Source organism: Lissotriton vulgaris, chromosome 9 (genome assembly GCF_964263255.1).
Source record: "Lissotriton vulgaris chromosome 9, aLisVul1.2, whole genome shotgun sequence".
In the NCBI taxonomy this organism is placed as follows: domain Eukaryota; kingdom Metazoa; phylum Chordata; class Amphibia; order Caudata; family Salamandridae; genus Lissotriton; species Lissotriton vulgaris.
In genome coordinates, this window is record NC_141697.1 from 314083318 (window position 1) to 314227496 (window position 144179).

The following is a 144179-nucleotide window of genomic DNA, read 5'->3' on the forward strand; positions in this document are numbered from 1 at the left end:
CGATGGCCTTGTGGCAGCAGCCTGCTTAAGCTCACAGAATGAGCCTGAAGGCAATACTGCTGCAATGCAGAGTCTGCACTGTCATGCGCACACTATCGTGTTGTGCTAGTTGGCGCTGGACAAACACCAGACTCTGGACACAGGTAGGTTGCTCAATGTTCCTTTATTTCTTTCTCTTAACTGCTGGCCACATGTACGTCCATCCCCTTAGTCCTTTTTTGTCTTTATTCTTGTCTTTTTCCTTCTGTTTTTGCTTCTTTTCTTTCTTGCCTGACGTTAAAATGGCCGCCCTGTTGGTTTCTATGGTCTTTCTTTTTCTTGTCCTTTTCCCAAAATGGCTGCTGCCCTTCTCGCGAGGTTTCGTGTTCAAAATATCGCTCGCCTGACTTCAAAATGGCCGCCGCGCTGTTTCTCTGCTCCTATTGGCTCACGCGCCTGATTCTACGATGGCCGCCGAGACTCTCGCGAGAGCTCGCGCCAAATCTTCGAACTTCGCGCTACTTGCACAGTGTCTTACCGGCATTCCTGCACTTTGCTTCCAGCGATTGGGGTGGGCTCCCGAGTCGCTGTATTTCTCCTCAGCACTCCTCTGTGGCAAACGCGATCCAGGGTAGGCTCCTGGTCTAAAATCGCCGATCTTTGTCGTCCGACGTCGAAGACCATGCACACGATGGGAACGTCTCCTTCGTCGCCAGATGTCGTGTCGTGCTAGTGGGCGCCGGACAAACACCAGACTCTGGACACAGGTAGGTTGCTCAATGTTCCTTTATTTCTTTCTCTTAGCTGCTGGCCACATGTACGTCCATACCCATGCCCGTCCTGGTCAGTCTGCCCTTCCTGTTCCTAACCGGATGTGGTGTCCAGTGACCTGGTCACCTCCCTCATGGCCCACAGGGTCCTAGTGTCCTTCTGTCCTGTCGCCCTATCTGTCGGGTCACGACACACACTATTTCCATGCAACATGTCTAGCATGGCACACAGAGCAGGCAAAAGGGAGGCAAGACATGTGCCCCCCAGGCAGAATGCTTCACGGGTTAAAACGCCCAGAAGCATCTTCTCTGCCTTTCTGCCGACCTTTTCATGGCATGGTCCCCGCTATTGTTGTAATCGGGCAGTTGGACCGACAAGGAGGCATAAGGCAGACCACAACTGCGGGTATGGCGGTCTTGGGATCATCATATTCATAATCAGGGGCTAAGTGTAGAACACTACACTAACAGAAAATTTGCTATTGAAAGCAAAAAAATTATAGCATTGGCCTACGTCCCTGCCACAGAGGTTGTCCACAATTATAACTTACTAATAGAAATTGAAGACAATCTTAGGCCCCTATTGGACTATTTTGAAGATGCATAGGTTGGCAGACTGCTTCGGTCAGGACACAGGTGCCAATCCAAGTAGCAGATATCATGCTGACATGTCTATGACAGCACCTTGGGACAGGAAGCCAAAACAAACAAGGCAGTGGAAGGATGGCACAATGCCTTCCAATCCACAATAGGTACAAAAGGGGGTGGTGATAGATGGAGCATCTGAATCAATCAAACACTCACACCCAGTCAAAAGATCGGGGTTTAATCCATCACCGATCTTTAGCCCACTCTGCCACCCCAGTTCAGACATGGCTATATGCAAATCAGTCTGACCCTGTGCCTCATGAGAACAGTCCAGCCCGAACTGCCAAGCCATGTCTTCCCTGGACCGGAAAAAAGTGCCCCGATCCTGCAAACACGCAAAAATAAAAAGTTCCTGGATTTTGCAAACCGCGAGTACCCTTTTGCACTAATTCGCGTACAGCGAATTCACAAAATACGCCCATACTTAATTTATATGTCATCCATGTTATTTTTGTATAGCACAATCATCACTCATCACGAAAATTCACTCATTGCACACTAGACTGTTTTGTAATTTACTGCCCTCAGTGTGGAGGCCATAGACATCTTGCAGCAGCTGTTTTACAAAAGAATAGAGAGGTGCACTCGATAAAGTCAGCAACGCAAAAAGTTCATTGATTGTGTGAGTCTTCTGTTCTTTCTTTAATATATTCTTTATTTTCTTTTAAAATACACAGGCACAGCCAACGCGTTTCATTCTCTTTCCTGCCTTGGGAATTTCGTCAGGGCATACAATGAATGGTCACTCCAATTCGATAATCCTTAATAAGATTGCACTTATGAGACTGGTGCCGAGATGTTGGTAGTCGCGGTATGATCCCAGTTATTCCTGGATCAAGGTGATGTGCAGTTCCAGGCGGAGTGATTGTAGAGGTGTCCCAAGTTTGCCGCAATGTTGGATATAGAAAGTCACCAAGTATATGTCCTGGCCCCCTTAATAAATCGGCATCGCGGAAAGGGGGACGGAGTGCGCTGGATAGCGAGTGGCGTCCAGACAGAATATAGCAGTGTTCGTAGGGTGCGGGACCTTTGATATGGTCTCTGCAGTCTCCTGCTCCTCTCCATAAATTTTCGGAAGCTTCGAAAGGGAATGAAACGCGTTGGCTGTGCCTGTGTATTTTAAAAGAAAATAAAGAATATATTAAAGAAAGAACAGAAGACTCACACAATCAATGAACTTTTTGCGTTGCTGATTTTATCGAGTGAACCTCTCTATTCTTTTGTAAAATTGCTCTGGCGAACATCCTTGGCAGGGGATGGTGAGAGTGGTTGCACCACTAATTACATAGAAACAGAAAAAGTTGATGTGCTAAACCTTGGTCTGCTGCTGTGTGCTTTTGCTCATTGTATCTTGCAGCAGCTATCTGTGGGTCAGACACCACTCATGAATGCCCTCCGGGATCATGGCAACAAGTTGTCACAGGTTGTTGCTTTCCTGGAGGGCATTCATTCAGATGTGGGTGGCCTACACAGAACTGTCCAGTCTTTGACCTCCACAATGACAGCAGCCATTCAGAAGTCCCAAGCTTACAGTCCATCTCCTGTCCCTTCATCAACCACCCACCTGACTAGAACACACACCAGAGCACACAGGCAACTAGTCATCCACAGGCAGCACACAACAAAACCAATCAAAATGACACAGACAACATACAACATCCCCAAAGCACACAAAAAGTACACATGACAGCACAACAACAAAACCATCACAGGACAATCAGAAACATAAAGGCAAAACACATGCGTCCACATTACATACCTCAGATTCTTGCCCCTCCAAGAGCCCTCCCACCCCCACACCTCATCCCAAAGTCGCCCAAACACTTTCCCTGGCTGCCATGCACCTGTGCCTGCCACAACTACTCCCCCACTTCAGAGGGCTGGTTTGCCCAAAGCTTCCACTGCCACCCACCCCCCCTGTGAAGCACGGACACAGGGCCAAAGAGGCAAATGTACCTTCACAACAGGGGAAAAGGCCAACCCCCAGCATACCACCAGATCCGGTAAATATCACCGGAAAGATGCACCACCACCTGCACCTGTTTCTGGGAAGAAGGAGGCTGTTGTGTACACCTCATTTGTCCCTTGGCCCAAGAGGCTTAATGGATATTGGATCCCCAAAAAAGTGAGACCCAGCCGTCCAAAGGCAATATCATCCACTGAGCTCCCCCAGCATTTGTCCAACTCCCTGTGCCACCAGGCCTCCGGGTCCAGCCATGCCTTGGGCTCCCACATCAAGGGATCCCTCTTCCTCAGTCAGTTCTCCCCCTCCCAGGTCTTGTCCTCTGACTACCCCGGACAGTCACCCCCTCCCAGTTCCAGGACTCCCCAATTTTAAACCAGAGTCTGTTCCTACTCCATTCCTCCCTGAGCGATGCTTGTGCTACCTATTTGATGCTCCTATCCTGGGAAGATTTCCATGGCAGTGGGCTGTGTTGCAAGTTTGTAGTGCAAGTTTACACACACACAAGTGCAGACTCTATTATAGACTGGCCATTGGCCTTTATGTTTTGCACTTTAATTATAGTTAACAAGTTTATGCATTAGAATGTATATTTATCTTCTAAGCTTTTTTTGCTGGCCTTTCTACAGATGCACTCCAATATATGTGTACATGTTTATCTGTTCCAAGCTCTGAATGCAACATTCACATTGCCATGGACTTGATTTGCTATTGCAGTTGTTCCCAGAGGTAGCAGCAAGTAATGTGCTTATTGATTCAGAGGGTTAATGAGGCCATGATGCTTGTTGGTGATGGTCTACTCTTGTCCTCTACATTAATTTTTCGGTGGTCTACTTTTGTACACACGTCATATTTGTATCCTCTTCTTCAGCAACTGCTAATTATTTTTACATGATGGCTGGAGGAGTGGACAGGGTACACCATATGTGGGGGATCTATCTAGATGTGTATACGCCAGTGTAGTTGTGTAGTCATCTTAAGATATGTATGACTTCATAGTCACATGATTACTTTTGCATGTGTGCACTGTAGTACTCATGCAGCGTGATTGTCATGTCAATACCTGATGTATGAATATGTATGTGCCCTTGAGCATGACCCTTTCACACATGTATGATCCAGTTGATGAGTGGTTGTTTGTTTGCATGATGATACACGTGCAGGAGGTCATATATGGCCTTGGCCATCTTGTTTTCACTGTTCGCGTTGCGTATTTACGTTTCCAGTCGCTAGTTGCATGCTCTCATTGCGCTTTTCCTGTTCGGGGCCGCAGTTGGGTGTTCGCGTCTGTTTTTGCGTGCTCACGAGGAAAATATTGCGCGAACTTACCCACGTGGTTGCGATGGGCACGGCCATCCTGTTTTTCATTCATTGCTATGGTTCTGGGCATGCCTTTTCTATCCACCTTCAATCTTTGTAATCCTTTGTTTTTTTTATCTTTTTTTTTCTTTTTTTACTCATTATCTATCTCTTTATTTTTGTACATCTATATTTTGTGTTTTTTCTACTTTTCGTTACTTTAATATCTACTTTTTCTTTTAACTCTCTCTTTTTCCCTATTCTTTCCTCTTTTTCCTTTCTTTAACCCAGGACCATGGCAAAGGGAGCCGTCAAGTACAAGGGGAAGAGTCCCGCTCCCACACCCCGCAGCCGGCTCCCTTGCAGGCACTTACGAGGGAGTCTGTAAGTCCCAGGGAGATCTTCAGTGCGGCGGAGGTGGTCTTCTTTGTGCAGCACCACCTCCTGAAGACTGTCACAGCAGGCGGCAGGCCCGGTACCGGGTATGGCCTCCGGGAGCAATGCCAGCTATGGGGTAAGGTGTGCCTGGCCATGTATCGGGAGTCGGGGGTCCGGCGCACCTACAACCAGGTGACGCACCGGTGGTCCGACATACTGGACCGGGAACAAGACCTGCTCGACCTGCTTGGCATTGAGATCCCTGGGCTTGGTGAGTACTAGTAGCTATTTAATAACTACTTTGTTTTCTTCTGCTCTGTGTTATATTGCAAATATATGTTTTTTCCGAAGATCAAGAATGCTGCAGATTACATTGCAGGTAAATTATGTTTCAAAAGCTTCTGTGATTGCAGGTGCTCGCCTGCTGAGTGGCGGTGCTACTATGCTTACCTGTTTTCAATTTTATGCTCATTTGGCCTGATTGATTATGAGTGTACTTCACAGAACTTCTTAATGCTAGAGACTAGAGACTCAAGTCCAGTCCTTACTTTGTACTCCTGCCACTAAGAAGAGATAGTGGTGGTGGATTGATAGTTTGAGTATATTATGACTTGTCATTTAGTAGGACATTTTTTAGTGGTCTGCAATCATGACAGACTGTGTCTGTCACTTTGCGTGCTGCTGAGTGCTGCCAGTCCTAGTAGAACCTTTTTGTAGTTGGTTTAGTGAGTTACATAACTTTCCAAGTAGATGGTCCGCGAATTCAGCAATACTAATATCCTAGTAGACCACATCAGATAGGTCAATACATTTTGTGCAATTGTTCTTTATTTCCCCGAAATAATTTGTTATTTTTTTTTAAATGTTTGATTTCATTGACAACAATCATCCGTGTTTGTGTCTTTCTTTCATGTACATCAGCTCCTTCCATGGGAAAGAGAACAGAGGTAGTGGCGGCGCCAGCGGAGCAGGAAGGACAGGATCGGTCCTCCGAGGCCTCTTCTGCAGGCCCCAGTAAGTTTTCCTGTTAATATTAATAATTATACTTCCCTAATTTTTACAGCACCAATTTATTCCAAACGTTCATCATAATTCTATTTTTTCCAAAATCGTCAATGATCTTCTTGCTACTGTGACACAACTTTCTGTTGAATTATTTTATGTTAATCTTAAAGAGTATTGGTTACAGTATTTCTTTCTTATTTCATATAGATACTCCTTCTAAACTATCAAGGAAGGAGTTGGCTATCCGGGCCAGGCAACGGAAGCTGGAGGCAAATGTCGCTGAATATCGGCTGCTAGTGGCTCAGGAGGAGGAGGATGACTCTCAGTCAACATCATCAACAACAGCTGCATCCTCCTCCGCTGCCCCTGGGTCATACAGCCAGTGCAATCCTACAGCGGTACGGCGCCGTGGTCCGGCAGTCACCCACTGCCGCCGAGCAGCGAAACGAACAGCTGCCCCCCACAGTACCTGCAAGGCTCGTGTGCACGGACTAACTCTGCGAGCAGTCTGCCTTGACATTTGTGACTGTCTACTCTAAAGTAAAATTTTCCAGTGAAGGGTCTTGTCTTGCTGCACTTTTTGGCACAACTGATGAATGTTTGCTTTTTAACACGCACCATTTTTCTAATAACAGACAGAAGCTTCACTTCTAAGAAAAAATCATCATCATCACCACTAGGACAGAGGGACCAACGATTCATCACCAAAAAGAAAAATTAAAGTTCAAACCAGGTGAGGGCTTGGCTCGCCCACAATAAATTTGTGAAATAAATCACTGTTAGCACTTTTCCATTTTTAATCAACCGTTTCTGTTTTATGACAAGCTTGATTTTAATAAATATTTTTACTTTTAATAAAGCTTTAAAACTTAAATAGACTCTGTGGTTTTTGGTCATGAGTGAATGAGCAAAAGGTTTTGCAATTTGCAAGCATGAGCCCGTGCCTCTGACACTTCTGGACTCTGACTCCGTACTCTTGTCCTGCGTTGGATATTCATTCGTCATTGGGGATCAATCATCGATGAATTCGGGAGCTAAATGACTCTACCACACTATCTAGTCAGTAAGGAGATTGGGTTCTTCAAAGGTATGTGGAAAGTCTACCTGCACCTATTATAATTGATAAACAATGCACTATTTAGTGTCCATAGTTCTGTTTGTGCAGATTTGTCCCTGCAACAGTAGGAGAATGGATTGTCCTCCTATCCAAACCAAAAGTAAAGTAGTATCTTATTCATTCTTGGTGGTCATTCACCTTTTTATTGTTGGCAATTGTCAAAGCATAAACATTTAGAAGACTTGAAAAGACATTATGGACAATCCTAGAGGACTGCACTCAGTGCATAGAGCTATTGCTGACTAGAATGGGAGTCCAATGGAATTGCCAAATGTGCAATCTTACTTAGCTACACAGACAGACTAATAAGAATAATCTAGTAATACCACAGGGAGTCATAGTCGAGGCAGGATAAGAATTTAGATACAGTCTACAAGAAGATCAAAGACGAGTTAGAAAAAATCTAAAGAGGAACGCTAGGAAAAAATAGGTACTCTATATTAAAATTACAACTTACCGGGGCCAGCAAAGGAGCCCTCGCCTGACCGATCCTGTTCAGCAGCAGCAGCAACCTCTTCTAATGCCCTCTTGCCCCTGGGGGGAGCTGATGTACAACATGAAAGAAAGAAAGACCAGAAAACATGGATGAGATTTGTCAACCAAATCAAACATTTCAAAAGAACAATAACAAAATATTTTGGCGAAATAGCAAATAGACAACTATTCCACGGGATATATTGACCGATCTCATGTGGTCTACTATGTTATTAGTATTGCTTGATTTGCGGACCGTCGTCTTGGAAAGTTCTTATGTAACTCACTAAACAAAGTACTAAAAAAGTTTGCCTAGGACTGGCAGGCAGCAGTCCGCAGCACGCGAAGTGACAGACAAAGTCCATTGTGATTGCAGATCAGCGACAACACTAAAGTTTCCTACTACATTAACCAGTCATTAAAATACTCAAACTATCAATCCACCACCACTATTTCTTCTTATCGCCATGTGTACAAAGGAAGGACTGGACTTGAGTCTGTAGGAGCTGATTTAGAAGCCCCTTGCGGCTCTTTTGCTCCATTGTTGCGTGACTTTTGTAGCTAAGTAAGATTGGCACATTTGGCAATTCCATTGGACTCCCATTCTAGTCAGCAATAGCTCTATGCACTGAGTGCAGTCCTCTGGGATTGTCCATAATGTCTTTTCAAGTCTTCTAAAGGTTTATGCTTTGACAATTGCCAACAATAAAAAGGTGAATGACCACCACAAATGAATAGGATACTACTTTACTTTTGGTTTGGATAGGAGGACAATCCATTCTCCTACTGTTGCAGGGACAAATCTGCACAAACAGAACTATGAACACTAAATAGTGCATTGTTTATCAATTATAATAGGCGCAGGTAGACTTTCCACATACCTTTGAAGAACCCAATCTCCTTACTGACTAGATAGTGTAGTAGAGTCATTTAGCTCCCGAATTCATCGATGATTGATCCCCAATGATGAATGAATATCCAACGCAGGACAAGAGTACGGAATCAGAGTCCAGAAGTGTCAGAGGCACGGGCTCATGCTTGCAAATTGCAAAACCTTTTGCTCATTCACTCATGACCAAAAACCACAGAGTCTATTTAAGTTTTAAAGCTTTATTAAAAGTAAAAATATTTATTAAAATCAAGCTTGTCATAAAACAGAAACGGTTGATTAAAAATGGAAAAGTGCTAATAGTGATTTATTTCACAAATTTATTGTGGGCAAGCCGAGCCCTCACCTGATTCGAACTTTAATTTTTCTTTTTGGTGATGAATCGTTGGTCCCTCTGTCCTAGTGGTGATGATGATGATTTTTTCTTAGAAGTGAAGCTTCTGTCTGTTATTAGAAAAATGATGCGTGTTAGAAAGCAAGCATTCATCAGTTGTGCCAAAAAGTGCAGCAAGACAAGACCCTTCACTGGAAAATTTTACTTTAGAGTAGACAGTCACAAATTATTAGATAGGTTTCTGTATTCACATTTCTTCATTCCTAGACAAAATGCTAGTGAGTGGTGTATGTCTATGACATCTAACATTCTTAAATGTACTTTGTAGGTGGAACATCTGGTGCTGGGCCCGGCGCGGAGGTGGAGGAGGGAAGCTCTGGGGAGGAGGCGGTGCAAGTGCCGGAGCCGGACCAAACTGCTGTGCGGGTTGCCACGGTAGTGGCGGGCAGTGGTAAGCTCTTATATTCCTTCCTTATTGAGATTGCAGACAGCATAGTGTGCTGCTCCCCGTGAGAAAACGTAAGGTTTGTCCAGATGAGAGACATGAAGAAGATGATTGACATTTAGGGGCCTATTATGATGGCGGACGGACCTGAGTCCGTCCGCCACCATAGAGTAGGAGGGACCGTCCGCAGGTGCAGTGGCGGTCCCTCCGTGGTAATTAGAATGTGGCCGCCACCCTGGCGGTCACGTCCTGTATTTTTCTCATTGCGGCGGGTGCTGCTTGAAGCAGCACCCGCCGCAATGATAAAAATGTAAGTTGTGCATTGGCATGCACAAAGCGGCAGGCACCGCGTGGTGCCTGCCGCTTTGTGCAGGCAAATGCAGGGGGTACCATAGGTACCCCCCATGTGCACCCCCCACCCCCCTTCACCTCTGGGGGCCTGCAACGGGCCCCCAAACAAAGATCCGTATGCCTTTGCACGTCGGAAATGCCGCCGTGTAAAGGCATGTGTTCCTCCAGATATCCTAATATGGCTGGCGGTGTCTGATAGACACCGCCAGCCATGTTAGTGCTTTTCCACCGCGGACGGGAGGCGACCGCGGCGGAAAAGCTGCAGACTGAAAAACGATCCCCCAGCCATCCTAATCTGGCGGGTCTTTTTCAGTCCGCTGCGGATTTCCCGCATCCTCCGGGCCTGTGGTGGATTCCACCGGCCCGGAGGATGTGGGAAATCCACAATCCTAATCTGTACCATAGTTTGAATGAATGAATGCCTGGATCATGGTACTATCTGAGTCTTAGATAACATATGTGTATCTAGAGAGAGTAGACGGTCACTGGATGAACTAAGTGTTACTTTGAAGAGCATGTAACACTGCACCCGTACGTCCATCCCAGTGTAGGAAAGGCAAGGAAAAGAAGTTGTAATTTTGTCCAAATACTACCATGCATAGTAGCAGTAGTTTGTATTGCAAGCACAGCATAAATCCGGCTATTACGATGGCCACTCACTACCTCTGTTAATAAGTTTAGTCAAACTCGGTCATTCATGTGTGGATGTATCACTGTTCACTCAATAAAAGCAAAGCACCTAAAGTCATCCCATATGTAAGTAAATACATACCATGTGCAGTGATAGATAATCAGATTATTTATCTTCTTAATTTTACTTTTCTAGTATTCATTGGCACTGTAGTTTGAAACTAAAATTAATTAAGCAGTAGCCCTTGTAACAGTGTATTCTCAGTGCCACCCGTAATAGAAAAGTAACAGTATCACCACCTGTATGTACTGGACTGGTACAGTAACGCAAGTCTGTCTCACTCATCATGGCGGGCGTCTGTTTTCCTCGGGTGCAAGTTGACTGCGATGGCATGATGCCGGCTTGCAGAAGTTAACGTACCAATTTTGCTAAACAAGAGAGAAGAAGAAGAATAAGACTGGTGTACTGTCATAGTCGACTCTAATGGAGTGAGTCCATAGTGCTCGTAGAATTGATTCCTTAAACTCCCACTAATGTTGGAGCAAGGGTAAAGAAGTGGGAGGTTAGATAGATACTGGCCACAATAGTTATGTACTGCACTTGCAAGTTGCTAGTTCTACAGTGACACAACTTTCTGCTGAATCATTTTTTGTTAATCTTAAAGAGCATTGGTTACAGACTATGTCTTTCTTTCTTCATATAGATGCTCCTTCCAAACCAACCCGGAAGGAGCTGGCTACACGGACCCGGCAACGGAGGCTGGAGGCCACTGTTGCTGAATATCGGCGGCTGGTGGCCCAAGAGGAGGGGGACACGCAGTCTACCACTACATCTACAGGGACTGCTGCATCCTCCTCCGCGCTCCCTGGGCCACCCAGACGACGCAGGTCTCCAGCGGTACGGAGCCGGGGTACCGCAGCCACCCACAACCGCCGAGCTAAGAAATCAGCTGCCCCCCACAGCAGTTGGAAGAAACGTATGCACCGCCTTTCCTTGAGGGTTCCTAACTCGAGCAGGAGCTACTCAACATCAAAACCCTGCTCGAGACCCTCTGCAAGGAGCATTCCGACCTGGCCCGGAAATTCAACAGCAGCAGCCAGCAGTAGGAGGAGACTGTCCCTTGCCCCTTTTTTAAAGACTTCTGGCGGGTGGGAATTGGGAGTTGGGTTTTTTCACTTTTTTGGACTTTTCACGGACATTCATTGGGGTTAGGGAGTGGGGGTGGGTTGGGTCTTGTGGGAGATTATTTTTGTCAGGGATATAAATATACTTTAAACTCTATCTTAGCATACGTGTTTTTTTTACTGCTTTTGAGGCTGGTGGGTGGGGGTTTAACAGTTACTTTGTTTTTGTGACACTTAAGTGGCATCTTGATTCAAGTTGTGTTATTAATTGCCCAAATGTTTTCAAAACTAAGTGCCTCTCACAGAGTAAGTGAATTCAAGAGTGCTAGGACTTTAGTACTACTACAGTCAATCTCTCGTCTCTCCTAATACTCCATTATACTACCTCCCACCAAGCGCTTATCTTACCTGTAATATGTGTTTGGAAGTAGGGCTAGGCCCAGGGCTGGCTCCACGGGAAATGTAGATTAAGGTTGGCAATCCTGGGTAGATGAAATGTCCTCATTGCGGTGGTACCAGTGGTGTGACACAGTGGCAGTTGCATGCCTATGGAAAAAAAGAAAATGAAACCTGGTTTGTCCTTACTGTAGCATTACAACGGTACGATAGAGAATATAGCAGGTGACAGTACACTAGAACAGTGCCACAATGTAGCCTAACAAATGGTAAAGTATTGAAAGTATAACTAGTACTTGCGTTGAATTTCTTTGACATTGGCTTCTACTACAAGAAATAGTACTGAAGCTGAGTAAGTCTAGAATATATCCTTGGATTCCTTCACCAGCCTGTTGCTATGACCTTATCCTCGCCAGCAAGTGTGTGGAATTATTGATGTCATTTAGTCACACATCAATGAAAACCACACAGCCCGGGGGAAGAGGGTTAGGGTTTGGAAAATGGATGTGAATGGGGGTTTCTTTTTGGGTAGGTTTTGTTGAGAAAAAAAAAAAACACAGCATGGACAAACAATAATTGAACAAAGAAATCTTTGGGTACAAAGCTAACCATAAATCTTTTACGTGACATAAAGGAAGTGCATGCACTACTTAATGCATTGTTACTGAAAGGTAAGTAGTACTTTCGACAACCGTGAATGACAGAATGCGACAGTACAGGGCTACATTAAATTAGGTTTAAAAAATAGCCGAAGTAAAACCTATAGAATGGCTGTAGGGATCAATTTAGAAGCAGAGAGAGATACAAGAAATGCTGTCAAACTCATAGAAGAAAACAATGGATACTGTATCTGTATGTTGTTGTAGTTGTCCTGTTGAATTTGGTAAGTAAGTTGCATGCAGCAAACCATTCCTCTTATTAGCGGCACTCCTCCATTCCAGCTGACGCTTCATCCATCAATGTTGGTGACCAGAAGACACCCTGTTCACTGCCTGCCTGGCGGATGCTGAATTGCGTCTCGCTAATGTGAAGCCTGACTCCACCTTTTTTCCCCATTGCACAGACTGAAACCCGGCCTGTAATTATTGAACGAAAAATAGGAAGTGATATTACAACACCACTGATAAATAAATATAAGGTATGTACGCTGTGTAGTGCAAAAAAGTCACACTTTGAGTTTCCTAATAGACAGTACAATATTTTTGAAAGTGCGTACTCTGTCTGAGTCTCCTTTTGAAGGATAAATAAGTATGGGCAAATTAATTTAGCGGATCTTTCCCCTCAAGCTAGGTGTACTGTAACTGTGTTTTAGAACAAAATTAGACCTTCCCAGCAGTGCTCCAACCCAGACCCTTACTAAAGCCAGTCGCAAAAATGTAGAAGACCCCCAATTAGATCTCAAAAAACGAGGCCTAGCAGAAAACTGGTGACAAAACGTACTTTGAAAGTAAAAGTAGGCCCAAATACCCCCTTACCCACCATGGATTGTATTCAAACCACTTGCAAGCAAGCAAAAGTATCCATAGCCAGCATCACTCCAAGACTCGAAACCCCCCCCACCCAAACACATGCAATAGAAATACTGCTAACCCTAACGAGCCCTAAGTTAAGAATAGTGGCAAAGGCTTTCTTTAACTATGCCAAATCCCCCCTTTCCCACCATGGATTTTCTTCAAGTGACTTGCAACCAATATTACACATTTCCACGAATGCTCTAAGACCCCAGAACTCAGTTGCAAAAATCAGAACACCCGAAACACATTCAATCCTGCTGCTAGGGCTAACCCTAACGAACCCTAAGTTACAAAAAGTGCCAAAAGGCTTTTCCTTATGGATTTTGTCCAAACCACTTCTATCCAGTATTAGACCTTCCCAGCAATGCCCCAAGACCCGCCAAGCCACCCGCAAAAAAGCACAACACCCCCAATCAGCCAAAAAGGAAAATCTCATACTTACAATATTTCTCGGCCTTCTGTCAAAACGCGCTGTGCAGCTAGGTCATAACTCCCGTTTTCCACCACGGATTTCCTGAAATGCAAATGCAATCAAAATTAGACTGTCCCAGCGGTGCTCCCAGACCCCAAAACTCACCCACAAACACCCGAAACCCCCCCCAAACAGCACCTGAAAGGCAAGCAAGTCAGCAAAAACGCAAAAAAATGTTTGCCTCCGATTTGGTCCAAACCACTTTTATCCGGTATTAGAGCTTCCCAGCAATGGCCCCAGAGCCGTCAACTCACCCGCAAAGAAGTAGAACACCCCCACAAGTGCAGAGTCTTTCTTCATTAGGCGTAATCCAGCCCTCTGCTTTGAGGGAAATAGGAGTCTGGAGGAGGAGGATAGAGGAGCATGTTCTTGTGAACTTGTGAACCTGAGGAATGCGGCACCTTCAAATCATTAAGCAAACAAGTGAAGACAGTTCTGCTGATGGGCTTGTTTTTGTGATTAGGTGATTAAAGTTTGAATTATATTAACTGTGCACAACAAAGAAAGACAGACACACAGGAATTAAAGTGAATAAGGACGAAAAAGAAAGTTATTGATTCACTGTCTCATTTTCAGGGCTCGGTGTCAGTGAATAAGAATAAGGCTTCATCATCATACTCTGCGAATTCAGGCAGGGTGAGGTCAGTGTCACTTAACAGAGAAGAAATTCCCTCATCTACGTTGCTGTCCACCTCGTCTTCATCCGGCGTGCTTTCTCGTACTTTGTAATCTGGTGGTATGAGGTGCTGATTCATCTTGATCATTGTTAACCTCTCCACATTTTTGGGCGAGAGGCGGCTCCGTTTGGAAAATACAATGCCACCAGCAGCACTGAAAACACGTTCAGAAGACACACTTGCGAGTGGGCAAGACAAGTAGTTTATAGCCAGGTTGGAGAGCTGTGCCCACAATTCTTTTTTCCCATGCCAATACGCCAATGGGTTAGCATTAACATAGACCTCTGTTGAGTCATTCAGATAGTCCTGCACCATCGACTCAAGGTCCTCCAAGGTTCCTCCACTAGGCTTACTTTTTGCTGTGACCTTTTGAGAACCAAACCCAAGCCGAGTTAGCCAATCCTCTTCTGCATCCAATATTACTGTTGTGTCTGGTGCAGATGATCTGGTTGCCGGTGTCTTTAACGGCTGAGAGGTCACTTGTGCCACAGCCACAGGTGCAGAAGTGGATTCTTTTGACTTGGGATGGCCTGCTGATGCTGATGTACTGCCTTTTCCTTCAATTTTCTGCCGTTCTCTTTCAAACCTCTTGGCTGACAAGGCTAGCCAACGTTTGTACTTTGTAACATCTTGATCACCAAAAGGAAAGAATGCTTGGCCTGCCAGCGCCTTTTTGTAGCGAGGATCCAGAATAGTAGCACAAATGTAATGCTGTTCTGAGTGGATCATTTTAAGACGTTCATCACCAAGTAGGCGCTCTAATAATTTCTCTGCCAAAAGAAAAGCGTCTTTCATTTCTTCATCTTTTTCAAACATAGAAGATACTGCCTTCAGTTGGTGCTCCAGCATGAGCAACAATGGGATAGCTTTTCCCAAATTACAGTCCTCATTGCTGACTTAACACGTGAAGACCTCAAAAGGACGAAGCATGTCTGTCAGGCTTTTAACTAGGTCCCATTGCGCCGCATCTAGCCTCAGGTCCTTCTGAGCTGTACCCACTGTTAAGAAATAGTGATTGAGTACTGTATACTGCTCATACAGACGCTCAAGCATGTAGAAGGTTGAGTTCCAACGCGTTGCCACCTCCTGGATGAGTCCTTTCACTGGCATTCGACGTTCATGTAGCAGGGTCCTCAGATGCTTCCGGGCCTTAAAAGGATGGCTGAAATGGTTGCACATTTTTCGGCAGAAGGCCACTATCTCGCACGCTGGACTGTCTTCATCACTCAAGAATTTTTTAACAACCAGGTTTATACAGTGCGCCAAACACGGCACTCTGAAATAGTCACCCAGCTCCATGGCCTTAACTATATTGGCGCCATTATCCGTGGAAACATAACCAATCTGGCATTTTTTTGGGGACAGCCAGTGAAAGACCTTTGTGTTAAACTCATTCAAAATGTTTTCTGCTGTGTGACGTTTCTCCAAGCCAAACATGGCTAGTGTTGCATGTTTCCGAGCAGCTTTAAAAAATTGGTCCGGGTCAACAGCTGCGTTTAGCTTTGCTTTAACCCCTGAAAAAGAGACCCGGGGCCTCATTTATGAGGCCTTGCGTCAGTTTTGCGCTGCGGATGCGTCACTTTTTGTGACGCATCTGCGGCGTAAAACATGCGCCTTGTTGCGCCATATTTAAAAAGTGACGCATCTAGGTAGATGCGTCACTTTTTAAACCCCTGCGCCACATTATACCTGCGTCAGGTATAATGTATGCAGAGGGGGCGTTCCCCCGCAAAAAGCCTCGTAATAGTGACGCAGTGAAATCTATGAGATTTCACTGCGTCACTTTTAGGATGCTGTTGCGTCAAAATCTTGCGCCTGCCTCACAGCAGGCGTAAGACTGACGCAAGCCCTTTCACATGGGGCTTTCCCCATGTGAAAGGACGCATTGCTGGAGATGCGTCACTTTTGTGACACACTCCAGCAATGCGTCACTTTTGCGCTTACAGATGCGTCAGAAATACTGACGTATCTGTAAGTCCTTGCGACATGATGCGTCATACATTAAATATGACGCATCATTGGTGTCGCAAGGAGTGCGCAGTGAAAAGTGACGCATCGCTGTTTTCACGCAGCGATGCGTCACTTTTCATAAATGAGGCCCCCAGTGTGCAGTGATGCACATGTAATCAGCGCCTGCGCCACTGGTCCACATGTCTGTTGTCAGATGTATAGTGTGAACAGCACTCTTCTGCAAAGCTGCCCCAATCACCTCCAGCACATCTTCATGTAGTGCTGGAACCGCAACTCTGGCAAAATAGAACCGGCTAGGAACCTTCCATTTAGGACAGAGCGCTGCCACTAATTCTAGAAAACCAACCCCTTCTACAAAAGAAAAAGGTAGAAGGTCCAGAGCTAGCATTTTAGCCAGCTTAGTGTTATACAGACGCGTCAGTGGGTGGTTGCGTTCATATGGCGCTTCTGTATACAACATGGTTGTAATGTTACCCTGGATCAAGCATTTCTGGGATGATGATGATGACTTCTTCGACCCAGTTACGCTCGCAGATGAACTTTTTCGCATTGGTGTCTCACTCTCTCCCACACTCTTAGTGTGGCTCACATGGGGTGTGCTGCTGACAGGGGTACTGGGTGTAAGTGAAGTGTTTGACACGTCTTTTTCCTCCTCGTCATCATCAGATGAAACATCAACGTTTTCTTGACGTGCAATTCGGGCTTCCTTGATCGCCTTTAGGTGCTCAAACCATTGGACAGCGTGCTGTCTCTTAAGATGACCTCTCTGGCCTCCGGTACCAAATTTACCACGACTAACTGCAAGCTTACAAATGCTACAAATGGCGAAGTTTTCCCTTTTTGTGCAAACACTAAAGAAGTCCCAAGCTGGGGACTTGAATTGTCTGTGGGGGCCAGAGGAGGCGGCGATACTGGTGGTGGTGGTCATGCTGCTAATGCCAGATGAAGTGGAGGATGTGGATTGCCGAACTTTAGTACGTTGTGCACTTTCACCACCACTAATTGAGGTCGAGGTGGATGGAGGTCCCTTCTGGCGAGGAAGAAATATGGAAGCGGTACGTGTTGGTGTACTAGTTAACTCCAATGATTGTTGTGTTTCCATTGCCTCCTCGTCGACATCATCATCACGCTCAGCAGCTTCTCGGGCTAGGGTCAAAATGTCTGTTTGCTGCATGCCCGCTGGGGCTGCAGTGACCTTTATGATGACTGGGTCATCGTCGTGAGAGCCTTCATCAGCAGCAGTATCCGCCACTTCTTGTTGGGCCTCATCACACTCCATAACTATGAGACTTTGGACAAGCCTCCTTTTACGCTTAAGTACCTTTGTCAGATCATGGTGTGCCTCACTCTCAGACGGCAGTTGTGCTGGTTCCCAATTGTGATCCGTATCATCAGAAGGAGGTGTGCTTGAAGAAGATGTAGACACCACCCTTGATCTCTTCCTTGCTAGGGGTGTGGAAGACAATGAATGATCATCAGGAGGAGTGGCTTCCTCAAATGATACCTCGCCTTGATTGTTGATTTCCTGATGTGCCCCTACTTCGGGATGAACAACTATTGTGGGCACTTGTGACCCTCCATGCACCTCTGCTTGCGCATCACCTTGCGCTGCCTCTCCTTCCACTTGTACTTGGGCTTGTACTTGCGTATGTGGTTGCTGTTGCGGCTGTGGTTGTTCAACACTCGTCAGATGAGTTACAACAACCTATGTTGATTGAGGGAAATTGCTGCTACTTTCTTGCGATGAGCCAACATCACTGGTCGATGGTGATTGAACAAGTACCCTGGCTGCCTCTGCAGCACTCAAGGGCTTGGACTTAAGTTGGCGTGGTGGTGGTGGTGGCACTGAGCCCAATGGAGCGGGGGTGCTGCTCGCAGCTTGGTCCCCAGCAGATCCCGCTGCTGCTGCAGGCGTACTTTTTTTTTTACTCCCAAAAAATGTGGGGCGGCACACCAGTCTCCTTGGTAACTTGCTTCTTCTGCTCCTTACTGGCAACTTTCTTGCTAGAGGAGCTACGGAAAAAAATTTTTGGGGCCATCTTCTTCAGAGCAGGTCAGAATAGCAGGCCGCAGTTGCACGAGTTGCAGAGTTGTCAGTGGCCAGACGTAACGTCGCGTGACGTTATGCTGCACACACACACACCGCTGCAGGACTTCTTCCTGGCACTGGTGGTTCTCTTGAGTCTTGTGCACCTAAAAGCAATGGAAGACAGAGGAACATCAGTTCAGTTATACACCCCAAAAAAACGAAAATCACAAATAAAAATCAGCACAATCCCAAGCCATCCAGGCCCTCCATGATGTTTAAATTCAAGACACCCCACAGAAAGACTAGGCCCATGCATCACTCACTACCCCTGGTGAAAAGGCCACAACAACAGCCCAAAAAAACGAAAATCACAGAAAAATCAGCACAATCCCAAGCCATTCCATGATGTTTAAATTCAAGACACCCCACAGAAAGACTAGGCCCATGCATCACTCACTACCCCTGGGCATAAAGGTTGAAAGCTAGGCAAAATGGTTGCAGACCTAAGAACACTGCCTGCATTCAAAATGGCCCCCTGCCTCCCAGCACATGGCCAGGGCCTGCCTGTAGCAGCACTCAAAATGGCCCCCACCCACATGGCCTGTCCCCATGAACACCCCAAAAAATCAATAAACACAGAAAAATCAGCACAATCCCATGCCATCCATGCCCTCCATGATGTTTAAATTTAAGACACCCCACAGAAAGACTAGGCTCATGCACCACTCACTACCCCTGATGAAAAGGCCACAACAACAGCCCAAAAAAACGAAAATCACAGAAAAATCAGCACAATCCCAAGCCATCCAGGCCCTCCATGATGTTTAAATTCAAGACACCCCACAGAAAGACTAGGCCCATGCATCACTCACTACCCCTGGGCATAAAGGTTGAAAGCTAGGCAAAATGGTTGCAGACCTAAGAACACTGCCTGCATTCAAAATGGCCCCCTGCCTCCCAGCACATGGCCAGGGCCTGCCTGTAGCAGCACTCAAAATGGCCCCCACCCACATGGCCTGTCCCCATGAACACCCCAAAAAATCGAAAAACACAGAAAAATCAGCACAATCCCATGCCATCCATGCCCTCCATGATGTTTAAATTCAGGACACCCCAATGAAAGACTAGGCTCATGCACCACTCACTACCCCTGGTGAAAAGGCCACAACAACAGCCCAAAAAAACGAAAATCACAGAAAAATCAGCACAATCCCAAGCCATCCAGGCCCTCCATGATGTTTAAATTCAAGACACCCCACAGAAAGACTAGGCCCATGCATCACTCACTACCCCTGGGCATAAAGGTTGAAAGCTAGGCAAAATGGTTGCAGACCTAAGAACACTGCCTGCATTCAAAATGGCCCCCTGCCTCCCAGCACATGGCCAGGGCCTGCCTGTAGCAGCACTCAAAATGGCCCCCACCCACATGGCCTGTCCCCATGAACACCCCAAAAAATCGAAAAACACAGAAAAATCAGCACAATCCCATGCCATCCATGCCCTCCATGATGTTTAAATTCAGGACACCCCAATGAAAGACTAGGCTCATGCACCACTCACTACCCCTGGTGAAAAGGCCACAACAACAGCCCAAAAAACGAAAATCACAGAAATATCAGCACAATCCCAAGCCATCCAGGCCTTCCATGATGTTTAAATTCAAGACACCCCACAGAAAGACTAGGCCCATGCATCACTCACTACCCCTGGGCATAAAGGTTGAAAGCTAGGCAAAATGGTTGCAGACCTAAGAACACTGCCTGCATTCAAAATGGCCCCCTGCCTCCCAGCACATGGCCAGGGCCTGCCTGTAGCAGAACTCTAAATGGCCCCCACCCACATGGCCTGTCCCCATGAACACCCCAAAAAGTCGAAAAACACAGAAAAATCAGCACAATCCCATGCCATCCATGCCCTCTATGATGTTTAAATTCAAGACACCCCACATAAAGACTAGGATCATGCACCAGTTACTACCCCTGGTGAAAAGGCCACAACAACAGCCCAAAAAACGAAAATCACAGAAAATATAGCACAATCCCAAGCCATCCAGGCCCTCCATGATGTTTAAATTCAAGACACCCCACAGAAAGACTAGGCCCATGCATCACTCACTACCCATGGGCATAAAGGTTGAAAGCTAGGCAAAATGGTTGCAGACCTAAGAACACTGCCTGCATTCAAAATGGCCCCCTGCCTCCCAGCACATGGCCAGGGCCTGCCTATAGCAGCACTCAAAATGGCCCCCACCCACATGGCCTGTCCCCATGAACACCCCAACAAATCGAAAAACACAGAAAAATCAGCACAATCCCATGCCATCCGTGCCCCCAATGATGTTTAAATTCAAGACACCCCACAGAAAGACTGGGCTCATGCACTACTCACTACCCCTGGTGAAAAGGCCACAACAACAGCCCAAAAAAACGGAAAACACAGAAAAATCAGCACAATCCCAAGCCATCCAGGCCCTCCATGATGTTTAAATTCAAGACACCCCACAGAAAGACTCAGTCCACCCACCACTAAGTACCCCTGGGCAAAAGGCCCCAAAACAGCCCAAAAATCGAAAATTCCAAAATTGTAGTTGCAGCAACTGTAATGCCCCAAACAAACTTACTTGTGAAATTTCTAATCCAAAAGTGATCCAAAGAAAGTCAAAAAGGCCTCAAATCCAAATATCCAGCAGCATCCACAAAAAGTAATCCTTCCAGGTGAAGAATCCGAATGAAAGTGACCAGCACATGAAGAAAGCACTGGGAGGAGCCTGCTGGACAGGAACAGGAAGTTGGAGACTCTGGGGCACTTCCTACCCCCCCACCCCCCAAATGGACTCCTTGCAAAAAAAAGTGCAGGCAAATGTCAACCTGAGAAGTTATTCTTATAAAAATCATCATTTACAGAAGGTTTATGCTGCTTGCTGGTGGATTTCTTGTGCAGAATTGCAAATTGCGAGATTGTTGCAGCCCGCCGCATACACGTGTTGGCAATTGCGAAATCCCGCGATACGTGATCACGGCGTTCTCGCGTTGACAAACTCTCGCTGTGCAAGGTGGCAAGCCGGGATGACGTAATCGCGCTCGCCAAACTCCCGCGGGATCCTGCAGCAAGATCCAAAATGGCACAGCGCTCGCAAAATATCGCGAAAAACAACTCGGCAAACGCTGAATGACAGAAAGTGAACGCCGTGCGCCGCAAAATTGTATCACCAAGAAAAAAAAATCCGCTGCGTGCGAATTTGCGGATTTTCGGTAAATTCGCGAGCGTTCGCGGATTGCGAATTTACCGAAAATCCGCAAAATCCGCGAGCGGAATGGATTTTCCGCCCATGCTTACATTACATTAGTTTTTAAAATAGCAAAGAAACTTATCAAATAGCTGTAGGGATGAATTTGAAGCAGAGAGCAAACGCACAGAGTCGCACTCATAGAAGTTCACAACAATAACATTATTTAAAAGATAAGGACAAGTGAAGTGGATACTGTAACTGTATGTTGTAGTTGTCCTGGTCAAATTGGGAAGTTGCATGCATCCACCCATTCCTCTTATTCGGGGTACTCCTCCATTCCATCGGGCGCTCCGTCGATCAATCTTGGTTACCACACTGTCCACTGCCTGCCTGGCGGATGCGGAATGCTATGGTAAGCCTGAGTTAATATTTTTCCCATCGCACAGGGTAAGTGGCGGCCTGTAATTGTCCATGGAAAAACAGAAAGGGATATTAAAACACCCCAGAGGAAAAAATATATGGTTCGGTGTGTGCAGTGCAAAAATAACACTTTCACTTTCAGAGGCGACAGTATTACATTCATGCATCATTTCTAAAGTGCCTACTCTGAGTCTCTGTTTCCAGGATAATAATTAGCACACAGCAGGCTCGGCCATGCAGACAGTCAAGACAGGCACCACTGAGTGAACCACCCTCCATGTAGCATACCTGTTTGACACAGACAGACAAAGCATTCTATACAGCAAGCCACATAGCCGCAATTTTTTTTACATGAACCGCTGTCTGGACTTGGGCATAACACTGCACTGGATCGACCACTCCATACCACGACTAGACAGACATGTAGTTCTGCTGTGGTTCTTGTTGACTTGTTTACCTGTTTGCCACTCACGAAATGGCCATAGTTCTTCCGTAAATCGACGATGATGATCCAACCATCCCAGTGAGTGACTGTGAAGATATTATGTAACTTTGGTCATCTTGAATCATCATCATCATGGTGTTGGCAAACTCAATGTTGTTCATGCAGTCACAGTCTACACACAGTGAGTCCATGGACATTTTCCATATTAAAAATACAACATAGTGGCACCTGCTGTAGAAGTGCAATTTGCATTAAACAAGGTAAACAGAGTAGACATGAGTTACATTTAGTGTGTAAAAGATTAAATAATAACAGAATACATAGGATTAATTTCATGCACAACAAACAAACAGCTCTTGCTTTCATCAGAGCCAGAGAGCCAGTGTTGTCCACTGCATGCCATCTTATCACTCGTTACCTGTTCCATTTTTTGTCAGCATCTTATTCTTAATTGAAGGGCCACAGGGCAGCCTCTCGCGTCAATTTCAGAAGTAACAGTCAGCATAGTCAGTCATTCCAGTCCTACTTCTTTTGAGGGGACTCGTCTACGAAGCGACAGTTTCTTGATTCTGCGTAATCCGGCCATCTGCCTTGAGGGAAATAGATAGGAGGAGTCTGGAGGAGGAGGATAGAGGAGCATGACTGAGTTGTGAACTTGTGAACTTCAGGAATGCAGAAACCGGCACCTTCAATATGGAAATAAGACGAAGACAGTGCTGCTGATGGATTTGTTGTGATTAGTTTTTTTTTGTTGTGCTAAAAGTTGCAAAACAAAGAAAGACACACAGAAATAAAAGTAAATAAGGACAAAAACCAGAAAAAAAGTAAGTATTTCAAGCATAGGTGTCAGGGAAGTAGAGCTCGTCCTCAGGAGTAGGTCAGCTAACAGAGAAGAACTTCTGTCACCTAAGTCGGTGTCCTCTTCTTCCTGCGTGGATTCACGTATTTTGTAATCTGATGGTATGAAGTGCTGATTCATCTAGATCATTGTTAACCTCTCCACATTTTTGGGCGAGAGGTGGGTCCTTTTTGAAGTTACAATGGCACCAGCCGCACTGAAAATACGTTCAGAAGACACATTTGCGAGTGGGAAAGACAAATAATTTATAGCCAGCTTGGCGATCAGTGGCCATCGAGGCCTTTTCCCATACCAATACACCAATGGGTTCTGATCGAAGAAGACCTCTGTTGGGTCATCCAGATAGGCCTGCACCATCCACTCAAGGTCCTCCAGGGATGCTCCACTTTGCGTACCATCTGTTGCCTTTGCATCAACACTGGAACAAGCAAACCCTTGATGAGTTATCCAATCCGCTTCCGACAATATTATGGCTGGGCCTGGTGCAGGTGCCGTTAATGGCTCTGAGGGAAAGTGACTGCCTTCGGCCACAGAAGTGGACCTTGACGCCGGATGACCTGCTGCTTCAGTAGTACTTATTGTGGTTCCTTCACTTTCCTGACGCTCTTTTTCGAACCGAGTGGCTGACAGAGCTAGCCAATGTTTGTACTTGGAAACATCTGCTTCAGAAAAAGGAATGAATGTATTGCTGGCCAGTGCCTTTATTTTACTGTGGATCCAGAATAGTGGCACAAATGTAATGTTGTACTAAATGTATTGCTTTAAGCCATGCATTGTCAACTAGGCGGCTTAATAAGTTCTCCGCCAACCGATATGCGTCTTGTTTTTTAGCATCAACTCGGAACGTTGAAGACACCGCCTTCAGTTGGTGCTCTAGCATGCGCAACAATGGGATAGCTTTGCCCAAAGTACAGTCCTCACTGCTGACTTAATGGGTGAACACCTCAAAAGGACGAAGAATGTCTGTCAGGCTTTTAACTAGGTTCCATTCCTCCACCTCTAGCCTCATGTCTTTCATAGAAGTAGCCCATGCGTAAAATACATACTCATTGATTACCAAGTACTGCTCAAACAGACACTCAAACATGTAGAAGGTTGAGTTCCAACGTGTTGCCACCTCCTGGATGAGTCCTCTGACTGGCACTCTACGGTCACGTTAAATGATCCTCAGCTGCTTCCGGGCCTTAAAAGAATGACTGAAATTTGTGCAGATTCTTCAGCAGGTGGTCATTAGCTTGCTGACTGTGTTTTCTTTTTTCAAGAAATCTTGAACAATAATGCTAATGCTGTGCGCCAAACACGGCACTCTGAAATAGCCACCAACAGCCATGGCCCTAACTATATTACTGCCATTATCCGTGGAAACATAACCAATCATGCGCTTTCTTTGATGCAGCCATTCAAAGACCTTACTGTTAAACTCCTCCAAAATGTTTACTGCATTATGAGATTTCTCCATGGGAAACATGTCTACTGTTGCATGTTTCCGAGTAGCTTGAAAAATTGTGACACTGTCAACACCTGTAGCTATCTACTCTCAACCCCCAGCAAAAGAGACCCAGTGTGTAGCGATGCACACGTAATCAACGGCTTGGCAACCGGTCTACATGTCTGTTGTCAGGGGGATAGTGTGAACAGCACTCTTCTGCAAGCTTGCCCAATCACCTCCAGCACATCTTGATGTAGTGCTGGAACCGCAGCTCTGGCAAAATAGGACCAGCTAGGAAACTTCCATTAAGGGCAGACTGTTGCCAAAAATTCTAGAAAACCCACCCCTTCCACGAAAGAAAAAAGGAGAAGGTCCAGCGCTAACATTTTAGCCAGCATTGCATTATACAGACGTGCTGTTGGGTGGTTAGGTTCAAATGGCGCCTCCGACCAAAAAATGCTTTTAATGGTAGTCTGGACCGTTTTCCTATGTGATGATGATCCAGACTTCTTGAACCCAGTTAGGCTCATTGGTGTACTTTTTCCCATTGTTGTCTCTACCAGACTCTTACTGTGCCTCCTAGATGTTTCTGGGGTAGAGGGTGTGGGCGCTACCACTGAAGTGCTGCTGCCAGTGGTACTGTGTGTACCAGTAAAAATGTCTCTTGCTTCTTCACCTCACCCCTGCACGATCAGATCCTTGTCATCACCAGAGGCAATATCAATGGCTACATTTGGATTTGTACTTTTGGCTTTCCGGATGTTACTTAGGGGCGCCTCCCACTGGATGCTGTGGTGTTTTTGGAGATGACCTCTCTGGCCTCCGGTACCAAGCTTACCCTGACTAACTACTTGTTTACAAATTGAACAAATAACATGGTTTTCCACCTTTTTGCTAATACTAAAGAAGTCCCAAACTCGGGAGTTGAGATTTCTGGTGGTGGAGGGGCCACTTTTAATGTCAGATGAAGTGGAGGATGGGCATGGCGGAATTTGTCTCTGTTGTGCACTTACATCACCACTACTTGAGGTAATGAAGCTTGAGCTGGATGGAAGTCCCTGCCGTCCCTTCTGAAGAGAATATTTGGAAGCTGTAGGTCGTGTTGGTGTAGCAGTTACCTGTGTTTGTGGTGGTACCAGTGCCAGGCAGCCCACATCCCGCGCAGCATTTCGGAAGAGGGTAAAAATGTCTGTCTGCTGCATGCCCGCTGGGGCTGGAGAGACAACTGTGATGACTGGGTTGTCATAGTCAGACTCATCAGCAGCAGAATACACCACTTCTACTTCTTCTTCGTCATCACCCATAGCTGAAAGCCTTGTGGGAACCTTCCTTTTACCTAGCTTTGTCGGCTCGTGGCGTGCCTCCCTCTCAGATGGAATTGGTGGGTGCAATCAAGATCTAGATCATCAGAAGGAAGGGGGCTTGAAGAAGAAGTTGTACTAGTAACCCTCCTTTTCCTTGCTGGGGATCTGGAAGACAATGGATCATCAGGAGTGGCTTGCTCGGCTGCTACCTCTGCATGAATCTCGATTTCCTCATGTGCCGCTACTTCTGGAGGAACAAGCATTGTGGGCAGTTGGGCGTCTCCTTGTGCCTCTCCTTGCGCCTCTCCTTGTGCCTCTCCTTGCACCTCTCCGTGCACCTCTACTTGCGCCTCTACTTATTCCTCTCCTTGTGCCTCTCCTTGCGCCTCTCCTTGTGCCACTCTTTGCGCCTCTCCTTGCGCCTTTCCTTGTTGCACCTGTGGTTGTCGTTGTGGCTGTGGTTGAACACTCGTCAGATGAGTTACACCCTGCGTTGATTGGATGCTACTTTGCGATGAGTCAACGCCAACATCACTGGTCGACGGTGAAAGAGCAATTAAAGTGGCTGCCTCTGCGGCACTCATGGGCTTGGGTCTAAGTTGCCGTGGTGGCACTGAGACCAATGAAGAGGAGGTGCTGCTCCCTGCTTGGTACCCGGCACACACCGCTGCTGCAGGCGTGGTTTTTTCCCCCTAAAAAAGTGTTGGTGGGAACACCAGTCTCCTTGGTAACTAGCGACACTAGCTTCTTGTAAATGTAAATGTAAATGTATTTGAGCTTATATAGCGCACAGCTACCCACAAAGGGTTTCCCGGCGCTTGCTTAGGGAACCCGTCCTGGTATTCCCCTGTGAGATAACCCCGGCAGGGTATCCACAAGGTGAAAGCCAGGCATCCCGCCGCGAGGGGCCGTTGTGGAGATTAAGCAAGCTATTGCCCAGAGTCGCAGAGTGTGAACCCGTGAGTCGAGAAGGCACCGGAGCGAGAATTATCGAGTCCGTGGAATTTTTGAGCCCAAGACCCGCCGAGGCGGGGAATTGAACCCTGGTCCAGGGCCGATCTCAGCTTCCGGGTCTGCCGCCTCTAACCCCTGAGCCACACTTCTCCAGGGGTCCTTCTGCTCCTTCTTACTGGCAGTGGCACTGGCAACTTTCTTGGTGGAGGAGCTACGGCTACCTTTCTTTGGGACTATCTTCTTCAGATGTCAGAACAGCAGGACACAGTTGCACGAGATGCAGAATTGTCTGTGGCCACATGTGACGTCAAGTGACGTTGTGCACACACACACCGCAGCAGGACTTCTTCCTGGCACTACAACAAGTGATGATGATGAGGATGATTCCTGGTTCTCAGTCTTTGTGCACCTAAAAGCAAAGAAGCCAGAGGAACATCAGTTAAATGAATGTTGCATATGCAGTGCTTCAATTAATACTATTGCAACTAGGCATTTTTTATTATTAACACAAAACACCCAAAAACTGAAAGACCCAAAATAAAAATTGCAAATATAATCAAAAATGGATGTTTAAATTAATAGAAGAGAGACCACACAGAGAGAGTTTTTTCTTGCACCCATTCATCATATAACCCTAGGCTTACTGGCCCACAACCCCAAGCTTGCCGGCCTATGGCATAAACTGCCTGGCCTCAATATGCCCCCCCCCCCCCCTACATGGCCAGGCCCTGGACCAGGCCCCAACAACACCCCAAAAATTGAAATACACACAAAATCACCCCAATCCAATGCCATTGATGCCCTAAATGATGTTTAAATTCAAGAGACCCCACAGAAAGACTTTGTCCATGTACCACTGAGTACCCCTGGGCATAATGGATGAAAGCAAGGCAGACTGTGTGCAGGCCTATGGCAAAAAGCACACTGCCTGGCTTCAAAATGACCCTTAGACCCACACCCACATGGCCAGGCCCTGGACCATGCCTCAAAATGGCCCCCACCCACATGGCCAGGCCCTGTACCAGGCCCCAACAACACCCAAAAAATCAAAATACACACAAAAATGTATCCCAATCCATTGACATCCATGCCCTAAATGATGTTTAAATTCAAGACACCCCACAGAAAGACTTGGTCCATGCACCACTGACTACCCCTGGGCCTCCTGGCTAGTGTGGCTTTAACACGCAACCGAAAATAAAAAAAAGTTCCATATATTACAGTGAGCTATCAATGCTATCCATGCCGTAAATGATATTTAAGTTCAACAAAACTCACGGAAACAGTTGTATCATGCACCCATGGCTAAACCTGGGCCTACTGGATACTGTGGCTACCCACAAAATATTTTGTTTAAAGTTGTCAAAAAGTTTATAAATTGTAGTTGCAGCAACCACAATGCCCCAAACAAATAACACTAACTTACTTGTAAAATCTCAAATCCAAAAGTGATCCAAACAAAAAGTCCTCAAATACAAATATCCAGCAGCAGCCACAAAGAGTAATTCTTCCAGCTCCAGATCCAAATGAAAAGTGACCAGGACATGGACAAAGCACTGGGAGGAGCTTGTTGGACAGGAACAGGAAGTTGGAGACTCTGGGGCATTTCCTTCCTCCCACCCCCCCAAAAATGGACTCCTTGCACAGAAAAGTGCAGCTAAATGTCAATCTGAGGAGTTATTCTGATCTAAATCATCAATTTCAGAAGGTTTATGCTGTCAGCGACAGATTTCTTGTGCAGAATTGCAATTTATCCGACTTCGAGGAAGCGAGTTGTTCAAATCTCCCGCCGGATGTCAGCTGCGCGTCGCATTTACGTATTCGCAATTGTTTACTCTCGCGATGCGTGATCACGGGCCCTTATGACGTATTTGCATTCTCAAAGTCTTGCAGTGCAAGATGCGGGACTCCATGACATACTCGCAGTCGAAAAGTCTCGCGTAATCACGCAGCCAGATCCAAAATGGCGCAGCCCATGCAAACCGGGAGGAAAACAACTCGGCGAACTCAGAATCAGAGTAAGTCAATGCCGCGTGAGCAAGATTGTATTTTTGAAGCGCAACTAAGCAAAAAAAAATCGTTAACTAGCGAATTGCGGATTTTTGGTCAATTTTGCGCGATTCGTGGACCGCGAAATTGCCAAAAACCCGCAAATTCCTCGGGCGGAAAGAATTTTCAGCCCATGCTTAATATAAATATAAATGGGGGGAGAACATTTTTTTGTAGTCAGGTCCATAATATAAACATAACCCTTTGACAGGGATTACTGTTTCCTGTTCAGTTCAGGGGGATTATATGGATTTATACTGACTCTAACGTCAACGTTTCAACCCTGGGTATGGGAATGTATTCATGGGCATCCCGGGCGGGTATTCCTCTGGACAAGGGGTGGGGATGACAGTCGTCAGTTGTGAATCCTAATTAATCGGACTCCAACTGGAACTAGTAGGTGTCAGCCGACACCTTTGTCTCACGCTGATCGGTCGTGGTCTACATGAACGTCGATGAACTGCCCGGAAAGTCGTGGTCTTAATTTTTGCAAACTTCACCAGTCGGTTGAAGTTGTAAGCAGAAATGGCAGCAGGAGCAATCCAGTTCTTTAGAGAGAAAGGAGAGAGACGTCCTCGTCCGTCGTGACTCAAGTCTTGGCAGATGAGGACGTCTCTCACCTTTCTCTCTAAAGAACTGGATCGCCCCGGCGAACCTACTAGTTCCAGTTAGATTCCGATTAATTTTGATTCACAAATCACCCGGGATGCCCATGAATACACTAGAGTCGTTATAAAGTCCATACAATCCCCCTGAATCGAACAGGAAACCGTAAACTCTGTCAGAGGGTTATGTTTATATTTTGGACCTGACTACAAAATGTTTTTCTCCACTCATTTGTATTTATATGACATCCATGTTACTTTTGTATAGCACAATCAACACTAATCACAAAAAGTCACTCATTGCACACTAGAATGTTTTGCAATTTTTGTTAGGTCCAAGTCCTCTGCACACATATCAGAGTGATAGCTCCTAGTGTCAGAACCAAACAATCGAAACAATGTTCATGAAAACAAAATGATGAAGGTCAAACTCCAGAACTGCGTATAGATAAGATTTATAGTTCAATCTTGATCAGTACATATGACATAACCAGCCGACACGTGTTTCGTCACACCGGGTACAAGATGTGACTCTTCAGGGCTGGGAAGGACACAAAAGGAAGCAAAATAAACAAAAAACTCAAAATAAAGGGCAGAAACAAAATAAACTAACTATCAAATTTCTAAAATTATGGATTCACATGGGTGATGTGGTGAAATTGAGAAACCACCTATCTAACTGTGGAAACCCTATGGTGTGAAAAAAACATACATGGTAAAGTGACATCATTAACATAGAGGCAAACCAAACTTTAGTGGGTTGGTTTTGTGTGTCAAAAATTAGAAAGGAGAACAAAAGGTGGACAGTGGATAAGGAGCACTGTAGTTAAAACACTTATATATGCAGTGAAACGCAGTCCGTAACAAAGTCCTGGAATATATAGCGGTTGAGAGGTACTAGATACAAAAACGACTGATCACCCGGTGTTGGGTTTGGAAAGAAATCTAAGCATAAGAAGATTCTATGGCACAGGATCACGGGAGATATCTTTGACATCATTCAGTACAGACGCCACTTGACAGTAAGAGAAAAAAATCATTGGTCCCAATGGCAATATTGGGAAAGAATCTGTTCATACCGCGGGATATGCGTGAGACAGAACACAAGAAAAAAACACCAAGTACTGAATGTATTGACTGTAAATATCTCACTAGTTATGCTCGAAAATTTTAAACGCTCTTGTGAGTTAAAGAAGTAGGTTAGTGAGAAAGAAAGGCAAACGGTAGTAAATTAGCGGCTACAGAAGGAATTCATAAAACAGTGCGGGTTCAAGCTCAAGACTGGGAATTTTTGCAAGGGCATATAGCTCACAAGTTCGGAAGCAAGTAATTGAAAGGGACAGACAGAAAAGTACCTGTTTGTTTCTAATGTTGAAGTGTGAGTCTGTAGAGGGAAATATAAAGCACCACGTCAGGACACGGAGCGCACAAGAGAAAACAGTGTGGTGTCAAAAGTATAAATGAAGTATGCTTACCGCCCGACCGGTGTTAATTCCAACCCGGCTGCGACACATTGAGGTTGATGTAAAGAAAAGGAATAGGTAATGGATCCCTGCTGGACGGTACGTGTCAGCATAGGACGAGTGCGTCCGAAGTCAAGGTTATCGATAAATGTGATTATCTGAAAATAAAAACGTGCAGAGGAGAATGAGCATCTCATCCCGCACGGTAAGCATTCTAATCTCGCAAAAAAGGAGATAGCGGAGCCGTACCTTACAGGTAGTTACACTGGACTGCACGGGTCAGTGCAGACATCTAATCCGGACGATCCAGGTGGAGGATCACTCGGCGCATAAGTGCTAGTGTTTGCTAATAACTATCCTGGTGTGCGTCGTACGTGGCGTGGTGGGCGGGACTAGCAGGGCTGAAACCAGTGAAGGTTGGGAGAACTAGAGCGTAAGTAATCCTGGAAACGGATCGGAAGTGAGTAAAAAAAACGAAAGACTACAAGGTAGCAGCAAGTATGGCGTAGGAGAACGGGCAATGCTCGGCATGTGGTGGTAAAATGAGAAAGCAAAAAGATAGAAAGAAATGAAAGAGGATAAGAGGAAATGCCCCACACGAGCATAGGAGATTGTAAAATAAAATAAAATAAAATAAAATAGAACCACCAGAGGGCCATTAGTTACGTAAGTCGCAAAGATGGGTGGGATGTTAGAATGGGAAGGTTGCAATTTAGTCAAAGGTAGTGTATGAAACAGATGGGTCATAAAAAGTGTCGAGGAGGAAGGAAAAAAAATGAGAAAGAATACAATAAATGGTGACTTAATATTAAAACAAATTGACATCAAAAGGTGCTATTATCACTGATAAGCTTACACAGGTATGTAAACCAAGAAACAGCAATAAAGATCTTATGAATGTGTGGTATGGTACATTTTGACGCTCCATGGAGAACAAATACATGGCTGTAATTAGTACGTACAGAATAAGAAACCAGCAATGGCATATGGCAATTTAACGATATCCAATTAAAGGTTACAGAGGAAGATCAAAAGGTACAGTCTGGTTATGAGTCCACAGAGTGATTAGGTAACCCAGAAAGTACTGCAGTTCTTGGTCAATGTTAAGCCCGTGCTTCACGGCTTGAAGGCGCATAATCCAGGTTGCTTCTAGTCTCCTTAGCCTTAGTTCGCGATTGCCACCCCTCACACTTGGTTCAGTAATATCCATTCGAAAAAAGTTAGACTTTTGTTGGGTCCTTGTGTGACATTTGTGTTAATGTGGGAGGGCATGTGGTACCTGGCATCTCCATTACGCATTGCCCTCACATGTTCCATGATTCGTTCTTTTAAGACTCTGATGGTACTGCCCACATCATACTTTTTGCATGTGCATTCCAATATGTAAACAACATATTTGGTGTTACAATTGATGTTTCTAGTGATTTGGTATTTGCGACCCTTCCAGTCTTTGAATTCCTTGGTTCCATTGATTGCCCATTTACAAGCTCCACAACATCCGCATTTGTGGAATCCCATGGAAAGAGTGTTAAGCCAGGAAGGATCAGTGATTGACTGTGGGACTGTCGGGCTGACTCGGTTTCTCAACTTCCTTCCTCTTCTGAATGTGATCTGCGGTCTCGTGGTGATGCATTCCTTGAGTGTGTTGTCGGTTAGTAATGTTTTCCAATGCTTGTTGAAGGTCTGTCTCACTATAACGCTTGCTTCATTATAGTCTGTGATTAATCTCACTGGTTGTTTGGTGGAGGTGATCCTAGCCTTTGTCATTAATGTGTTTTCCCTTTTTAATGAGCCAATTCTTGTAGCTGCTTTGTCTATCGTACCTGGTCTGTAACCACGTTTAGCAAATCTTTGTTTCATGTCCGTTAAACATTTGTTGAATTCTGCCTCCTCGCTGCAGTTGGGATTTGCTCTGGTAAATTCTCTATATGGGATTGTCTTTATTTGATGGAGGGGATGTGAGCTTTCAGCATGGAGTATGGCATTGCATGGCGTTAAACATTTGTTGAATTCTGCCTTCTCGCTGCAGTTGGGTCTTCCTCTGGTAAATTCTCTATATGGGATTGTCTTTATTTGATGGAGGGGATGTGAGCTTTCAGCATGGAGTATAGCATTGCATGAGGTTTATTTGCGAAATAACCTACTGTGGAGGGTGTTGTCTGTGACTTCTAGTTCAATGTCTAAGAAAGAAATGCAATATGGACTAGAGTGACACGTGAATCGCATGTCAATATTGTTCAAGTAGAGGTATGAACAAAAAGTATCAAGTTTGTTTTGGGATCCGGACCAGAGGAGGAGACAATCATCTATGTATCTCCCTCAGTAGATGATGTATTCTGTCCATTTTGCTCCTTTAGTTTCCATAACCATTCAGTTTCTAGTGCCCCCATGACAAATTTGCAAAAGATGGAGAAAATGTTAAGCCCATGGCCACCCCTCTTATTTGTTTGTACCATTGTTGATTGTAAATGAAGCAGTTGTTATTTAGTATAATTTCCATCATTGAAATTATTATATTGGTGTGTGACCACAGTGTAGCCAGTCTATTGTTAAGAAGCTGTGTGATTGTTTCCAGGCCCAGATCAGGTTTGATAGAGGTATAAAGAGATACCACATCTTCCTGTCCATTAACTCAAACCCATCCTTTTCACCCATAGTGTAATTTTTGTTGTTTGTCGATTATGGCACATGACAGCCAATCCAATATACTTTGAAAAGTAAAGCATACCATTTACTGCATATCTAAGTGATTTTGCTTGGTGTGTTTTTTGAAATGTAGCTCTTTGAAAATATGTGTTTTCTGAAATAACTTTTAGGTATTAAGTACTGTGTTCAAATCACTTGTCCAAACTTGACAGAATTACTTTGGCCTATACTTTCACTTACCCAGGTTCTGAGGGACACAGGGTCACCCCATTATCCTAAATAGTCCACACTGAGGGCAACAGGGGAGACAGGGGCAGCGGAAGCGGTGCCCGGAGGGAAGGAGACTCTGCCCTTCTTTGGGCTGCGTGACTGGATGCCAGCTTTGGGAGCAGCAGGGAGGGCAGACACAGGCATTTGTTGAACTTCCTTTGTCTGCCAACATTTAGGAGTCACCGCTGGAGTGCGGAGATGTAGAGGTTGGTGTTTCAGGTCCAGACTCCTCCAGGGCACTCCTATCCCCCTCCATGGCGCTGGGCCCCTCAGTGTTGCTGCACTCCTGGGTACCAGTAATTCCAGCTGCTTCCCCAACTGTGTCGGACCCCTCTACTTTCCTGCCCTAGTTAGTTGCTGTAAGAGACATAGGTTCTATAAAGTGGCCTGCTCACAAAGATGACATGCAATACACACAGAATTAATTTGACTTAAGAACAACTTGTAAATGTACTGGTTGCAAAAGCCCAATCTCATGCCGGATCACCTGATGCATTGACAGATGTTTATTGGACATTCATGCTGCACGATGCGTTTATAAAGGCAAATTGCTGTGCAGTTGTCTGCTTCTCAACAAAACATCCTATTGTTTGTAGAAATACCTACATGCCTTTAGTTAAGAGAACTACACATTCAATTCTGTTGTGTAACTCGCACTTAAAGTATGAGTTCACAGAACCACACAGATACAATCAGAAACATGACTATTGTTAAGTGACAGTATATCCTTCCATTCAACTATGTTGGTACTGCCACACAACTACAGCTGAACATTGCTTACCAATTTGTAGAGTCATCAATGACATTAAAGTACACAACACAAATATCCCAAGGCACCCTAACATGATGCTAACTGTTGTTCACTGCCAGTTCATGTCTCTGAGGCTTACACCTCTGCATATGTTACATATACTTTTAGGGATAAAGTGCTACGAAGCACCATGTACTAATGCTGTCAAAAAGACAATGCACATTCTCATGACTAGGGAAATGTGACGCAAAGGCCTTGCGTGTTGTGACATGTCACAAGCCAACACCATTTCAATTTCTGGCCAAGATGTCAATGATCCAAGGCATGAGAGTTCAATGTGTATTTGAAGTTCTGAGTGGCCTCCATAAGGAAAGCCAATGTGTGCTACGAGCTACTGTCTGCCATCTGACAGCTCTACGTTGTGCGGAATGCGGACATCCATGACACATCAATGTCACAATACATCACTCACTGATGTAAACCAGTAGTCACAACTTTACCATGCACTGATGCATATGAACACCCCTCTGCAATGCACACATAGTAAGTACTGCCTCTCAGAGTGACATTGGCTTTTTGCATCAAAAGTTACAGTACAACACCTAACTTATATCACAATTTGCCATTTTTATATTTTATTTTATTTTTACATTTATATGGCGCACAGCTACTCATAAAGAGTTTCCCGGCGCCTTTGGCATATAGATGAACAAAGGTACATGATGAGCATGGTTTTAGCCCAAGTTGTTTCTGGAAGAGCCAAGTTTTAATATTCTTTCGGAAACTGGCGTAGTTTTCTTCTTTACGGATGTGTAAGGGAAGTGTGTTCCACAGGATAGGCCCTCTGACTGAGAAAGATCTTCCACCAATTCTTGTCAATCCGAACCTGGGAACAGCAAAATTTGCTGCAGTTTGAGAATGCAGATTTCTTGCTGGTAGGTAGGGAGTGGCTAGTGCTTGCAGATAGTTTGGTGCCGTTTTGGATTTGATCTTGAACATGTAGCTCAGGGTTTTGAAGCTGATACGGTTTTCTACCCTGAGCCAATGTAGATCATTCAGATGTTTTGATACTCTAGCGGTTTTTGGTATTCTGCACAGGAGTCTCGCGGCTGAATTTTGGATCAGCTGAAGTCGTTTGATGACTGCTTGATTTGAGCTCAAGTAGAGGATGTTGCCGTAGTCTAGACGCAATGTAATTAATGTGTTGACTACGGTCTTTTGGGTGGCGGTGGGTAGCATCCATATAATTTTTTTCAGCCACTTTATTATGGTGAAGCATAGGCCTACAACTTTATTTGCCTGCTGTTTCATTGACAGGGTATTATCAATGATAACTCCTAAGTTTCTTACCTGGGTTGCTGGAGTGGGGAGATTTCCCAATTCGGGGGGCCAATGAGAGGAGTTCCATAGTTCTTTATTTTTTCCTAACAGGAGGATCTCGGTTTTATCACCGTTTAGTTTTAGCTGGTTGGTGGTCATCCAGAGAAGACCGAAGAAGTGTCTGGAGGAATCGAAGATGCCCAGGTAAGTCGGGAAACCAGCTCGGTCTCTTGGGTCTCTAGGAGGAAAAGCTTTCCAGGGACAGACTCAGCAGGACGGGCGGGAGGAGGAAACACTCAGCTGCACTTGCGATGACGCTCAGATGAAGCGAAGCATCATCGCGTTTGTCTAGCAGCCTTTTATACCTTGCTGCTCCCTGAATCCACATGCTGCACACGTGGGGGTTGAAAGACGGTTTACACATGCGGTTGAGCAACGTGTTCATTTATGGGACCGTCAATCGGTACACGCTGGCATTGTAGAGGAAACTCCAACAAGCATTGGTAAATGCAGCAATTCAATTAGGATCGCCTTATGATGCATATAGCTATGATATGATGAAAACACCAACTGGAGAGAGTGGCTTAAACAATACTTTTCTGATTGAAGACATAGTATATCAAAAATGTACCATGAAAAGACCTATATACACATTAACCCTTACCAATGGATGTCTGCCTATCCAACACAACAGTAGCTCAACTGGATCATGACTTGTGTGTGTGCCCCCTGTTGGCCCACGACCAGGAGTGTAACCGTGATACCTGTGCAGGGGATGCCTTGTTATTTGGCGTATGTGCTGGCAGTCGGGCATGGGAGATTGCCCAAGTCCTCATGTGCAGTGACCACATCGAAGCGCTCCCTTATTGGGCTGTGGACGGAGCACATGTGTCTGGACCAGTATATTGATTGGCTCTCCCTCGTGTTCGTTGAACTCAACAACAACGTACTCTTGGAACTGATTGCCCAGGAAGCTGTGCTTGCATTCATGGATGAGTAACTACGTTCCTGCAGCCACAACTGATTGTAACCCAGAGCACAGGTCCCAACACCTTGTTGCATCTTGGAGGAATGGTCACATATCCCACCACAACAGTGGACATGTCTCGCATTCACATGGACCCAGAAGACATATGCTTTCACCTGCGCGTGTTGATTAACACCTGTGCAAGGTGAGGCAGTTCCATGGGTGGAGCTGCACAGCTTTGTTTGGCAACGCTCCGAAATCTGACATACTGCTGGAGGAAGAGTACACACATGGCAATATAGTACTACATATGACCTTTTTGGAGCCTTTCACCTGCTCACTGTCAGCAGAGCAGACAGTCAGCGCAGTCCGGTGGTACAGCACTATGCAGATCCCATGGGCTGTGAGTTGTGTCCCCTGACACGGGGCAATGAGCATACGTCAAACATCACTTGACTTGTCCAGCAAGGCAAGGTGGACTGAGATGGTTGCCATCCGTAATGATTGGTGTTAATTTTTGCTTCTCCAATTTCTTGCACCTCTACATGTTCCTATGCTGCCTGTTAGTGTCTGAAGCATTGGTCTGTATGTTGTGGCCCTTGTCTTGCCCGTACTGACACGCACATGCTGATAAAGATTACACAACTTCACTAGTGTTCAACTGTGATGAGTGTTGATTAGAATGACAAATCGTGTGCCTCAATGAGCATAGTCCGTATACAGCGAGGGACTGAGTGATGCATTTCACTTGGGGGTGAGTCCCTATTAACATTATGGTTGGGATAGTTGTTGGTAGACCTGTGCTCCTATGTGTTTTCTGCAATGTGAGTATGGTGTCCAACTTCTTGCCATGTGGATCAATGTGATCCATCAAAACAGGCTGTGTCCAGACAGTTGAGTGTGAGTAGGTATGTGAAGAGATGTTCTGTTGTCACATGTAATGGAAGACACTACCTTAGGCCTGCTACCTAATTTGACATTTTTACACATAGCCCTATTTAATACATGGATGTGGGGCTATATTGGGGGTTGCGAGATTGTGGTTCATGAGCAATGAGGCCAAAGCTAGTTCACACCTTCACAGTCATCTAATTGGCCATGTGGGTCAGGGTCAAACATGCGCATTAATGTTGTTTTCCAGGGTGTACCTTTTTGTGCAATCAATGTCCCTACATTCATCCATACTTTTATTCTTGACTGAACATAGACATGACACATCTGTGTGCTTTGGAATATTTTATTCACATTCTGTGGCGATTTGGAACTGGAGCAGTACATGGCCATGCAAATCCCACATTACATGGTTGCCCAGTGGAGGACCATCCAGAGTACTTTGGGGAATGACAAGTTAATTGGAAGAGGAAGAGTTCAGTCTGCAGCCTGATTGTTGTGTCCTAGGTAACCAGAGCAGATATGGAAGCCCATGTCGGGGTCCAGGTGAATGTTGCAGAGTGTTTCGGGGGACAGTGGAAGGTGTTGTACCAGGACATGATGCAGAGGGCTGAACCTGGCAGGAAAAGGCCATATGGTGGGGATGAGTGCCACAACCTCCTTTTGCACACATAGTCATTACCATCCACATCTTATTTCTCTGATATGTCGTCTGTGTCCGGTGTGTCAGGTGTGTGTGGTGGTGTGGTGGCGTTATAGCTGCATCACTCACTATGTGGACAACATGGGTTTTGAAATAAACATAGATATCATGGTAACACTGGATGTTACGTCATTTTACACCCAAATCCCGAAGGATGAGGGTTTCGCTGTGTTGGAATATTACTTGGAGAAAAGATCAAACCCATTAAGAGTTCCTACTGAATTCATTCTGAAATTGGCAACTTTTGCATCAAAAAGAAACTACTTCATGTTTGGCAAGGAATTCTTTTACCAAACAAAAGGAGTGGCAATGGGGTGACCTTTTACCCCAGAGTTGGCAGTTCTCTTCATGTCATTGAATGAAGAAACATTTGTGTATAACAACAACCCTTTTGGACAGTTCATTAAATCATGGATGCGCTACATCAATGATATTTTCATGGTGTGGTCAGGCAACACCGATGAATTACAACAATTCTATGAATGGCTTAACCAAAGATCACTGGATATAAAGTTCAGCATGGATAAATCATCACACAGGATGGCCTTTTTGGACGTTGAAGTTTATCCTTCTGAGGGAGGACTTGTAACAACTCTGTATAAAAAACCTACAGGTAGGAATAAGGCACTCCTTTTAACGAGTAACCATTGAGAAGTCTAAAAGAGAATCTACCATACAGACAATTTTTGAGGATTCGCCGCAAATGGACATTTCGGGATGAATTTGATGTACATGACAGAAATTTGAGTGAAAAATTGACTGAACAAGGCTATCCCAAAAGACTGCTAAAATCCACAATGAAGAGAGCTAGGTGGACACCAAGGTAGACATTGTTACAAAAAAACACAAAAAGGCCAACAGACAACTTTTTGTCCTAATTCGAATCTCCTAAAAAAAACTGTCAATCAAAACTGGCATTTGATTTAAAATCTTGATCCGTCTTTTTCCAATGTCCGACTTTTTGCGTTTAAGAAAGAAAAAAGCGTATCCAATAATATTATGAGAGCAGCTCAAAAAACTTCACAACCGCCATCAATGAGACAAATGGCAGGTTTAGGCCAGGTTGCAGGGCACCACAAATGTGGCACTTGTGCATGCTGCGATCAGACAGTAGAGGGGTTATTATTCAGCCAAAACAGAATTCATTGGAAACATGATGCTTTTAAGACTTATAGAACCAAAAATGTAGTCTATGGTGTCCTGTGTCTTTGCTCAAGGCTGTGCATAGGAAAAATTATTCAGGAGGTGCGACAACGCATCACCCAACACAAGTCAAGAATCAGGAAAAAGGTGGCCAACGCCCCACTGGTGAACCATTTGATTAGGAAAGCCCATTGGGAACAAGAGTTCTGATGGACAGTTATCTCTAAAATCGAGAGGGACCAAAGAGGGGGAAACCCCGAGCTAAGATTATCACGACGCGAGGCTATGTTAATTATTAAGTTTAACACAGCTTGTGTAGGATTCAATGAGCTTTCGGAAATTTTCAACTTGTAACTAATGAATTGATATTACATTGCAATAACTCATTCTGGAGACCAGAATGCATTGCAAGGTTTGAGGGTATTCCACAATTCCTTGCATACATCTTTTCCTTTAAGACTTCTAGCTTGGGCTACTCGTTATGCGAGCCATCGCGGAGGGAACGTCAGTACATGCTCAAATTACGAAAACTATAGAGGTAGGTTTTGAACCCCTCTAAATAATGACAGCCTTTAACTTATCTTTTAATGACGTTAATTGAGTGTTTGTGTTTCGGCAGAATCAGCATGCACGAAAGAAACGCTGCTTTCACCTGGCAGCTTGCTCTCGGTTTGGCCGTTAAATACCAAGGTACGTGCGAATCATCAGCAGCTGAGTTACAACCCCTTTTTGTCGTGCCCGACGGTTTGTTTGATTATAACTTTTTGTGATTACAGAAATCAAACCGCCACTCTATAAATTATCGAGTAGATCGTATGTCGTCTTAAGGAGTCTAGTGCCGCGTTGCCAGGTACATTCGGCTATAAGGATAAACAAAGAGATTCTATCAATGGGGGTAGTGATTGTATTTTTATTTTATATTTGCTGTGTCTAGTGGGACCTGGTAGCAAGCTACTGCTCTACCTCAAAACCCCCTTCTTAACGTTCCCAGCTAGAGAAGCAAATAAAATATATTTTTTCTACTAGCCAGGGAATTTTTAACCTTTTTATTCTCTCTTTTTGACTCACATATTAGGTCCCTACACTTCACTGACACCTCCTGCACTGACACATAGCCTTATGTCACAATAACTGAGTGCTCCAGCGTAGCTCGTAGGTCGCAGCACGCCCCACCCCGCTGGAGGGACGGGAAGACCCCCATGATGAAGCATGACACTAAAGGACTTTTTAGTGTGTGAGGGGTGTTCAAAAAAGCACATAGTGCTCTCGTCTTCTCTTATCTAAGAGAGATCCTAGTATCCCACTAGACACAGCAAATATAAAATAAAAAAACAATCACTAGCCCCATTGATAGAATCTCTTTGTTTATCCAAGTTTGCCAGGAGGGTGATTCTATCAGCACCTCTACACTTCCTCTATTGTTTTGGAGGGACATTTGGCTATTATCCACCGCCAAAAGTTCGATTTATGTCCTTGAGGCTGTTGGAGTGGATTTTTGAAATACACTTTTGTTCATTTTAGAATTGATTTGAACATCGGCATGTTTCCTACGCTCCATGACTAATCACGTTTAGTGACATCCCAGACCCAGAACTTTAGTTATAATGTGTGTTCCATATGTCTTTTTCACAGATATCACAAGTCCATCACAAGCTAATAAAATATATTTTTTCTACTAGCCAGGGAATTTTTAACCTTTTTATTCTCTCTTTTTGACTCACATATTAGGTCCCTACACTTCACTGACACCTCCTGCACTGACACATAGCCATAACTGAGTGCTCCAGCGTAGCTCGTAGGTCGTAGCACGCCCCACCCCGCTGGAGGGACGGGAAGACCCTCATGATGAAGCATGACACTAAAGGACTTTTTAGTGTGTGAGGGGTGTTCAAAAAAGCACATAGTGCTCTCGTCTTCTCATATCTAAGAGAGATCCTAGTATCCCACTAGACACAGCAAATATAAAATAAAAAAGCAATCACTACCCCCATTGATAGAATCTCTTTGTTTATCCAAGTTTGCCAGGAGGGTGATTCTATCAGCACCTCTACACTTCCTCTATTGTTTTGGAGGGACATTTGGCTATTATCCACCGCCAAAAGTTCGATTTATGTCCTTGAGGCTGTTGGAGTGGATTTTTGAAATACACTTTTGTTCATTTTAGAATTGATTTGAACATCGGCATGTTTCCTACGCTCCTGGACTAATCACGTTTAGTGACATCCCAGACCCAGAACTTTAGTTATAATGTGTGTTCCATACGTCTTTTTCACAGATATCACAAGTCCATCACAAGCTAATAAAAGACATTGCCTGTGTCCACACGTTACGTTGTTCCAAATGGTAAGAACTTTTTAGCTCTTGATCAAGCAGTCCCAGTGCCAACAATGATGACAGCGGGTTTTCATTTATGTGTTTACTTCTCTGTGTCTTTCTTGATTCTTCTAGATCTTATTGAAACTTTACAGATTACTTTTGGATCCACAAAATAGGTAAGGTTGGACTCTAGTCTGTCTCGCCGAGGTGTGATGCTTATGAGTTTTTGAAATCAAAAGATTTAAATACAGTTTCTGTTTTCTTTCTTCTTTTCAGTGTTTGTTGGTCCTGAGGAGAACCCCATGAATGAGGGGGTTCAAAACGCGTAGACCTCTGCTCTTCTTTGTAGTGTTCAAACAAATGCATCAGCTTAGTCAGTCAGGGCTGGTTATGCAGTATCAAATAAGTGTTTTATGTATTGATTGTTTCTTCGTATTTAATTGTATATAACCAAGCCCATTTGGTTGCATTGTTTAAGGTTTTTTGGCCCCTTGTCCCGCTCTATTCATTAGAACGCTTTTCATTATTTGACTACAAGGTATCTGTTGATCTTATGATTTTCTGATTTTTGGTAAGGATGAGTGTGTGTGTTTAGTGTGAGTGAAGAAGTGTGGTTCGATTTTGCAAAAATTGTTTGAGTGGATGTGTGAGGTTGTGTCATTGTGGTGTATATAGATTAACTGTTGTACATTGTTTCTTCTTGATTCTTCATACCAAGGTTGGTGGCTTTTTTGAAAAAAGTATGTAAAAATTCAAAAAAGGGAAAATAAAATTAGGAGAAAAAAATAAAGTTTATTGAGTAAACTTGGCACTTTTTGACAAGAAGCGTTTGTGCCTCACAAAGTCATTTGAATATTTATCAGTACTGGCATTTTTTTTTTTTTTTTTTTTTATTGACACATCAGGGGGCAGAGGTGGTAGGGCTGCATCACTGTGTACCACTGACATATCAGGGGGTGGAGGTGGTAGGGCTGCATCACTGTGTGCCAATGACACATCATGGAGCGGAGATGTGTGTGTCGAAGTTCCTGCAGCAGACATCTGGAATAGGCTCTTGGTAGCAATGGCAAGATGAGGAGCTGCAGGGCATGGAACATCGCAGCTACATCTCGCTGGTGTTCAGCTGTGGCAGCCATCCTTCCAGCCTGCATCCGCTCCATGGTCTCCATTGTCCTCCGCATCTGTGCCAACTCTGTGCTGTCATCGCTGGAGCCTGTTGGACTGGACAGTTCGTGTATCCAAGGAATGACCATTAGGGACTGAAAGTGGTTCCTAATGGGAATTATACACCCACGTATGGCATCTAGTTTGTCTGCCATGAGGGCAAAACCCACCCAGACCTTTTCAGCCAGCCCCCTCTGGCAGTCTAACACAGGCCGTTAGAAGGCCATGTGTTTTCCGTGAGGTGCTGCTAGCCAGCCGTGGTGGTGGGAGCTTCCAGCTGGGTGGTCTGGGCAGGGGGTGGGGACACCTCAATGCAGCTGGGCTGCCCTGCTCCTGGAGGTGGGGTGCGGAGGCTGTCTACGAGCCATTGGAAGGTGTCGGAGCAGATGGCAGGGGGTCATCTTCATCATCACTAAAGAGATGGCTGGTCTGCTCAGCAGGAGGTGTTGATTGTTCATCTGCAATGTAAAGGGGAGATGCAGGTTAACAGTGTGTTTCATGAATGTTGACGCATTGTACTTGTTTACATACAGATTGCATGACCATGTACATTGTGACTGTTTTGGAGGAGCTGGATATTTGATGGGAGACAGTGGACATTTCGACTATATGACGGATGTGAGGTTGTACTCGTACTTTATCATCTCACAGTTTCCTGTTATGCCAGATGTGATTGGCCAGTTTTTATGCACAAGCGGCACCAGTTGTGTCCTCTATCCTGTAGTGAAAGTGTTGCACTTTGTACCACATTGTCATTAATGTTGATGTGCTGTGATTGCTATGTGTGTGTGCTGCATTGAGAGTCGCCCCTGCTGCTCTGATTAAGCAGGCCCTTATCCCTTTGAGGCGGTGTGCCACTTGTGTGCTTTAACGGTGCTGAGATGTGCTGACTCTGACACATCCACATGTACATGCAACCCCTGACGTCTTGGGTGACTTGGGTCATTTGTGCACTTGGACAGTTTTTGCACTCTTGTGCATTGTTTATCTGCAGATGCGGTCCGAGGGGAAGCAGCTAGGTAATACCACGCGGCATTGCTGACTAGGAACATTGTTTCCATTGAGGCGATACCACCCCCCTAAGAGACCATGATGTGCCATTAAGCACCTACAAATGTTCACCATTGAGCAATACATCCACGCGTGTACCAAGTAGGAAGAGTGTCATCCACTGTAAATATTTTCGCACTAATAAATTCTTTAAATCCTAAATCTAGGTTTTTTAGGAGTGGTATTATACAGGGCTGGTCCCTGTATGGTCCTGACGAAACGCTAGGGGTAGCGTGAAACATGTTGACCATATACTGAACCCACCTACATTACTGGTTGGTACACAGTATAAACCCCACTTTTAACATACCGGTCTAGGAGCAGAATAAAACATTGAGGCCCACTAGCACGGTATTTTTAACACTCACACACACATCCACTCCACTCTCTTCACACCACACATAGTCCTTCACTTTAACAGTGCTCCTATGTAGTTTGCAAGTCATAGCACGCCCCTTTTCGTAGAGAACTAGGATGACCCCAATGATGAAGCATGTCACCGTGAGGAAACTCCGGTGAGTGAGGGGAAATCAAGAAAGAACATTTTTTCTTTCTTTAACAGCTACACTAATACACCATTTTAAGGTAGCCACTACACAAGACAGGTCCCTGAACCCAGATATTGGTTTCTTTTTCTATATTTATCTCTTTAGGAGGATGACCTGCTCTTTAGCACCTCCATTTCCCTCTTATTTGGCATGACTCTGACACATCCACATGTACATGCAACCCCTGACGTCTTGTGTGACTTGGGTCATTTGTGCACTTGGACAGTTTTTGCACTCTTGTGCATTGTTTATATGCAGATGTGTTGTTGATGTCAGGGGTTGTATGTACACGTGGATGTGTCAGAGTGTGACCTGCTACTTTGAGGATGAGACCCCCACTGGGCCACCTCAGTGTCATGTTGTGCACCATAAGCAGTACAAAAGGGGGTGGTGATGGACGGAGCATCTGAACCAATCAAACACTCACACCAAGTCAAAAGATCTGGGTTTGCTCCATCACCGTTCTTTAGCCCACTCTGCCACCCCAGTTCAGACATGGCTATGTGCAAATCAGTCTGACCCTGTGCCTCATGGGAACAGTCCAGCCCGAACTGCCAAGCCATGCCTTCCCTGGACCAGAAACAAGCTTCCGTGCACCATGTCATGTATTTTGACTGCAGCCATGCTATCGGTCATGCAGTGTCACTTGCATTGTCAATGTGGCTCACAGAGCTGCTGCTTTGCTGGATTCAGTACATGAGCATGGGTAGGTTGTGGGATTGCTGATAGTGAGGGGGCCCCCTTTCTGCACATAGTTGACGTGGGCCTACTTGGTGTTTCTATGTGTGCTGCAGTGTGCCAAGTGTATCAGGGACATGTTCCACAATCATTGTACATAATTGTGCATGTGTGCCCTTGTGCCCATCTCCCTCGTCCCCCCAGTTCCTGGTCGTTACTCACACTGTTGCTGTTGGGTCAGGTCATATCGAGCTGTGTCTGAACTCCCAACTCCTTGCACCATCTTCACACTGATTACTGAGGCCACCATTTCATCCAGCTCATCCAGCTCCTCCTGTGGTGCAGCACTCCCACCTTCAGTCGCCGTTGCTGCCTTCCTGTTGGCAGCAAGTTTCTGCTTGGTTTGGCTTTTCACATCTTGCCAGCACCTATTGACCTCCTCCATTGACGTCCTCAACACTTCGACTGCATTCACGTTGTTCACGATGGACTGCCATATTTCTGTTTGTGTTGCCAATGACACATTGGAGGTGACGAACAGTTGTTGGTAGTGTTCAATCACCTCTGTGACGATAATCCGGTTTTCCTGCAGACTCAACCCCGTCTTCCTCTTCCTCTTCTCCTTGCCCTTCCCCGACCACGGGGTTCCTGGCTTGTCCTCCGTGGGGCTTGTGGGGTCCAAGTTGTCCTCTGCACTCGGTCTGGGTGCATCCATGGGGCTACGCAGTTTATTTTGGTTTTGGTGGTTTTTTTGTTGCTTTTATGGTGCACTTTCCTGCATGACAAGTGGGAATTGAAGGCCTGTCACTGGTTGACGCCGATTTTTTTATCACGATTTGGGGCATTGCAACTTTTTTCACGTTTGTGTTTTGCATTTTTTCGGAGTCACGTTAATTTTTACACGGTCATTTGGCGTGTTATCATGAAACTGTTGCATGTTGCCGCTAGGTTGGGAGTACGCTAACACTGTGTCATTTTGTCGCAATAAACTGAGATGTGCACAGTTGCGTTAAGCTAATTTTGTGATAATTATCACATGTTCTTGAGAATACCCCCCAGTATTTTACGCATCAGTTACATAACGCTCCCCAGTTTATCACTATTTATTGAGTGTGTTAAATATCACTCAATTACCGAGCACCCCAGGATGCAAATGTTAGTTCAACCATAAGCACAAAAAAAATAGAAGGAAGTCACACATATTATGGGATTTTTACTAACTAATATTTAAAGTTAGACATAGGGGATGTAATTATTTTCACTGTTATAGAGTCTGCAACAATTGAATTTCCCATCCTATTTTCGCACCCCACATAATGGTCTCCATGAATTTGATAGACAGGTTTGCCTCTGAAACATGCCCTTGTTGCTCCATGTGTGAAACTGTGTAACATTATCATAGAAGATCAAATTTCCTTAAATAGACACACCTTTAAAATGAAATTGTGCCTAACAAACACAAAAGAAATTGTAGTCACTGTAGGATAATCACATCTGCTTTTTGGAAACAGTCTTTGCTTTTTTTCTCCTGAAACCCGAAATGCTCTGCTGCTTCACGTTTTTCTACAGTTAGCAGATTTAGCATGTGTCCATACTGCCATCTATCTGTGTGGAATAGGCGAAAAATCGTGGGTTTGAGCATTCCTCTGGAATGTATTGTCCTTTTATGAACCCTCGATGGTTTCGCTGCCCACTGGAGTCTAACGATGTTGTCATCAAACATATGTAGCCTGGTAAACAGAGCGAAAGCCGCTGACAGCGAACAGACAATGAACCTGCCGGGACCGAAAGGCAGCCTGAGGAAGTGTAGACGGAAGATAATTACAGGACCATGGATACCTCCCGTGGCCGGTTATCAAGGGGGCAACTGATCCCGGTTGACATACGCCTGTACGTGAAATGGGCGTACCAAGTGCAGACCGGGAGGATGTGGCAAAATGACAAAATAAATGCTGTCACATTTAATAGGTGCTTGCATGGTGCACGTAGGAGTGTGCAAATAAGGAAAAAACAATTTGCTGAATTTTATTATAATTTTACTGCATTTGTGCAAATAATTTAGATAACCTCGCAGTATAATTTGGTCCTTGATGCTGCATAATAATAATCGCCCTGACAATGATGCGCAGAGGGAGTTGGGAATGACACGATGAAGCAATTCGTATTTTACAGATAACTGTGATTTACTTTGCATATTTTACAGTCCCCTATGAAATATAGGTATTTAGGCTACTGCATTTAGTACAATCAATCAATCCATCCATCCAGACACCCACCCAGCCATCCATCCATCTGTCTGCCTGCCTGCCGACCTGCATGCTGGCCTGCCTGCCTGTCTGTCTGCCTGTCCATGTATTTCAACTGTTCTACCAAATGCACATTCACGCGTTTATCAATACAGCACAACGGTCAACTTGGAATTTGTCACTACAGTGCAGTAAAATTAGCACAAGCAAAATACCATTTGCTGCCTCACAGATTGCATGCCAAATCACTACCAATGAATCCTCCCAGTGTATGAAAATAAACGTTGTAAAGGCAGAACTGTTTTCTTTCTTTACATATGTCTTGTTAAAGCTACTTTACAAGGATGGATGTTGATTAGGAGCACAAGCATAGAGATACATAATGTACCTGAACAAGAAGCAAACTATTGAGACGGGAGCTCATGTACTGTGAGGAAGAGAAGAGTTTCTGGAGAGGGGGATTGCTATAGAAGGAGGAGATTGATAACGCTGTGAGGAAAAGGTAGGTCATGGGTAAAGAAGTACTGGGGTATGCAGGAAGAAATTAAGATGGAGGGGAGATATACTTAGGGTGACAGAGAAATCAATGATAGGTACTTAACAAGAGTGGAGCAAAAATTCTGAGTGGGTGATGATGTGTGTTCAGATGCTATCTCTGAGAAGCATGGGTAGCATGGTAGAAAACATGTAGACCACTCCACCCCATCCATTCTCCTGCCTGGATAATTACTCTTTGTTCATGGCTTCTGGCCACCACTCTCCTTCAGAGTTCTCACACCCACTTCTTCTATCCCATCCGACCAGCCTATATACCTCACATAGGATAACTTCTGCCACAGAGCTGATGTGAGTAATTAGTTGTGATCCTAGAAGCAAAAGTGTGTCAGAAGCTCTGAGTATCAGGAATTTACATATTTGGGTTTTTCATTGACTTGTAAAGTCTTTTTAGTATATGCACAATCTCTGGAACATCTCTCTTTTTCTATTGAGGATGACTATCTTCAACTATAAAGAGCAAAGTAACAAAGGTGCTAATTAGGACTTCAGCGGTCCTGGGACCACCGTACAGTCTTTTGCGGTCCAACGTCACCCCAGCCTCCTCCGCACTCCCGATTACAATCTCTGCAATAGGGCTGCCACAAGACTGCCACCAACAACGAGATTTGAGCTACCACTGTGGTGGTGGTAGGGAGAGTAGCGATCAATGCTGGTGTTACCGGCATGGGCACCGCCGTGTGTATAATGACCTACCTTTCCGATAACTTTTTCATGGCAGGGACACCACCATGAAAAGGTCAGCGCAAAGGCAGGTAAAGGGTCACAAAAAGGACCCCAGTATTATTTAGCCCAAGTGCATAGTGGCCTGGACACATGTTGTGCCTCCCATTCCTGCAATGTCCGTGCACGCACTGTTTGCCATGTACAATATGGTGCATGGAAACAGTGTGCCCGCCATGTTGCAAGTGCAGAGGTGCGCCCGGCATTGGCTTTGTGCTTTCTCCTAGAGCCGAAGCATGCCACTGCCTTGAATGCTTAGCCAAAACACCACCAGAACCGCAGTAAAGTCATAATGCGACGGGCGGGGTGTCGCCGGCTTGGTGGTATTTTCCCGACCGCCGCTGCTGCGGGCTGGTGGTGTGCCCGCTAAAGTCGTAATCCATTCTGAAAACTCGAACCTAACAAACATTCCCTAGTATAATATTGTGGGTTTACTCCTATGCTAGGAGTAGTCATGGGAAGTTGAGACAGTTGCAGATGTCTAGGGTACACACATACATAAGTAGATATGCATGAGACTTTATTGCAGGCATACATTTATACATATGTAAATAGTTCAGGAAAAGTTTATTTGAGCTTTAAAAGGTTTTTCCTTTTTTATTTGACAGGGAAACTATTTCCTCTGATCAAATTGCTACGCTTACATCCCCACAATTTTGGGGATGTTTTCATTCCCATTGTAAATACAATTTTGCTCTTGACTTGCAGGAAGAACGTTTGACGACTTGACTTGCATAGTAGGAATGGGCCTTCCATGTTGTGAATGCCCACAAACTGCAAGTTTGAGGGAATTCACTCACCTGCAAGACACCTTCGAGAAGGAATACCACAGTGAGATTTACTCACACATCAAATTATAACATACTGATGTAACTTGATAAGAATATATCCATTTGTTAGTATAATTTAATGATTCGTGAGCATAGTAGTAAATTTACATTTACATCTGTAAATTAAGCATTTTAAGGGTGCAGAGACAGAATATCGAGTTGGAAATTGTGATATACACAAGTATCGAGTAGGAAATATTGTGATGCAGAAATATCGACAGCAAGAACAACGTGGTCAAGAATATCGACTTGGAGGTAGGAAATATAGGGGCCTATTATGATGGCGGGTGCCCGCCCTTGCAACAGAGCACGGGACCGACCGCCGAAATTGTGGCAGTCTGGCCAGGCAAATTAGGATGCGCCCACCACACTGGCGGGAGCATCCTCGACTTTAACATTGCGGCGGGCGGTGCTTTAAGCAGCACCCACCGCAATGTTAAAGCCCATGTTGTGCATTGCCATGCACAATGTGACAGGCACCACGCAGTGCCTGCCACCTTGTGCGTGGCAATAATAGGGGGGTACCATGGATACCCCCCAGTGCAGCCACCCACCCCCCGGGGGCCGACAATCAGCCCCCACAGTGATTTCCCACATGGCTTTCCATGGCGTAGTCTCCACCATGGAAAGGCATGCATCCTAATATGGATGGCGGTGCCAGTAAAACACCACCACCGTTACCTGTGCCTTTTCCGTACGGCCGGCAATCCGACCAGCGGAAAAGCAGTGATGTTATTTTCGTCCGCCGCAGTGCCCCTCGCCATACTAATATGGCGGAGTGAAAATGGGTCATTTGGCAGGCTGATCCCCACAGCCGGCCCCGCGGTGACCACCTCCGCCCCAGCGGTAGTGATCCGCCCATGATCATAATGGGCCCCATAGTTTTTTGATCGAGTAATTAAAACCTATTACATCTGAACCAAAGTCTCTTGAACCAGCCGGATTTCCTACAATGCATGTTGTGCAGAGGAGCATGAAGCTTCCCCAGGCGCGCGCTTGGCCTCGCACACCACCTTCAAAGTCTTCTGCTCCCCCTCACCCACACCCCAACCCCAAATGCTATTTTCCTCCCTCCCACTTGCTGGCTCCCCCGCCCCGCTCCCCCACCAGGCTCTTGAAGCACAACGCTTCACCAGCGCTTCCCTCCCACTCGCTCACTCCCCTTCTCCCCCGACCATCCGACTTGTTTTTTTTGTGATCGCGATCACTGAAATCCAAAACTTTTATCTGACCAAATGAGCCGCCACATTTCTTTCCATCATCCTTTTGCAGTGTTTACTGCTTCCATAGATAATAACCGTAGTAGCTCCGACTGCTGTTGACGCATGGGAAACACGTATACTAATAACCTACGAACCCGAGCTACCACTGCCACTTGACCTTAGTATTTAAGACTGACGAAGGCCCACAGATGGCTATAGCGTGTCACTGCCTTCTGGGAAATAAAGTTCAACCGCCATTGAATCATAACGCTGAACACTCAATATAAAACTAACTGTCCCAGAAGGAACAGCAGTAACAGCAACCGAAAGGTATTATCATCCATTGGTGGTGACGTCATGCGCAATGCACTTTGGGAAACATGGTTTTTATCTCTATTGCCACTGTTTGTTGAAACTCAAAAGGACTGCATCACCCAGCTCTCTTACCGCTACAGAATCAGCGCCAGTGCCCGGGCTGCGTGCATCGTTTACTTCACATTTTGTGCGCAGCAGTCTAGTTGGTCGTAAGTAAGTGAATGTCTGTACTCTTGGGGGGCTCGCACTTCACGGAGCACGCAGCTTACTCTCAGTTCCCATGGAATTCACTTCTCACTCCCTAGCCGTATGTGTCTTTTCCACTCTCACTATATAGCCTTCTTGAAGCCTCGCTTCGCGTACCTCTCACTGTCAGTCTCACTCTCCATATTGTCCCGCTTTCTCCAGTGTCCTCCTCATAAGTCTTTCACTCGTCCTCCCCCCTTCAGCCCAGCATCCATCCTCTGTATCTTCCTTTTGTGTTCACCCCTCCTCACCCCATCTCCACTCTGTCTGTCTGCTTCTCGCTCGCAGATTCTCTTCCTTTCACGCTCTCTCACTCTCATCCTCCCCGTCCTCCCAGTCTCCCCACTTCCCTCCCCTCCTCACCAACATCCACCAACCCATCCATCCTCGCCAGCTCTTTCTTCCTCCACGAACAGTAAAAATATGCCAGCGAAAAATACCGGTATAGAAAAAAAGGGGGAAATTTGCAAAATAACTATAAATAGGGAAGGAAATAAAAATTACATTACGTTATTCTTTAGAAATATGGCCGGGGCCACAGCTCCCACCAGGGTGCATAGTCTCTCTCTCTCTCTCCTCTCAGTTTCTTTCTCTCTGTCTCCCCTGCTCTCTTTCTCTCTCTCCCCATCTCTCGCCCGCTCTCTCACTCTTTCCCCTTCTATCTCTCTCTTTCTCTACCTCCCTCTCTCTCTCTTTATCTCTCCTCAGACTTTCTGTCTCTCCCGCTCTCTCTTTCTCTCTGGCTCTCTCTCCCCCTCTCTGGCTCCCTCTACTCCCCTCTCTTGCTCTCCCTCCCCACTCTCTCTTTCTCACTCTTTCCCTTTCTCTCCCTCCCTCTCTGCCTCTCTCTCTTTATTTCTCCTCCCTCTCTTTCTGTCTCTCTCCTCTCTCTTTCTCTCTCTCCCACTCTCTCTTTCCCCCTCCTTCTCTTTCCCTCCCTCCTCTATACCTCTCCTCTCTCTCCCCCCTTTTCCCTCTCTCTCTCTCTCTCTCTCTCTATCTCTCTCCTCCCTCTCTCTCACTCTCTCCTTTCTCTCTCGTCTGTTGATCATCCTCCCCCACACAAACCCCCCAAACACATCCCCACCCACACACACACAACCCCCCACACAACCCCCCACACACAACCCCCCCCACACACACCCCCACACACACACACCCCCACACACACACCCCACACACACACACACACAACCCCACACACACACACACACAAACCCCCCCCACACACACATACAACCCCCCACACACACACAACCCCCCCACACACACAACACCCCCCACACTCGCCCCCACACTCACCACTCCACACACACACAACGCCACACACACACACAACCCCACCACACACAACCATCTATCGATCTATCTATTGCCCTCACTCTATCTATCGCCCTCAGTCTATCTATTTATGTATTGCCATCAGTCTACCTATCTATCTATCTATTGCCCTCCCTCTATCTATCAACTTCACTCTATCGACCTCACTCTATGTATCGCCTTCACTCTATCTATCTATCGCCCTCACTCTATCTGTCGCCCTCACTCTATCTATCGTCCTCGCTCTAGCGCCCTCACTCTATCTATCGTATTGCCCTCGCTCTATCGCCCTCACTCTATCTATCTATCCCCCTCACTCTATATGTCCATCTATCTTTCACCCTCACTATCTGTCTATCTATCGCACTCACTCGATCTATCGCCATCATTCTATCTATCAATGGATCGCCCTCACTCTATCTATCTATCGCCCTCACTCTAGCTATCTGTCGCCCTCACTCTATCGCCCTCCCTCTATCTATCTATCACCCTCCCTCTATCTACCGCCCCCCTCTCTATATCTATCTATCTATCTATCTATCTATCTATCTATCTATCTATCTATCTATCTATCTATCTATCTATCTATCTATCTATCTATCTATCTATCTATCTATCTATCTATCTATCTATCTATCTATCTATCTATCTGTCTGTCTGTCTGTCTATCTATCTATCTATCTATCTATCTATCTATCTATCTATCTATCTATCTATCTATCTATCTATCTATCTATCTATCTATCGCATCCTCACAGCATCACTCAGCACCAACATAGAATCACTCAGGGGCAACACAACATCACTCAGGAGCACCACAACAACACTCAGGGGAACCACAACATCACTATGCGCTACCACAGCATCACTGAACACCACAGCATCACTGAACACCACAGCATCACTCGTCGCCACCACATCACTCGTCGCCACCACAGCATCAATCTGTGCAACCATTCAACAACAACTGGTTCAAATATGTTCTCTCAATGTTTCGAGCTTTATTACAAATGTCACAAAAAGATGTTAATATTTCACTTCTGTTCTTGGATTTTCATCACAATAAAATACACTGAACATAATCTTCACAAAAGTTATTTACAAAAGTTAAAGCTATTGCCATTATAAATTACAATAACTTTATTTAAGTATTAAATATATTTTTTTAAAAGCCATTGTTATTTATAATATCAACTCTTTGAAAACAACAAGGGTTCCCTGTATAAAAATCAACAATCAACCCCTAGGTCAGGGAATAAATCAATGGAGAAAACTACCTAGGCAGTAATTCTAAATTTAAAAACACAATACGAAAAGGACCAACACTGAGAATGAACAGCTTCCAATTAAAAACATAAGTTTATTACAGTCACATAAACAATAACTAAAAAATACATTTCATAAAAAGTTGAATTTACATCAATCATAACATAAAAATTCTTGAACATAGAAGAGTAAGTTGTGTGTCGACGCGTTTCGGCGGCCAGCGCCTTTCTCAAGACAATTTACAACTTTCTGAAAATAAAATGATGTATAGTTTAATTTTTTCATTCTCAGTTATTACAATAATATTTTATTCTTTACATATTTTATAAAAATTACGGAAACACTGTTCAAAAATCTCAGGTCCTAAGTTAATCAAAACACAGCTGATAATTAGAAAATTTGTAAAGCATAAATCATATATCATAACCTCTCTTGTAGCCTGCTACTATTTTGTATAGTTAGTTGCCACAGTCTCTTAATGCGATGACTTGTGGGTTACTAATCTCATTGTTTTATTCTTCAAGTTTTGATCACCATTATTTTACAATAAATCATTTCTGACACATACTAATCTGTAACATAAAATGCATCGGCCTGCGTGTCAAATAAGGGGAGTATTCACCAATTGCATCAGTAATCAATCCTATATGAATTTTAGAACATAATGCACAGTATGGCAGATGTAATATAGATGTAATATTAAATTTCAGATAGACAAAACAAGAACAGGTCTGATTACCTTATGATGTTTCATTCTCCAATATTCAGTCAGCATTATATCACAGTGTTTAAAAAGAGATGCTCAAAGCTAACATTAATCCTAAATAGTAAGGATAGAGCTAAGAATTTAATTCAGAGAAGAGCAGATAAAGGATCGAATGTAGATGGAAGAACAGGAAAAACTAACTCTGATAGTTCCTTATTCTACATTAAGACGCTTTTGTACTTTCCACTAATTATTATTCGAGTCTTAATCAGTTAGATCACACTGATGTTTCTGTTCTTACTAAAGTATCTGAAACGTAGAACAGTTTGTCTATTTATGAATCTCTAATTAGAAAGTCTACTTATTTTTGCGATAGGATTATCGCTAACAGATGTCGCTACGTTCATGCATCTAGTTTGCACTTACCACAGGTAAGAATGAAATTCACATATAAGTGATGACTTTGATGCTAGAGCGGTTTCATCTAATATTCTGAACCGGAACACATGTTTTTCAAAATTAATTCTGTAATGTTGATGACAAAAAATAAAAAACACAATTAATATTGCAGGTATGCATGAATATCATGGATAAATCCTTTCTGAAAGTGGTTAATTTAATTGTAAAGAGGGCAACTAACCTATTTTGTGGACTTGTCAGTTCTTGTGATCTGCTACGAATAAATAGATATTTCAGTCTGTCTCTCTTGGATAAAAACTGCCTAGATGGTAATGAGAGATACACCTTTTAAGATATACTATGATTATGGCTATGTCTGATAACTTTAAGGACTATGCCAAAGATAAATCAACTTAATTGCTCGTCTTACCCAGAGTAGAGCTTTAAATAGTGTCGCCTCCACACTATAATTATATGCTAATTAGGTCTCGAAATCTGAGATACCAGCGATATCTGATGACTGAAACAATTAAATAACGGGAAAATCAGTACGGTAAATCTGTCATGATATCTCCAAACAACAGGTATTCTTTAAAGTGCCCTATTGCATGCTTACCGGGCTTATTGACAATTGATGAACGTCACTGGTAGGGGGTCAGAGGCCGATTAGTGCTTGCTGTGTATTAAATGGCCATACGTATAAACACGTCTGATTCCTTCAAGACAAGAACAATGCCTATTATAGATTTGAACAGGGATATATCTTTGATGGTGTCTGATCTAACAGTTAAACTAACGAGTACACATTACGTACCTCTGTTGATAGCTTGTATACTTGTAACTTCTCCGCAATATGGCGAAATGAAGTTCGAGCGTGTTGATATAATTTATACAGCGTTCCAGATTCCTGCAGGGCAACAACCAATCCTAAGTTATAATTTACTAGGTAATTTCTATGGCTATTTCTACCGCGCTCGACTGTATAGTTTAACGCGTACCAATCTCTATCTACAGATAGCGTACCTTTTGATTCTAAAGTTGCAGTAGCGTGGAGGCGAACGTCTGCTTCGGGCGTGGTCCCGGGATATAGTGAAAGAGTGGTTCAGTTCGCGCGTATTTATGTGAACACCGCTGCAGCTAATGAGGATAATCCTGACGTAACTAGTTCATAGAGCGCGAGGAGAGACTATGGTCTACTCGTAGAAGACAAATGTACACACGCTATCGCTACGGATAGTGAAGCCAATCCTGACTTCACTTGTATTGATAGAACTAGATGAAAGACTGAGGTCTACTAACAAAAACAGATGTGCACGAACTATCGCTGTTTAGACATACTGTCAGTCTGAGCTACTAGATATTACATTTTACTCACTAATACGTATCCAAGGATTAAATAAACTCTTTTAAATGAAAATTATAAAAATAGGAGATAAAGCTTATCAGTACAGCAGACGGAAGCTATCTTCCTAGGTAATTTGAACGGAGCACAAGTGATTATAATCCTCTTTTCTCCTCTAGTTTTATATTTAAAAGATTGCGTTATGTGTGAAGGTAACTCCTGTATGGATGTTTACACAAGATTTACAACTTGAACAAGGAAAAGTACCTTTAACAGGGTTGTCTCCAGTTAGGGATTTCTGCGCCATATGATGAGAGTCAATAGGTCTTTTAATTCTAGAGTGAACAATATGATCTTTGATATTTTTATTACGCCTATGGGCAAAAAGAGGTTTTTCTAGTTTGATTGCTCCATTGCTGTTCAAGATGTGCCAAGAGGAGTTGATGACCTGTTTAACTTTCGCGTTGACTGTTGAATGATGTGTGATGCAGACTAATTTGTTCGCTTCTGTCTTAGGTTTGCTTCTCAGCAGACAATCTCTGTCATAGTACCGTGCTCTTTTGTACGAATCTCGCACTAGTCTGTGAGGGTAGCCACGGTCTAGGAATTTTTGTCTCATCCCTGCTGCCTGTATATCAAAGTCTTGGAGGCTGGTACAATTTCTCCTTACTCTCAAGAATTGAGAGAACGGGATGCTTTGTCTCTGATTCCTTGGATGGAAACTTCGAAAATGCAGGAGAGTATTCCTGGCTGTCGGTTTTATAAAAAGATCTACTTTCAGTTTTCCTTCCTCATGGAGAATCCAGATATCTAAAAATTCCAACTTCTCCGAACTAATGTGGGAGGTAAATTTGAGATTGGGGTCGCATGTATTAAGCCATGCTAGGAAGTCATCCAGCGCCTCTCTCCCATCGGTCCAGACAAAGAAGATATCGTCTATATATCTGGACCAATGGGAGACGGACTCGAAAAAGGGCGCTACTTCATTATGAATGTGGCGAGCCTCGAATTCAGCCATATAGATATTTGCTACAGACGGTGCCACTGAGGCCCCCATGCTGACTCCTTTTGTTTGTCGGAAGAGTTTATGTCCAAATTCAAATATGTTCTCCGTCAGAACCATACGGAGACATTGCAGCAGAAAGGTTTTGGGGCAAGATACAGAGTAGAGGTCAATAAACCATTCTACTGCTGTAAGAGCCTCTCTAATGGGAATGTTACTGTAGAGAGACTCTATATCGAGAGTGACGAGAAGATCTCGTAACGGGTTAAAACTAATACTTTCCACTTTGTTAATCATCGCACTAGTATCTTTAATATAGGATGGGACATTCGGTATGCAGGGACACAAAAAACTATCCACATATTTAGATAGTGCCTCTGTGGGTGTGCCTATCGTTGAGACGATAGGTCTATAAGGGGGATTTTTTTCGTCTTTGTGAATCTTTGGTTGTCCATATATGCAGGCAGTCTTGCCCGCATTGGTATTTAGATATTCAAACTCTTGGGCATTGATATCACCATTTTCTAAGGCTCTGGTAGTTATTTGACGAATGTCTCTAGTTATTTTGTTAATGGGGTTATATCTTTCTGGCTGGTAAAAAGTTTGATCTTCTAGCATTTTTAGCATATTGCTCTCATAAATTTTAGAGTCAAGTACTGCTATTCCTCCGCCCTTGTCACAACTCTTGATTGTGATAGATGTATCCGAGGCAAGTGCATGTAGGGCAGCATGTTCTAATTTATCCATATTGTAGATAGGTTTCGGAATGAAACGAATGTTTTTTTCAAGTTTTTGGAGAACAACCAGCTCAAATGCTGCTACCTCTGGTCCGATCTGATCAAGGGAAGGGCTAAATGTGGATGGGAGTCTGAGGGTGGAAGGTTCTGATGATAACAGATCAACTACTTCATTTTGGAAGAACTTTTTTAATCGGATCTTCCGAAAGAAAGATATTATGTCACTATATAACTCAAAAACATTAGTGTTACAATGGGGAACAAACGACAGTCCTTTCGATAGAACATTGACACTAGATTCATTTAGAGGGGTACTGGAAAGGTTAAATATGGGAATTACATCCCCGGTTTCCAGTACTGTCTGTTTCTTGTCTCTCTTACAAACTGGGGCTCCTGCTGTTGGTAGTGGTTCTGAGGATCTTGTTGGTAATTGGGGTCTTGTTGATAATGATGCTGGGGTTTGTATCCCCCCCTGGTCTGTGTTTGGAACCTCACTCTGGGTCGTCCGCGGCGACCACCGCGGTTCCCTAAAAAAGGAGTCTGATTTTGATTTCGTTTGGCTTGAGCAGAGTTGTAGTTGCTATCTGATTCATAGAAGGCATCTTCTCCTTCCCCTCCTGATTCGGATGAGACAGAGAAATTATTAACTCTCTGTTGTTGATTTCTATTTGTATCTAGATAATGATTTTGCTTATAAAAATCAGATCTGAGATAGGGATAAGCTAGTTCAACCGAATAAAATCTTTTCTCTTTTGTAAGTTTGTCATTTTTACGTTTTTCTAAGTAGTTTACAAACGATTCAACTTCTTTATTGAGATCTTCTAATTTTTTCATCGTCTCTTCTAGATTACCTAATTGTTTGATGGCCTCTTCCAGAGTCTCTATTTCCTTTTGAATATCTAATGCTAGTTCTTTAGCTGTCGCTACTATGAGCATCATTAAGTCTCGCGAGCAACGACTCGCGATCATGCTCCATTTTTCTATAAAGCTGCGATGATGTACAAATAGCCCTGGGATATTTCTTACTCGTAGACCCATGGGGATGATGCCTGATTTAAGGTAAGCTAACATAAATTCCCCATGGGCTTCCATTCGTCTTAATTTCTTTTTGAGGTCAAATAGTTTATTGTAATCATCTTGTCCTCTCTGGGTATTGGACGACGAGTTTGTGGCTTCTGATGGGGTATTAGATGTACCTATTAATAATGCAAATTCTGCATCAGAGAAGCCAAAGGTTTGAATCTGTGCCATTCCTAAATTTGATTCTTAAGTGGATGTCTATTTATTACAAGAATCAGGCAAAAGGAAAGAGTTCTAGATGGAAATGATAGAAGAAAATGGCAACTATATTTATAACAAATACTGGACCAGGCTATCGATACACACAGAGGTTATAAACACACTATCATATGTAGGATGAAAAATGCCAACCCTGCACAGACAAGCTGTGGGTAAACTCTTTGAAAACAACAAGGGTTCCCTGTGTAAAAATTAAACAATCAACCCCTAGGTCAGGGAATAAATCAATGGAGAAAACTACCTAGGCAGTAATTCTAAATTTAAAAACACAATACGAAAAGGACCAACACTGAGAATGAACAGCTTCCAATTAAAAACATAAGTTTATTACAGTCACATAAACAATAACTAAAAAATACATTTCATAAAAAGTTGAATTTACATCAATCATAACATAGAAATTCTTGAACATAGAAGAGTAAGTTGTGTGTCGACGCGTTTCGGCGGCCAGCGCCTTTCTCAAGACAATTTACAACTTTCTGAAAATAAAATGATGTATAGTTTAATTTTTTCATTCTCAGTTATTACAATAATATTTTATTCTTTACATATTTTATAAAAATTACGGAAACACTGTTCAAAAATCTCAGGTCCTAAGTTAATCAAAACACAGCTGATAATTAGAAAATTTGTAAAGCATAAATCATATATCATAACCTCTCTAATTCCTAGACCGTGGCTACCCTCACAGACTAGTGCGAGATTCGTACAAAAGAGCACGGTACTATGACAGAGATTGTCTGCTGAGAAGCAAACCTAAGACAGAAGCGAACAAATTAGTCTGCATCACACGTCATTCAACAGTCAACGCGAAAGTTAAACAGGTCATCAACTCCTCTTGGCACATCTTGAACAGCAATGGAGCAATCAAACTAGAAAAACCTCTTTTTGCCCATAGGCGTAATAAAAATATCAAAGATCATATTGTTCACTCTAGAATTAAAAGACCTATTGACTCTCATCATATGGCGCAGAAATCCCTAACTGGAGACAACCCTGTTAAAGGTACTTTTCCTTGTTCAAGTTGTAAATCTTGTGTAAACATCCATACAGGAGTTACCTTCACACATAACGGATATACAGCCAATGCCAAAGAGATGTATAATTGTAGAACCTCCAATGTCATATATTTCTTGAAATGCCCATGCTCGCAAGGGTATGTAGGTGAAACATCCCATGCAATACAGACAAGACTGACAGAACATCGTTCTGCAATCAAAACTAAAAAAATGACTGCACCAATTGTGAAACATTTCTTAGATCATGGCCATGGTCCGAATGATTTTACTTGGCGCATATTAGAAAAAATTAACACTGCTGATGACAAAGGAGGTGAGGCAATACGCAAAAAACGCGAAGTCTTCTGGATTTTTTCTCTCAACACATTCCGTGAGGGATTGAATAGTGAAATCCCTTGGGAGAACGCAATCTTTTAAATATAAAACTAGAGGAGAAAAGAGGATTATAATCACTTGTGCTCCGTTCAAATTACCTAGGAAGATAGCTTCCGTCTGCTGTACTGATAAGCTTTATCTCCTATTTTTATAATTTTCATTTAAAAGAGTTTATTTAATCCTTGGATACGTATTAGTGAGTAAAATGTAATATCTAGTAGCTCAGACTGACAGTATGTCTAAACAGCGATAGTTCGTGCACATCTGTTTTTGTTAGTAGACCTCAGTCTTTCATCTAGTTCTATCAATACAAGTGAAGTCAGGATTGGCTTCACTATCCGTAGCGATAGCGTGTGTACATTTGTCTTCTACGAGTAGACCATAGTCTCTCCTCGCGCTCTATGAACTAGTTACGTCAGGATTATCCTCATTAGCTGCAGCGGTGTTCACATAAATACGCGCGAACTGAACCACTCTTTCACTTTATCCCGGGACCACGCCCGAAGCAGACGTTCGCCTCCACGCTACTGCAACTTTAGAATCAAAAGGTACGCTATCTGTAGATAGAGATTGGTACGCGTTAAACTATACAGTCGAGCGCGGTAGAAATAGCCATAGAAATTACCTAGTAAATTATAACTTAGGATTGGTTGTTGCCCTGCAGGAATCTGGAACGCTGTATAAATTATATCAACACGCTCGAACTTCATTTCGCCATATTGCGGAGAAGTTACAAGTATACAAGCTATCAACAGAGGTACGTAATGTGTACTCGTTAGTTTAACTGTTAGATCAGACACCATCAAAGATATATCCCTGTTCAAATCTATAATAGGCATTGTTCTTGTCTTGAAGGAATCAGACGTGTTTATACGTATGGCCATTTAATACACAGCAAGCACTAATCGGCCTCTGACCCCCTACCAGTGACGTTCATCAATTGTCAATAAGCCCGGTAAGCATGCAATAGGGCACTTTAAAGAATACCTGTTGTTTGGAGATATCATGACAGATTTACCGTACTGATTTTCCCGTTATTTAATTGTTTCAGTCATCAGATATCGCTGGTATCTCAGATTTCGAGACCTAATTAGCATATAATTATAGTGTGGAGGCGACACTATTTAAAGCTCTACTCTGGGTAAGACGAGCAATTAAGTTGATTTATCTTTGGCATAGTCCTTAAAGTTATCAGACATAGCCATAATCATAGTATATCTTAAAAGGTGTATCTCTCATTACCATCTAGGCAGTTTTTATCCAAGAGAGACAGACTGAAATATCTATTTATTCGTAGCAGATCACAAGAACTGACAAGTCCACAAAATAGGTTAGTTGCCCTCTTTACAATTAAATTAACCACTTTCAGAAAGGATTTATCCATGATATTCATGCATACCTGCAATATTAATTGTGTTTTTTATTTTTTGTCATCAACATTACAGAATTAATTTTGAAAAACATGTGTTCCGGTTCAGAATATTAGATGAAACCGCTCTAGCATCAAAGTCATCACTTATATGTGAATTTCATTCTTACCTGTGGTAAGTGCAAACTAGATGCATGAACGTAGCGACATCTGTTAGCGATAATCCTATCGCAAAAATAAGTAGACTTTCTAATTAGAGATTCATAAATAGACAAACTGTTCTACGTTTCAGATACTTTAGTAAGAACAGAAACATCAGTGTGATCTAACTGATTAAGACTCCAATAATAATTAGTGGAAAGTACAAAAGCGTCTTAATGTAGAATAAGGAACTATCAGAGTTAGTTTTTCCTGTTCTTCCATCTACATTCGATCCTTTATCTGCTCTTCTCTGAATTAAATTCTTAGCTCTATCATTACTATTTAGGATTAATGTTAGCTTTGAGCATCTCTTTTTAAACACTGTGATATAATGCTGACTGAATATTGGAGAATGAAACATCATAAGGTAATCAGACCTGTTCTTGTTTTGTCTATCTGAAATTTAATATTACATCTATATTACATCTGCCATACTGTGCATTATGTTCTAAAATTCATATAGGATTGATTACTGATGCAATTGGTGAATACTCCCCTTATTTGACACGCAGGCCGATGCATTTTATGTTACAGATTAGTATGTGTCAGAAATGATTTATTGTAAAATAATGGTGATCAAAACTTGAAGAATAAAACAATGAGATTAGTAACCCACAAGTCATCGCATTAAGAGACTGTGGCAACTAACTATACAAAATAGTAGCAGGCTACAAGAGAGGTTATGATATATGATTTATGCTTTACAAATTTTCTAATTATCAGCTGTGTTTTGATTAACTTAGGACCTGAGATTTTTGAACAGTGTTTCCGTAATTTTTATAAAATATGTAAAGAATAAAATATTATTGTAATAACTGAGAATGAAAAAATTAAACTATACATCATTTTATTTTCAGAAAGTTGTAAATTGTCTTGAGAAAGGCGCTGGCCGCCGAAACGCGTCGACACACAACTTACTCTTCTATGTTCAAGAATTTTTATGTTATGATTGATGTAAATTCAACTTTTTATGAAATGTATTTTTTAGTTATTGTTTATGTGACTGTAATAAACTTATGTTTTTAATTGGAAGCTGTTCATTCTCAGTGTTGGTCCTTTTCGTATTGTGTTTTTAAATTTAGAATTACTGCCTAGGTAGTTTTCTCCATTTATTTATAATATCAATACATCTAATTCACGTAAACACAACACATATTGCATTACAAATGCTGTAGGTGTCACATTTGCGAAAGTTAAAACTATTGGCATTGTAAATGACAAAGCTATTCATTTTGTTATTTTCAAAACCAACACATAAATAAAATATTTGCCATTTACAATACCAATAGCTCAAACTTTCCTAATGCGTGATCTAATGCATTGCAAATGCTTGTTGAATATAGCGAAGTCATTCATATTGTTTGCAAAAATATAGTTGTTTAAAATATCGATGTTTTAATTAGTGTTATGTATGTATTTTAGTATGGATTTTAAAAGTATGTGAACTATTTTTTTGTATAAGTATTACTTTTGTTTTTTAATATATGTGGTAGATTTTTACTAGTCATTAATTTATTTTAATTAAATTGTGTGTGTTTTAGTTCTGTAGTGGGTTGTGGGTTTATAGAGGAATAGGGTGGGAAGTAATTTAATTTTGATACATTTTTTTTATTTATTAGTATTTATTCAATTTAGATTTTATAGTGTCCATTGTGGACATTAATTACATATTAATTATTTATTAATTGGATTTTAATTATTATTTATTAAATAATTGGTAATTATGTTAATTGTGTCATTTTTTTAGGAGCAGTTGTGGGTTTAAAGGGAAATAGGGTGGGAAGTAATTTAATTTTAATACGTTAATTCATATGTTTTATATATTAATATTTATTTAATTTACATTTTATAGTATGAATTGTTGGAATTAATATATTATTAACTATTTATTAATTAGTTGTTAATTATTATGAAGTTAATAATGGTAATTATGTTAATTCTGTCATTTTTTTTAGGAACAGGTTGTGGGTTTATAGGGGAAAGAGTGGGAAGTAATTTAATTAAAATAAATGAATTATAATTTTTCTTTATTAGTATTTATTTAATGTATATTTTATAGTGTTAACTGTGGGAAATAATTTATTATTAATTGTGTATTATTTGTTAGTTAATTATTTTTAAATAAATAATTAATTGGTAATTTATTATGTTAATTCTGTTATTTTTTAGGAGTGGGTGGTGGTGTTTATAGGGGAATAGCATGGGAAGCCATTTATTTATAAATAATTAATAATTATTTGTTAATGCTAATTATTTAAAATCTAAGTATGGCAATCGTGTAATTTATTTAGATGTGAGTTGTGGGGTTTAAAGCGTTAAAGGGTAGGAAGTAAGGGCAGAGGACGGCCCTGGACCAGGGTTCGATTCCCGGCGCGGCAGGTTTCTGGACCAGGGTCAGCGGGCTCGATAATTCTCTTGCCTCGGTGCCCACTCTGATCAGCGATCACACTCGGCAACTCTGGGCATTAGCTTGCCTCATCTTCACTAACGGCCCCACCAGACCGCCGGGGATGCCTGGTCTCACCCTGGAGATACCCATTAAGGGACCATCTCTCAGGGAAGCCAGGAAGGGTTTTGCAGCGGTCGAAGCGCCTTGGGACCCTCCGGGTAAGTAGCGCGCTATATAAATGCCTATATATTTACATACATTACATTTACATATTGATTTATTAATGTAAAACTAGTTATGGGAATTGTGTAATGAATTTTAGGTGTGGGTTATGGTGTTTATTGGGGTAGAAGGTGCAAAGTAATTTATCTTTATCAATTAATAATTATTTGATCATTAGTATTCGTTCATCAATTCAAAAATAGTTATGGTAATTGTTTATTTTTATTTTGTGTGTGGGAAATGGTTTTATTGGTGAACGTTTGGGGAATAAATACATTTGTATCTGTTTTGACTTGTTTTTAACTAATAATATTTCTTTCATTGATAATTAATTAAGTTAATTATGGAGGTATATTTTTTTTAATTAGATGTGTGTAGTGAATTGTTTGGTGTTATATGGTAGGAAATAAAAAACATTACATGTATGTAATATTTAATGGTTTTGATTATAAATAATATCTATTAAAAATAGTTATTTGTTTTTAAATTATTTTTAAATAAAAAATCTTTCTAGTGATTTGTTAGATCTTTTTAACATTATAATATGTTTCTATCTTTTGTGAATATTTAATATGTATATATAATTTTTTTTGTTTTATAAATCAATTGTGTTGTAGTTGTTAGTTTGTTTATTTTTAATTTTGAAATGACTCCAATGGTAATATATTAATTTGACCCCTCTGCTATCCAATACGTTCCCTACTGTTGCACTCACTGGAGTGGGAATAGTTATTTTTACCTCTCCACTATCCAACACTTTCCCTACTGTTGCACTCACTGGAGTGAGAATAGTCATTTTACCCCTTTGCTATCCAACACTTTCCCTGATGTTGAACTCACTGGAGTGGGAATAGTAAGCTTTACTCCTCCGCTATCCAACACTTTCCCTACTGTTGCACTCAATGGAGTGCAAAATGTAAGTTTAAAGACTATTAAATCTTTTAATGTTTTAATTTACAATATAATTTTATTTTTCATTAGATTTTGTTATTTGTGTATGTATATGTGTAATATACATACACTTTAATATTTTTTAAAAGTTATTGTATTATTTAATCTATTTAACATTTTGTATATATATATATATATATATATATATATAATAATCAATATTTTGTACATCTTTATTGTTTACATCAGTATATTTTTTCCGATATTTTTATACTGCCATTATAAATATAGGATGTCGATATTTTTGACATTGATATTTATGACTCCATATTTGCGTATGGGGATATTTTGGACATCAACACTCTATCAGTGAACCATTTTAAGAACATAAAATACTACTGGAAATGGAAATATGTATCAGGCTTGCAATTCATTACTTGCCTTTAGTGGCAGAGAATAACATCACATTTTCATCAGAGTACATAACTTTTTGCCTACAGCACATACATGTTAATATGGATACATTGCCCTAATAGTTATTGATATATCTTGTGGTTAGTTGTTTCCAAAAAGAAATTTACATACAGAAATGTGATTGAGAATTGTGTTCAGATGTCTTGAAATGAACTTGGTTGTGGTTTTTCTTTTTCACTGGGACACATTGCTCCTCTATGAGCCATTGTAAGATTCAAACTTAGTAACACAATATATTATTACACATAATACATGGTGGTCATGAATTCTTGTTCTCCTGTTTACATTATGGAGCTCATTACATTGTCTGGCGGAAAGCCTCCTCCCGACAGTCAGAATCTCGCGTCAGAGCCCTTCAGACCAACTCGGTCGGTTTACATTCCAACCGATGTTCATGGTTGGAACGTAAACTGTTTTGTCATTCTGACTCGGCTCCGACCGACTCGTGGAGTATTCTTGTCAGCCGAAACCACATTGTTCACCCCTATGGACATCGTTTCCGCCTTCGGGATTACCATGTCAATTTCCAAAAGCCTTTCTGCGAAGGCCTGTCCGACACAGAAAGGCTGTTGGAAAGTGACTTTGGGGGGCCTTGCAAGGCCCCATAGCTCAAGCGGCCTACTGTTGATGGCCAAGGGGGTACGTAAGAGACCCCCTGTAAAACCCTGCACTGTGTGCCAGGCACCATGGGGTGTCTGAGACAGGGTGCAGGGTTTTCAGCACACACCCCATTTCCCCTTAGGAGCCTGTGTTACGGCCGGTTGTCGGGCGTAACACAAGCTCCCATAGGAAACAATGGGAATATGACTTCGTAATTTGGTAGTCTGAACCGCCCACCGCAAGTCGGTCGGTCCTGAATCCGAGTCGTGTCGGGTGGAGGATTTCTGCCTGAGATTGTAATGAGACCCAAAGTGTACTCACTGAATTCTTTTGACTGATCGATTTCTTAATTTTTGTTCACAATATGTGTGTACAGTCATTTTGACTGATTAATGTTTAAATGATTCAATTAGACCAAAGAGAACCCCTGTACATATAAAGTAGTGGTAGACAGGTACCCAGAGATTATGGGTCAGCTTTTGATTCACAATGCTCACAGATGAATGAATGTGTTTGCTTGCATCTCATGGGCTGGGAGTAACACCTATTAGCATAAATGATGCTAATATCCCCAATGCATGCAAAAAGAACAATTGATGGACAGATGCAGAACAATGTCATACCCCATTGTTCTTTTGCTCACAATGACATTCCAATTTAAACCCAGCCATGTGCAAATCAGTCTTGACCCTGCCCCCCGTGGGAAATGTCCAGCCCGAGCTGCAAAGCCAGGTCCTCCCTGGACTGGAAAAAAGCATCCTAGGACTGAGTCCAAGGCTTTATCCCACATTAGCAAGGATAGCTTGATTCCAGTGGCTTGGAGAGCACAGGACCCACGTCTGGGCATACCCGTCCCACTCTGTTTGATAAATGCAAAAAGAACAATTGATGGATAGAATGCAGAACAATACCATACATTCACCCCAGTACATATATCTGGGCCTAAATCCATAATTGTTTTGCTCCTCATGACATTCCAGTTTGAACCCAGCCATATGGAAATCAATCTTGACCATGCGCCCAATAGGAACAGTCCAGTCCAAACTGCTAGGCCAGGTGCTCCCTGGGCCGGTGTCGCGATCCACAATGTTCCTCAGGAGCAGTACCCTCAAGAGGCCCTCCTTCTGGCAGTTCTGACTCTAATAAGAAATACACAGATTATCAGAAAGGCTAGATGAAGGGAAGGGAAATTAGTGAGGGTACTGCGGGAAGGGAACCCTACAAAGAAGATGAACGAGGTTAAACTTATACCTGCTAATATCATCTGCTAACATATAACAATTATAGAAACTATTGTGGTCTCTATTTACCTGTGAAGAAAAATTTGCTATACACTAAATATAGTCTCTATGAGTTTTCTTGCAGAAAATACGTTTGTTCTCAATGCTGTTCAATAAAGTTCTGGTTGAAATAACTCCACTGTTCTGTTCAATAAAGGTTTGTTTGGAATGTCTCCTTTTGATTAGAAGCTAACATAATCTCCAAAGGTTCACTTCAAATTGTCACTTAGGACTGTTCACTTACTTCTAATAATGTTCATGTTCACATCGATATAATAATGATTGCATACCAATGATCGCTTTATCACCAAATCTTAGGATCTCAAAGCTTGCTTGTCCATCATTCTCACCAAGTCTCAGGATTTCAAAGTTAGCTTGTCACTTATACCCTGACATCTGTTTGTAAAATCAAAAGGCTTGTTTTCCCATAATTATCAAAATAAGTGGCCTGCCTGCTCCGTAGATCATGTAAACCATGGAGTGCCGACAAACCTTAGACCAAAACTTGGTGCCAGTCCTGGGACACCTCCAGTAAAAAAGCTACACCCAGCTGCCTGCTCTGAAGCTCCCAAAACTCTTACTTCAGGAAAGCTGAAAGACGCGACCTCAAAACGAGCACTGGAGCTTCCATGATTCTAGCCCTCAACGGGAATAATCTGTGTTCGAGAGAAGGGCGTGGCCGGTTTTATAGTAGGACGGTGGCTGACGCCTTCTCCTGAGGAGTGGCCTATATGAAATAAATGACATGGTTAGCCCCAAAAGCAACAGTTATTCAGATGGAGTGTCTCATCTAACCCAATTCCACAGTTCTTATTACACTCAAGAAAGGTTCTCACATTTATGCCCAGAACTGGATGCTTCTTAGGAAGAGGTTTGGCGCCGCGGCCAGGGTGACTGACTCCGGAATCTGGGGATCAAGGTTCGATCCCCGGCAATGGCGGCAGATCAGCCCAGCACCATGTGACTCTAGGCAATAGCTCGCTGAATCTTCCCGGTGGCCCCCAGCGCCTAGAGACCCTTACGGGTGATTGTGCGCTTTACAAATGTGGATTATTATTATTATTATTCTGAATACCATTGCATGTTTCTTTCACAGCTTGGTTTATATGCCTTTGACACCCTGCATCCTCCCTGGGAAGTCTTTGGGTTGGTTTGTGCAGCATGCACGCTATCAGTTTATGACAACATGCATCCTCTGGTAACAGTGATTTAGTGGTTTGTCTAGCCTGGTTTACGCACTCATGTTTGCGCAGTGACCTAACTCTTCAATGCGTAGGGAGAATCATGACATCTGGAAACAAACATCCTAGGACCAGGTTTCAGGGTTTCAACCCTCATCAGCCAGGATAGCTTGACTCCAGTGGCATGGAGAGCACGGGACCCACTTCTGGGCATACCAGTCCAACTCGGTTTGACAAATGCAAATAGAACAATTGATGGACATACTACAGAATAATGTCATACATTCACCCCAGTACAGAGATCTGGGCCTAAATCCATCATTTTTCTGCTCCCTATGCCATTCCAGATAGAACCCAGCCATATGCAAATCAGTCTTGACCCTGCGCCCAAAGGGCATAGTCCAGCCTGAACTACCATGCCAGATCCCTCCTGGACTGGAATCAAGCATCCTAAGACCGGTTGCAGGGTTTCATCCCACATCAGCCAGGATAGCTTAACTCTATTGGCATGGAGAGCACGGGAACCACGTGTGGGCATACCCATCCCACTTGGGGGTGACAAATAAAAAAACAATTGATGGACAGAATGCAGAACAATCTCATACATTCTGCCCAGTACAGATATCTGGGCCTAAATTCATCGTTTTTTTATTTGCTCCCCATGCCATTCCAGTCCTCACTGGATTGGAAACAAGCATCCTTTGACAAGTTTTGGGGATTCACCCCTTATCATCCAGGATAGTTTGACTTCACTGGCATGGAAAGCATGGGACCCACACATGGGAATACCCCTGGCATGGTGAGTAAAAGAATGATCGATTTAACTTGACTGGGGGAGAATGTGTTAATTTGTTCCACATTCCATCCATCAATTGTGTGCCTCTTTCTTTCTTGCCCTAAGTGTGTCAGGTATGCCCAGACTTGGGTCCTAGGCTCACTGTCCCACTGGATTAAAGCTATCCTGGTTGATAACTGCTGGACTGTTTCCATGAGGCACAGGGTCAAGACTGATATGCATATGACCGGGTCTAAACTGGGGTGACATGGTGAGCAAAAGAATGATGGATGTAACCCAGATCTCTTGACTGGGGGTGAATGTTATGTTATGTTATGTTATGTTATACTTTTATTTGTATAGCGCACGGCTACTCAGAAAGAGTGTCCCGGCGCTTTATGTAGGCAGCTCAGCAAATTAAAAAAACATAACAGCACGAGACAGAAACAAAAGAAAAGATAAACACCCTAGAGGTTAAAAAGCCAGGTCTTAAGGCTCTTCCTAAACCAGAGCAGATTGGGAGTACTGCATAGAGCCAGGGGTAAGGAATTCCACAACTGGGGGGCCCTGAGACTGAAGGAGCGACCCCCAGTGCGAGCCTTCCTCACTCGAGGGACCACGGCCGTGAACAAAGATTCTGACCGAAGTGAACGGGGCGGGCGATAAAAGGCAAGCCTTCGCTGCAGGTACCTTGCTCCCGAGCCAAAGAGTGCTTTATGCACCAGAGTAAGAGTTTAGAACATAATCCGCTTCCGGATGGGCAGCCAGTGGAGCGACTGCACCAACCCGGATGCTCTCGCTCGCCTGTGAAGGCCAAAAATGGCGCGGGCCGCGGAGTTCTGCACCACTTGCAGCCGCTGAACAAGATAGTCCGGTAGCCCTAAATATAGGGCATTGGCATAGTCCAATCTGGAGCCTATTAAGGCTTGGACAGTGATCTTTCTATGCTCTTCTGTAAGCAGAATATTTATGAAGTGTTCTGCATTCCGTCCATCAATTGTGTGGGTCTTTTGCTTTCTCACCCTAAGTGCGCCTGGTATGCCCACACGTGGGTCTGGAGCTCATTGTATCACTGGATTCAAGCGATCCTGTCTGATGAGGGGTGAAAACCCAAAACAGGTCCTAGGATGCTTGTTTCTGGTCCAGGGAACAACTTGCTTAGCAGTTCGGCCTGGACTGTTCTCATGACGCACAAGGTCAAGACTGATTTGCATGTGGCCAGATCTAAACTGGGGTGGCATGGTGAGCAAAAGAATGATGGATTTAAACCAGACCTCTTAACTAGGGGTGAATGTTTTAATTTGTTCTGCATTCCGTCCATCTAGTGTGTGTCTTTTGCTTTCTCACCATAAGTGTGCCGGGTATGCCCAGACATGGGTCCTGGGCTCACTGTGCCACTGGATTCAAGCTATCCAGGTTGATGAGGGGTGAAACCCCGAACCTGGTCATAGGATACTTGTTCCCGGTCCAAGGATGACCTGGCTCGGCAGTTTGGTCTGGACTGTTCCCATAAGGCACAGGGTCAAGACCAAAATGCATATGGCCAGGTTTAAACTGGGGTGGCATGGTGAGCAAAATAATGATGGATTTAACCCAGAGCTCTTGACTGGGGGGTGAATGCTTTGATGTGTTCTGCATTTCGTACATCAATTGTGTGTCTTTTGCGTTCTCGCCCTCGGTGCACCAGGTATGCCCAGATGTGGGTCCCTGGCTCACTGTACCACTGGATTCAAGCTATCCTGGCTGATGAGGGGTGAACCCCCAAAACAAGTCCTAGAATGCTTGTTTCTGGTCCAGGGAGGACCTGGCTTGGCAGTTCCGGCTGAACTGTTACCATGAGGCAGAGGATCAAGACTGATTTGCATATAGCAGCTCTAAACTGGGTTGGCATGGTGAGCACAAGAATGATGGATTTAACCCAGAGCTCTTGACTGGAAGGAATGTTTTGATTTGTCCTGTATTCCGTCCATCAATTGTGTGTCTTTTGATTTCTCGCCCTAAATACGTTGGGTATGCCCAGACATTGGTTCCGGTCTCACTGTGCCACTGGATTCAAGCTATCATGGCTGATGAGTGGTGAATTCCTGAAACCAGTCCTAGGATGCTTGTTTCTGGTACTGGGAGGACCTTGCTTGGCAGTAAGGGCTGGACTGTTCCCATGAGGCACAGGGTCAAGATTGATTTGTATATGGCGAGGTCTAAGCTGGGGTGAAATGGTGAGCAAAAGAATGAAGGATTTAACACAGATCTCTACACTGTGGGTAAATGTTTTGATTTGTTCTGAATTCCGTCTATCTATTGCGTGTTTTTTGATATCCCTAATGTAAGCAATAGTAGTCTCAATGTAGAAATGCTTCCTTGGACTACTGATAAGGAAGGCCTCAGGTTGCACCAGAAGATTGTCTTGTGAAAAGGCAATTCATTCAGGAGGGCCGCTGTCCTCACCAGTGCTTTGTCAGAGCTCATGCCTTTTAGTCTCACATGGAGTGCAAACATGTCTTGATTTACTTTTCTTGTCCGGCTTTTTTTCTGGCAAAGTGATATGGGAGATTTCAAGCTGCGTAGAAGACTCTGCTACATTCTATAAAAAATCTACCCCATTGGACTTTGCTTTTGCAGGTTTTTGTGTGAGTTTTGATTTTTACTAGTCATTGTCTCAGAACAGGAATTTTAGCACAGTGTAGAGGTTATAGTGTGGTTCCTTCTGTAAGACATAGAGGAATGCCTCTAATATGTTGATGGCTAACATTTCTTTCTTGACATACTATCCTCTGACAAAGATCTGGACAAAAAAAATGGCTCTGCATATTTCTTGTATCTGTCTTCAGAGAAACAGAGTAGATGTTTTACCTCCTGTGTGTATTTCTGCGTCAAAGACACTGTCCCGTAAACCGTTTCCTGATTTAGTCTTAAACAATAGTTATGCCTGAGTCTGCAGTGGACAGTCTGCTTCAAGAGATTAGCTTCTGAAAGTTATTGTGTACCTTCATATGGTGATGCCAGCTACATTGAAATACTGAAATCTTGAGTAGATTTACCATGGTTTGTTGGAGGAACTAACCTGCTTTGTACTCCTGGAGATGGCTTTGAAAATCATTTCTGTATTCAGACATGTTTTGAAAATCCTACAACACAGGATGCCTTTGGCCATTCAGAAGGATCCCTGTAAATGAATACGCTAAATAAAATATGTGGTCCAGGCATCAGTAGGGGAAACAACCTCAGTCTTTTTAACAAACATAATGGAGCACTGAAGCTATATTTTAAAGGTTTCCTTAATATTTTGGTAAAGTTTGTACAGTTCTTCCATGTAGGGATGGAAAAGTCATCTACATGATCATGGACATACCAATACGTGTTAACCTGTGTCACTGAAGTGAGGCCCACTAGTTAACTCACCTTTTTAAAATCCCACTGCTGTGTTCTTAATTCACCGCTGACCTACATCAGTTAGACGTAAAGTGCTGCGCAGCGCAGGAGTGATTACTTTGCCCTGGATGTTTGTGTGCTTGGGAAGTGCTCTGAGTGTCCACCTATACTGTTGTCTGGATCGCTAATACTGACTGCCATTGGCAAACACAGATCATGCATGTGTGCCATGACATAGGGCCTGTATCACGGATTGCAGTCTGGTTGGATGGGAATGGTGAACAAAAAACTACCCTCATAGTGGTGGAAGGCAACTGCCTTCACCAGGCGTTAAGCAGCATGAACTTGAAGGCAGCAGCATACGTATGAGTGAAAAAGTTTTTTGGGTTTTGCTGTGTTTGAAAAATGTCTTGTAAATGAGAAAAAATGTAAAAGGATTTAGAACCCACCCATTGCTTACGTTAGTTGGCTTACATGGCACTCTCATTGTGTTACTTCTCAGTGGTTGGGCCTTCTGGTTTCCATTTCTCCATCTTTCTCTCTAGGCTGGCTGTTTGTTCTGTGGAGTTTTGACAAAGTAAAGTATGTAGTCTGTGGCAAGTGTGCTTCCACTGGCCACTCGCTTTTGGAGGTAGTTATTTTTTAATCTATTGGCTGCACTTCATAAGAGTGCCTGTGTTTCCCTCCTCACACTGTTCATAGTGTGGCTTGCCCTTACCCTCCATTGGTGCTAACACATCCCTCTCCCACCTTCCTTGTGCTGTCATTGCTGTTAATTGCTCCCTTCCTCCTCCCGTTGTCCACTCCCGTGGTCAACTGACATCTAACTAGCCCTCCTGCTGCTTGCCCAATTAACCACCCACTTCTCTGCTTTCCCCATCTTTGCTTGCCTTAATTTGGGGGAAAGAAAGAAAACAGGACCAAGAAAAACAATTCAGTCAGGCAACATCAAGGCTGGGCATCATTGAAGCTCCATCTCCACGCCACCCGAAATATACAACACTCCCAGATGAAGCAGCAGGTCCATGCAAACATTGGAGGCTGTGCATGTTGCCTCTTTCCCGGGGATGCCATCTCACTACCACCACCCTTAAAAAAAATGTTCCCCCATCCCTCATTCCTTTGTTGCTTGACCATCCATTGCTTGCTCCATCTACCTACTCCTGCCACTACTTTACCCTACGTTGCTTGCCTGCCCTTTTCCCCACTGTTTTGTTTTGAAGTGCAGCATCCCATATCTTCAGGCAAAGTGCTTTCTTTCATTTTCAAGTGTTAACACATTCCTTGTTTTTGGTGGTTTTATGTAGCGCAAACTGAACCCTAAGATATTGGAACACTTTACCTGACCACCAGTTACATTACACAATTACCCTTTTATTGCTTTTTTCTATTACTCATAGGGCGATTAATTGATTTGCCCAGAATCACAGGATGTTGGACCGACACTGATTCTAGAATCCTTTACCCTTTTTTCAAGGTCGGCAGCTCTGACTTCGACATACATTCGTTGTGTTAACCCCCCACCCACAGCCACTGTTTTTAACAACCCCCTTACTTTTAACCCACATTTTCCTGCTCCCACTCTCTGTTGTTTAACCACCCCTTGTACTTGAAAAAAACATTAACAAATACAATAGATATTGCATATGAAAAACCTATTGGCTTAGCCAATGCTTGTTAACCTGTGTCATTGAAGTGAGGCCTACTAATTTACTCACCTTTTTAAAATTCTACTGCTGTGTGCTTAATTCTTCCTTGATCTACATCAGTAAGATGTAAAGTGCTGCCCAGCTCAGGATTGTTTACTTTACCCTGGATGTATGTGACGGGTACAGTACAGGGATAAAGCAGTGCTGTGCTGTGAATGCATGGTGAGTGTGTTTGTGTGTACTGGGCGCATAATATATCGGAGAAGAATATAGTACATGAGAGTTGTTCTGTGCAGTGTGTTCGCAGTGAAAACATGTGTTAGGTGTATCTGTGGTTGATTAAAAGTACAAAACATAAGGGTTTAAGTGGTGTACAGAACTTGCATGGTGAATGTGTGTGCTAGTATCATGTGTATTTGCAGGTAGCACACCATGGCACAATACAGGAAGGATGCACTGCTGAGCAGTGCGCACAGAGTTTATGTGTGTGCTAAATGTATGTGTGCCTGAGGTGGCACAATCAATGGAGGTAACAATACTGGTTAGAGTGTGAAGTGTGCCTACACTGAGTGTAAGTATGCCTGTAAAGGTACATTACATGAGGGAAACTGGGTTCCATTTTGGTAAGCCTAAGCCTTCCTGGTGAAGATGTGAGGAGCAAAAGAAACCCCCCCAGACAGAATTGTGTATTGCTGGATTTTTGTGAGCTGGTTGGGAGGCACTGGAGAAGGGAGAGGTAGACTCCTCTTGTACAGTGGGAGATCACAAAGAAGGGGCCAGTATACATCTCCGGAAGGAGATGGGGCTGATAAGGGAATCATGAAGTGTGGGGCTGGGAGTCCAAGTTTAACCAATTGATGCATATATCACTGTGGTTGACATCCAGATGTGAACTTGAGTCACTCCCATGGCCTCCGTTGTGGGACTATCCGCTTTGGAGTCTCTCTTGCTGAGACAGACAGCTTTTCAAGAAGGATAGAGAGAGATGAGAATGGTGTACTTGAAAGAAGCAGAACTCCAACATAAAACTTTAAAAAACAGACCCTAAATCACATTTGGTGTCTGGAAATGGACTACAAGGGGACATTTATTCCCCAAAAATGTTTCATCGGTCAAGCAGTAGATGGCCTGTGTGAGAAGGGGTAGCTCTGCAACACCTTTGCCTGTGAACAGGACTGGGGGTCAAGGCCTGATAGTTTCCCAGCTTGGTGGGAGGACATAACCCAGGAAAACCAAGACCACCTGCCCCTAACCTGGAGTGCCAGTGCCTGCCTACTTGCCAAGACCAGTGTGCCCTGTGAGGAAGAGTGGAGTGTTGGAGGGAGTGAGGGCCAGTGGGGAGCCCAACTGGGTGGACTCCAGGTGGAGGTGTGAGGAGACAGCAGCTGCACTGATTGGGTTGCTGCCTGTAGGTAGATTCCAGTCAGCTACCTCTGTATGGCTGAAGAGGCTGAAGTGAGCGGAGTACTGTTCAGACCAAGTGAAGCCTGTGCAGCCCCTGTTGCCACCATGAAAGTAATGCTGAGTACAAGTGGCAAGGCCTGTGTGGAGTCTAATAGCTATCCTGTATGCCAGGATGGGCCCCTGTGGTACTGACTACTGTTCAGTAAGGGCCCCTTGCCCGGTAGTGGTACGGCAACCCTGTATGCCAGGAGGGGCTGCCACTATCAAGGATTGCTGAGAACTGTGAGGACTATGAATCACATACCCTGGAGGTCTCCACCAAGCATCAAGGGTTGTGCTGGAGTGCCCCTGCAAGCTGTGGAGGATGGTGTGAGTGCATCACCACATCACGGGGGTCCACACCACAACCATTGGATTCCAACATAACCTTCCATTGCGGAGGATCATTCTTATCGTGCAGGAAGAGCACTGGAGCACCTAGGATTACTGCTGGAGTCTTGCACATAAGCACAGGAAAGAGATCCCACATGCAGGAGTGTTGCTGCACCTCCTGCATGCAGCTGGTGCTTCCACCAGGACACTGTAAGTTTCCTTGCTGCTGGAGTGGGTAAGACAGGATGTGAGTTTATTGGGCCCCAGCGAACTCGCTGCTAAGAGTGCGGCAGCGCCAAAACACTTTTTATACCTTTGCTAAGACTCAGAACAAACTCTTGAGTTAAGACCTACTACTGAACACTCCCTGGATGCAGCCGTCTGTAAATGGGGACTAACCCCTACCACATTAAGAAGAAAGTGGGAAAGGGATTTATCAGTTAAACACTGGAGTCCCGAAGACAAGGGGAGTGTGTTATTGTTCGTGTGTGCAATAATAGTTTGACTACATAGAGTTACATATAAAATGTTTCTTTTTAATATAAAAATTAAGTATTTGACTGGACATTGACTTATTGACACTGTTGCACACTTTTGGAGTTATGAGTAATGTTCACTAACCTGCATTCACACTCTCGCCCCCTGCTCGAGGGTTACTTGGACTGCTCGACCAATGCTACTAGTGAGAGCCAAGTGCAGAAGGGGTACTCAGCCAAATTGCACAGGATCCATAGTATGTTGAGTCCCAGGATATCAGACGTAAAAAGGCCCTTTAGCCCCCTGGGTGCCGCATGGAGCCTAAAAAGGATTCTGACATTCTCTTTTAAAATAATTTGCATGAGAACCCTAATCTTCAATGAATCACAACTTTTCATGGCAACCTTCAAGCCAGCATCAAAGCACAGCCACTAGATGTGCCTTAACTTTTACTGAGCTCACGAAATTAAAAAAAACATGCCGAACAAACTTTCAAAGTAAAACCAGCTTTGTGGAGACCACATTGTCTGGGAATTCATCCTCCTGCTGTTTCTGAAAGCCCCATAATAATATAAAAGTCCTAATTTGGAAGACATGTCTGAGGGGAATGAATGTGTTTAGGCCAGCCTTATGTATATGTGGGGGGGATGCTCAACAGTGTTTAGTGCCTTGTTTTGGTCTGAGATTTCAATTAAGATTTTCAAATATCACCGCTGATACTCCAACTGGTACTACATAGCTCATGAGCTATGCTTAAATACATTCTTCAGAATAGTCCAGCAAATGAATTATAATTCCCCCAGCCACCAGTTTCAGGCCGAACATATCTATTTCAATGTCATTTGTACTGTCTCACTTTATCCTGCCTCGTGCGTTTTAAACGGAATATTTGAAATTCACAGAGGATTTCGAAAAGACATCCTTGAGGCCTTCTGAAATACAGCTTCTAGATTGGTCTCGCTCACCTTATTTACCATGTTTTCTAACCGTGAAGGCAGAATCGTTTTCTGAGAAATTCAGTAGTCATCCTAAATGAGTGTTAGATGACAGTTCTATTGACTTTCATGGAATGAGCTTTTCAATTGGGTTATCCTTCTTCTTTCCATAATTGTAGCCATTACTTTTTGACTGTACATTTCATTAATTTTACTCTTTTGACTTAGACCTGGTGTGGTATTTAAGCATTGCAATATTAAGTATTATTGTAATTGGTATTAAAGTAAAGCACAAGCAGAGTGCTCAAGTTACCCTCATTTAAACGTGTTTATCTCTGGAGGTCCTCCTGCATATGCAGTTTGGGATCTCTGTTCACATCACAGACTGTGGCCTCCCGCCTCCTTTGTCAAACAGTCGAAAATCCTACAATACACATTTGACCTGGTCCCCAGAACAACATCAAAGTGTTTTCTTTCTATACCACCCTGTCCATCCTCTCTGTCAAATTACATAAATATTATGGTGAATCCTCTTGCTGAGAAAGGCAACCCATTTCACCCTTTAAAAAAGTAAAATAAATGCATTACCAAAAAAACGTTATATTATTTTTCGGTACTCTTTCGGTTCTTATTAGAAGCCCAAGGACTCACCCGATATCCTGATTGTGCCATGGGGCCTGAACAGCAGGGATTGTTTCAGTCAAGATCATGACAGAGGGGGGCCAAACTAAGGAATGTGCTCAGTCATAGCGTGCTGCTCGGTCAATGAACTAGGCTGCCTAAGAGCAGGTTGTAGTTACACAAACCATAGCCCCCAACCCCTTTTGTTGCCCTCCCAGCTCTCCCTATGATGCTATGCTCGTCTCCCCCCACAAAAGTAGTGGCACTGCAGAAATTAGCAGGGGACCTAAGGTTACTGGTGCGTTCCACAGTAGAGTACATGACTCTTCTGACCTCAGCAGGGTGTTGTGTGCTTCCCAGTTTGCCTGCATTATCCCTGTGGCTATGAGGCACAACAAGGTGCATCTTTACCGCATAGCCGCTGATGTTTTGATAATGCTCAGTATGGTGATGTGGCGCAAAGGGCACTAGGACCCTGCACACGACCTGGGGGAGGGCCAGCCACCGGACACTACTTCCGGCCAGGGAAGTGGATGGCAGTATGTGGCCGACGAGGGACATGAGGGGACTTGCCTGTGAGCACGACGAGAAAAGAAATAAACAATTAGAAACACTTACCTGCACCCTTCTGTCTCTTTGGGGATCTCGGGCACCACAAGAAAATGACAACAGGTGACAAAGGTAGTGGAAGGACAAGACGATACCAGACGTGCGTGCCCGGGTCCTTTGTGATTTTTCAACAGAGCCAGGAGCCCACCCTGGTCCACCTGCTGCAGGAGAAGAACTTCCGCAAAATCGGGAGCCTACCCTGGTCGCAGGAAGGAACAGAGCCAGGAGGCCACCCTGGTCCAAATGCCAAGAAAGGGGAGAAATGGAGCGACGGAGCGGGAGCCCACCCCGGCCGCAGTGAAGAAGAAGCAGTAAGAGGCTCGCCCCCCCACCGCCTGACAGCAAGTGGTGCAACGGACTGTGCCCCAGCCACCTGCCGTATAAAGAAAAGCTTGAGCCTTGCATCTAGATTTAAAGCAAAATCTTGCATGAACAGATGTCAGGCAAGATCAGCAAATCAGCGTTCAGGAAGGCACGGCGGCCATTCTATGGTCATGCAAAGAAAAACAAGAAAGTCTTGCTCTCGCGAGACTGCGGCAGCCATTTTGAAGTCAGGCAGGATCAGCCAACCCGCATCAAGGAAGGCCAAGCGGCCATTCTAAAGTCAGGCAGATATAAAAAGGCATACAAAAAGGTGAAAATAAAAGGAAAAGGCAGTAATAAAGAAAAATACTTAACAAAAAAGGCAGAGAAAGAGTGCACTGTAAAATAGGAAAGGCAGGCAAATAAATAAGAAGAGGAAAGCATGCAGTGCAACAATAATGACGAAGGAAAGCAATGACCACAACTCTGCAAATTCAATCTTTCGCAGGCCACTACCATTCAGCATGTCAGATCCACAGACGAAAGGCATTCGCTGGGAGAGATGGGTTAGGCAACTAGAACTCTACATGCGTGCAACGTGCAAGGAGTATACAGACAGGTAGAGCATAGACCTGTTTTAAAACTTCGTGGGTGATGAGGTCGAGGACCTACTAGTGACGTTTCCCCCAGAACAAATGTCAACTTACAAAGGGCTGATGAAGTGCCTCTCTGACAAATTCGACACTCAAAGAAATGTGGATGTTGAAAGGTACACATTTAACACCGCAAACTGGCAGAGCAGTCCCTTGATGATTTGGCAACAAGACTGTGCAAATTGGTCACATACTACGAATTCTAAAAATTTGACAACGAGCAGGCCATAAGGCTGCACATCATTGAAGGCTGTCAGTCAGTGGAGTTCCATGCCCGAATACTAAAAGAACCATACAGCTTGGAGAAGATACTAACAATGGCCCGCCAGAAGCCAGAGCAACAGCACATGCCCGGCTAATGGAAAACGGAAAAGCAAGAATGGTGGAACTGGCTAATCGCATCGCTGGGAGTGCCAGGAAATGAGACACAATGACACCCCAATGGCAGAAACAGGAAAGAACCTGCTATCGCTGTGGGCTCGATTTCCCACATGGTGGCGCCTGCCCAGCGATGGGTCACAAGTTCAGGAAATGCAACAGGGAAAACCACTTTGTGAGTGCCTGCATGAGTGGTCAATTCAAAAGTGAGCAAGGAAGACCAGCAAGACAACAAACAGCGACAAGTAGATACGCACAGCACACAGACACACAAAATCGCAGTCTGTCAGTTAAGTCAGTTGGTACAAATACCCAAGAGGGATTCAAACGGCTGTACCTGATGTCGGATGTATCAACAGAAGGTCGCACACCAGAGCACATTCAACTGGTGGACAAACAACAAATAAAGACTGCGACAGTGAACTTTGAGGTAGGGAACCATAACACCAGCTTTGTATTAGACAGTGGAGCTACATGCAACATCATGTGCATGTCAGAATATGAAAAGATGAAACAGAAACCGCCGATATCACTGTCCACCGTCGACATCTTCAAATGGGGATCCAGGACACCAGTGGCGAACATGATGGGGAAATTCATAGATACACTGACATATAAAGAAAGATCGATAAAAGAAGAAGTACACCTGCTTTGGGGAGACATCCCAGCAGCCTCCTAAGCAAAGTCACGTCGCAGGTGATTGGTCTCCTAGCAATGACCTATCACATGTCAGAACGGAAAAACATTTTGAGAGAACACCCAGCCATACCATGGTGAGTGGGAAAAAGGAAAGACAAACAAATAACACTACACATCAATGAAGCTGTCAAGCCAGTGACTCAGCTTCACAGAAGAGTGCCCATACACCTGAAGCCTCAAGTGGAAGAGGAGATAAAAAGCCTACTTGAGCAAGACATCATAGAGCCGGTAGATGGACCAACACCATGTGTATCTCTGATAGTGGCAGTACCAAAAAAAAGCACATCAAAAATTTGCATCTGCATTGACATGAGGATCCCCAACACAGCAATTGAAAGGGAAAGACACCCAGGACTTCATCTCAATGACATGATCCGCTGTCTCACTGGAGCATGCCGGTCTCAAAACTAGATCTATGCAAAGGATACCATCAGCTAGAGCTTGATCCACAGTCACGATACATCACGACATTGTCCACTCATATGGGTCTTTTTTGCTACAAGCGACTAAGCTTTGGAATATCTTCAGCAGCAGAAATATTTCAAGAGACAATAAGTGATCAGGCCGGTGAAAAACAGTTTAACCTACAGCGAAGATATCCTGGTATTCGGAAGATCAGCATGACAATGCCCTGCAAGAGGTCTGTAGTCAACTGGAACAAGCAGGCCTGCCCTTAAATGAGGACAAGTGTGAGCCGGGGAAAGGAGCCCTGGTGTTCTTTGGATACATATTTTCAAAAAAAGGAATGAGGCCAGATCCCAGCAAATTGAAGACACTGAAAAAACAACACCTCCAGCAGATGTAGCAGAGGTGAGGTCATTTCTTGGATTAGCAAGCTACTGTGCGCGGTACAAACTCAAACTAACAAAGCAAGGCCAGAAATGTCTTTGGTCCAGTGAATGTGACAAGGTGTTCAAGGCCATCAGAGACGCAGTCACAGCAGTTGATCATCTTGAATACTTCAACCCGACGCTATGCACATAGCTCACAGTCGATGCCAGCCCGGTGGGACTAGGGGCAATTTCAGCGCAACACACGCCCGGAAGAGACTCGCCCAGGCAAGTTGTTGCGTATGCAAGCAAAAGTTTATCGGACATTGAGAGGGCATACTCGCAACCAGAGAAGGAAAGTTTGGAAGTGGTATGGGTGTGTGAACACTACCACATGTTCATATACGGGAAACAGTTCACCATTGTAACAGACCACCAAGCACTAGTAACAAAATATGGGAACCTTAACGCAAAAATACCACCATGCATTGAAAGGTGGGGAATATGACTGATCGACTATCACTTCAAGATAGTTCATAAACTTGGAAAGGAACACAACCCAGCTGACTACATGTCACGACATCCGCTACCAGGTGTACCGGAGGTCACCTCCATGGCAGAAGAGTACCTAAACTTTGTGTTAAGACAAAACACCCCCACTCCAATAGCACTAGCGGAGCTGGAGCGAGAGACAGCAAGTGATGCCCCTCTTCAAGCAGTAAAAATGACAACAAGACAGAAACGATGGAGACATGTGAACACCAGCAGCCCCATGGGGAAAGGAGTAAAAAGGGAGGAAGTGCTAGCATTCAAACAGATAGAAGAAGAGCTATCAGAACCAGAAAAAGGAATTCTACTAAGAGGAACAAGAATAATAATACTGAAAATGCTACAACTGCAAACAGTGAATTTGGGGCACGAGTCCCACAGAGACATAGTAGCAACACAGAAGATGCTACGGTTCCCAGGGCTGGATCGTCTAGTGGAAGACACAATAATAAACTGTCACCTATGCCAAATAACGGGACAGCCAGCAAAGCCAGAGCAGCTAAGGATGTCTGACCTTTCCAGGGCAGTGTGGACAACATTGGCCGCTGACTTCTATGAGCAACTGGACACAGGAAACTACCTTCTAGTAGTAATTGATGAATATTCCAGGTTCCCCATAGTACGACAAGTGCCATCAACATCAGCCACAGCAACGTTGCCAATACTAGATGGCATATTTGCAGCATGGGACTCCCCACAAACAATGAAGACAGACAATGTGACGCCCTCCTCGGGGGAGGAATTTCGCAAATTTATGGTGTACCTGGGCATCCATCACAGGAAAGTCTAGACTCTGAGGCCGCAAGCAAACGGCATGGTGGAACGATTCATGGGAAACATAAAGAAATCAATTTAACGTGCCAAACTGGCACAGATCTCCATGGGCCAGGCACTCTGTCACGTACTAAGAAACTACCGAAATACCCCTCACAGCTCAACGGGCCGATGCCCAGCAGAACTGGTGCTAGGACATACAAGCAGGACAAGATTGCCCCAGCTAGAGGCAAGAGCGTCGCCAGAGCACAACAGCATTGCCACAAGAGACCAAGAAACTAAGACAAAAATGAAGATATACGCGGATGCACGGTCAACCATGCTTAAGCAAGGGAACCTAGTACTGGTGCGACAAAGGCAAGCCAGGAAGTCTGACAGCATTTTCCCATGTGAACCACTAACGATAACAAGTGTCAAGGCACCCATGATTACAGCTGCGTCAGGCCCCTACCAGATCACAATAAACAGCTCACACTTCAAAGGACTCCGAACATCAGATGAGGACAATGGAGAGGCAGCTCCCAAGAGCAACAAGAAAGATGTCAAAGAGGTAGTCATGGACAGCGTGGAAGGGACATCACACCACGGTGACAGACGAAATCCAGCAGCAGAGATGCAAAATGCAGACACAGAAGTGACATATCCGAAGAGAGTCAGCAGAAGGCCAAAGAGACTTATCGAGGAAATATAGTAGTGGGGGAGCACATGACTATGACAACAGGGACTTCTGTCCCATGGTCTGCCAAAATATTTTTCTCATTCTCTCCCTATCTCTCTCTCTCTCTCGCGTCCTTTTCCTCTTTTCTTTCCAACAAGGGGGAGATATGGTGATGTAGCGCAAAAGGCACTAGGACCCTGCACACGACCTGGGGGAGGACCAGCCACAGGACACCACTTCTGGTCAGGGACGTGGACGGCAGTATGTGGCCGAAGAGGGATGTTAGGGGACGTTCCTGTGAGCACGACATGCGAGAAAAGAAATAAACAAGTAGAAACCCTTACCTGCGTCCTTCTGTCTCCTTGGGATCTAGGCCACCACAAGAACACGACACTCAGCATCTGCTTTGGTTTTGGGAACAGCCAGCCATGCTGCAGCAGATGCCCTCCCACCACCTTTAGCATATGTAGGTGTCCTAGAGCACTAGGATACTAGAGGTTAAGATTTCTCCCGCTGCAAATGAAGGTCGAGTGTTCAACTCCCTGCTAAAAACGTATTCGAACTGCCATTTTGATGTGTTGATTTCAGAAATAGTAGTATAAAAAGATGTCGTTTTTGGTTTTTTGATTGAGCAGACAAGAACAGCTGTTCTCAGAGCTTCATTGACTTTTTTTGTGAGTCTGCTTGTTTTCATAATCTATGCAGCACCTTCCTTTGAGGTGCAGTTGCAGTTTTTTTGTTCTGTTACTCGATCCTGCCTCAGGTAAGAAATGGTCTTGGCTTCTCATAATATTTTTTTTTTCTGTCAGCTGCTTGATTACTCATTCTAAAGTACTGATAGGTTGGATGTTCGTCTCTTTTTAACTTCAGATCAATGACCTCCTCCTGTATATGTGTACGATACGTGGTACGACTGTGAACTAATCTTTTCCCCACACTTTGTGCAATCTTTATTTTTGGTAATACCTGGCAGGATCAACATATTCTTTTTGAAAAAAGGGGATATTCTTTAATCTTCAATTACACATCTGTGCACAGGTTACAGGTATTTAGCCAACCAGTTCCCCATTAAAATACTTTTGAGTCAGACAGACGAAAGAGATGGGACAGAATAGCTGCATGTAGTTTGGCTGCTGGCTTTCAACTAGTTCATTTGCATTTTCTTTTGCGTTCACTTTACATACCACCCGATTTCGGCTGGATTTGTGCCATTTGAGGATGAATTAGTGGCCTCTGTGTTGGATTATTGTGACAATTAATGTTCATGCCTCTGTCAGTGGTATCTGTGGTCCTGAGGACGGGTGGTGGATATCTTTCCTCCTTGTTTTAATGACAATCATTCATGTTTCTGCTTCAGGGTTCTATGTTATTCGTTATGCACATTTCTATCCATGGGTTGGTAGATTACATTTTCCTATGGCCGCAGCTAGGCATTTTCTGGCTTTTTGCATGGCCAGTGGGGGCAGATGTGGAGGGTGAAATAGTAAAATTCTTCCCCAGAAAGCTTCCATTTAGTGAGAGCAATTGTATTCAAATTTTCATGGTGTCTTTTTACTGGATTAGCATTCAAAGAACATACTAAATGGAGTAACATGGGAAGAACCAATAGAGAGCCAATCCCATATAAAGACTATAGGCCAAATCAATTTTAAAAGCAATATTTCTAAGCCAAGGAGAAAAGACTGTGGAGGGGTGCTATTATGTCCCCAGTTTCATGACTCAGTTTTAAATCTATTTTACAGGTCAGTCCCACCTTTCACTTTGACCCAGTCCTTGATAATAACATTACTAACACATCTTAGAGGCTTTGGGTAAGCAGGGTGCAGCAATTGCCTTTGGAATCAGTCAGGCCTCGGAAGGATGTTGATGTAGTTGCTGGAATTTCAAGTCAAATGTATTATGATAAGGACCACCAACAGAGGACCAGCTAACACAAAGTGCCAATACAAATCAGTAATACACAATACATTATAAGATACATCATTGTAAAATATGGCTCACCCCACCAATTTCACACATATCAATTTATAGGAGCAGACAAACAACTACATTATTATATATTTGAAGAAAATCCAAAAAATAAAAAAATAAACTGATCACAAATCATTTCAGTGAGAGGAATCACTAGACATCCCGAAACTCCAACACAGATAGATGAGCATCTAAAAAACCATGGCCATGAAAAGATACATTATGCGTTAAACTTCAAAACCCAGACAAGTTATAGTGCATATCTAATAGGAAAAAGGTCAAAAGGAATTCAGAGAGCTTATTATAAGTCGTTTCAAGAAATGTACTCAATCGGCATTTGGTTGTATATTATATTTAGAGGAAAACAGAGGCCTGAAAAAGTGACACAATGCATAGTGCAACAAAAGATGTACAAATATTGCATGTTTAAAGTCTTATATATGCGACGAAAAAAACAAATAAGCCAAAACACATTATACTACAAAGACAAGCTGATAATACAACCTGAGTCACTTAATGTTTTTTTAATCGTAGAACTTTTTACATGTCATTTCATTAGGCGGAGAAGTTACACACTTGCAAGCATCCAGAGTGGAGTGAATGTTATATTTGAGAAACAAAGGGGTATATTCACAAGAACGTGTGATAACTACGCAAGAGTATCGTAAAGCAATTTTCAACATTGCAGCCTATCACAGGGAAATAACCCTGTTTCAACGTGGAATTCACAACAAGGCGGTAGCATGTGATACACCAGATAAAGCAGCAAATGTCCGCTTGAAAATCAACACCACGCCACAAAAATGGCATACGTAAATGCAAAAAAAATGCGATGAGGCCAACCACATTACAAAACGTAGTGAAAACCAGCCACAGGCCTACAAATCCCATGCGTCTGGCGGGACAATGCACCATAAAAACCACAGAAAAAATACACCAGAAACAAGCCAAAGTAAGTAGCAACATGGATGCACCCTGACCGAGCACAGAGGGCAACTCGAACCCCAGAACCCCCACAGACTAGCAGCAAGGAACAACGGGGTCGGGGAAGGCCAAGGAGAAGAGGGAGAGGAAGACTGAGGCAGACCACAGGAAAACAAGACCAGCGTCACGGAGGTGACAGAACAATACCAGCAACTGACCCACTAGCAGACCACCGGGATTGCAGTCGGAGTGATGAGGAGGCCAATCCAGGAGGCCAATAGGCGCCGGCATGACGTGACTACCTAAACCAGGCACCAACCCACTGCCAACAGGAAGGCAGCAACGGCTACAGGAGGTGGCAGTCCAGCAACACCGGAGGAGCTGGAGGAAACCCAGGCCACAGTCTTCAGTGTGGAGACGGTGCAAGGAGTGGGAGTATGGACCTAGCTCGAGAGGACCTGACACAACATCAACAGGGAGTGCAATGAACAGGGACTGGGGTTTCGGGGGGAGATGGGCATAATGGTATACATGCACAATGAGGTGTAGCACACTGCACACCCACAATCACACAGGATCATGTCCCAGATCCCCTTGGCACCCTGCAACAAACACACAAAGCATGAACGGCACACCCACACTGACAATAACGTGGAACAATGCGTATAGCCAACACTGCAGAACAGAGGACACAACTGGCTCCGCACATGCACAGAACCATGCCTACTACATCTGACAGAGACTGAAATTGTGAAATGGAAATGTACGCTTACGACCTCACATCCGCCATGTAGTCTAAATGTACACTGTCCCGCAGAAGAATCCAGCACCCCCAAACAATCACTATGTACATTGCCATACAGTCTGCATGCAAACCAGCACAATGCGCAAACATACATGTCAACACAAAGTCAACATGCACCTACCCTTCACATCGCAGAGGTGCACACAACACCTTCAGCAAACTACAGAATACAACAAATCAGTGATGCCTGAAAGGACCGCCATACCATAGACACCATGCCCTACAACAGCCCATGGTTAGCTCATGCAACCCCCCACCAGGACCCAGCCAGCCAAGCTACTCAGGGGGGAACACTGAGCCTGCATCAGACCACACAGCAGGAAGCACCCGCAAGCACAGCTGGCTCACAACACTTCACCCACCTACACATGGCACCCCAATGCCATGTGTCAGCACGCCAAAAGGAGGTGGCCCAACAGGAGTGGGTGGTGGCTGAACCAATGGAATGCGAACCAGGACACATACATAGGTGTCCATCACCCTTCAGGGCCCACCCACACCCCTCTAAGGAGACCCACACTGCCATATAGATACATGCAGATGCACATTCACAGTACAGAACCACGCCCAGGGGGGCTCAAATTGCAGCCACACACCCATGTTGGCTATGCTTATGCCGGCCCTGGACACTCCCCTCATGAATTGAGTGGTTGACGACAAAGCAACATGTCCAAGCTCCAACCCACATGTCTGCATCCGATGTACATAGCACAATGTAATATAGTAGTGACCAGGACCCTCATGCATACAACAAGACCACAGGGACACACACAGATATCAAGTTGAACTGGCTATGGGCACATGCGCCCGGCCCCTTAATTGGCAGGGCCACATGTACAGTGAAACCTGTGCTGGATGTGTGTGGGGTGAGTGTAACCCATTCCGCACAGAATGTCTTGTGCTGGCAACCACTTGAACATTAGACACCAGTGCAATGGAAACAGAAAACACATGCATAACAGAGTCAACTGCTGAGCAACATGGAGTGAGCTGGAGAAAGTACAGAGGACAGCCAACATGCAAACAGAAGTGTCCGCGAGTTGCAGTGCCCTGGGTTTGGGGCAATAGAGATGAACGTGCTCATGTGATAAAGAAGTCTCAGATTTTGTCCTTTCGATATATTCCCGATGTAGATGCAGTGGGGTGTGTTCATCATCTTCCCCATCAATGTCTCAGGGCCCCCACACTGTTTGAGGTGACACAGCTGCGCAACCGCTCCATAGCACAAAACGCAATCAGCAATGGACAATGGCCTGTGTTGCACTGAGTCACTGGCACCTGGAGTGCTGAGCAGGGTATCAGGCCGATGATGGCATCCCTGACAGGCCTGAGCCACTGCGTAAGTCTGTCAGGATCACCGTTTCAACTCTGGCAGATGGCGGTTGGAGGTGGTGCTTGCGGTGGTGGTGGATGCCTCTTGCGGTGATGCAATGTCTGGGCCAGTCTGGTGTGGCTTTGATATGTGAGCCCTGGTGGGACGCATTTGGGCCCGGAGGCTGCGTACAGCGCAAGGCCACAGAGAAATGGAGTTGATGACGCCCCCAAGGCCTACGCTTCAGGGGCCATCCAATGTCTCTGGAGAAGGGATGCCGGACCTGACCAGCACAGAGTTAGTGGCCCCGGATGCACTACGGCTGGCACAGGAACCCAGCCACGGGACAGTGACTTGTGGTGTAGTCAGATAGGCTATGCGACCTGAAGTGTATGTTGCAGAGGGTTGCGGGAGACAGTGGAAGGTTGTCATGGTTCTACATACCCTTAACACACATATCCAAAGACATGTGCAGAATGCTCCCTTATGAAAACCCACCCCTGTCCCGTGCTCCCTGCACGCATCAAAGTCAGTGTGATTGGGTGTATACATGTTTTTCACCTTATTAGGTTTGTTGCCAACCTTGCTTTGACTTGTGCCTTTTTCGCTTGTGCTCTACTGAGGAGCCTTGTTTGATTATTGGAGTTGGGGGGCGCAGTATATTTGAAGTGTGACCTTCGCGTATGGCTCTGTGAGAGACAATGCCCCTGCGAAGGTCTCAAGGTTCTCTCCCCGCATCCCTGCACGCTCCCTTTCGGTGCGCGTCCTATGGGGATTGCAGGCAACGTCCTCGCGCTCGTTCGAAGAGCGTGACTGGGAGCGGCTGGGTGCGGTCTTGTATTTAAACCGTACCCAGCCTTCTGGAAGGCGCTTTGCCTTCTGATTTCCCTCGGAGAAGGTCGCGTCTGATGGAGGAACTCACCTGAAGGAGAATTCGATCCTGGCAGGACTCCACGGCGGTTCTTCTCATTTCCTGGAACTGGCATCTTAAAGAACTAAATTGGAAAGCTAAGTACTTTACTTGATTTAAGGCGCCCTTCGCAAGAAAGGTCAACAGAATTTTTGGAACTTTTATTTGCAGAAGACTTTGCAAAGAAAGAGACTTGGGACATTTTATGCATCTTAATGTTTTGAAGAACAATTGCCTGTTCATTTTTTGTGTTGAGTTGTGAAGAAGATTTACAATGTGTTTTAGATTTTAATCTGAAAAAAAGGTGATAGAAGAAAGATATGTAGGAATAGGTGTGCCTCTTGGTTTATGCTTATCTTTTATAGCACTGATTGAAAAGACTAGAACCCCGAGACCAAGAAGCAAGAAGTTAATGTCAAGTAAGTTTTAGGAGTAGATAGGAAGATTGCAAAGGGTCATTTAAAGAATGTAAAGTAATCCTTCCTTTCTTTTGCATCAACTTCCAGACGAACAAGTTGACAGTCCACCAGTAGCCATCTATCCTAGAGGACGTCTGACGACTTCATCACCACTACCCAACAAAGACATACTGGGCGAAGGCCAACAACTTGCTGATCGCAGGTAGGGGAACTTCAGAAGCGCGCAACTCTGATTTAAGTGTTCTAACTAGATAGAGTAGTTATAATATAGGCCAAAGAATAGTTAGGAGGTTTGACTCTTAAACTCGAATACTAAAGTCTTTGGTGCTTGTTGCTTCGCAGGTCGACAGCAAGAACTAAAGACTCCCCGTCAACGTCCAGTACCGGCCCTCCTCCCTAATTCCTAGTTTAAACCTTGCTGTGCATATTCAAATCAGTAAGTTTTAGTTAGCGATTAGGGAAGTTGGTCCCTTGCGTCCCTGCGAAATCATCCACGTCTTCCAAGAGGACTTCAGTCAAGACAAGGTAAGGGACGACGTGGTTAGCTTTGACAGAAGGCAAAGCCCACGTTGATAATTTCGCCCGGACGCAATGGATCAAATTAACATGCAGGATCTGGCCGCAGTTTTAGAAGCAATTAGACAGGATAACGCAGCTTTACGTAGGGATTTATCCTCTCTTCAAGACTCAATTCAGCAGAAAACAGTCTTGAGACCAACCACTTTTCAGAGTTCATCGTCCAGTTCTGATTCCAAGACTCAAATCCAAGTGGTAACTCCGTTCCCCACCCCCTTAGCCCCACCTGAAAGATTTTATGGGGATTGTAATAAGTTTTCAGTGTTTTTACAACAATGCCACTTACATTTAATAGCTAAGACTTCAGCCTTTCCAGATGATTCCTCCAGAGTAGCATTTATGTTATCCTATATGGGTGGAGATGCAGCTCTTTGGTCAGTTCCTTTAGTGGAAAATGATGATCGAATTTTGTATAATTTTAAAGATTTCGAGAGGGCTCTAAAAAAGATGTTTGCAAAACATCTCTTTGTTCAGTCGGCGGACAATGAGCTTTTAGGTTTAAAGCAAGGATCGTCGGATCTACTACATTATATATCTACCTTTAACCGATTGGTTTTAGAGGCTGATTGGCCGTACGACAAAAGAGTTTCTATCTTCTACCGAGGTTTGAGGGAGGAATTAAAGGACATGATAACTCAGATTCTTGAGCCTCCCGAAGACATAAGTGATTTCATTGATTTAGTGGTTAAACTTAATCATCGCATCTCAGAGAGAAAGGGTGAAAGAGGGAAGACAGAGCATAAGGTAGTTTTCTTTAAGGAAAAGTCAGCCTCAAATCGAGAATCAGGTCCAAAGACTGATTTGGTTGAACCCATGCAAATAGGTTCAATCTGTGGTCCTTTATCTAAGGAGGAGAAGGAAAAAAGGCGACGTTTAAACCAGTGTTTATATTGCGGAAAGACAGGACACTTCGTAAAAGAATGCCCCACACGACCTAACAAGTTTAAAACCAAAACTTCCGATTTAGCCATCACACAGGAAAAGTCGGAAAACTAGAAAACTCGGTAAAAAGAGAGGTCAGTTTATCGGGTGGTTTTTCTAGTTTGGCCTCAACTCTTCCTCCCATAGGTATTAGACACTTTTCTATCCTAGTAGAACTCCGAGGTCTGCTTCCCGAATCCCACACAAGAAAGGTAGAAGCCATTATTGACTCTGGGGCTACAGGAATTTTTTTTGATTCTCAATTCTTCTTACAGTTAGGTTTTAGGTCAGTGTATAAGGATCACCCAGAAACTGTTAGAGCAGTTGATGGTAAAGAGTTGACTTCAGGGCTAGTAAACAGACATACCGAACCTTTAGTAATGGATTGTTCTCCTATACATCGAGAAAGGATACAATTTGACATAATTGATGCCCCTCAATTTAAAATGATTCTGGGAATACCTTGGTTAATAAAACATAACCCAAGTATAGATTGGGTAACCAGGTTAATAACCTTTAAGTCATCCTCTTGGCTGAACAGTGCTTCCTCATCGCTAGATCTAAGGACGTGGTTCAAGGTTTTGATTTCGGAGTTGAATCACCCAATGTTCTGCTTTTGGATGGGGTCCCATCGGTATATAACGACTTATCTGATGTGTTTGACAAGAAAAAAGCCAATACTCTACCTCCACATAGAGATTTTGACTGTAGAATAGATCTGATGCCTGGAGCGACCTTGCCCTGTAGTCGCATTTACGCTCTTACTGAAGCTGAAAACACTCATCTGAGAGCATACCTAGATGAGTACCTTGCAAACGGCTTCATTAGGCACTCAAAATCTCCAGTATCTTCAGCTCTTTTTTTTATTCCGAAGAAGGGAGGGGAACTGCGCACGTGCATTGATTATAGGGCTTTAAACAATGTCACAATTAAGAACAGGTACCCCTTACCTTTGATTCCAACGCTTTTGGACCAAATAAAGAAGGCTAGGATTTATACTAAACTGGACTTGCGAGGAGCTTACCATTTAGTTAGGGTAAGAAAAGGAGACGAATGGAAGATGGCCTTCCGCACTAAGTTTGGTCTCTTTGAATATCAAGTTATGCCTTTTGGTCTGTGTAACGCTCCTGCCGCCTTCCAGTTTTTTATAAACGAAGTTTTACATGAATTCATTGACATCTGCTGCGTAGTCTATATAGATGATATTCTCATCTGCTCTGATTCAGAGGAAGAGCATGTACAGCAGGTCCGCACCATTCTTCAAAAACTACTCTCAAATTCACTTTATGTGAAGTTGGAAAAAAGTTTGTTTCTTGTCTCCAAGGTGGACTTTCTGGGTTACATAATTAGTCCGGAAGGTATAGAAATGGACCCAAAAAAGGTAGAAGCAGTAACAACTTGGCCCAGCCCCACTTCCGTGAAACAAATTCAAAGTTTTCTAGGCTTTGCAAACTTTTACCGTAGATTCATTCAGAACTTTTCTCAAATAATAACACCCATAACCAGATTGTTGAGAAAAGGAGTAAAATTCTTATGGACCCTAGATGCTGATGAAGCCTTTCAAATTCTAAAAAAGAGGTTTACCATGGCCCCAATCTTATGTCATCCAGACCCCAATCAACCGTTTATTGTAGAAGCAGATGCATCTCAATATGCATTGGGAGGAATTCTCTCACAACGAAATTCTGATACCGGCCAAATGCACCCGATAGCTTACTTTTCTAGAAAGTTGTCAGAAGCAGAACAAAATTATGCAATCGCCAATAAGGAATTATTGGCTATAAAGGCGGTTTTTGAAGAATGGCGCCACTACCTGTTAGGGGCTCGTCATCCAGTAACTATTTATACTGATCACAGAAATCTTCAAGCTCTAAGATCTGTAAAGGCTCTGACTGCTAGACAGCTACGTTGGTCTATGTTCTTCAATGACTACAATTTTGTAATAACCTATCGTCCCGGAAAGGAGAACTTGAAGGCAGATGCCCTGTCTAGAATTGGAGATAAAGGCCCAGAACAACCTGAATCAGTCCATCCTGTAATCCCAACTTCTTGTTTTCAGGGAAGTATATCCATGAGTAACATTATTAATGACATCAAGGAGGCTTTGAAGGATAAGGATGTTGAGATATGGAAAAAGGATCATCCTTATCTACATGAGAAAGATGATTTGATGATGGTACATGATTTGATTTTCGTTCCTACAGAAAAGATTAAAAAATCCATAATCCAGCTTCACCACGATACTATATTATCCGCTCATCCCAGCATTTTGAAAACCATGGAACTTATAAAACGAACCTTTTGGTGGCCTTTGATGTTCAAAGACATTCAGTTATTTGTAGAAACTTGCAGTGTTTGCATTCAACACAAGACTTCTCATCAAGCTCCTAGTGGATTGTTAATGCCTCTGCCAATCCCACCGCAACCCTGGCTACAATATCGTTAGATTTTATAGTTGAACTACCTGAAACTAAGAAGGGATTTAATACAATTCTAACAGTTGTGGATCAGTTCACGCGAATGGCCCATTTCATTCCTTTAAAAAAGCTTCCCACTGCTTTAGAACTTGCTCATTTGATTATGTTACATGTGATAAGATTACACGGTATTCCTTCTGTGGTCATTTCAGACAGAGGTTCCCAGTTTATTTCAAAGGTTTGGCAAAAACTGGTTTCATTGTTACATATGGATGTTCATTTATCTTCTAGTTATCATCCCCAAACAGATGGTTTAACAGAACGAACTAATCAGACTATCGAACAATATCTCCGATGTATGTTGCCCAATGTTCCTGAAGAATGGTCTGATCTTTTAAGCCCCTTAGAGTTCGCTTATAATAACTCTGAACATTCATCTATCAAGATGTCTCCGTTCTTTTGTAACTTTGGATTCCATCCCAAATGTATTCCTGAAAGTCCTACCAACTATGATTCAGTACCTGCAATTTCTGACTATGTATCCAAAGTATTCACCATCCAAGAAGAAGCTAAATTCAACTTGGCAAAGGCGAAGGAATCTCAGAAAGAGACCAAGGATAGACATCGATCTGAACAACCTCAATATAAGGTGGGTGATAAAGTATGGTTGAGTACAAAGAATTTGAAACTCAGGGGAAACCGGAAATTCAATCCAAGGTTTATCTGTCCCTTTCCTATAGAGAAGGTAATTAACCCGGTTTGTGTAAAACTGAGTCTTCCTCACAAGTACATGATACACCCGGTTTTCCATGTCTCTCTGGTGAAACCATTCCATCCCCAGACCCGTATCTCTAAATCTCCGCCTCCCATCATGATTGACGATCACCCTGAATTTGAGGTTAAAAAATTTTAGATTCCAAAAGAGTTCGAGGAAAACTGTTTTACCTCATTGATTGGAAAGGTTATGGCCCTGAGGAAAGGTCATGGGAACCTTTAGACCATCTAAAAAACTCTCCTAGATTGATCCGACTCTTCCATTTGAGACACCCAGAGAAACCAAAACCCATTTCTACCGTTCTGGGGGGGATCTTGAGGAGGGAGTACTGTCATGGTTCTACATATCCTTAACACACATATCCAAAGACATGTGCAGAATGCTCCCTTATGAAAACCCACCCCTGTCCCGTGCTCCCCGCACGCATCAAAGTCAGTGTGATTGGGTGTATACATGTTTTTCACCTTATTAGGTTTGTTGCCAACCTTGCTTTGACTTGTGCCTTTTTCGCTTGTGCTCTACTGAGGAGCCTTGTTTGATTATTGGAGTTGGGGGGCGCAGTATATTTGAAGTGTGACCTTCGCGTATGGCTCTGTGAGAGACAATGTCCCTGCGAAGGTCTCAAGGTTCTCTCCCCGCATCCCTGCACGCTCCCTTTCGGTGCGCGTCCTACGGGGATTGCAGGCAACGTCCTTGCGCTCGTTCGAAGAGCGTGACTGGGAGCGGCTGGGTGCGGTCTTGTATTTAAACCGCACCCAGCCTTCTGGAAGGCGCTTTGCCTTCTGATTTCCCTCGGAGAAGGTCGCGTCTGATGGAGGAACTCACCTGAAGGAGAATTCGATCCTGGCAGGACTCCACGGCGGTTCTTCTCATTTCCTGGAACTGGCATCTTAAAGAACTAAATTGGAAAGCTAAGTACTTTACTTGATTTAAGGCGCCCTTCGCAAGAAAGGTCAACAGAATTTTTGGAACTTTTATTTGCAGAAGACTTTGCAAAGAAAGAGACTTGGGACATTTTATGCATCTTAATGTTTTGAAGAACAATTGCCTGTTCATTTTTTGTGTTGAGTTGTGAAGAAGATTTACAATGTGTTTTAGATTTTAATCTGGAAAAAAGGTGATAGAAGAAAGATATGTAGGAATAGGTGTGCCTCTTGGTTTATGCTTATCTTTTATAGCACTGATTGAAAAGACTAGAACCCCGAGACCAAGAAGCAAGAAGTTAATGTCAAGTAAGTTTTAGGAGTAGATAGGAAGATTGCAAAGGGTCATTTAAAGAATGTAAAGTAATCCTTCCTTTCTTTTGCATCAACTTCCAGACGAACAAGTTGACAGTCCACCAGTAGCCATCTATCCTAGAGGACGTCTGACGACTTCATCACCACTACCCAACAAAGACATACTGGGCGAAGGCCAACAACTTGCTGATCGCAGGTAGGGGAACTTCAGAAGCGCGCAACTCTGATTTAAGTGTTCTAACTAGATAGAGTAGTTATAATATAGGCCAAAGAATAGTTAGGAGGTTTGACTCTTAAACTCGAATACTAAAGTCTTTGGTGCTTGTTGCTTCGCAGGTCGACAGCAAGAACTAAAGACTCCCCGTCAACGTCCAGTACCGGCCCTCCTCCCTAATTCCTAGTTTAAACCTTGCTGTGCATATTCAAATCAGTAAGTTTTAGTTAGCGATTAGGGAAGTTGGTCCCTTGCGTCCCTGCGAAATCATCCACGTCTTCCAAGAGGACTTCGGTCAAGACAAGGTAAGGGACGACGTGGTTAGCTTTGACAAAGGTGCCCTCCAGGCCATGAGGCCGAAAGGTTTGATTTTATCCGGAAGCAGCAAATGGAGGAGAGGAATGTGACAGCCTCATTGCCACCACCAATTCGGTATCAGCTACACGAGGATGGAAACTGCTCCCTAGTTCATAGGCTCAGACACCACACAGTGTCCATGAATGTCAGGGAGCAGACTTAGTGGCCCCGGGGCTGAGAGGGGATGCAGTCTGCGATGATGCTGGCACACTGACATGAACTCCGCCATTGCTAAATCATGACTGTGTGACCTACTGGACCACAGTGTAGGCCGGAGGCAGCGGTCAGCAGTGTCCCATAGCCACGTGTCGTTGGCTCGCGATGCACATCGCTAGTGACACCAGGGCAGTTGACAGTAGTAAACGAACAACTCCCTAACGATGATCCTTTTCTCTCCACCATGATGCAAGGCATTGTCCTCTTACTCCTCTCCTTGCGTGCAATCATATGTAATCTGCCTTTGCATACTCTATGTTCAGGTCCAAATTTGTGACCTACTCGAACGCAGCCTAGGCCGAGAGCAGTGTAGGCCGGTGGCAGCAGTCAGCACGGGCCATTCACGGAGTGTCGCCAGCATAGGTTGGGCCCACCCGCCTGCGTAGTTTAGGTTCCGTGGCACCACCTGTTCAGTCACCTCCGTGACTGTGACCCGGCTTTCGTCCGGACTGAGCCGCATCTTCCACTTACTCCTCTCCGTGTGACCACTGGTGTGGACTCTGCCATTCGTGATTCGGGACTAGGTGCTGCATGTGAGACCAACTGGTCCACAGAATAATCCTTGTCCCTCATCCACGTGTTGCCGGCTGGCGTTGAACAGTGTTTGTAACAGCAGCACGTGTCGCCTTATGGTGTTGAACAGGGTTTATGACAGCACGTGCCGCGGGATGGCATTGAATAGGGTTTGTGGCACCACGTCTCTCAAGATGCCCATATGAAACTATGCCTCACGGGTCAAAGGGAGTCACATATGGGACCCACTGGGCCGCAGAGGATCACGGTAGAATATGTCAATGAGGAAGGGGTAATGTGGGCCAGTGTCAGGGGCCATCAATGGTCTGAAAGGCTGGCAGATTTGTGGGCTTCTGGCTTGGAGGTTACATAGGGCCAGATGTAGGTAGCCCTTTACCGATCGGAATCGGCCGAAAATACCGATTTTCAGCCGTTTCCGATCGGTAAAGGGCTAGGGAGATGTAGGTGCACATATTCGGTAATTTTACCGAATCATTATTATTACCGAATCGGTAATATTTACCGATTCGGTAATATTTACCGATTCAGTAAAATTACCGAAAATGCTATGTGGGTAGCCAATTTTCCATTGGCACATGGCTTACAGAATCGGTATTTTACCATGGAATACAAATCCATGGTAAAATACCGATTCCTGTGTACATGCACATCTGTGCATGTACACATGTGCCATGTGACAGACAGACGTGCCCTTAGGGCATGTCTGTGTGCCACATTGCACACATGCCCGTTTTGGGGGTGCTAGAGGGTGTCAAAGTGACACCCCCTGCACCCTTGTGAATTCATTAATTACCGATTCGGTAAATACCGAATCGGTATTGCCTAATCATTCCTATGGGCTTCAAAGCCCATAGGAATGAATGGGCATTACCGATTCGGTATTTACCGAATCGGTAATTAATGAATTTTTAAGGATTCGGTAACGAATCCAGATGTTGGGACCTACATACCATTTACCGATTTTGAAATACCGAATCGGTAAAATTCGGTATTTCAAAATCGGTAAATGGGATTTATCTACATCGGGCCCATAGACACTTGGTGGGCCCTCCTTGACACACGCCGGTGTTGGCTGCTGATCAGTGTGGCCTGGCTGCGCAGGGGCGGGCCTGATGGGTTCATGGTCCGGCAGCCCCGGGTATGGCCGGTGCACAGGATCTCTGGCAACTCCGCTAACAAGGACGGCGTTGGCCTTGTGGCGGGGTGGGAGGTGCCACCCTGACAGAGACGTCGGGCTTTCCGGACGGGGACCACGCCCAGGGCTACATGCTTTTTATTCACACACCTATGCTGGCCTGGCGTACGCTGGGCCATCCCACCCTGCTCACGCTTACAGGGGCAGAACAGGCAACATTTTCGTGAGAACCCCCACTGCCTGGGGACACATAGTTGTGTCCACTGTCTGTTACACTCCATACACCAGAGGTGTATGTCGCCGTGGATTTGGTTGTATTCTGCATACTGCGGTCTGTCCAGCACATCGCTCCCACTCTTGGCATCGTGCACTTTCCAAATCATGGGTCTACTGCATCCTTCACACATGCCTGGTTGCCACCTCTCCCCACATTCGGATATTGTGTGGCTGAGGTGCCATGCCATTGATGGGTCATGTTCACGGCTTGCCCCGGTTACCATTGTAAGTGGTTCTATCGTGTCTGGTGGGTGGACATGTTGTTGTGCATGTTGGTTGTGAATTTCTGATGTGTGCATTGCTAGAGTTGTGGATTGCATGGTTGTGGATTTGAGATGAGTGGGGTGTTAATTTGAAACTTGACAAGTGGCTGTGCATTTACCTTGGTGCCATCCTGGGAACACTGATTGCTGATGGACTGTAGGAGGATGTAGGGATACCTGGATGTGTATTTGGAGGCGACATTGGTGAAGGTCCCACGGTGTTCGGATGTTGCCTGCACATTGATGTGTAACGTGTGCTTCCTGTTGCACTGATTGTGTGCTGTGTCACCAGGGGGCACAGGTGGAACATGTGTGCAGTGGATTGCCCAAACACGTGCAGGCATCTGGTTATGGCAAATGGTCCTTGCTTGGTCTTCGGTGGTTCCTGTGCATTGTGTTGGACGTATGGGACCTGGGGTGCCAGGGTGATGGTGATGTCCAGGACAGGTGTGGGGGACTTGGATGTGGCTGGCTGTGAGACTCCTCCAACTCTGGCGGTGTTGGTTGGGGTGTGCCAGGGGCCAACAGTGGCAGCACTGCCACCAGCTTGGTGTGGGGTGGGATGTTTGCTGTCTGCTGTGTTGGTGCCATTGACCTGTTAGGCGATGATGGCCAGGTCGCATAGGATAGTTGTACCATTCAGCCTGTAGTGGAAGTGACATTGTCAGATGTTGGGCCTGTGAGGCAGCTGCGTTTCCAGGGGTGTCGCTGTCTTTGTCTGGGCTGCCTCTGTGGTGGTCCGGGGGGTTGGAGGGTGGGTGTTGTGGCTCACTTGGGTGTCCGGGCTGCATGATGTGTGGCTCCATGGCATCTGTTGCCCTTCCGATGGCGCCCTGGGCTGTGCTCACTTTTGTGTTGCAGGCTGTGGTCCGACTTTACACCAGGTCAGAGCAGGTGTTCATTTCCTGTTGCTAACGTACCTTATCGCGTCTTTTGTGTTCTTATCACTGATCTGGCTGGTCGTTGTGAATGTTGAGGTGTTGTTTTTTTGTGTTTTTTTGCAAGGGAACACCTTCTCTACATCTCATTAGCGATGGTTGCGAAGGTCCTATGTGGCGATGTTTTTTGCGGCTGCTCTCGTTGGAAAACTGGTGCTGTGGGCTGTTAGCACCAGCTTGTGAATGGTGGGGTAAATTTATCACAACTTTCGCTGCGCTAAAGTGCTGTTAATTTGGCGAGAGCTGCTTGTGAATATGCCCCAAAGACTTTAAAAAGTGATATTGTGCACTCTGAAGAGAGCACAAACAAATATTACATGATTAATATCTTGAATATATAGCTGGTAAAACTCACACATTATCTACTTTTTTGGAACTTAATTCCAAACGCCAGTGATGAAACATAAGAGTAGCAAATCTATTCTCAACAAAATGATCAATCTTCTAACCCCATGATGCAAATTCCAGGTTAAATAGGATTGAGGTTTGTTTCCCAAATTGCTCTCCAGAACCACCTGATTATGCGGTTTAGACTTGCATAAAGTAGTGTCTCTGTTCTGTCTAGAATGTTTTTTTATATATCTCTTTAAAGCGTATTCAGACATAAAAGGGTCTATGTTCAGATCAAGCAAAAAACGTATTTAGCTCGCTCAAAAGATCTGTAGAAGGAGAAAAAGAAATGTTAAACTTCAAGACTCTACATAGTGTTCCCCCTCCCCCAACTGCAAAAAAGCGAGTTTCCACACCTCAAGACAACGGCAAAGAAAAAGTATGAGAAGACAATAAACCAAACTGCAGGTGGAGAAAAGGTGGGGCTCCAAGTGTATTCAGATTACAAATCTGACGAAAAAAGTTGACTTGACTTGAAAGTGCTGCAGGAGACTGAGGCAGTGTTTTAGAGGAATTAAAAAAACCCTCAAAAATCACCTGAGAACTGGTCATGTACTAGGTGTATATTACTCATGTTTCACACAATACCTATTATTAAAACCAGTCATCCATGTTAGTACGGCTGAGGGGAATAGTACACCTGCATAGCCATTCCTTAGGTGAGCGATGGGGATCAAACTGCATTGGCAGGTCATACAACAGTTTAAGCCCCTATAAACATTATATATCAGGGTGTTTTTGAAATGTGAGTCATTTCTGTAATAAATAGTGATTGATAGCATCCCAGTCCATGCACTTTGCAGCCTCTTGGCAGTTTGAATACTCATAATTCTGGTTCAGGGAGACCTACTCACTACCTTCACAAGCTCCACTATGGAATTTTGGAAGTGGAAACTCAAGACAAATTCAATTCGACAATAATGTATATCCAACAGAGACAGTTCCCCGTATTAGAGATAATAGGAATTGTTGAACTGCCTGAGAAAGAGGCAGCATGGGAAAATATGGGGGTGAAATGCTTAAAATCTGTGCTGGAAAATAAGAAATCTTTTGCCATCAAAACTCCATTTAGAGAGAGCAGTGTTGTTCATTTTGTATTGCACTGTTTAAAAGGTTAGCATTCATGGAGTAATCTAAATACAAACAGAGAGCCAGTCCCATGGCAAATAGCACAGCCTGCATTCAAAAATCAATTTCATGATAACTATTGTTAAGCCAAGGAGAAAAGAGTAAAAGAACCAAAAACTGTGGAAGGGGAGGGCTAAAGTACAAACATGCCCTACTCAGCTTCAATTTTGCTATGCTACTTAAGTCAAACCTACACTCTGAATTATTTACCATTGATATTGAGACTGAAATATATTGTTAGGAATTGGGTTTCTGATTGATAAAGGTATGCACCCTGTCCAAGCAGGAACCACAATCCTAGTCAAGGTAAGTCAGACACATGCCCTTAATTATTCTGTGCTTACACTCTAATAGTTTACCACGAAGCAGTCAGACTTACCTTGAGAGGCAATTTCAAAAGTATTTGTGCAACACTTAAAACAATAAAACAGTGCAAACACCCACAAAAAAGATACCACATCTGGTTAGAAAAATAAAACTTAATTTAATGAACAAAATAAGACCAAAATGGCAAAAATCCAATTAGTATACCCAGAGTTATGAATTTGTAAACAATAAACTGCAATGTAGTGCTTAAAAGCATAAAACGCCAACTGAGGCTATCTGGTCAAATACAAATACAAATATTCAGGCTGACCACGATGAAGCGCATGATGGATACAAGAACCAACCTTGTCCCTCTGAATAGTACCTTGTTGCATCGTCGATGAAGACCCGATGTGTGGGGCAGAGGAAGTGAAACATCAGCTTCAATCTCTTTGGATGCAGGCAAAGCATCAGTTCTGAGATGCTCAAGTCAGAGATGATCTGTAGTGAACCCCAAGATGGAGGGGATGCTTTGTCAGCGAGCCACGCAGGTCCAGGATGCATCAGGAACCGGAGGATATTAGCAACGCAGTCTGCAATGCTTTGTCTTCAGTCCGTGCAGCAGCATCGGTGTTGAGGGTGATGGGCCAGTTCAGAGCCATGAAACAATGCCGATGCGTGTATTTTGGAGATTGCCGCACTTTGGACCCATTTCCAAGAGCTCAGAACTGAATAGGCACCTCTTGGAAGGGCAAGACACTTAGATGGCAGAGTCCAGGTGTTGCTGATGAGTGGAATAAAGTCTTTGATGTCCCTGAAACTTCAAACGAGAGGGCAAGCAGACAAGCCCTTTGAGTCACTGTGGTTCTGAGGCAAAGAGATGCAGGCCCGGTCCTTTTCGCTCCCAGGCAAGAAGGCAGCAGGTCAGCACAGCAGAAAAGGAGTCCAACAGAGTAACATTCCATCAGTGTGGCAGTCTTTGTAACAGCTCAACAGTCCTTCTTCCTGACATAGTATCTCCGGTCCAGAAGTATACTGAGTTGGTGGTGTCAGGGGAACAGTATGTATGCCCAGTTGTGCCTTTGAAGTGGGGGTGACTTCAAAGAGAAGCATTTGAAGTGCACAGCATCCCTGCTCTTCCATTCCTGGCTCCAGGCTCACAATGGGGGGGGGGCGGGTATGCAGCTCTGTGTGTGGGTACAGGACACTGCCCTTTCAGGTTTACGTGCCAGCTCATTCCCTTGCTGCCCAGGATGGCCCATCAGGATAGGGAGGACCCATCAGTCACACCTAAGCTTCCTTTGTGTCACCCACCCCATATGTTTATTCAGAGGCAGACAGAAGGTACCAAATTACTAACGGAAGAAAATGACTACTTTCTAGAACAGGCATTTTCAGAATTCCAATTGAAAATCTAACTTCATCAGAAATTTGAATTCTTTATTTGCGATTCCAGAGACACCAAAGTTGGAATTCTCATCTCATCTCAATTGGAAACTACACTTAAAAGCTGTAATAAAGTAATCACAATTATAACCTATGTGAAAGATAGGCCTTGCAGTAGGGCAAAATGAATTTAAGACTATTCCACTAATAACACTTGCAAAACTTAGAAGTACATGTCCTACCTTAAAAGTGCACTGTACCCTGCCCATTGGCTGTCCATGGTCTACCTTAAAGGTGAGGAAGGTTTGGGCCTGGCAAAAGGGTAACATACCAGGTCAACATGGCAGCGTATAACTGCACACACAGGCTCTGCAATGGTATGCCTGAGACATGTTTAAAGGGCTGCTTAAGTGGGTGGTACAATCAGTGCTGCAGGTCCACTAGTAGCATTTAATTTACAGGCCCAGGTCACCGATAGTGCAATTTACGAGGGACTAATAAGTAAATTAAATATGCCAATTTTGAATAAGCCGATGTTATCATATTTTACAGTGCGAAAGAAAGCAACCGGGCTGCACTCAAATATGTTGATTCTTTTATTCTACTACAAATGAAGGAGTCGTCATCAATGTTATCCGTTACGTATTTTACAGAGCACGAGGCCTTTAGCACTGGTTAGTAGTGTCAAAGTGCCCAGAGTTCTAAAGCCAGCAAAATCGAAATCAGCAAAACAGAAGGTAAGAAGGCACAAAAGTCAGGGGAAAACACACCTAGAATGCCAGGTCCAACAATATATTCAAAAAGTACTCAATTAAATAGGTTTTATACAAATCAATTACAAAGCACACCAAGTGTAATTTAGCAAGATTAAAAGTAAAATTCTCCGAAAATATTGTTCCAGAGTAGTAAAGACCAAACATAGGGGCTCATTAGGATTGCGGTTAATCCGCATCCTCCGGGCCGGCGGAAGCCACCGCCGGCCCGGAGGATTCGGATTAACCGCTGCGGACAGAAAAAAGACCCCCCGCCAGATTAGGATGGCTGGGGGATCTTTTTTCCGTCCGCCGCTTTTCCGACCGCGGCGGAAAAGGTCTAACATGTCTGGCGGTGTCTATCAGACACCGCCAGCCATATTAGGATGTCGGCGGTCCTATGCCTTTCCAAGGCGGCATTTCCCCCGTGGAAAGGCATACAGACTTTTCTTTGGGGGCCCGTTGTGGGCCCCCAGGGGTGAAGGGGGCGTGGGGGTGCACATGGGGGGTACCTATGGTACTCCCCTGCCTTTGTGTGCATGAAGCGGCAGGCGCCACGCGGTGCCTGCAGCTTCGTGCACGCAAAGGAAAACATGTTTTTTTAACATTGCGGCGTGTGCTGCTTCAAGCAGCACCCGCCGCAATGTTAAATATACAGGATGTGACCGCCAGGCTGGCGGTCACATCCTAATCAGCACGGAGGGACCGCCGCTGCCCCTGCGGACGGTCAGGTCCGTCCGCCATCCTAATAGGAACCATAGTCTTTGTTTCTAATTATGCAATACAGTAGACTAAGTTATTACAAGCACTTCAAAAATGTTGGTAATTATGAAGATCATCTCTTGTAGATTCTCTAACTTCTATTGCCTATTTGATTGTACTACTGAATGTCGACATGAAGCATATCAACATGCAAGAATATCGAGAACAAAATATCAAGGAACAAAAGATCGATAGGTAAATGCATATAGAAAAGGGTAGATTTACTATTCATAACTCCACTCAAAGATATATTTAGCACATGCATACATATATTTGTAGTTAAGTATAGAAAATCTAGACTTATTTCTCTGTCCATAATTTTTTGCAATATGTGGTTCTCAATATTTAGTACCATTGATATTCTGACTTTAATATTTAGTACGAACACCACCTATTTTATTGATTTAAAACCCAGATAGCGCTTATTTTTCCTGTTGTATTGCAATGGGCATGTCATGACACTGGAACCATAGGCAGTATATAAAGCAAAATTAAAGATGTGAAAAATGGCATGTGAGAAAAAGAGAGAGGCCTCACTATCATTATAATCAATCGTTCGTTAAAGAGAGAGAGAGGGGCTAACAGAGCAGGACAGTGCTTAGCACCAGCAAAGATCTCCAGTTTCCATTTGAATACCCACTTAAAGCCGTATCACAAGGAGGAAGGAGTTAGTTGACAAGAGGAATATAAAGGAGTTGGCTAAATGTAGCAAGCAGGAACGCTTCCAGGGCAGTATGGATTGTCAATCTCATCTTTGGAGCCCTATTCATAGATTTCTTCAACCTATGATTGCCATCACTCGATCATTATTGCGTAAGAATTCTTCTCAGGCGCTTCAGATGCCAGCTCTGCATGTCAGAATGTGTTATGCTGAAATATTGCATGACATAAATATTGCATCCTAAATATTGTATTTTAAAAAAATCGCTTTATTGGAATAAATTATAGAATTTCCACACCCATTGGAACAGCAGAATATATCTGTAAACAATAGGTTCTGGTACCGTACCCATATCCCTGGTCTGAATAATGTGCTAAACAGTGCAAAAATTGCTTCTGAAACTGATCATAGGACATTTTTAAGATAGTACTCTGAACATAGCTACATTAAAAAAACATCCAAGCATTGTATGCGTTGCCATCTGTTTGTACCTTCCCACTTACTAAGATCATAGATAGTATAGGAGCAGCTGAACTAGCACTGAGGGGGGATTTTGTACATTAAGCTTTATTGAAAACTGTGTCTTTTATAGTAATTGAAAACCCAGTGAGACAGTAAATACCGGAAAAAGAACCCATATGAGTTCAGCAAATTCTAAATTGCACTTACAGCTCGAAAGCTTTCACTTTAGGCCTGTGAATACAGAAACGATACCCAGCCCACACTAGCTGCAGCAAGCAGATGTTCCAATGTTTCACGGAGCAATTACAGCTGGAAGAAAGAAGAACTCTTTAATATCCTATGAGCGCATGGTGCCATGTTTCAAAAATATGTTTCGCATTACTTTGCAGACAAATGACTGTACAATTACACTCAAATATTGTCAGCTGTGGCTGCCTGGCACTTCCTGGGTTGATCAGGCCTCCCGACGGAAAAGGCAGAGTCATGCGGATGGCAATGGAAACAAACAGTGCCCGCAGTTGTGTGTCAGCTGCACCCTCTCCGCTGCCCCCGCTAAGTGTTAGCAAAATAAATCAACGTCCTTCAAGAGAGAGGAGCTGATGTGCTTCAAATCCACGTCCATATGGGTCTAATATGGACTCAGGATCATTTAAAGGCGTGTTTATTTTGGATTGTTCACCTCCTGTGACCTTAGTTCACTCCCAAATAAGCCCACGTTTGCAGAAACCACTGTGTTTTTACAGAGTATTTTTTCTGTTTTTGGGAACATTTCCCAATGTAACTTACGCACTTATATAACCACATTGATGATTGAAATGTACTGCCTGTGGAATAAAAACCATGTTTGGTTGGTGATTCTTTTCCTATCAGCAATGTAAAGTGTGTATTTCTTGAAGGAAGTGTTGAGACCATAAGCATCATTTAACATGTGCTGGCCAAGCGTCGCAGGTGTCCTCTGCAGGCTTGTGCACCACATGGTTGCCAGATCACTTTCTTTGGACAGGACCCTGTGACTCTAGTTCTAAGTTTATTTTTAACAAACCTGTGCATTTTATGAGTTGTAGCATTTATTTGTTTCAATTGAAAAAGCACAAAAAACGATAACTACGAACTGGATCAGGAAATCCCTCTGCTTGAAATGCAGTGCTAAATAGACAAATTAGCTAACTTAGGGGCCATACTGGCGGGTGCATCCTGTGCTTTTCACTTTGCGGGCGGTGCTGCTGGCTGCAGCACCACAAGCAATGTGAAAAGTGCATGCACAGCATTTCCCTGTACTACGTAGCAGGCACCATGCTGTGCCTGCCACTCTGTGCATGGAATAGTGGGGGGGTACCATGGGTACCCCCAGTGCAGCAGCGACACCCCACACAAAAGTGGGGCCCTCAAACCCAATCCCCACCAGCCTTTCTATGGCGGAATCGCTGCCACAGAAAGGCCTTCCCAAACCCACATCCAGATCTGGTGGACGGTGCCTGCTAGGCACTGCCACCATTTTAGTGGCCCTGCACCATCCGCCAAGCAATCCATGTGATTGCCTTTGGCCGAAAAGTGGCGTATGGACTTTGCGTCCGCCACTATACCCACCGCCATCCTAATTTGGCGGTGGGTTATGAGCTGGATGATAGCGGAAGGACCGCCGGAAGGCAGTGGCGGTCTACCCGCCATCATAATGACCCCCTAAGAGCTCCATGACAACATGCTGGGATTTGCTATACTGAAAAGGCATCTTTTGGAGCAGCAGATTACATTTTCTCACACTTACCTAGCAAGTGTGCTGCCATATTTTTAGACCACTGGAAAGTCTCTTTACTTTTTTGCCTCATACCCTCTAAGCAGGGGGTTGTTGCTGAAAGACAAAAGGCAAATGTCCCCGACACACATAGAGTTTCTCCCTGCCGGTCTGGAACAGTTTAGTTTTTTCCTTTCTTGGACCTCCTTGCGCATATGGTGGTCCCAGTATGAAAAGATTGTTAATGGCAGTCCTGCCTCGTATAAGGCAGGACTACAAACACTGTGATCCAGCATCACGTTGCATGACACCCCGTCGGCCCAACCTGGTGTGCGATGTTTACAAGCACACATAAAGCCACCCTGTGTGACTTTATGTGTGCTTGTAAATATCACCCCTTTTCACCAACACTTTGAGGGTTAGGGGCGTGAGATCGGTGTTGCTGTGGGTTTTCCCACGCAACAACCATGTCCACTTATGCATTCCAGATTTACTAGCAATCATCAACCTGAAAATGCATCAGAATGCTATGCCAAAAGGCAGCTCGAAAACATTTTATGAGAAATTCCCATACTTCTCAGGGTTTAATAACACAGATCCAGAAACATTTTATTTCAAAACTATGAATATGACAGGAATGAAAAACATGTTGACAAATACTAAACTAATTTATTCTGCAAAATTTTATGCACAGTTGTCTACATTTGGTTTTGAATTTTGGAAAGACAACATTGAGACAAAAACGGTCTGGGGTACAAAAGACTGGCAGGTACAAGGTTTAGAATCATTATTCAGAGCCTGCATGATCCCAGAACAAATAATGTTCCTGAATGACACCATTCAACAAACAATCTGTCTTGGCCTAGCCAAGATAAAGGATTTAAACAAGCCATCTATACCACAGCCCATGTAGGGAAACTATGCTTCGAATGGCTACAGAAATCCACACTAACTGAAATTAAGCAACACTTGACCTTCCTTAAAGAAGGCGTTGATTTGCGAGATTTCTTATTGGGACCTCGCAAACAGCGTCAAAAACATTTCATATACGCTGATATATATGCTGCTTACAACGAAGCTTGGAAAGTGACGCAAATTGAAACTGCTGAAAAAATACGAGAAATTGATTGTATTCATTTGGAAAAAACACTGTCTGTAGTGGACAATGGGTTAACGACTCTGTCCTCCAGAAGTTATTCTTTGGACAGCATTGTAAAATCTGCTATTGATATAATAGAACAGGGTAATGTTACAACATGGCCAGTCCCAATTATGTTCTATTGTACAGTTAGGCTGGACGTTACAAAATCTCTGTTCAGGCTACATGCCCTTGCATCTAATCAACACAACGTCATTATTTTCTATCTTTAACCTTACAGATAAACAATTCTCTTTGGCACAAAGAGGAACAGACTATACGGTGCTGAGCATTGAAAAACTAGGAAGATTACCATTGACAGTTTCCGAAAAGCCTGTCAGTGAATGGATGATACATGGCACCATTACAATACCAATAACGACATTTCAGTTTCAATATTGCCTAAATCACATACCACCGGGCCTGTATGAAAAGTTGGGTAAAGGGTACATCAAGTCAACCTGGAATTTACCTTACACACATAGATGTTGGAGTGGGTGGAAAAAAGAGGTATTTCTTAGTGGTACACAATTGTAAAAACTCACTAAGCGGTACACTTCTGTGTCAAGGAATTAACTTGCATGGAGCCTGCGAGGGTTAATCAAATTACCTTTCTTGCCACCTGCACCGCACCCAAGCCACATAAATAGAGCCTTTTTTCAGACAGCTTTTCAATGGCAGTAACGTTATGTTAAGTGACCACAGCTGTTGTGGCATGTTGCCAGGAACGGCCTATCTCGTTAGTGTTACATCCAGGGTCACTTGCTGTATGCAAATATTGTATCCAAACAGCAAACTAGACAAGGAGGCAACGATATGGCCTTCATTGAATATCTCTTCTATTCGAATTGATACTTTAAGCAGAATGAAAGCCATTCTTTTACAAAAAACTGTGCCTTTGACCTCGTCCAGAGAGACGTATGATCTGCAAGTCTTAAAGACGTCAGCAGAGTTACATACATTATTATCAACAAATCGCCCTGTGCATTTCATAGAAATGTTAAGTCAAATCTAAAACATGTCTGATACCAGTGGCATTGCACATGTATTTAAGACAATTTTTTCGGGACTATTATCACCCTTTGATGCAGTCCTGAGCATCTTCACGAATTTCGTGCACTCTGTGTTTGGCGGCCTGCCTCTCATCTTGGGACTCGTAGCAGAAATTTAATTTTTGTTCCTTCTGCTCCGATATGGCAAGTCCAGTCACAAGCAATACCCAGGTTACCATGGAACAAACATTCCTGGCAATGCGGTACAGAGATAGGATTACCAAAGTCCTCGGCTTGGCTCAGCTAAGAGATCTGAATACCACATGGTTTCTTTCATTCAGACCAATCTGGAAAGATTGCATCCTACCTGTTCTACGATGCCTGCTCTGCGGAGAAGAATGCGTGTTAGACGTCTGTCTTACACGCCCATCAGCAGTACCTATGGATGTCGATACTTTGCTTGGTTCGGTAACGGCTCATGCAACGTGTTGTCCCCAGTGGATACCAATTCTGATGATGGCATTCATTGAGACCTCACAGCAACATGCTGGCAGTGAGGTACGAGATGAAAGCGGCACACAGGTACAACATTCCGTGGCCATTGCTGATCTAGACAACGGTGACGGCAATGCATCTCACACATGCACTATTTCTACTTTTTAGAACATGGTCCAACTTTCACCTACTGTTGTATACAAATTCTTTGCCAGCCTATCTGACTTAATGTTCTCTCCTAACCACAAGAATAACTTTTGAAAACACGAGCACACAGCGTTCCCTGAATTTTGAATTTGGCCTTCAGTTTTGATAAACAGAACTTCTAAAACTTTGGAACTATTTTTTCCTCACACAAAATTATTTTTTCTCATTCCCAAAATATTTACCTTTTTTTGGCACAGAGTAATCTGCTTAAAGTAGAACTATTCTTAGAGAACAAGATTTCTGTTTTTAAGGAAAAAATCTAGAGAAAATATTTGAACTCAGCCTCTAGCACATGTACAGTCTTGTATAAATATGTGATGAAATGGTCTCGACCTTCTCTTCTCTGTTGTAACTCAACGGAGATTGGGTTAAGCATTAGTAGAAGACATGCTGTATTTGACCATTATCGTAGCAAATGAACCGACTCCATATGCCATACATCGCCATGTGCTCGTCATGTGCTTTGTCCTACCTCCTTGTTAACTGCGCCTGAAGTCTGCCTGGCAACAGGCTATATTTAGCATCCCCCACTTCCAGCATGCCCAGACATGCCCAGTAGGGTCTGCAGCTGTCACAAATTATTTCCAGATAGGAATGTGTTTACTAGTTTCCGAAGATTGTTAACTCCGCCCACTTATCGATTGTGCTTTCCAAAATGTCCTTGTGTGGTCATAAAACTGCTCTTGTCTTCTGTACCGCCTTCTTTTGAGCCCCCTCATTGTGTATAAAAGGGGCCATGTGCTTTAGTTCGGTGTCCTACTCTATACAATACTGAAGGGTGTTGTGTGGACTGTAGTACCACCTTTAAAGGTTTAATAAACTTTGCTTTTGTATTTTCCAGTTTCCGTGCCAACTTCTTCCTATGGTCTAAGGACACTGTGCAGAGAAGGGCGAACCGCTTGCATTGGTAGGCCTAGCTGAGGCTTGCTTACATCATCTGTATTAACCACTTGGATGCTATGCATCTTCTGGCTCTTCAATGTAATTTCCATTGAAATCAATGGAAACTCCATGACGAGTTACCCTTGTCATTAGCGCTGAAGGGGTTAAGAGAATGTAACTTTTCGTGATTTATTCAGTCAGCATTTCAAATGTAAACTATATGCATTGTTTGAATGATACCCCTGCTTAGAAATCGTACAGTACAGTACAATACTCATTTTTCGCGTACAACCCATTTCAAGTGCATTTTACGTATTTTTGGGTGGGATTGTAAACACATGCTTAGATATGTTATACTTGCTTTAGTACTTAGTAAAGATAGACATTCTACGTGGAGTGGGTGTTGTAGACGAATCTAGGGCTCTAGTGTAATTTTCCCGATTCATGCCCTTATATAGGTATAACTCATCATATCCTTATATAGGCATCAGAATCATTACCATATTTAGACACAGCCAATGTAGTCCAAATACGGCATGGCCACAGATTCCTAGAAATCACAACGAGTTCTTGGAGAGACCAAACCTCCAGCAGTCCGGGACTTTCTCCTGCTTCTGTATTGATTTGTCCTAGAACTCCTGGAGTCCTAAAAGAACTGTGAGTTCTTAGTGACGTATTATGTCCAACCTTATGTCAAACTCTGCACCTTCCAGGTATAAATATACGAGCATCTGCCCTAGGAAAACACACGGTGGTTTGGAGCAGATCGACTGACTACTTGCCCGACGCCCTGCTGTAGCAAATGCCGAAGGAAGCCGACCCTCCCACTGACGCACTGAGAGAGACGCTGTATTTTCTCTTGCAGAGAAATCCAGCTCCTGTGTTTCCCGGCTACCCTTGCGGGTTACTGGGAGATCGAGTCCTGAGAGAGAGATAAAAAACCTCCTACATTCTTCTAACAAGGTACGGAGCTGATTAGACCCTTAGAGAATTCTTGGATAGATTCTTGGCAGAAACTATTTAACTCAAGCTACATCTCACTTACTCCTTCCCATGTACTAGGCTTAGGTTAGGTACACCGGGGTAGGTGTATCTTAGAAGCACCAGTTGAGTACGTTTAGTCATCATTTATCATTGTATGTATTTTATCCATTTTAAGTATCTTATGGCTTAGAAACGAAGTATGGGCGAAATTAGCAAATTCGCGTTCCGCAAATTCGCGCAAAATCGAATTTGCAATCCGCAAAATCCACGAATTTGTGCGAATTTGCAGATTTTTGTTTTTTTGCGTGTTGGCAGGGTTTTTTGCGTGTTCGCTGGGTTTTTTGTGTGTTCGCGGCGCTTTTGCATGTTCGCGGGCCGCTTACATGGTGAAGTTACCGATGCAGTCGTGTGTGGGCACAGCACCCTCTGGTTCACCACTGCCACCCTCTGGTTCATCACTGCCACCCTCTGGTTCACCACTGCCACCCTCTGGTTCATCACTGCCACCCTCTGGTTCATCACTGCCACCCTCTGATTCACCCCTGCCACCCTATGGTTCACCCGTGCCACCCTGTGGTTCACCACTGCCATCCTCTGGTTCAGCACGGCCACTCTCTGGTTCACCCCTGCCACCCTCTGGTTCAGCACTGTCACCCTCTGGTTCACCACTGCCACCCTCTGGTTCACAACTGCCACCCTCTGGTTCATCACAGCACCTCTGGTTCACCACTGCTACCCTCTGGTTAACCACTGTCACCCTCTGGTTCAGCACTGCCACCCTGTGGTTCAGCACTGCCACCCTCTAGTTCACCACTACCACCCTCTGTTTCACCCCTGCCATCCTCTGGTTCATCACTGCCACCCTCTGGTTCATCACAGCACCCTCTGGTTCACCCCTGCCACCCTCTGGTTCAGCACTGTCACCCTCTGGTTCACCACTGCCGCCCTCTGGTTCACCACTGCCACTCTCTGGTTCACCACTGCTACCCTCTGGTTCACCCATGCCACCCTCTGGTTCACCACTGCCACCCTCTGGTTCACCCCTGCCACCATCTAGTTCATCACTGCCACCCTCTGGTTCACCCCTGCCACCCTCTGGTTCACCCCTGTCACTCTCTGGTACACCCCTGCCACCCTCTGGTTCAGCACTGCCACCCTCCGGGTCAGCACTGTCACCCTCTGGTTAACCCCTGCCACCCTCTGGTTCATCACTGTCACCCTCTGGTTCATAACTGCCACCCTCTGGTTCACCACTGCCACCCTCTACCAAGACATTTTGTGACGCAGCGGCAGCACAAAAGATGCGCCATGGTGCTGGTATTAGCAACGTGACGATTCTGAGAGATGCGTCACGTTGTAAAGCCCTGCGCCATCAGGAGGCGTTCCGGCGCAGGGGAGGTTGTTCCTGCACAGGAACGCCTCCTAAAAGTGGCTGAGTGAAATCTACAAGATTTCACTCAGTCACTTTTAGGCCAATGCTGCGTCAAAACCCTGCGCCTGCTTGAAGCAGGCGCAAGGCTTGATGCAGCATTGGGGAGATAGGGCCCCCCAGAGCATGGCTGGAGCTGCGTAGCAAGCGCGACGCAGCTCCAGCAATGCGCTGCTTTTACGGCACAGATGCGTGACGCATCTGTGCCATTTTTGCCATATGGTGCGCCGCTGATTCGCGGATTTTACCGCGATTTCGTGAGATTCGCGGATCGCGAAATCGTGGCAAATTCCGCGAGTGGAACGAATTTTCAGCCCATGCTTATTAGAAACCATATAAATGCTTTTACAGAATTATTTCATAATACTCTTTTTACTGTACGCACTTTACTTTATGACAAGTATTGCGCTTGTAGCAATTCACTTTTCTTGCATGAGAAAGAAGACTGCTCAATAAATAACCTTTATATTGAAAACGCCCGTCTCTCTATTTCTGAGCACTTCTGGTGAAACTAAGCATGCAAGAGTGAAATAGCCATCTATTGTTTCCGCAACACTGGAGATACAATCCTTAATCTTGGAAAACAAAGTTGTCATGTTATATGGTTGTCAGAAACGAATCCCTTCTTGTGTATTCGAGAAAGTTTCTAGTGACCTCTGAGCTATCTGTCATTCACAAATTAAGTCTAACATATTCAATAGAGACCTAGTCGACTTCAGTCCTACGTCTAAACTATCATTTATGTTATTCCAATGCGTAGAGCCTATTGGGAATATAGGAACTACACTTTAGAAAAGAGGGAGCAGACTAATCCAGTCATGAAGATATGGATATAAACAAACTTTGTAGAAATGCAACAAGGCTTCTGCTGGGGCTGGTATGTTTGTAAAAGGCCTGGGAGAAGTTGCCAGTTCAAAGGGGAAAGCCTGGAACTTAAAGTGCTGATGTCCAACAGCAAACTGAAGAATAAATTAACTGTGTGGATGGATGAGGACATGGAAGTAAGCATCCTGCAATTCCTAGGTGACCAGAAAATCATCCTTTGCCAATGGAGGAATAATTGTCTGCACCAAAACACTTTTGAAATAGTCCACCATGATGAACTTGTTCAGTGCTTTGGGTTTAAGGACTGATTCAATGTTTGCCATTGTGTTCATGGACTAGAAAGAGAACTCAGTGAAACTCTTTTCCTTCTTGATCCTTTGACTCCTGCATCACTGCACCCTTGTCCAAAAGAGCTTAAATCCCTCGAATCATTAACTGCAATCTGGAGCCGTCTCCTGGTAAGGGCATAGGTAGGAACCCATCCTGAGCAGGGGGCCAAGTAAAGGAAAATGATTGCCAGGCATGATGACTTGAAGGACACATCTGTCTGCAATACACTTCTCCCATTGAATGTAACACTGTGTCAACCTTGTCACAACCTTCAGGTAGTCATTTGTTTGTATGGTCTTGACCAGATAGAATGTTTGGCCATTTTCAGTGGACAAATTTGGCTCCCAATCCTGTGACCTGCCTCCAAAGGAACGTTCCTTAAATTCTAAGACCTCTCTGATACACTTAAATTGGTCTTTTAACTGTGAACCATGAACATATTACCCTTGTGGTACGGAGTCAACATCGTCATTACCATGATCCACCTTTTGTTTCTTAGATGCAGATTCTTCCAAAGAGGAGTCAACAGCCTCCTTGATAAGACCTACACCTCCTTTTCAAAAGATCCTTTCTAGCAGTTTTTCCATGGTGCTCATCAGCGAGAAATGCGCTAAAGCAGCATTCATCCTGTTTTTGAAATGTTTAAAGGTGACGAAATCTCCATTCCTTCATAGGCACACCGCGCGAACATAACGCACTAAAATCTGCATGACTGCATGATACAGGTAAAACCTGTCAACATTGAACAAAGGATCATATGCCAAATGTCAAATGTCAAGAGTTTTTATATAGCGCAACTTATCACCGTAAGGGCTCAAGGCGCTTACAGCACAAAAACGATTGATCACATGTGATGCTAGAAAGTGGGGTGGGAACTATTTGGGAAAAAGCCAGGGGCCTTATTTATGAAGGTCTTGCGCCGCCGGTGCGTCACTTTTAAAATGGGAAAAAGTGACGTACCAGTGGCGCAAGGCCTTCATAAATGAGGCCCAAGGTTTTTAGCGTTTTGCAGAAAAGTTTATGTTCAGTGATGGATAGCAGATGGGGAGGCAGCTTGTTCCAAAACAGAGGGGCAAGATAGGAGAAGGAACGCTGACCGTATCTAGAAGTCCGGGCACGAGGTTGAATCAAGAATGATTTGCTGCTGGATCTTAAAGGTCTTTTAGGGACATACCAATTAAGGTTTTTTTGGAGGTATTTGGGCCCATTGTTATACAGAGTATCAGGTATTTAACACATCCATTAAGGAACTTTTCTGCTAATATTCAGTCAGTTTTGACTTGCCAAAATGTAATGAAGGTTGAAATATTTAACGCATCCGATAACTTCTGGATGCGTTAAATAACACAACTTGTAATCCTGACCCTCGCCTAAAAAGGAGTTTAAATATGTGCCATAGAAAATAACTGTCTCGTAATCAGTCCCTTAACGTGTTAATAATTGTTTGGGGGTTTGAAGCAAGCTTAGTCTGCTGAGTTCTGTTTGTAATTTCATTACATGCAAGCTCTCCACATGCTCTACTGGCAGGTGCAAAAGTAACACATTTTTCCTGTAAATATATCCTTTTGCCGTTTTCTAGTTATGTTGAGTTCCTTGCTGCGTAGTAATAAGTATGTTTTCCTCTGAAGGCACATTTTATTACTGCCTCCTCTAAAGTACCATGTAACTTCGACGATTAACATTGCGCCTAAGAAGTTTAGCTATCAAGGACCAGCTGTATCAAAGGGTTTTGCCCATTCTGTGTCTATGGGGAAATGTGTTCATACATATGGCTCCAAGAGAGGCTTTTTCCCAAAGTAAAAGTTTGTCTTCAGTTAAGTAGAGTTATAAAAATGTTATGTGAATTAGATTCTTTGTTTTTTTTTGTTTGGAAGGTGTTCTCCCCCATGTCTTTACTGGTATAGAGCTGAATCGGTGCCCATGCAGTATTTATTTTAGATCATGCCATCTCATTGTGTTTTATTCATTACAGTATACATTTTCTAAAGCTCACAGTAAGCTCAATGGTAGCCTGGTGCTGAGCAAAAATACAAAATCCGATAAATAATGAACACATTGCCTCGGGCAGAGAAAAGATAACAAAAAGCAATGAGTAAATAAATAAAATAGAACAAACTAGAATCAATAGGGAGAAAATGCTGACAGCTATAATATAAAAAAAACACTATGTCACCAGAGTTCACACCTGGTCATGATGTCTGTTTGGCAGCTCCTGCCGCCTGAAATTCTTCAGCAACATAAACCAGCTGATCCGGGCAGGATGAGTGCTTTGAAGAGATCCAAGACGTTTTAAAGGGCAGCCTAACATGTAAAGAAAGCCATCACAAAGTAAGGAAATCGGAGTCGCTTGAAAATATTATTTCTTGAATCTGATCCCAACTTGAGGGGCAGAGGGGGATATTTACAATAGCCTCCTTGGCGTATCGACACGCCTGCCACTTTAGAAATGCAGGGCTGCACCATATTTACAAGAATATGGTGCAGCCATGAGTTTCCCCCGCGCTGGCGCTACACTTAGCAGTGTAGCGCCAATGCTGGCACCCTCGCACCACAGTGCAAGTATGTCTGCGTGCAGGAGAGGATTGTCTATGTGTTTGAAGGTGTCCCTTCCTGCACATAACAATATTGAAGTGCTGTTTTGCCACTTCTATGTGTGCTGCTTAATGCAGCACACAAGGAAGTTACAAAATGTGATTTTTTTAAAAGATAGTTTATGTGCAGGAACACAAACAATCCAAGGCATTTTGCTTTTTCCATGTTTGCTGCACAAATACAGCACGCCTTGAAAAAGCAAAAACTAGGAGAAATAATGCATTTCTCCTCGTTCAGCCATCTTAAGACCAGTTTTTACCTGGTCTTAATTTTTGCACTACCTCATATTTACACTGCTCTTGTAAATAGGGTGTAGCGTCAAAATCAATGGGTGTTGCGGTGGAATGCCCACCACAATACCTACTGCCCCCCTTTCACACTAAGCATAGTGTGAAAGGCGGCCTTATTTACAAGGGAGCGTTAAGCCACGTTAGGCGGCTTAACGCTGCCTTGTAAATAAAGTCAAGCCCTTATCGCCACATGAACGTTTCAAAAAGTGACGTTCCCGTGGCGATAGAGGCTTATTAATATGCCCCAGAGAGTTAGGCAGGTTTGCGATGTCCTAAGGCCGGAAAGCGAAGGAAAAAAATCATGAACTCCATCCCTTCATGATACTACCAACGCGTAGACAATGAATAGAATGAAAGTATAGTTTGAAGCCTTATTTCCTGGTTGGCTGCAGAGCTTTACCTACTCCCCTTACATGTCTCCACAGTCCACAGATTAAAAAATAATGCAGTGGAGAGATGGGCCTAATGTGGTCTTCGCTTGGTTCCCAGAGCCCAGTTGGTGGCCATTGAGAGGCCAACCTACCGGCCCGAGTAAATCTAAGATAAAGACAGAAGCACTTCCGGCAGGTTGATTTTTACCTCTGGGCTGTCGATGGCTGCTGCACACCTGAATGAGGCAGTTGCACTGCCTCCGGGGTTGGGCCGTTCGAACAGAACAGTGGGCCCGATTCAGAGAACTAACTTAAGACAAAATCCTAAACTTACTACTTTTGGTAATCAAAGAAGTTAGGATTTTGACTTAAGTTTGTCTTAAGACAGACTTAAGACAGACTTAACTTAGGATTTTGTCTTAAGTCTGTCGTAAGACAAATTTAAGACAAAATCCTAACTTCTGTGAATACCAAAAGTAGTAAGTTTAGGATTTTGTCTTAAGTTAGTTCTGTGAATCGGGGCCACTGAGTTTAGCACTACTTTCACCAGGTGTCGTCATGAAGCCCTGCAATGCACTTACCCCCACATGCATCAAGCATTTTTGGAGTCGCAAACGGTGCGATTCCTTAAAATCGGCCGTTTGCGATTCCAAAAATGCTTTTTCAGATGCATCATTATTTTTTGATGGAAATCGCTAATTTTGCGACTTTCCAGAATGCGATTGCATTTAAGTAATCGCAAATTTGTGATTCCTTAAATGCAATGCATCATTCTTTAAAAAATTGCGATTTTTAAGATTGCAAGTGCAATTTACCACGAGGTTGAACCTCGTGGTAAATTGCGAAAAATGTTTAAAATGGTCAAATTTACATTTTAAACAATGTCATGTTACAGACACACATGTCCTTAGGACATGTGTGTGTGAAACATCCATTTAAAAAAACATTTCAGGGGTGCAGGGGGGGGTCCTTTGGACCCCCCCCTGCACCCATGGAATGCATCAACATTATGCAATTTCAAAATTGCGAATTCGCAATTTCCATTGATTCCTATGGGCCTTTTGGCCCATAGGAATCAATGGGAATAGCGAATTCGCAATTTTGAATTCGCATAATATTTGCGATTCGGTAAAAATTGCGATTTTTACCGAATCGCAAAAATTATGCACTTTCTGTGATGCATCCCGTTTTGCGAATCCATATTTGCGATTCGGTAAAAATCGCAAATTTGGAAACGCAAAACGGGAGTTTGATGCATGTGGGGGTTTATGAAGTTATTTTCATCCTTGACGGTATTTTAGCACAATTCACGTGTTAATATTCTCCTTGGCACAATGTTAGGTTCTGGCGCATGTGTGCCACTATTTTCAAAGCTACAGCTTTCACTCAGAGCGCGTTTGCATCTGCACTGCGAATTGCGCTCCACTAGCGAGCATGCGTTTAAATAAAGTATGGCATCCACCAGGCAGATGTTACCAGCTTCATTTGTATGTGTACGCAGGTCTTTTTATTCATCAAAATGTGTGATTTCTAATGCCATTGGCATATGTATAAAAAACATATAAAATGTTTCAAAGAAGTGCTGTGCTTCTACAAGCTTCCAATATTAACATGGTGTGGATTTGGTATTCAGGAATGAATCACTTTCAGCGCAGACCGGGGTTCCATTGCTCCAAGCCACATGTCTGTATTTTATTAGATGATAAAGGTGCTGAGACGCAAATATTAATACTCTGAAAGGTATACTGTTTTAGAGAGTTGAATGATTTCAGACACATGTTCAGTAACATCGTGAAAGGTGTCCTTGATATGAATGTTTCTAGATCTGTATTCGTGGCAGAAACACCTATTTACCGTGCAACTGTCTGTACGATTTTATGGCACTGTCGTTCGCCATCATCATTTTATTTCAACCATGAAGTAAAATAAAAATGGTTAATTACAATAATCTAAACAAGGTGGAACATGGAAAAAAATCATGTAGGGCAAGAATCAACGAAAGAGACCGAAAATATGCACTTAATCTGACTATTCATTCACCTTTGAATATGGAAACCAGCAGACTGGGAACTGCCATCAACCCATACTTGAAAATACTCCTATAACCAAGGTTGGGTTCAAAGAAGAACTCCTTTGTTATCGAAATAGTATGATTGTTTTGCCTGCATTTGTAACTTCTAGAATCACAAAAACTATGCCTGGTTTTATTGTCTATCAAGTACAACTTGCCCTAAAATATCAAGTCAGGGCAGTTTCCGCAAAATGTCTGCAGGATGACTGAATGAGCTAATCAGCCATGCTATGAAGAAGACTTTGGGACTGTGCAGGGGTATTTGGTAACCCAGGTAATAATATCTTTCATTCTAAACAGTGGCATAGCTGTGGGGGGGGGGGCCGGGGGGGAGGGGAATGGGGTGGTGTAGGCTCTAGCCCCGGTGGCACTGTTTTCGGGGCGGCGGGAGTCGTGCCTATTGACAAGTCAGAACAAGTTGTCTGTCGGCCACCACCCCCTCGATCAAACTGTCCATCGACCGACATTGCCCCCCCGCTCTTACCTGCACCCGGCGACAACCTTAGTGACCGGACCGCACCAGGTGGCAGTAAGGCTACCTACTCCACTGTTTCCAAAGGCAATCTAGTACTGCTTTGCTGGTGGTGTTTTAGTTAATTGCCATTTAGTTCCTTAATGATCATTTCAGTGTATGACTTGTACCTGCACGTGCTTCACTGAGACCTGAATTGAACCTAAGGCATTTGGTCACTTTTGAACCAATTTTTTTAGTTAAAACTTTTGATTGCAGAACTAAGCCCCGATTCTGATAAAAAGCTCTTTGTCAAGGAAAAACTAAGAATGGTTCTGCACTCTGTAACTGTGCAGCCGTGGCTTCCTGGCTGGCATATTTCTAAGAGTACCTAATCAGATAGCCTAGTTATAGAGGAGGACCGTACGATGGGTATGCCATGCGAAGGCAGTACTGTGGTACATCACTGTTTTGAATACTGAATGCAAAGGCAGTAGGCAGGTAAAGTGTGGGCCTAAAACTGAATCAAGTTGTATTGTTTGTAGTCTAATTTTGCTGCCGGTGAAATGTGTCATGTAGTTGTCTCTATAACAACAACGTCTTAAGGTTGTGTACCTTATGAGTAACTTAGAACTTATACAGAAAAGTAAGCCTGACAGTAAATGTAAGGGAAAAACAGCAATTACAATGACAGCAGAACCACACGTTGCTTTTGCAACACAGTCCGAACAACAAATGCTTCTTACTATGCATTCCTATACCATGCATGTCGCTACAACAACATACCTTAGGTAAAGCAGCGCTGGACTTTAAATTCCAACGATTTCCCTACTGTTCCGCAGACTGGAGTTGAAAGAGTAAATTATATGATTCCAAAGTTCAGTGCTTTCCCTCAGGCAAGTAATTGTAAAGACTTGCATGTTAAAGGAATGCGTGGTTAAGAATCATTCTATTGAAAGAAGATGCTGGGTCCTTTTGACTCTTGAAGGGAAACTATTTGCACTACTGATGCTAGTCTTAGAGGGTTGGGAGTGGTTCTCTCTCAAGTGTAACAGGGAGAAGAGAAGGTGGTAGTGTTTGCTTTCCGGGCCCTCAAGAAGGTTGAGGAGCATTACTCTTGCATTGCGAGAGAGGCCCTAGCTATAGTATGGGCAATTAGACACTTCAAGTTTTGTTTGTGGGGTATTTCTTTCTTGGTGAGGACAGATCACTAACCACTAGTTTACGTTTTCTCCTATAGTGAAAGTGGAAGGGTGACTCCCAGACGTAAGAGATAGAGTGAAGGATTTAATTGCCAAGTACAGTACATTCTACATTCCAGGATCAGTAATAAGACTGGCAACTGTGTTTCGTGTCTTCCCTTGGAGGATATGAAGGAAGGGTGCATTGACAGACAAAATCCCCACCCATGTTGGCCTCAAGCAGGGCTGCGTTTTAGCACCAACTCTTTTCAACATTTTTACAGCGGACCTGGACAAGAGCATTGCGGAAATAGAAAGTGATCCACCAAAGTTAGCCAATTACAAAATCAGGAGCATACAGTATGCAGATGACATCGTACTATGCAGTCAGACCCCGCTGGGTCTACAACGCTCCATCACGAAGCTCAACGATTACATCAGTGCACAAGGTCTGCAAATCAATTACAAAAAAACAAAGATAGTCTGTTTTGCCTCTCGGCCAGGGAGGAAATCCTTTAATTGGCATATCGCAGGCAACACAATAGAGCAGACCTCTACTTACAAATACTTGGGAGTAGTAGTCGATGCCAGGTGGTCGCTGAAAGACCATCAGTCATACAGAAAGGCTCAGGCAATTAAACTACGCTTTGCACTAAACCTATTAAAAACGAAACTGAATTGTCCATCTAACCTGCATTTGTTGAAGGTAATAGCTGCAAGATTTCTTCCATCTCTTACATATGGGTCGGAACTGTACAAGGGAAAAGACGCCAACTTTTTGAACACACAACAATCAGAGCTGTTCAAATATATTTTCCAGATCCCAAAGATTGTCTCCCAACCACAGATCCGCTTGGAATTTGGTTTATTAAATCAGCACCAAAGCAGACAAGCAGCCATATTAAAAATATGTTGGAAACTAAGATCTGCGGAAGAGAATACGCTCATGGGCCTCTGTTGGTCTCAGATGAACAACCAGAAAAAATCAAAAAATTCATGGAAAATGGCATGGGAGAGCGCCGTGTCAAACCTCAAGTTGGAAAAGGCATGGAATACAAATCAATCATTCACGGCCTTCAAAAAAGAGACCAATGCGGCAGCAAAGCAAAGATCATGGGTAACAGACAAAGCTGCTACAGCGAAGAAAAAGCACGGCTGGACTGTGCTGGCAACATACGGGAAATTGGAGCCGCAACCATATTTAGTTAATCATATATCCCCAGCAGCCCAAAAAACACTCCTAAAATTACGGCTGGGAACCTCCATATTTAAAGATCAGACACCGGCATAGAAACAAACATGGCCGACACCTGTTTGCAGACTATGTGGGCAAATGGAAGAAACTATGATGCACATACTGCGCATTTGTCCGGCTTTGACAAACTTGAGACGTTATTATTTACTACCCGTATTCCGACTTTCCAAAATTAGAACATGCCGCTCGGCTGTTATGCTAGCTCTGAACAGTTACAAACTACAGCTAGCCTGCAGGGCCGCTAAATTTTGTCAAAAGGCACTTCAGTTAATAGTGATCTCTGAGAACAAGGTTTCTAAAGGTCTGAATTTGTCAGTGTAAAGGTGCAATTAATCAGTTACATCTGCAAGTACATCATGCACACAGACATTACAGAAAGTTTTTCTCTTTTTTTTAATGATTTGTTCCTTTGTTCATTACAGTTTTAAATCACGTGTTTTTTCTTTTTCATGTCTTCAATATTGTAAAGGTTTTAATTAACTATATACAATAAAAATTTTACTTACTATGGGTGCATTGATGCTTCTGATTGTGTGAATTGGGTGAGAGAGCCCACCATCATGAGAGATGAATGAATAGAAAGTAGAATATTAATGTTTTCCAACCATTAAAACCTATGTTGTGAAGCAGTGGCTTGACTATAAAAGCCTGGATCCAGACTTACAATCTTTTTGGTCAGTAAGGGACAAGCTCACTCTATGCCAAGGTGAACTAATTAGAGGTGAAAGGGTGATTCCCTCAAGAGCATGAGGCCTATTGTGATCAATCTAGGTCATGAGGGGCAAATGGGCAGAAGTGTGCAAGTCTGTGAGAAGTACTGGTGGCCGGCAATGGATCATCAGGTGGAACAGGTGGTGAAGAAATGCTGTTTCTGTGCTCCCAATGACAGATCTCACAGGGCAAGTAAGACTCTTCTATTCCCGGTCACATTGCCAGATAAGCCTTGGACGAAATGGGGTCTGGACATCATGGGACATTTTGAGATTTTTCCACCAACTGAAAGATTTGCTATATTATTAGTGGGTTTCACGTCTAAGTGGGTATCAACTAGGTGCGTAGGTACTGTATGCACTAGAACATTGTTGGAGTTCCTCAGAGATGAGTTTGCTTGTGAGGGCATACCTAAATATCTAGTCATGGACAATAGGGTGCAGTTTACCTCGTAGAAAATGAAAGAGTCCTTGAATCCATTTGGAATAATACATCAGAAAACAGGATTGTACGCCCAACAAGCCAGTGTTCTTGCCGAATGCATGAATAGGTTGATGTAGGCTTGAGTGCAGGCAGCGATGGAAACAAGAGGGTCAATCAAAGGGGGGTAGAGGGACATGTGGAGAAAACATCATACCACAGCCAATCTCATAACTCAAAGATCACCTTTTGAGTCCCTAAGGCGCAGACTAGCCGCTTCCACACTCAACCCAGTGTGGTTGCCCAGTAGTAATTTCTCGAGATTGAACAAGGAAGTTATTCAAAATGAAACATCTTCTTACCAACAGAAGTACAAGAGTAGGTATGAAGGGAAGATCTCTGTGAGGGAGAGAAAGTGGAATGTGGGGGATCTAGTTCTGATAATGAAGCCCAGATGGGGGAGGATAAGTTAACAGTGCATGGGCCCTTTAACCATTGTCTCCATTAGGAAGAACGTAGTCATGGTTCATTTTGGTGTGTAGATGGAGCATGTCTAGACTGTTTTATTACCCTGGTGACATGTTATGGGCAGCTGGAAGAGTGTGCACCTCTAAAGAGGATGCTAGAAGAGGAGATAACTGTCCTACCATAAGAAGAAAGACGCTTCCTCTTTGCTACAAAGATTTTGTCAAGGAATAGGGGGGCATTCTCTGGTTCTGACTAATCGTTTGTTCTTCCAGGTCATTTGTGTTTAATCCACAAGGATTTTCCATATGACATCCCTGTTGCAGCATCTTCAAAAGACGATGGCCACTCCTCAGTCTCCATTAGGCTTCTCTCAGTGACGTTCTTAATGTGACGCTGCTGCCAATGCTTATGTTGCTTGAAATGTAAATGTCCACAAGTTGGTAAGTTTGCTAGCATACAAACCAGTACAATTAAAGCATCCTGTGCTTCTATGAAAGAGAACTCTCACCAGGGTTTGATAAATGCCACTGAATGCCAAATTTTCAGACGCAGCAGGCAACTCATCCTTGTAAATGTAAATGTATTGGCATTTATATAGCGCACTACTTACCCGTAGGGTCCCAAGGCGCTTCGACCGCTGCAAAACCCTTCCTGGCTTCCCTGAGAGATGGTCCCTTAATGGGTATCTCCAGGGTGAGACCAGGCATCCCCGGCGGTCTGGTGGGGCCGTTAGTGAAGATGAGGCAAGCTAATGCCCAGAGTTGCCGAGTGTGATCGCTGATCAAAGTGGGCACCGAGGCGAGAGAATTATCGAGTCCACTGACCCTGGTCCAGAAACCTGCCGCGCCGGGAATCGAACCCTGGTCCCGGGCCGTCCTCTGCTCTCGGGTCTGCCGCCTCTAACCAGTGAGCCACACTACTTCACTAAGGATCCTTAGATAATGAAACTCCTTAGTTGTGTTTTTGTGATGCCCTTCTTCCACCTTGTTAGTACATCAAAAGTCATGATGTAGGTTCATAGAGTATTAATGGTGTGGTCAGCTGGTCCCCAATCTAGCTTCACTCGTCACCAGTGTTTAAAGTAGACTCTGTCCAATGTTGTAAATCTTCTTAACTTCTTTTATTGCTAAACATTTTACACCACCAACAGTGCTCTCTGCCAGATATTCTTCCATGGAGACCATGAGTAATCCTGGCATGAGCTGTGCACATGCACTCAAAGGAGCTGCTCATATAAACACAAAACATTTGTTGTTCTGACTGCATTGTTAAGGAACGGGTGATTTAGGCATGCATTGTTGTGTCACTTTGCATATAGATTTGTTGGGTATTAAAAGCACCCTCAACTAATATGATTGGTGCACATGAAATACCACCTTCTACACAAATTGTTAATTGCTCTTCAGCTTCTGTGTTTTCTGTCACTGTGTTTACACTTATGATACAAATGGATGCTCAGAACACCCAAAACCATGATATCAAAATAAAGTCTCATATTAAAATATCTGTTTATTTTTTATGTTGGTAGTGAATGGCTTGATAAAATATGATATGTATTTTGAAATCATTTATAAATCTTTACTTTTAAAAAAAAGGTCACACACTAGTCTGTAAGTCCTGGTAGGAAGGACCATCCCTGAAGGGTAGTTGTAGGGGGATGGGTCATTAGTAGGTGCAGGTAGCTACCTACAGCTAGTAATAATGCCACAATCACGAATAAGGTCTGGTCAAGTCTCAATAACTTAATCCTTTCTCAACCATTGGTTGCTTGGCAAGTGAACAGTCAGGCTTAATTTAGGAGACAGGTAGGTAAAGCATTTAATATCACCAAAACAGTAAATAAGTAAAAGGCACAACACAATAAAAATCCAACACCAAATTATAAAAACAGAAAATATTTTTGTCTTTAAAGTGACACCAAATGACATGGGGCTCCTGAACATCTCCCATATGTATTTACCATTTTGGACTGGCAAGAGGAGGGGGCATCCCAAACAATGTGGTTCGATTTGCCACCCTTTGCCATGACCACTTCTAGGGAAGTGTGATATATTTATGTTCCAGAATGCACATTTCGCGAAAAATCAAAATGGAGAAATGATCTCCTTGGAGTGCAGGTCTGGCTATCCCAACCCACAGATGAGGCTAATGTTTCCTTAAACTACCATTCAAGATCCTCTCTTTTACTAATTAGGGGGTATTCCATCTGGCTGGGGATCAAGGAAGGTGGGCTGGCTTGGGTCCTGTGACATCTGTGCTTCTACCTTTGAAGTCCAGTTTACCTCTCCAGAAAGCAAATCTTAACCCACCAAATGATTGTTTTGTTTCAGCACCAGTGCTCTTCACACTAATTGAGGGAGCTGCTTGGATCGATCTGTCAAAGTCTGGATAATCAGAAGAGGTCTCCAGAGGGCTGTTTGAAGTAACTTTAACATAGTAAGTTCTTAAACTACTTTCCAACAATAGTCATAATAAATCACACCATTGCGAATTGTTGGATTTATTGTAATAATTATGTTGATACTTAAAATTATGTTTCTAGCTACTTCCAATCAAAAGATAGACACTATTACATGTTAATGAAGCCTTCACGTGTAAGTTTATAGATCTAGCAGCACTACAATGGGGAAAAATGACGTTGGCTGTCTTTATCCAATCAAGACATATAAAACATATTTTATAATGTCCCTGTTTTTTATAACAAGGCACCTTGCCTTTGGGGCACCCTTAGGGGTGACTTATATGTAAGACAAAGTTATTTTGGGACTAAAGAAGTACTTTTAATTTCAAAGTCGAATTTGGACGCAGTTTGACTTTAAAATCAGCCTGCATGGCAGTACTGGTTTTAAAAGGAGACCAGGCATCACAGCAGTGCACACGTACGTGCATTAAGTCCACTGGGGTCTCTAAACTCCAATACCCTATGAAATGCAAGGGACTTACAGGTAGGTAGTCTTACAAAATAATTACACCACTTACCTTAGTAGATATATTAATTTCTTTATCAAAGACTTTGTATATACTAATACCACCTACGTAAAAGACACAACACACTTCATTGAACTATCGGAATCCTGTGACTCCACTTCAGAACTCCTGGTAACATTGGATATAGATCAATATATAACAGTATACCATAGGAGAGAGAGATTAAAGTAGTACAAATCACCTCAACTCAAGACCAATCCACCCATCCAGTCCCCTTGTGTTTCATTATTCCCCTCTTAGATCTAGCTCTTACTAAGAACTATTTCTTTCTAGAAGACAGGTTTTACAGACAATGTAAGGGTACTTCAAAGGGCGCAATTTTTGCCCCAAATTTTGCCAAAATATTTGTGGACAATATAGAAACTACATATATCTAGAATGACAGAAACCTCTTTCATGACAAAATCCATCTATGGAAGAGATATATCAACAACGTCTTCATGATATGGTCAGGAGACATTACTGAACTTTCAATATTCTGTAACTGGCTCAACAATTGCCAACCATATTTGAGATTCACCCATCACCCTAGAAACATACAAATTGACTATCTGGACATTACTGTCACACTCTTCCGAAAAGCTACAGAGAGAAACACAAGACTTCAATACTCCAGTTCCCACCCAAGAGCCTTAGGAGACGGCCTCCCCATGGCCAATTCTTATGCATCTGACCCATCAACAAATTTTAAGAGGATTTCTTCAGGAAAGCTGAAGTGCCTTCTAAAAAACAAACATCAAGATAGAGGATACCCCACTTGGTAAAATGCTCACTTAAATGGCCATGGTACTCACACAAGGATATACTCCTACAACCCAAAAATAGAACACCCATGTCTAGGATCAAATGCGTAACTGCAATCTCCCCGGTCAGTAACAAACTGACTAAGAGCATCTAGAAACACTGGAACATGTAAACTAACTGTTGCATTTAATCGGAAGCACCCTTATTCTCTTTTAAAAGGGGCCACAACATTATAGATCACCTGGTGAGATTACACAAGCCCAAACACACTGACAGGATCCATTCTCTTCTAGGACTTCCCCCCATTCAGGGACACCTCAAATTGATTGATATTATTTAACCCGTTACATGAAGAGAGGCCTTCAACGTTGCCTTTCCATAACTCTCATACCATATTATGGAGCCTATGGGCCCACACACCTATTCCATCAAATACCCGACCAACCTCACAAAAAGGCAGCCAAAAGCTTCAAACATCGCCTACTAAAACTACACCCAGAAACCCCAATTTCTGAACCCTACTTCTCAAATATCACAGGACACATAACTAACGACATCATCTTCTACACCAAAAGGAGGGCACAATGGCGGAAAGCCTTTCTCGCCCTTTTCTCAATTGCATCTTCCAAAAAAAACGTGCACGGCCTCACACTAACTATCACTCCTTCCACGTTCTTCAAAGCAACTGCTACTTTTACCATTTATCACATGGGGATTATCCTCATGCAGACAGCAGACCATAACTTGAATCTATTGGACAACATCTTCCCTAGCATCAAAGCGAAGGTTGCAAGATCCCATTCCGTTCCCCCTGCAAACCACTCTGTCAGATACTTCACCTGTCGACCCTTCCCCCTTCCCTAGCCCCTTCACAATCTCCCTGATATCCACCTTGCCTATCACCCACATCACGTCACCCCCAGTTCTCCCTCATGCCCCGCGACCGCCACTACCCCCATACATCTCAGCAACCACATCACCATCCACCTCACTGCGGGTGCTACCCCAATCGCATCATCCCACACTTTTACTCTAGATCCATCCGAAGGCATATCTTCCCCCTTTTCCCTGCAAGACAAATCTCAGAGTCCCTCCTCACATAGCTCATACCAATAACCCCTCTCATCCCCTCCTCACCTCTCCTCTCCCTAGCTATCACTACTCCACAAATATGGCACACATTGAACTAGACCCCACCAAAGTACACAGCAACACCCCCTCACATCCATTCTCTACCCAGCCCTCCGCCATAGACTGCCACAAGGAAAAACCCACACGTGGCAAACCAGCTCACTTATCGCCCCAGAACACCACACTAGCTATAACCCCTCCTCGTCGTAACACAGCTCAAGCCACCAGCATTGTAACTCCAACACCTGACCCTTGAATCGACGAGATACTTTTATCTCTCCAACAAATAAAAGAGGACATCCAAACGCTACACGACCTGATCCGGCTTCAGCCTAGCCCATTAACTAACCCTATGCACCAGAAATGCCCTTGCTCCCCACCGCAACTCCCCAAATGGAATACAGTACCTTACCCTAATGCCTCATCATGCCCGATCAGGGAAAAGCAAACCCTTTCTACGAGTGAGCTCACTTCCCTGCTTCATTCCTACGTACTCCCCTCCTTTCCCTCTATTCCAACACACACAGAAAACACACAGAGACCATTCCTAACTCAACCCATCCAGCCCAATGCTTCTAGAAATGTAAGCCACGCCCCCAGAGGTATTAATGAAAATACCCTCAAGAGAATTCCCATTTCCCACGACCAGAGCTCCACTCTGACCAAGGCCCAGCTAAAATGTATCCTACTTAACTGTAGATCAGCATCGTGCCATGCGGCCGATATAGCTGACCTAATTTTAACTAATGATCCTGACCTTATGATCCTGACTGAAACTTGGCTAAGCGAATTATCATCACCCATCTTAGACATTTTAGTTCCCCCAAATTATTTCATCACAAGACTTGATCACTCGGACAAGATAGGGGGTGGCATCGCCTGCATTCATAGAAACAACCTCTCGGTTAACCGCTCCAACTCCCCGGTACTCTCCTCATGTGAATACCTCTGCCTTAACATCTCGAGCAATAACAAACATATATGCTCACTCCACTCTTTCTACCATCCTCCTGGTGACACCCCTACCTTCCTTGAGCACATCATGGATATTTTAGCAACAAACGTCGGTCAACAGATGACTCAGATCTTCCCAGGGGACTTTAACCTCCACTAGAACGATCTAAATGACCCTGAGATCAATAGCCTCATAGCTTTCCTGTCTGGTTTCAACCTGACCCAAATTTGCGATAGTCCAACTCACGATAAGGGCTCAACATTTGATGTGGTGATCGCCAAAGATGAATTTATTCAGCTTGAATCGATTCTCCCTTGCGACTGGCCCGACCATCACATAATTACTTTCCATATCAAGGTAGTAGCAAAATTACTCTCTATCCAACCTAAGCGAACAACAATATGGAGGAGAAACCTAGATAACATCAATCCTTCGACACTCACAGCCGCTAGTCACATCCTCTCGCCACCGCTGGCAGGACTTGATAATGTACAGGAGTTAACCAATCACTACTTTAAGTCTATGAACAGGATACTCAACAACATAGCACCCCTTCAACTGAAAAGAGTCGCCACTAAAGATTCAAACCCTTGGAACAATGGTAGGCTAAATGAAGACTGAAGATCGCCGAGAGGTATTGAAAGACAATGGAGATCCGATATATCAGTGGCCCACCTCAAATTACTAAGGAGTACCAGAAACTCATACTAGAGAAAGATTAGATGCTCAAAAGCTGACTACATATGTAAACAATTAGACCAAGCCAAGATTCGCCCCAAAAAACTTTTTGACATCATCAAGACCCAATCAAAGGGGGTATCCCACTCCCCCTAAGCCAGTCCGGAAACACTCCCCAACTGCGAGGAGCTGGCCGCCTTTTTCACCACAAAGACTGGGAACTAGACCTATGTAACAACCCATTATCCCACATCCACACACAATCTATTACCACGCTGACCACACCTTTGACCCTGACTGACTGTTCTCCAAAGCGCGACCTCAAGAACAATGCTTCGTGGGCCACCTTCAACCTCTACAGCGAAGACGCCATCTTGAATACGCTCATGGCTCTGAATCCCTCTAACCATTTCACAGACCCTCTCCCAGCTACCTACTTAAAGACCTTCATGCCACAGCCAGTGCCCTTATGGACCAGGATTTGCAAGGAACCATTCCCGACATCCTCAAAACTGTCCGGGTAACCCCCGTTCTAAAGAAAGTTACAGCCGACCCGTCAGACCTGAACAACTATCGGCCCATTTGCAACATTTCGACCTTGGCGAACCTGCTCGAAAAATGTGTCTACATACAGCTGAGTAACCATATCGACTACTTCAATCTGCTAGATCAATTCCAATCAGGCTTTCGATCTGGGCATAGTACTGAATCAGCTATGACCCACATCATAGATGACGCCCTACAAATACTGGACCAATATAAAGCTTGTTTGCTAATCCTACTTGACTTATCCTCAGCCTTCGAAACAGTCAAACACAACAACCTACTAGAACTCCTAAAACAGAGAATGGGACTATCTGGAACAGTTTTAAACTGGTTCGCTTCCTTCCTTCAAGACAGAACGCAGAGGCTCATGATCAACCAATCCTTATCTAACCCCACCCCAGTCTCTTTCTCCTACACTCTTTAATTTGTTTATGGAACCACTCACTGAGCTTCTCAACTCCTCAAACATCTAATATCACATGTACGCTGATGACACACAGCTCTACATTAAGGTCAACACTACTGAAGACATCAAATGCCTTAACTCAACGCTCCAAAAAACACAGATTTGGCTGGCAAACAACATTCTAAAACTTAACACACTAAAAACAGAATTTCTCCTCATCGCTCCCCCCAAACAAACAGACACAATCCGCGATTGGATTCAGCAATTTGCAAAAGATAAAAGTTTAGCATGAAATAACTACAATTGAGTCCATACGCAATTAAGTAGAATTAACAAATGTGTTTGATACAAGGACCACCCTGAAAAATGATTTAACCATATTTTCTTCAATATATTTTAAAATAACAATAGGGAAAATTCATTGTTCCAAAACGCATATATTAAATTAATATTGCTCCTAGGAAAATTGTTAAATTTTTTATAATTTAATGATACAGCATGAAATGAAGCAGCTACAGTTTAAATATACATTTCGAAATTAAAAGTAAGATTTGAAGGGAAATTATTAGGAAAAGAACCTAGGTTAGAATTACATAAAACTTCATATTGGGAAAAATCAGAATGAGGTACACAACAATTTAGTTCCAGATCATGAAATGATACAAAATTGTTTCAATGATATATAACTTTAAAATAAAAAATAAAATAAAAAATAGCGTCTTTAATCAGGGATTGCCAACATTTTGTCTTTCGAGAAAGTTTTAACAGAGGATTATACCATAATGATATATTTAAGGAATGTGATATATTAGACTGAAAAAACAAATCTGTATCATGTAATATTAACTTTGTAGGTTTCTAAATAATAGATTTGTTAAGTAACGTTGAAGCAAGATACTATGGGCTAGATGTAGGTAGAAAAGATTTACCGATTTTAAATTGCCTAAGGGCAGGTCTGCCTGTCACATGGCATAGTTGTGTATGCACACCGAAATCGGTATTTTACCATCAAATTGGATTTGATGGTAAAGTACCGATTCGGTAAGGCTCCTTGGACTCTGAAGAGTCCCACCTACATATTGGTGGCTCAAATTCGGTAAATTTACTGAATTTTTTTTTTACCGAATCGGTAAAATTACCGAATTGGTAATTTTACCGATTCGGTAAAATAATGCCCCCTACATGCCAATCACCTGTTTACCGATCGGTAATGGCCGAAAATACCGATTTTCGGCCGTTACCGACCGACCTACATCGGGCCCATAGTTATTAACGCAGGTGAAGGATATGGCGCTATCAACAACTTTTCTATGATAAGCCATGTAGGAAGAATATTTAGTTGAGTATTATTAAATCAAAGGGGACTTTGCTTTAATATAAATGCCTTATGATAATTAAATAAATCTGGTAAACCAAAACCTCCTGTATTGTGGGCTGGGCCTTGTTGCGCACATTGTTAAGTTAGCATAGGCTTATTAGAAGTTTAAACGCCATTTTACCTTTTTGCCGCTTTTGCACAACACACTGCATATAACTGTTGTTGTTAGACTGTGTGAAATGCTTCACATGAGAATGACTTGTTTTCAGTATCCCTAGACTTGCATTTGAGACTCTAGTCTGCACACTGAGGTCTACAGCACCAAGGCCATCATAACAAGGTAGCTGTTGTTTGAAGCTGATCGGCTCACGTTTCGAAACATAACACAAATGCAGCTGCAGCCAACGTGATTCTGGAGCCTTTAATATCACACCGTAGGCATGATTTCAGACCCTTGGAAGAAGCCCATTTTTCAAGACAGACAGAAAGCATTTGTAGATCCTTAGGTGATACACTACTGCTGATCTTAGAGGTATGGGGACCCCCAAACAAGCCTGAGAGAACTTCTATATTTAAAAAAACATAATTCCTACCTAGGGGGGAGACTTACTAGGCGCTAAAGAACCTATTTTCACCATCATTGTAATATGATTTCTATTTTTGTGTTTAATGGAATTGTAACATCGCTGATCATATTATTTCTAATCATATGTATGCTTATGTTAGCAAAGATACTGCATCCGAGAGCACGTCATTAAAATAAATATTTTAACCTCACTGTTTCTCTTTTTTACTCCTGTTGTGGACTGGTATGAGAGTATAAGGAAAGAGTGTTCTTGCTTCCCACCATTCCTGAGTTTAACCGAAGTCGCATGTTCTGAGTTGTCTAATCATTGGTTCCTTTGCTATAGGACGAAGAGCTATTGTGACACTGATGCAAGCCGGTTAGGGTTTCTAGGCACTGAGGTGAGTTTTTTGGTACACCAAAATTCACTGAGGTCCTGGGTCTCTGTGCACAGTTCTATGTAGAAGCAGAATCCCTGCTACAGTCCACTGCATTTAGACATTTTACATTTTTCATAAGTTATAAGAGAAGATAAACTCGGAAAAAAGTTCATCAACATTTTTATAAAACTGAACAGGGAATTGATTAGGAATTATAGCCAAGAGGTAAAATATTTTTGGGGTTAACACCATTTTTATTGAAACCCTTTTCCCACTCCATGAGAGACACAGTACAGACTATTTGCAAAATTCTCTTTATAATACTATCACAGTTTAATGCGATGGATTGTTTTATGGTATGAGAAAATAATATACCAAGATACTTAAGTTTTTCCTTTTGCCAATTGATTTCCTTTATGGGTAAAAAATCAGGAGGGGCACTGAGCATTTAGGTGTTGATTCCGATTCGGGAAACAAAATCCGTACGATGATTCGAATTCGTAGCCGTTTCCGTACGAATCGTACAAATCCGTCCGAATCGAGTAGTACGATTCGTAGTAAAAAAATACATCTGAATAGTTGCAAACCGAAGAAAAGCAAGGAAAAATCCATACGATACGGACCCTGAAAGTGAACCGTACAAATCGTAAACATTCCGTATGACCCGACAAGTATGATCTGGACCGGGGAATGAGTACCCGATTCGTACGGTAAACATCGCGTATGAGCAATTTGTACGGAGAGCCACACAATCACATAGGGTACGATTCGTACACCCCATGATCGTAGGGGTACGGTTCGTACACCCCATGATCGTAGGGGTACGAACTGTAACCCTACAATCAAGGGGTGTACAAACCGAACCCTTACGATCATGGGGTGTACGAACCGTACCCCTACGATCATGGGGTGTATGAACCGAACCCCTACGATCATGGGGTGTACGAACCGTACCCCTATGATCATGGGTTGTACGAACCATACCCCCTGATCGTAGGTGTATGAACCGCACCCCTACGATCATGGGGTGTACGCACCGTACCCCATGATCGTAGGTGTACAAACCATACCCCTATGATCATGGGGTGTACGAACCGTACCCCATGATCGTAGGTGTACGAACCGTACCCCTAAGATCATGGGGTGTACGAACTGTACCGGGGGTCAGTTTTGCACGCATTTCAAGTTGAATTCTGCTTTTCCAGACGTTTTGAGCTCTCATAAAAGAAGAGTTGTAAGGAGTGTTGACTGGACGAATCGTACTTGCTGGGTCGGAAAATGTTGCTTCGGTCCGTACGGACATCGCGTACTGCACGTTCCGAACGCGATTCAAACGGATTATTGAGTCGTACAGGCTTTGGTACGATTCGGACGGAGAACTGCTTTGGGTATGCATCATACTACATCGTACGTATGGGGACGTTCGAGGATACGATTCGTACGGGAAAAGTGCTACGTACAGATGTACAGGATTTTACCGAATCGGAATTGGCCCCTTAGAGGGATAAATTCTCTTTTGTTAGTATTACACATATTCCCAGAAATCTGTGAATATGAGGAAATTAGATCAAATAAATGAGAAAGGGAAACTTCAGGATTATTACTAAACAAAAGCACATCATCAGCGTAGGTTAAAATGTTTATAATAACATTGTTAATACTAATTCACTTGGGGCCAGAGTATGAGATTTTGTCGGAGTGGTAGCATGGCAATGCAAACCACCGCACCACCACTCTTACAAAGCGCATGCCCCCAACCACCAGATTACGACGTTTCAGTGGTCTGGCAGCAGGGCAGCATGATGGTTCCCCTATGGTGCACATTGAAAGGCGGTGGTGCCTTTTAAAAAGGTACCACAATTGGAACATCCCACAAGGTTCCGGCATGGCATGGACTTACGAGTCCATGCCGTGCAGGAACATATTTTCAAGCACTCAGGGCAGCACATGTTATGCCCCCCTGTGTGCATCCACATATGCATGAAGCATACGAGGGCCCTGTAGCTTTTCCTTTGTTTCCCCTCAGCCAGGCTTTTCATGGCAGTGGGACTGCCATGAAAAGCCCAGCAGGGAGGAAACTCATAACATGCATGGTGGGCCATAACGGTCACACCATGCATATTGCTGCCTCTCACCACTGCTCCTATGCCAGGAAACAGCTGTTCCCTGGCAACACAGGGTGGTCTGGCTGCCCGACTTGTAATCGGGCAGCTGGATCCGTCAAAGCTGTGCCACCACTAGCCTGCCGGTCCTCTGATTCAATAACAACAAGGAAAAGTAAAGGAGACAAGGAACAACCTTGTCTAGTACCCCTAAAAACAATTTTTGATAGAGGTTTCTCCATTAATGAAAAGTCAAGTAGATGAGCTAGAATAAAATTCTGATGTCATACGAATTAATGAATCCGCTAAATTACATGCAAATAAAGTAAAAAGTAAGTATTGCCAAAAAACTTTCTCAAAAATGTTTCCAGCCTCCAATGCCAATACTGCAGAAGGTGAGGATAAGGAAGATCCTTTTCAATAGCATATAATAACACTCTAGTATTGTTTACAGAGTATCTATGTTTCATGAAACCAGATTGATCAGTATGTACAAGGGAATCCAGCACAGGAGTCAACCTGGTTGCAAGAATTTTAGCTTAGAGTTTACAATCTTGATTCATTAAGGTGATAGTGTGATAATTTGAAAAAATAGTAGGCTCTTCTTTGTTAGGTTTTGGAAGAACAATAAATCAATGCTTACAAGTAGACTCAGAAGTTGTTCTTGGGGAACTAAAATAGGAAAAAAGCTTAAACTAATGAGGGAAGAAGTGTAAAGAAAATTCCTTGTAAAATAGAGCTGAAATGTCATCTGGACCAGGAGATTTATGCAATTCAAAGGACTTTGTATCCAAATCAATCTCTCCTTCTGTAATTGGAGAATCAAAAAAATCTTTAGCTGTTTGTGATATTTTTGGTAAACCACTACTGTGCAAGGAACATTATTCACAATGGCATTTGGGCTGGCCTTAGTTTTAACATGTGGTTCAAAGTGATTGGTCCACAGCCTGAATTCACATGGAGCTCATTTCCATGTTTCTATACAGATATGATTTCTGATTAATGCTTTACATTTTTAAATTATATTTTGACAATTTGGGTTCTTTAGGAATACTCTGTCCTGGAGTTGGTCTCATGTACTATATGGTGACCCCAGTGACTGAAAGGTCAAAATCATTCCACTACAATTATTTCTGGATGGCCTAAATGGAATACAATCTCACGCCGATTGAATATTGATCACAAAGAACTCTTTCTGGGGCTGGTTGAGTGGGTTTTTGCTCATATTCTAAATTGCTTTAGGTGCCTAATAGGTTAGTCGAACTGTGTCTCCTAGGTGACCCATTGTCCATTTTCTGATGTATTACTGTGTCTGAAAAAACAATGTTATGAATTAAATATTTATGGTTGTTTGCCTTTGAATACACCTCAGTTTCATTGACATGATCATAAATTATAAATAATTAATGGAATTATTTAAAAAATATATTTTTAATAATAACTACATGTAGTTTTGTGATTTAATACTTGTGGTTTAACTCAATGTAAACAATCACTTTTTTCTGATGGTGAAAAATTCCTTCAAAGAGTCATTGTGTACTTCTATTGTAGATTTCAACTCTTATGCATACCTGAAGGTCAAGAGCCAGAGCCCTTCATCTTCCCAGGTGAAGTAACAAAATTGGACACCTTGGGGCAAATATACTTAGAAGTCACACAAAGTTTGCTGTGCTGTAATGCGTGAAAGGGAGAGAGAAGGACAGTATCATATATATACTAAGATATGGTGCTGTTTTTCTATCCTCTAGCACTGGAGCACTGGTGCTCTTTAGGGTGCCTTGTGCCAAGCACACACCTCTGCACCATGGTTCAAGGGTGTCTGTGTGATGTCTAGCATAGTGTTGTAGGACTGGAAGGCTATCCTTCCAGTAGAAAAAAGTTAGGTTTAGGAATAGCTTAACACTTTTCTAACGATGTACATTTGCTGCACAGTACAGTACACATGAAAAGGTTTAAACATTTGAAGAAAAACCCTTTCTCCAACTTCACATCTGCCTCAAGGAAGCAAACATTTTTGACACAAAGCCCTAACTATAAGTCAGGCTCTGCGTCAGAATCCATAGGTGGGTTACTATGGGTGTGTGCAAAATTTGCATACTTTGCTTTTGTGTATTCCTCCAATATTATGGTAGAGTTACACATAATTGCATGTAATTACATAAAATGCAAATCCCTCATTTATGCTATGTTTGATGCAAGGATGCATTTAAATAAAGTCCCTGTGAAAAACAGCTGCTTCAGTTCTGTTGTTTCTGTGCATTCACTATAAACCCAGGTTTTGAAAATTGTCACGGAACGCAGAGCAGCCCCTAAAGAGGCTGTACTGCATGGTGTGACATAGGAGTCAGTAAAAGAGTGCCATATTCACAAAGATATGGCACTTTCCTTCCATTGTCTTACTCCTGGTGGTGATTTCTGCTGCTGCGCTCCAGGTACACACCTTAGTGCTATAGTGCTTGGGTTTGTGCCTAAGTCTAGCATAGGTTGTATACAGGAAGGGGATCCTTCCTGTACAAAATAATATGCCAAGACACACTTCAAAGCTTGTCCTACTTTGTATGTATGTTGCACAGAGCAGCACACATGTAAATTCGAAAGAAAAAGGAAAAAACAAACATTTCTTCATTTAACTCCTGCTTTACAGCAGCATTAATTGGCTGTCTACTAATGTTAGTAGATAACGTTTAGTATCAAAAAGCATTGGTGATTGCTTTGGAAAATAGCATTTTGTGCTGCGTTGCATTACTTTTCTATACAAACCAATGCCAATACCAATTAGCATTGGTTTGTTAATCCCCAAATAGGTTTAGCAGTGGCTTAGAGTTACAAAGGTAAGACTAACCCGACGCTAAACATTTGTGAATATGGGCTTACGTTTTTAGTACAAATTGCCTCTAATTGCACCATTTGCATTAAAGTTTGCCAAGAGCGGCGATGAATTTTGGAAAGTTGTGTAATGACATCATTTCAGGAATTTCACGCAACAAGCTTAACACATAATTACATAAATTATACTGGTGCAATTTAAATTTCACCCACGCCTAGGGATTACATGGGAAACCATGTCCTACCCTTGAGATGCCCCTTTAATGCAAAGTAGTTCATAGTGCTAATTTATGTTCCTTAAAAGCTACTTTACAGTGTATTTTCCAGTGTAAAGTCGACGCTGGAAAGTAAATGCAACATCAACGCTTTGTGTGATCTGCATCACCTTTGATGGCACAGCACAGATGCAAAGTATTTAATTTAACCTCTTGTTTATTTGAAAGAGGCTATTGTAAGGTTTCTATGAAGACAGTTTGCAAAAGTCAATCGGTCGGTGTGTGATATCAAAGATCAGACAAATTGGATTTGCCAGTGCTTGTTGTGAGTTTTTATTATCCGCTCCTTTTTTGTAGCCTGCCAGGAGGATTTGCTGCAATAAGGTTTAGTGCTCAGTTTATGATTGCCTTACTTGATGATAATATTAACAAGAGCTTCAGATAATAGAGTCCAATATGATTGTGTGTTAAAAATGTACTCTCTCCTTATTAGAAACTACCCAAAGGCTCGCAAACAATTCCACCGAGGTTAAGGTTCCCCAGCAGTGATCATAATAGTGGTTATGTTCTGTGTCCTGTGGAAATCTGCTTGAAATTGTTCTGAGAATTTACAAAAAGCACTATGGTCGATATAAGATTATGAAAGGCCCAACCTGCAGCAGGTAGCCAGCATTCGTAGAAGGACATACAGGATGAGCACATTGAGGCAGATTTACAAGGCCCTTGCACCACTTTTGCATCATTTTTAAAATGGGAAAAGTGACGCAAAAGTGGAGCAAGGGGCTTGGAAATAAGCCCCATTGTTCTTTTGTGAAGTCGCACTAATATGGGCCGGGATGCCCGCCACCCCCTCCCAACACCAATTCCCCATGGGAGGAGACAGACACAAGTTTGAGCTTTTGGAAGGCGGGGGGGAGTCACCCCCCCCCGGACGTATTTATTAAAATATGAAACAAAATTTAAAACTTTAAATTAAAACGTTTCATGAATTATGTACAATTTTACTTCCATTACATTTTGATGAAGACATGTTCTTTGGCTAACCTTAACAGATCTCTAATACAAAGGTTTCCTAGCCGAGTCTAGCATCCTGAAAATGCATAACATTCTAAAATAAAATTGTGCATCCTAGCATTAAGGGCCAACGGCAAGGTCTTAACCGGTGTCAGATCCCTACTACCAAATTCCCGCCCTCGCGGTGTGAGTGGCGCATGCGCAGAGGACTTTACCCTCGTTGCCAACTGTAACTTCCCTTGTCGTGGGGGCCCCATTTCACTCGACGCAATCTTAAAGGTCGTCCGAGTTCCCGTGTGAGGTATCCGTAAGAAGGACAGCGTGGACCCCCCCCCCCTTCCCCACACTCTCTTCCGCCGGAGCGGATATCCGGCCCCCGGGAAATTCGTAGGAGGGGCATATAGCCGTCTCCCCCCTGGGAGGGGCCTATGGCCGTCTCCCCCTAGGCGACCCATCCGTAGTGGGTGCCGTCTCCCCGTGGGAGGGGCCAATGGCCGCCTCCCCCCCGGCGCTCCCATCCGTACTGGGTGGCACTTCCCCTAGGGACCTTGAAATCACTGCTCACCGATCATGACCTTACCGCCACAGGCCGGATAGTTGACCGACTATCCGGCCCCCCACACCTCCTAAAGGTCATGCCTCCTCAATCCCACTAGCCATGCTATGAAATCTCCTATGAGTAAATCATTCCCCGCCCTGGACAGGTGAACCCCATCATTCAAGTAACAGTGATCGCCCTGAATACACCCATGGGGAATGCTTTGTAAATGCGCGGAGCGAAACAATTTCCCAATTTTGTTGTTGACCTTCTTTACCGAGTGGTTCAACGCTGTTACAGAGAAACCCCCCGCCAGACTCTCCTGGGGATCATGTGGGACCAGGCAATTGTGCACCCAGTGAGCCTCCTAGCCAACCAGCTGACTGCCGACAATATGTGTTCAACTAACACCCGTCTTCCCAGTCTCACCAAGTCATTGCCCCCCAGGTGCACTATGATTACAGATGGCGGTGACCTTTGCCGCCCTAAGAGTCCCTCCACAAACGCTTGAAATTGGTCAAAACAGAGGCCTCCCATAGTCCCCAGATGCGTGAGTCGCGTCACCTGCCATGAATACGTCCCAGGCGCGCCTCACGTATGAGTGGCCCACGACCCATACCACTCGATCTCTAGTCGGTGATCCTTGACCATTGGTCCTCTGGTGTTGGGTCGATCCCCAATTCCGCCCGCATCACAGGCTTGCGAAACTGTAATCCAAACAAAAGACAACAAGCGTGAGTGCATTTCATCAGTCTTTTACAACATGCGCAGTCGCACATACCTCTTGAAACAGTTCGAAGACCAACGGCCTAGCTGTTTAACTTCTTCCGCACCCAGACCCCGAGTCGTAGCCTCAGTAGCGGCCCCTATTCTGAATGAGTGGGTCCCAAAATCGCACGGGTTCAAGCCCGCCGCAGCAATCGTAAATGCCAGCACCCTCTGAAACTGAAATTTCGTCAACGGGGTGCCGTCCTTGTGTCTAAGCAGGCTCCCCCCCATGTCGCCGGCCTCTGTGCCAGGTAGTCCTCTAAATACCTTATGGGACAACCAGGGCTCCCTTTGGCGAGCTGCAAAACAACACTACTCCCCAAAGCTTCTTGGTCTGTCTTGGACCTGGCTATCGAGATAAACATAGAATCACCCCGTATTTGGACATGATCCCTGCATAGGCCTCCCTCCACATCCTTCTTGTTTTTTGCCACGAGTTCACTTACCCGCATGGCCCCATGGAATGCCAATGCGAAAGCCGCTCGGAACAGAACTACCTCGGAAGGGGAGGAGGATGTCTCATCAAGTTGTGCTAGTAGCAGAGACAATCTCTCTAAACCAATCGGGTGCCTTCTATCTTGTCTGCGGCCCTCCACGCGCTGCCAACCGCGGAGCGCCTTTCTGACTAGGAAGGAACCCGTCTGGTCCCGTATGCCATGGAGCTGTGCCATGAATGATATGGCCGCACTATGTCTGTTGGCAGTTGCGGCTGACCGGCCTTCCTTATGAAGCGCCACTAGGAACCTTAGGAAGGATTCCTCCTGCCCCAGCTATGTCTCCCTACCGGCCCTAAAAAGGCGCAGTATCAACGAAACACTCCCTCATAGGCTTTCCACGTCCTGGGCGCTAAGCTGGCTGCCACGAGGTCCTGTACTCTGGGGCACCGATCTGCCACAGTGCTTCGGGGAACGGTGCCGCCAGTAGATCCGCTGTGGGTAGATAACCCCTGAAAGCCTGCATGTGTGAACAAGAGAGTGCATCAGCTGCATTATTCAGTACACCCGGCACATGTTTTGCCCTGAATTGTACATTCAATCTCATGCATCGCAATACAATTTCTTTCAACAGTCTCAGGATCCACTTGCAGCGTGCTGCCTGGTGATTAATGCACTCGACCACCGTCATATTATCAGACCAAAACACTACTGAGCGGTCCCTAAAGTCTTCCGGCCATGCCAGCAGAGCCACCCAAATGGGAAATAGCTCCAAGAACCCAATGTTACCTGTTAGGCCACTGGAGTGCCACCACGTTGGCCATACTTGCGCCGACCATCGGTT